Consider the following 144,179-nt stretch of genomic DNA (forward strand, 5'->3'; position numbering starts at 1 on the left):
AGGCCCATGTCATGTCATGTATATCATTATATTGGTCTAGTGGTTCATATATGTATCGTGAGATGTAATTTTATAATTGAGGGTTGAGGGTTTGGTCGACCTTGTAGTCAAGGTTGATGAATTGTATAAATAGGTGGTATAGTCATGTAATTTGGGTTTCGATGTTGTGTTTTCATTATCAAAGAGTGGCATGTGTGTGCATAAGTGAATTTATCCTTTGGTATGGACTATTGAGCATAGATTGTTGCAGGACATATAAATGTGCTTAACCAAAACTGTCATCAAGCATTAGCAGATGCTATTTTTGTAGTTCATGTAATCCGGATTGTAGTCTGAATCATATTGTAAGGTATTGAACCTTCCTTGAGGGTTGGAGCCTTCTGGGTCACCTCATTTTGAGCAGTGAGCTCTAGGCAGGGTGTCTGAATGCATGTGCATTTTTTATTGTAATATTTACACATACTATTGCAGAGTATCATCTTATTGTGGGTAGGTTCCCATCGTGGTTTTTCCCTTAAATGGATTTTCCACATCAAAATCTTGGTGTTATGTGTGTTGTTGTTATTGTCTTTATCTTTATTCTTGCTGCAGTTAATTGAAATCTGAGATTGTGCTTAATTAGATTAATACGATGAAAATTGATTCACCCCCCTCTCAGTTTTCCTTCTTTGTTGCTGCTAACAATTGGTATCAGAGCTAGATCCTTCGAAAGAAGCTTGACCACTTGAGGAGATCCGGGATAGTACTCAATGTGTTCAAGAAAGACAGTCCTAGATTTGATGGAAGAAATTATACTGTTTGGAAGGACTAGATGGAAGTTCATCTAAAGTGTCTTGGAGATGAGTATTGGAAGACCACAAAGAATGTCTACAATGTTCCTCATAATAGACCGGTTACTGTTGTTGACATCAAGGATGTTGAACATAATATAAGAGCCAAGGAAGAATTGCTGAGTGCCTTGACCGATTTAGAAATGACTAATGTGATGGATTTGAAGACTGCACATGAGATCTGGAAGAAGCTAGAGACCTTGTATGAAGGAGATGTGCAAGTTAAAGTTGCTAAGTTGCTAAGTTGTAGAGTTTGAAAGGGAAATATGAAGCATTAAATATGGGAGAAGATGAAAATATAACAACCTTTATGGCTAAGGTGAATGAGCTTGTCATGAATATCAGATGTGTCAGAGGAACCCTTGAAGAAGATGAGATTGTTGCTAAGGTGTTGAGATCATTGCCTCTTGTTTACAAACATAAAGTAGCTTCTATTGATGAGATTTGGATTGTGAATAATTTGACTAGAGACATGTTGGTTGGGAAGCTTACTGCATTTGAGTTGAACAAATTTGAAGAATCACATGGTAAATCTGAGACTGCATTCAAAGCCTCTGTATTCAGGAAGCAGAAGTATGAACCAAGAGAAAGGTCACGTTGGGTATCCAAATTTGAAAGAGAGAAGAGAGAGATGGAAGAGAAAGACAGAGAATTGGATGAGCTTGAAGCCCTTATTTCTCAAAGATTACCTAAAGGAGCCAATAAGTATGGTGGAAAGTTACCTTTGAAATGTTTCTCTTGTAATAAGATAGGACATTTTGCTTCTAGGTGCCCCAAGAGAATGTCTAGATAGGATAAGCATGATAAATTTGAAAGGCATGATAGATCTGATAAGTATGATAGATATGAGAAACATGATAAGCATAATAAGCCCTATAAGCCCTACCAGAAGTTCAGAAATCAGAAGCGATGCTATTATGCTACTGATGAAGGTATAACAAATGAAGAATCTGAAAAAATAGGAATTTAGAAGATGAATTTGTATTCATTGCTATCAAGGAAGATGATCTGGTACCAGTGAATCCTACAAGTTGCATTGTTGAAGAAAAAGCTTTGGCTACTAAGATTGAAGAGAAAGATGAATGGGTAATTGGAAGCGGTTGTTCACATCATATGAGAGGCGATAAAATAAAATTTGTGAGTATGGAAAGGTATGATGGTGGAATAGTGAGATTTGGAGATGATAAATCTTGTGTGATCCGTGGTAGAGGTTTTATATCTTTCAATGGTAAGTATAATACTGATGATGTCTTGTATGTTGAAGGTTTGAAGCATAATATTTTGAGTGTTGGATAGATGGTTGACAAGGGATATGATTTGCAATTCAAGAATGGTAAATGTAAGATCCTAAATGCCTCTGGTGTAGAGATTGCATCTGGAACTAAGACTAAAGGTAATATCTTTCACTTGAATGCTGGTGAGAGAAGTTGCTTGATTACTTAGATTGAAGAAAGTTGGTTATGGCATAGAAGAACGTGTCATGTTAATTTTGACTACATGGTAAGGATAATTTCTACTCAAGCTGTTAGAGATATGCCTAAGATTGTGAAGCCTGTTAATTTGGTATGCAAGGAATGTCAAATGGGAAGAACTTCATTTAAGAGAAAATTGTATTAATCTAATGGATTGTTAGATTTAGTGCATACTAACTTATGTGGTCCTGCAAGAGTGAGAAGCATGCAGGGTGATAGATACTTCATGTTGTTGATTGATGATTATTCAAGGATGATGTGGGTTACCTTTCTAAGGGAGAAATCAGAAGCTTTGGAGAAATTCAAGATATTCAAAGTCAAAGTGGAAACTGAGATAGGGTTGAAGTTCAAGTGCCTGAGATCTGATGGAGGAGGAGAATTTACATCAGGAGAGTTTGATACATTGTGTGAGAGAAATGGAATTAGAAGACAATTATATGTTCCTAGAACCCCTCAGCAGAATGGAGTTGTTGAAAGAAAGAACAAAATGATCTTGGATGCTGCAAGGACTATGCTGATTGAAGGAAATGTTGCACAAACCTTTTGGAGAGAATTTGTTATCATTGTTGTTTACACATTCAACCAGGTGCATATTAAGATTGATTCTGGTAAGACTCCTTATGAGCTATGGTTTGGTCATGTCCCTACATGTAGATATTTCAGAGTTTTTGGAAGTAAATGTTATATCAAGAGAGATGAGGATATAGGAAAGTTTGATGTAAGATGTGATGAAGGAATCTTCTTGGGATATTATACTAAGAGCAAGACCTACTAGTGTTACAATAAGAGACTGAGAAAGATAGTGGAGAGTGAAAATGTAAAGATAGATGAATGTCTTGGAAAGAAGATCAGAGCATGTAGTTATGATTTTGATGTTGTTTCAAAGCCTATATAGACTGAGATATTAAAGTAGATTGATCCGATGGAGATAGGTGATTTGGATATTAATGTTGCCTGTGAAGAAGTGCAAAATCTTGAAAACCAAAATAATCAGAAAACTCTAAGGTATGTAAGATTGAATCATTCTAAGAATTAGATTATTGGTGACAAAAATAAAGGTGTGATGACTAGGAGAAGGATTGTTGCTGAAGAGATATGCTTGATTTAAAAGATTGAACCTAAAGATGTTGCAGAAGCATGTAAAGATGCAAATTGGATAAAAGCAATGGAAGAAGAGCTGAATTAGATTGAAAAGAATAACACTTGGGAGCTTGTTCTGAGACTTAAAGACAAGAATGTGATTGGTACTAAATGGGTGTTCCTAAATAAACTGAATAAAGTCAGTGAAGTTGTCAGAAACAAAGCAAGATTGGTATGCAATGGGTGTTCTCAGATGGAAGGAATTGATTATGAGGAGACTTTTGCTCATGTAGCTATAATTGAAGTTGTTAGATTGTTGCTTGCATATGTCGTTTATAAGAATTTCAAGGTATATCAAATGGATGTCAAGTCAGCCTTTTTGAATAGTGATTTGGAATAAGAAGTCTATATCGAGCAACCATATGTATTTTCTTTATCGAATGAAGGAGATATGGTATGCAAATTGAAGAAAGCATTGTATGCACTGAAGCAAGCCCCTAGAGCCTGGTGTGCTAGATTGGATAAATATTTGTTGAAGATGGGATTCTGCAAACGTACTGTTGATAGTAAAGTCTTTGTTGATGATATCATTTTTGGAGGAGATGATGATTTGAGTATGAAGTTTGTTGATGATATGCAAAAGAGATGTGAGATGTCTATGATAGGTGAGATGAAAGTCTTTATAGGATTGCAAATTACTCTAAATCAGTAAAGGTATTTTCATTTCTCAATCTAAGTATGTGAAGGAATTTTTGAAGAAGTTTGGATTAGCTGATTTTAAACTTGTTAGAACTCCTATGGTGACTGGATGCAAATTGTCTATCAATGATGAATCTCAGAAAGTTAATCAGGCTTTGTATAGATCTATGGTTGGTGGATTATTGTACTTAACTCAAACTAGACCAGATATTATGCATGTTGTTTGTCTTTGTGCTAGATTTCAAGTGGATCCTAAAGAGACTCATGTTACTGCTCTAAAGAGGATTTTTCAGATATTTGAAGGGGATTGTTGACTATGGCTTATGGTATCTGAAGAATGATGATTTCCTACTATGTGCCTATATTGATGTTGATTGGGCAGGTGATGTTGATGACCAAAAGAGCACTACCAATGGAGCATTATTTTTGGGAAATAAGTTGATTTCTTGGTCCAGTAAGAAACAAGATGATGTATCTTTATCTACTGTTGAAGCTTAATACATTGTTGTTGCTAGCAACTGTATGCAGGTAGTCTAGATGAAGTAGATGTTGAAGGATATCAGAGTGATTTATGATGATTCTACTATTATATATTGTGACAATTCAAGTGCTATCAATATTTCAAAGAATCTGGTGTTGCATTCTAAAACAAAGCATGTGTCCATAAAGTATCATTTCTTGAGGGAAAAAGTCAGTGATGAAGAAGTCAAATTGGAATATGTATCTACGAAGGATCAGATTGCATATATTTTCACTAAGCCTTTGCCTGCAGATACATTTGTCTATTTGAGAGACAAGTTGGGGGTCTCTGCCCCTCCATATGAGAACTAGATGCATGGAGCTGCATCAATCCAATGGATTTCAGAGCCTTGTGCTTTAATCTAGGTTTATGAGTTGGTGGTGCTACTCAGCCGGAGTAGTCAGTGTGTGGTTTTGTTGATCAGTTTTGAGTTTATCCTAAGGAGGAGATTGTCCTTCTTAGAGGATGAGTTATGGGGAGAGATTGTCTTGGGGGAGAGAGAGCATAATCTATATTCTATCTTTGGCATTGTTGTCAAAGGGGGAGAGAAGCATGTGAAAAACTGCTTTATTTTTAGAGTTGTGTACATGATCTTAGGGGGATTTTTGTTGTATATTGCTCGTGTTGATCTATTCCTTTGCATTAACTATTTTTCACATTCATATGTTTCCATCAATGCCAAAGGGGAAGATTGTTGGATATTGTTGCTGCTAGGATATGTTGTCATCATTGAGGTCAACATATTCCTATGTTGCAAAGAGTTGTTTGGTGTTTCGGTGATTATATTGAGTTGATCTAGTTGGTTTATCTATTTTGGATGCTAGAATACTTCATTCCTTATTGGTTTCAGTGATCCGGAAGTTTACTTGATCATATTGTTTGATCTAGTTTGGAGTTTAGTCTTTTTGTTTAGTGGTTGGTAGAGTATGGTATTTGATCTAGTGAGCTCTGATAAGATTATATCTTTGGTTGCAATTTTGGGAGAATGTTTTGGATGTTCATATGTATCTTCATTTCAGATGGTGCATGATTTGGTGCTTCGCAAGTTATCTTTCTAGTCTGAATTGCTGCTAATTAGTGTTCTTGAGAGTTAGCGTGTTGATCGATGAAGATTTAAATAAGTGGTGTTGATGCAGCTATTGTAGATGATTCTAATGTGCTTGTTGGTGTTTCCTAATCACGTCCTATTTGTTTTGGTGGTCCACATTGATCCTTGTGCATGTTCTTGGTGATTTTGTTGATATGGTGATATTCTTCGTGTTATGCGGTATTCTTGGAGGTGTAGCATGTTGCGGTTGATCTTAGCAATATTTCTGGTGGTGATGCATATTTGGAGAGTTGATTTAGGTGCATGCTATGTCATGTATATCATTATATTGGTCCAGTGGTTAATATATGTATCGTGAGATGTAATTTTGTAATTGAGGGTTTAACTGACATTGTAGTCAAGGTTGATGAATTGTATAAATAGGCAACATAGTCATGTAATTTGGGTGTTGATGTTGTGTCTGCATTATCAGAGAGTGGTGTATGTGTGCATAAGAAAACTTATCCTTCAGTATGGAGTATTGAGAAGAGATTGTTGCAGAGCAGATAAATGTGCTTAACCATAACTGTTGGCAAGCATTAGTAGATGCTATTTTTGCAGTTCATGTAATCTGGATTGTAGTCCAAATATTATTGTAAGGTAGTGAACCTTCCTTGAGGGTTGGAGCCTTCTGGGTCATCTCATTTTGAGCAGTGAGCTCTAGGCAGTGTGCCTAAATGTATGTGCATTCCCCATTGTAATATTTACACATACTATTGTAGAGTATCATCTTATTGTGGGTAGGTTCCCGCCTTGGTTTTTCCCTCAACTGAGTTTTCAACATCAAAATCTTGGTGTTATGTGTGTTGTTGTTATTGTTTTTATCTTTATTCTTGTTGCACTTAATTAGAATCAGATATTGTGCTTTATTAAGATTAATCCGGTTAAAATTGATTCACGCCCCCCCTCTTAGTTTTTCTTCTTTGTTGCTACTAACAAGGCCTACTAGAAAAGGAACAAGATACTGCGATGGATACTGATAGCTCAGAAGAGGTGACATTTGATAGCGTCTACATGGAGAATGATTTGAAGGCCTTCATGAACAAAGCTCGAGAACTTGTCCATTCTGACTACAGTCGAGAATGCCTAGTTTTATACTGCCTCGCAATGCAGCAACAAAACCTATGAGATGAAATTGGTGATGCAGAAACAGAGCTGGAAGAGTCTGAAGATGAGGATTAAGGGTTGTCAAGATGAGTATTTTGTGTTTATACATGTTTATCCATGTTTGTAGCTAAAACTAGTAGTTTGTATTTGTATTCCCATATTGTATTCAGGGAATACATGTAAGACATAGATGGTATAGTATAAGGGAGGTTTTGCAGATATATCATCTTATGTAGGAAGATATATAGTTTAGACGTGGGAGCTAGACTTGCGGTTGTATAGATACTAAATAGTTGGGATTGTGGCTGAATATGACAATATGAACAATACTATATAATTTTTTTATTTTAATATAATGGGAGTTGGCCCTCTCTAGCTATTTACCTATCACAAAAAAGAAAAAGAAATAATTAGAAGTGTCTTTGTGTGTGCTAGTAAGATATTCATTTAAATTATTGTGTTTTGGGTGCAAAGTGAAAAAAGTAGAAAAAATATAGTGAAGTGTGTGCAAGTGAAAAAGAGAATTTAAGATATTATATTTTGATTTAAATGCTAATTATTATTTCCATTTGAACCACTTTATCCCCTAGAGGATGTTGTACTACCTCATAAGGTTGTAGTGATTGATATTTCAAGGTTTTATAGCCTTGTTCATTCTCAAGTCTCAACACAACCCCCATGGTCAAACCTATGGTCGATGCAACTTATTAAAGGAGACAACAATTGTAAAAATAATATCATACAAGTATTTATACCTCCTGTACAATTTTGGGTGAGGTTGTACCTCTCTTGGGATTGCCATACATATATTGGGTGCACTTGAAGTTTATAAAAGTACCATCTAAATTTTTTGGAAGCTTTCAAGAGGTCAACACTTGGTATTAAAATATTTATGTTGTTTCACTTATTTAATATATTTTTTTTGTAATCATAAGTTGCTTGTAGTAGATCTTAAATTTATTAATAAATCTTTATTAAACATGTTCTTGAGCATCTAAATGTGTAAAAAGTATTTCCAACTATGGTGTTTGAGAAATGAATTTAATGATGGTTTCTAACAAAATTATGTCAAAGTAACATTGAATACAATATGTTGGACGAAATGATTGTGCACCATAACTTTTTAAAATTACAAAAAAAAAAGGTTTAAAAATTGGTTCACAATATTACAATGTTTCCCTTAAGAGCTAAGTAGTGAAAGAAGTAGCTACTAAATTAAACTTGTCACCAAAAGTTCAAAGTAAAGTATAAGCCTTACAAAGTCAATAACTAAGAATAAAAAACAGTACACATGTTGATTGGCAAACCACAAGATGAAAAATTGAAAAGAAAGTTATATGAAGATGCATTCAAAAGGAAAATAAGGTGCATGAAACATTGCTAGGAGAGAGGAAAGACAAAAAAATAAAGCAATTTGAGAAGGTGATGGAGGAACAACACATATGAACAAAAAATAAGATTTGAATATAATGAAACCACAAGGAAAAAACAATTATAGATGATATTGTCAAAGGCGGTGAGAAAGAGAAGAACAATGAGAAAGGAGAAGTACATGAAACAAAAACACAAATGAAAATGAACACAACTTGAGAGATATGGACTTTAATAGTTCTTAGTTTGAAAAGGGAGTAGAGATAGTTGAAAATATTGAAGAAGATACGTCTAAATATATGTTTATGACTTTATTAAGTTAATAGATAAATTTCATGTTAGAGAAAATAAAATAATTTATGAAAAATCAACAGTAGATATTGTTATGGTGATAACCTTAGATCCAAATATTATTATCAATAGACCAACAAAACCACAAGTTGTTTTGACATATATTGTACTAATTTAGAAGTTGGAGATAAGTGAAGTATTGGAGAGCAATGCCTTTTTTTTGTAAAGATGTTAATCTATGGAGGAAATTGTGAATAATATGATCAAATCGATACAATAATAGGTACCACAAATACATGTTGATCCTTACATAGGTATAACTAAGAAATTATAATATTTGTCACAAGATATACTTAAACAAATAGGAAAATAGAAGTAAGAAAGGAAGAAAATAAAAGAGCATATTATTAAATATTTTGAGGCAAAGAAACTAGTAGTTCACAACAAAAATAGAGAAATGCATTAAAAAAAGAGGAAAAAACAAATACACTGCATAGAGGACACATGAAAAAAAACCTCAATATTATATTCATATTGAGTTAATTAGTCATGAACTACTATTATCTAGAAGGCACACATTTATAATCTAGAGAGTCAGATTCTCCAAGCTTCAATATCTTATAGTGTGCTAATTGATCTAGGTGGCTCTTGACAATAATAATTAAAAAATATGTAGTCCTAATATAACATATCAAATTAACATAAAATAAATATCATTGCACATGTGGAGGAAATTAGTATATTAGCTAATATTCACTTGTCACAATTAGTAAGTAATCTTCAAAAGGTTAAATAGATGGGCCTTGCTCTACTAGAGCCTTGTACCTTAACTACAATGGGGGGAGTTTATGTTCATACCATGGCACATGTTGTGATATAGGTTATTTATTATTAGGATACATCATATACACATATAAATATATACAATAACATTTCACCCTTCTAGATGACAAGTATTTGTACTTTTTGTGAAGTTTTGTTAGTACATTAAGTATGCAAATCAATCTCAGATAATACTAAGTGCCAAATAACAGATTCCATATAGATGGGATATATGGTAATTGTAGTAATGGTCCATTTTTTATATCCTTTTATTGAATTAGAGATGGTATATCTCAAGGACAAGACATGGTTTAATCGGGGATATGATGTTGGCAAGTTATAGATGTACTATACGACTTGGTAGATTTAGTTGAAAAACCAAAAGGGTGGTTGATCTATCCTCATTAGGCTAAAAACCTAAAAGGGCAAGTTGATGGAGGCTTGTGTTGAAAATGCACAAGGGCATTGGAAGTAAAGTCTTGTAGAATTACCCTTATAGAAAATGACAAGATAGAGGTCATCGTACATCCTAGAAGACATGTTGGGGTAGTATTAGACACCTTATGATACCTAGACTATTAGTTTATAATTTATACAAATGAGTTTATACACACATTCCTATATATTAATGTTATATTAGTAACATACTGTACCATAAATGAAATATTTAGAAGACATTTAATATAAGATGTAAGATATAACAATATAATGTCCAAGCATATGTGATTTCTACATGTCTTCTCATAATAGGCAAGACTATATGTAATACCAATGATATGAATTAATATACGAATGGTTTCATCTTATGATTAATGGATGAATGAGTTTTTTTATTTATATGTATAGTCTACTACATCTATTTTGTATTTCTCATTGTATCACACTAGGATCAACTTTTTGACATAAACAATTTAGACCTTGGATATGTATTATTATTATTTTTGATAGGTAAATTGTGGACATGGGGTCCACTCTCATGTATAAATAGAAATAAAATTTATAACAAAATTCATATCAATCCTTTAACAAGGGTTCAACAAAAATTCAGTCAAAATCAAAATTACAAAAATGCATCAACCCATGAATGGAAGTGCATCAGTTTTATGCAATTTTTCATTGTTTTTCTCTTTTATTGATGACCTTAAAACTATTTGGTGCTTGGATTTTGACAATGGGGGTTTCTTACTCTTTACTTCTATCTAATCTTGACATGTATGAGAAGGGGATACTATAATGTGATTTTCAAATAGATATTCTTTGGTCCATGTAGCCTTCAAAGTATCTAGTGGCTTTGGAGAGATCTTGAAATTTGTAGATTTTGTGATTGATGGGGCTATAGAATCACCTACATTTGATTTATCTACAAGTGCATTCCCACAAGAAAATTCATGTGAAGCAAGTAAATGGGGCATAATTGGTTTTCAAGTTATCTTTTGGAGAAGCTTGTAATGATACTTTACCATTCTCTATGCTAGGTGGAATGACATAGTGTCGCAGGTCAACCACAATCCACTTGGTGGGCTTACCACTTGAGGCCATATTAACTCTCATGGGCTAGCACATTTCAACATTGCAGAGTATAATGATATGTTGAGAAGCATTTCCTGTACCAAAAAGTTATTTTTTCATAATCTACTAGTTGCTTCTAGTAGTAATCACCCACCTTCAATGAAATCTCTATAAGGAGACCTTTGGTTAGGTCCATTTCCATGCATAAACATGCAAATGGAATTTTGGTAATTGATTGTTTCTTTTAAACTGTAGTGATACTTGCCTAAGACATTGTCTATAGCTCGTAGGCACTCTTATTACCAAAACTATAGGCAAAGATAAGGTAGTCAAATCCCAAAATACCTAGAGGAAAAAGTCTTGATTCATGGATCAAAAAATGAAAATTAGGGTTTCATGCATGAGAAGTCTCCTTAGAAAACCCAAGGACCATTTTCAAGAACCAATTCCTTATCTATGAGGGAATGAAATTCAATAATTAAAAAAATTGGTATAGGGGAAGATGCAAATTTCTTTCTCCATAAAATTCTCTCCAGTTTTTCAAAATCCACATATGAAGATAGTTTAACTTTGGGCATAATTTTGTGAACCTATAGATTAAGGAATGATTCTACAAAAAATCATCCCTATTATAGACAAACCTATCCAAACAAGTTTCTAGCCTAGTAACATATCAAATTATAAAAAAGACCAAGCTAGGATGGGAAAAGTTACCATTACAAATGGAAGATTTCACCAAAGGAGATATGAGAAATAGGGATTCTTTGTGCCCTAGATTGAGAGCTTGTTCACCATGGTGCAAGGTCTCTTAAAGATGAGTGGGCATCCATCCATCCTACATTGGAGATGATACCCAAAGTACTACATTTGGGGTAGGGTAGGTGCGAAGGGCATTGTGGAAGGGTGAGGAAAAGCAAAAGCATTACGAAGAAAAGTAGAGCATTTAAAATAAAATACCTCGGATCTATATTAGTGTCAACAACTAAGATTAAATTTATTTATTAGCGCAATTTATTTTATTTAAATAATGATACATCATAGTAGCACCACCAAAAGCGAGTACACTCTTTGTGCCTTCATAGTTTTCATGAATATATCTTTACAAGTACATAATGCATTGTCAAAATTTAAACACCTAAATTGATTGCTCGTTTCCTTTATGGCTATCCAGTGAGGAAAACCATCATTGGTAAAGATGTTTGGAGGATAAAACGGACACTAGTCATTTTGGTGAGAAATTACTCACCTTGTGAGACATAGATGGTTCATTTATTTAAAATATAATGGGTAGGTGGAAAGAATCTAGATATTTTACACACCAAACCTACAATGGAGTAAGTGTTGTTGATTATATCATTTGCTCACAAGATTTGGTAGATGGGATTATGAAGGTAGTAATCAAGGAAATGCTAAAGAAAAGAACCCAAAATGTGGAAAAAGAAGAAAAATACAAGGTCTTACAAGTTACAAGCTAGCAAAGATAATTCAAGATGTACTTGAAAGTTGTAAAAGAAAAAAATATGATAAGAAAATAAGTTATTTTCTAACACATGGTTGGTACTATAGACACTTAAGAATATTCAATCAAAATGTCCTCATGATATTCATAATTTTTTAATTTATTAAATGGATTTTATTGTTTATTTGATTAATTCATTAATATTTTATTTATTTAAATCATTTCATTTACCTAGCACATTAAACTCTCTACATAAATCCACTTCTAAATAAAAACCCAATCTCCACCATATCCTACTCATTCAATTTATCTCCTTCTCCCCCCATCAAGCACAACCATTTAGCGAATGTGGGATAAATGCTTATCTCCAACTATCTTCTTTATCCCACATTTCTCCCACAATGAACTTTCTTCATGAGGATACTTATAAAAACCAGTGCTTCTCCTCACATGGGGTCCCTCTCACTTCTTGAGATTCAGGCATCACAATATCGTTTTAATTTCTTTTGCATACTTAATCTTTATGAATCATTCATCATCTTCAATCAATCAACCAATCTCATTATTCCATAGCCTCTTGTGCAAATTGCTTAAAAAATTTGAGAGCAAAGGCAAGATCTTGGTTGATAGAGGAACAATGGAGTTAGATGGCTTATGAATGCATTTTGTTTCATTTATTTTATATTGTTTTTCATTTGTATTCATTGAGAGAATGCTCCATTGAAGTGATGTTGAACTCACTTTGAATCTTGTGTTTATGGTTGGCCATTCATGGTTCATGGTTTGGTTTTCAATTTCAACATCATTACAGGTATAATGAATGTTCCAAGAATTTATAAGAGCTCTAAATAGCTAGACAAAGAGGAAATAAACAAAAAATTGTACAAGAAAATAGTAAAAGCCAAAAAGAAGAAGTTTGTGAACACAAAGAAAGAAGAAGTAATATATTCAAGGAAAAATAGTCCTAAATTATTTTACAGGGAACTTCAACAAAGACAAAAGTAAATATAAAACGACGATATAGCTACCTGCTAACTAGAATCAATAAAAGAATAGTACGAACACGAGTAATATAAATACTTCCCTCCTATAGTCAATGCAACAACAAAATTATTCAATTTACAAGAGGTTACAAAAGTATTGCGAATATGGGTACATGTAAGGCTTGTGATATGGATGGGCTATAAGCATCACACTTAAAATGGGGAATGTAAAATATTTCCCCTCACATGAAGAAAATATTCAATAATAACATTCAATATCGTTTTTCAAGAGATTGGACAATGACCACACTTCTGAGAGTGGAGATGTTAAAAATTCTTCCAATTACTAGATTATAATTATCAATTTTTTGTTTGCAAAGTTGTTTGGAGCATGTTTGAGAATGAAATCAATAACTAGGTAGAAGCAAAAAAATAAGAGGGAAAAATGACAAGTGGGTTTCAAACCAAAACATGTTCAAGGATAGATTATGACATTACTTTTAAGCATATCAATGAAATATAGAATGAAAAAGAAAACCTTACCATTATTTTTTGTGAACTTGAAGAAATATTTGACATTGTTCCTAAGAGTAAGTTATGAAGTAAAATGAAAGATCTTGGCACGATGGAGCATTGTAGAGTGCTGGTCCATAGGTTTTATTAGAAGGTTTGAGTAAAAATCAAAACTCAAGTGGACCTTTCATAAATATGCAAGAGTGACATTGAAGTTAAGCAATAATATAATACCCATTATCCTCTATCTTATTTGGATTATATATTGATAAACTAAAAATAATGTTTAAATTTACAAGGAGGGGTTGGTGTTTTCTTAAGAGACTATGTTGTAAGACTTTTTTTATATGTTTATGATTTTATTTTGATTGCAAGGCCTACTCAAGGGCTATAAGGGCACTTAAAAACTTTATAATACTTTTGTAAGGAGGTGGGTATGCAAGTTAACACTAGCAAGACTAAGATCATGCTTTTTTCCAATAAAAAAAACAACTTAACTTTTATTTTGAAGGTGTTATTATGGAATAAGTGACATAGTACAAATAACTTGGGATAAACATCAACAAGAACGTTAGCTAGGTTACTTGTAGAAGGATAAGAATATTACGAGGTTGAAGAACACATTTTGTATAATACAATAGAAGTAAAGTAGTTGAGTTACGAGATAGAGAAACCAACCAAAGACTATTAGTAATTTCAACGTGGGTGCAAATTGCGAGCTAGCAACATCTCAAAAATATAAATGGAGATATATAGAGAGGATTAAAAAATGATTGATCACTAGCAAATTTGAAACAAATGTATAGATTTTTTGTAAGACTCTTCTAAAAAAACATGTACTTTTTCTCTTGAGGTAATTGCTATGGTTCATTACGCCAAAAGGTGTATTAATGCTCACATAATGGATTGATAGATATGCATGATTAAAAACCCCCTATGATTAAAATTGACACCCACCATATTGTATGACACCCGTCATAATTACAATTACTTTTACTATTAATAAAATAAATTTTATTTAAATAACTTTAAATAACCTAAATTAAAATAAATGCATGAAAAAACAAAAAAAATATTTTATTTATTTTCTCTCCTCTCAACTACCACTCACTCCAAGTTTAACTATTAATCAATTCTATTTATCTCCATCATACTAATAGTTAACTTAGTCAAAATAATATAAAGATATGATCATATAATAATAATAATTAGTCTTAATAGATTTTTTTGCTTTGATGAAGAGTTTAATAGAAATATAAAAAATATAGTAATATCTTATTAATAATAATATAATATTGATTACAATATCATAATATAATAATAAATTAATATTAATTATAATATAATAATATAATTATTTTTTAAGTGGAATAATAAACAAGTATGATATCTTTCGACATACTTTACCTATATTTCTCTAAAGATAGGTATACTAGTCTCTTAGAATATTTGAAAAATATGAGTAGATGGAGATGAATAAATAACTTAAATTTGTTATCAAAAAAGTTTGAATGAGAGAAATAAGACTTAGGGTGAAACACAATATCAAATGGATGAACGAATAAACCATCAAATTGAATGCATGCCCACATAATAATAATGAAGAAATAAACATATTGTTATGAATGAATTCAAGACTAAGAAATAAAAAATCATAAATCATCTTGATAAATTTGAGTCATGAGTCATTTATAATTATCATCAAAAGATTCATATAAGAACAAATATCAAGACTAACTCGCATCATCTTCCATAATAATCGACATTCAAACTAGATACACAAATACTTTAACAATACAATGATCCATCAATTCATCAATGTACATGGCCTTGGCCCCGTGGAGGTTAAAAATCCACCTACTGACATACTTTGATCAATTAAAAAAAATTCCGCGTCGGCCGCACAATGGTGATTGATCTGTATATTCTCAGTGGAGAAAGTTTCTTTAGCTCAAAAATATTTTTCCCTCCGGCCAGAACATTAATTATGCTTGGAAATTGAAGCAATAGAAACATCGAACCATCTTTTACCCGATAGTGCTGGAAATAAAAAATAAAATGAAGGATTTTATCACGTCGGGGGGATCTGCCGTCATAACGGCGAATTTACAGAGATACAAACCTCGAGGGATTTGAACTTGTCACCAAGACCAAATTGGTTTTTGTTTTTCTGCACTTGGATCTCCAATTTAACGCCTTAGTGCCAGAGATCTGCTATCTTTTTTATATAGTATGACGAGTGATACTAAAGATATGGTTTTTAATTTTCAATGACGCGCATGTGAGTATAAAAATGAGGGAGAGGCTTGTTTCACTACCGGTATTGGTAGTTTTGTTAGCCACAGGTTTTGTTTACTACACCACCGTATTCATCGTGACGGAGCAATGGCTGAGCCTGAAGACTGCTGCTGGTCTACTCAATGCTATCATCTTTACAGGATTGACAGTAATGTCCCTCATATGTTATACCCTTGCAATTCTCAAAGACCCAGGACATGTCCCCTCCTCGTATGTTAGAGATCTTGAAGACGCGGACACTTTCATGCACGAGGTTAAGAGAAAGGTTTGCGTTTTTAATATCTTCTCTCGTTTACCTTTTTCTTATTTTGCAAATTCATCGTTAGGGTACGCCACACCCAACTAGTTGAATGCAGTCGATTTGAAAGATTTTAGATTTTCAGGTTAAACATAATATCATGTATATGGATACCACTGTGTACTAATATTTTTGATTCCAAACATTTGAGTTTTATTCCAGACTCTTCTTTAGGAAAATTACGAGATCAGTAATTGCAGTAAATTTTGTTTATACTTTTGTTGATTTGCATAGTTTCTTGTGTTGTACTGATTCTGTGGGAATTTTGTGTTACGCTTGAAATTATATTTTTATTTTATTTTGAAATCAATAGGACTTCCCATGCCAAACATCCATTGCCCAGTCTTGGACACGCTTTTGAATAAGCCGCTGTAGCTGTGTTCCGTAATAAAACAGGAGTTGCCCCCCAGAAAAAGGGACCTTGAAAAACATTCTACCAAAAAAGTTCAGGAAAGACTAGAGCAAGAATGATATATAATACTTTTTTGAAGCAAATATTCCAAATCATGTAGGATTTCTTATGTTTTATTCAATTTAGGGTCAATCAAGGTTAGAGAAAGCTGGTTATGCTTAAAAAAACTTTGTGTGTTAGACCAAAGAGAACGAAAACATATGATTTTTTAATTTTCGGTGGCTTTTATATTACTTCGAGGCTTAAAATAAACTGTAGTTAGATTTACCCAATTGACAAGTGCTTTTTGAAATATATTTTTGTGTTAATGAATATCGTCTTTGCACATCGAATTTTAGTCAATTGCCAGAACAACAATGAACATTGGGTATATCTAAGATAAGGAGGAGAGGAATCCAAGCAGTCTGGGAGAGATTTGGATTTTATTTAGGGTTGCATGGGGATGTGTTACATGCTCTTTCTGATGTATCTCCCTACCCCTCACATTTCTGGTATGTGGTTACAATGTTAAAATAAACAAATTATCATAATTCCCACTGATCTTGAGTGGATATTTTGTATTTTACATTTTGTTTTTAAAGATCTTGGTCTTGACTTTAGTTTGGTTAGTCTTTCTTTTCATTTATAAAATTTGCTTTGAATTGGATTTTTGGTTCCACAATTCCAGAATTTGCAAGTCTTTTGGTATCAAATGTGCTATCACAGTATTTGGTTGAACTTGAGTTTGATCTTCTGGATACATTGTGCACATAGCTTTTAGAGCTATTTAGTTTCATAAGAATACCTAAACTATTGTACATTGTATGAAAACTCAGCAAGTAACTTGCCCACTCACATGTTAAGTGGGCCTAGGAGTTACTTTCTTGGTTACTCATCTGTGAATTTGTGAGTACAAGGTGATTCTGACCTAGAAAGCTGCTTGATGGCAGAAAAGTGAATAAACCTTCATTTTCTCCTTTATGCTCTTGTGCCTTCCACTTCTTTCTAAGATTGCATTAATTTATTGACACCAGGTTAAAATTGATAAAATTATGAAGAATGGAATGCACCGTGAAGGTCCCTATGGCCTAAATTTGAGCTTGGTCGCGGGGCCTCAGCTCTCTAATCCCCTTTATTTTGAATTCTGCAAGGTGCATTGCACCTTCACTCTGTTGGCTGCTGCTTAGGCCCCCACTCTGGTGTCAAAAAGCAAAAAACAAGAATTGTTCTGGGCTGCACCAGATGGAAAAGCAACATTTTCCCCTTTGTTTGTCTTGATAAAATATAAACAGAAAATTCAACCTTTTCCAATGAATATGTCAGCATTATATAGTTTCTTGAATTTTTCCTCATTAAATTAGGAGTAATTGTATTCCATTTATACTTTTGGTTTGTCAAGTCAATTTTGATTCCAAGTAATGTTTCTATGATAAAAATAGATTTCTGATTTATGTGCCCTCTAAATTCATTCATAATGCTTCACATCCATTATTTAAGTCTTATTAACAGGTTTTTGTAATTTATTTTATTTTCTGAGCTTGAGTCAAAATTTAGGCTTGCCAAATGTTATCACTACATTTTGCCTGCACAAATTGATTAGGAGCAGCCTGTGGAACTAAGTTTCTCCTCTATTATTAGAGGAGGTTTCCTTTAAATCTAGGAAATTTATAAATATATGTACATACATTTAAAGACTGGCTATTAAATGAATCGTTGAATAAGATGCAATCATTAGAAAATAACACTATGCATAGAAATAATGAGAGAGTTTCCCCTTTAGTTCTATGCTGTAGAGTATCATACATCCACTTAGAATAATGCTGAGAACAGAATGGAGGCAGAGATGTTTCATCAACCAACATGAAATATAACTCTGTAAAAATAAACCAAAGAAACTACTTAAATTAGCTTTTAGATGATAGAACACTCTCAAAGCTTAAAAACCTTGCAAGGTGTCTTCAACCTATTGCAGAAAAGTAGTTTTTCCTTTACAAATTTGGAAGCTCTTAAAAGCTCTCCTCTTTATTGATTGTGAAAAAAGTTCCCATTCAATGATATGAATGTGTTGCTTTTATAGCTTCACTTGGTAGTTATGAGGACTAACTGCCCAGTTACTACCTTTTCAACTAACTTTACATGCCAACAAACAAATATAAATCCCCATAATGACTTTTGTGACAACTCAAGTCATTTGAATAACATAGAAGTTTGAGGTAGGGTCCATGCACCCTCATCACAAAATTAAACACTTGTGACATTTTTTTGCCCTCCACTGAGCTACACAATAAGTTTTGGTCCTTCTCAATGGTGGCTGCTCAAATATGATCCTCTATAGAAATATATATTTCTGTATTTTGTAAGTTTTTGCAACAATGTGTACTTTAGTAGCAATTTGTACTTCTGCAGCATTCAGGCTTCCACAGCAATATGTGCTTTGGAAAAAACCTAAGTGACGATCATTAATGTTTGCATGGTGGCTTAACACAAGGGTTGCAGATCATTTGATGTGTGAATGGTGGTCAACTTTACATCCCATGTGTTTTAATGGTAGATTACCAAACATTTGGTTCTTACCACCAACATTAAGAACACTAAATATGACACAGAACAACCAGTTTAAAACCCAAAACTAGGCAAACCCAAATATTTCTACACCTAAGGCTTAGTGACGAGAAAGGGAAATTCATGCCAAACCATCATCTGGTGCTGAGAAATAGGTACCCTTCCTTCTCAACCTTGAGTTTGTATGCTATGATGTTTCCCATTCTATAACATATGAGTTTGTATGCTATGATGTTTCCCATTCTATAACATACAACTGAAACAATCTGGAAACTTTTAGTGACTTTGACCCAAACAAAAGTTTGAGAAAGACAGGAGTAAGATCAGGTACTTGTGTATTTTCTTGTTGACATTTACTAAGGTTTTCTATTTCTCCGTCAATGGAAACACCCTCTACATAGTATTTTCAGTAGGAACTTATTTGCTTAGACTTCTTCCCATAATTGTGGATTTTGTTTGATTATCTCATGTACTTTTGCCACATTTACCCACTAGGTGTCCATGTTTGTTTCCTTCATCAGTTTCAGTTGTGTTTGTGAAGACAAAATTGCTTGGACTATAGAGTCACTCTTGAAATCATCATCAACTTCCACAAATTTCATTACATGTTTGTTGTCGTGGAACTCTCATAAGCTTGTGGAGTTGTCAAGAGTTGTGACTTGTCAGATTGCATACTCCAAAGATGGTCCCCAAATTATGCAAGTTAAAGTGAAGCTGGAACATTGAAGCAGAAGCCACCAAAGATTTATCATAGTATTTTTGATATCCGGACATGGCCACAAGTGAGAACATGTTGAACAACTCTATGCAATCTTGTTTGTTTTGGTAGTACCACAAACAATCAGTCTTTGCTTTAATTTGTTCTTGAAACTGGTCCACCACCAGCCCAACTTCACTAAGAACTTTAAGATTTTGTATCTTCATATTTCAAGGAATCTTTAATACAAACTAGAGGAACTTGTACTCAATGGTATTCTTTGTGCATTCTAGTTTGAGTCTATAGGAGAATGGATAGAGTAGTTGTATTGAAGATTGTATCACTATACCTGCATAACAACTACATAGAAAAAAGTACATTATCCATACCTCATTACATTATTCAAATCATTTTATTTTCATTTTTATTGTTGGAGACTTCTTCTATGTCAACTACTCAAGGTGACAAGCACATGTACATCTGTGATCGCATTTCTCCATGCAAAACTTCACTACTTGAGTTTTTGGGCTGTCACTTAATTGTGGATTTTGGTTAAAGATGAAGCATGTTCTTACCAATTGATATCATGGTGTACGATCAATCTAGGGGAATAATAACACCCAAATGATTTCTAAATTGCCAAGATAAGAGCAATTTGTAGTTGTTAGAAACATTGACAACCAAGGAGGCTATTTGATCTGCTCAAGACGTACAACAAGAGCAACGACTATGTCTTTGATCTTTCCAAACTAATCAAAGGTTTTTGTGAAAAATTAGCTTAACAAATTTCATTACCTTGGATGACATGATATTGTTAGAGGCTTGAGAGTCAGGAGCACAAATGCTTAATTGAAAACCACTAAGTAAAAGTGATATGTAGAATAGAAGTAGCCTATCATTTATAGAATTAGAAGTAGAGAGAGCTTGGGCAACTCAAGTATCACTCAAGTATCACTCAAGTATTGGAAAACGATCTCTTTATGTTTAGAATCTTCCTTAGTACTTGAAATGGAGAAATATTTGTGCATTTTCTTGCTAGATCACCTAGAATATCATGTTCTCTAGGTACAAAATAGCTAATTGAGTTACATTTTGCTCCAATATTTGATGTTGATGTTTTTTTGCTTGGCAACTTTGAATCTTTGACTTTGCCTTTGCCTTTCTCATTTAGTGATCTAGTTTTATTGCAAGGGAATGGCCAGTGATGTCTTGTTCATCTTTGCAAAATTCATTCCAACAAGTTGTTAAAAGTTCAAACATTATCAACCTCCTTGGATTGCATGTCAAGTTTAGGGTTTGAACTCTTCACTGCAAATAGCTCTTGAGCTCTCATCATGTCAAGACAGATTTCACCATTGTGCTCATTTCTGTTATGGAAAAATAAATAAATAATACAAGTGATCTTGATCATTCAGCCACTGCGCTAGATAAAAGAAGCTTTGTTAACAAGTTGCGAAAAATACATTGTAGAATGGTTTATTATATATACTAGAGAATTAAGCTACAAACCCTATTATTTAGGAATAAACTCACGACAACCTACAATCTACAAATTGCAAAAAATGATAGCACAAGCTAAACTACTACTATACAATGTTAACAAACCATTGTAGGCATGATGAACATGAAGAAATACAAATTAATCTAATACTCCCCCAGTGACAACCAGATACAATTTTAAGTTTATACCTAAATTTGACAAATTTATCTTCACTAGGTGATTTGGTCATCATGTCTGCAATCTGTTCCTTTGTAGGACAATAATAAAGAGAAATGTATTCTTTATCAACCAATTGGCGAATGTAATGGTGATGAACTTCAATGCGCTTAGTTTTGGCATGATAGTTTTGGTTCTTCACCATTCTGAGAACATTTTGGCTGTCGCAGAAAAGTGAGATTGGTGTGCTTTGATCCAATTGAATATTATCTAGTAACTTTCATTACTACATTGCCTCACAATGTAATGTCCCCTACTAGTAGTGAGCCTGTTTAACAATAATTGTCTACTCAAATACACTTGTAATTAAAAAACAACCTATTCAATTTAGGAGACAAACTCTGATTAAACTTATTACAGTGAAAATCTGAACCAAAGATTACTATATCATTCGATTAATCACTTAACATTCAATCCATAACTTTGGAAAAACCAAAGTAAGACTCAGAACTTACCTTATTCTGGAAGGATAGATGACTTGATTGGAGAGAACCTGCAACCACAAGGAAGCATACACACCTACAAACATATTTTTTTTTAATCAGCATACACTATTCTATTTAATAGACAGACAGAGGGAAAGTATAAGAGGCCTGGAGGGACAGCTTGGGTCCGTTGTCTACCAAGACCAAGGGATGGTTACCTTTAACCCCCTTGCTAGACTTGGCGGCCCTATTTGCTATCCTTCCAGGCTTTATACCTTTAAACATTTAGATTCTTTCCAACTTGGTAAGACTGGTATAGAGAAAGTAACTGGCTCCTTGACCTCATGGGTTTTATGACCACATGAAAGCCCCTCATCACCACTAGAAACCTACTCCATACTCTCACCAAGATGGACATAATGACAGTTCCTAAAACTTCTTACTGAACAGCATTCATCTTAAATTTACACAGTATATATTCTCAGACAATAAGAAATTATGACATATTCTCACAGTATACATAAACTTCCAGAACAGTATTATTTCACTATAAACATAGCCTTAACATTACCAGCATTCATGATATTATTAATACTCATGCTAATCTGAATAATATAGATACTGAAAGTATGCTGTGAATTCTATTAAGCATGGAATTACTTTCCTTACCTGTACGTGGTGAAACAGAGTCAATCTTTGACATATTTGCTGGACCCGATATCTCCCTGAAGATAGTCTTCCTCTTTTTTATATTATTTTTCCCTTCTATCTGTCCCCTGACTCCCACGCAAGCCTACCTTTTATTGTGAGAGAAGGGCACGAACATTGGGAGAGACGTGACTTATTCTTGAGTCACGTCTTCCCATTTCAAACGATATCTTTAATTATTATATAAGAAATTGCTTGTATCAATTAATCCTTCATTTGGTTTAAGAACACATTCAGCCCATTCTAATGAATATTTAATTATTAACATATTCTTTTATTACATATATTGACAACACAAAATAAACATTCAATATTAATCATTAATAAATTATTGGAGCCCCTTCATTACATTATATTAGAATATCTGGTTAGCATGATTAGATGCTGATTACATAAATATTATCATAGAGGAATGATTAATGCTGGTACATGACACACAACCTGTATTGGTTGCTGCTTTATAGTTTTATTTAGTGTTTTAGCTTGTTTTGCTAGGAAATTACTCCTGAACCACCTGAACCAAGAGCAAAAACATAACTTGTTGTAGAATATCTTGTATCAATTGATCAAGCCCTGTTAAAATCAGTATATCTAGTTAGCACGAAGTCAACAAATTGCTGATATAGAATGCAAAAGGCAAGGGAGGGACCATTGGATGTATTGAAGGGCTTATTTTGTAGCTTGCTAATGTTTCCCTTGAGTCCTAGACATGAATTGAGAACGACAGTTGATTGCAAAACATAGGACTCGTCTAGTGGTAGTGAGATAAATTAAAACTACCTGCTAATTTTGATATGCTGTTTTATTGACCAATGATGAAGCAGTGTTTGTTGAGAGCTTGATCTAAACTTCCATTAGTGTAGATGTAGGATTACATTCAGCCACGCTAAATTTTTCTAAAAGAGATTTGGCATGTTTAGTTTATGATACAAAAATAATATGACTGGTTTTCCAAAATTCTACACCTAAACAATATTGAAGCAAGCCCAGATCTATCATCTCCAAAACATAATATATATTTCATTTCACCCTTTCAATCAAAATAGCATTGCCTCTGGTGATGGCAAGATCATCAGCATAGGTAATCAGGATCAGTATGTCACTGCCATTGATTTTAAGTTAGATAGTTGGTTCAAAATAACTTTCTTGAAACTAGAATCACTAAGATACTTATTACAAGGACTTTATCAACTTGCAAACCAAATATTCTTTTCCAAGAACCTAGAACCTTTGTGGCTGATTCATATAGACCTCTTCCTCTTAGTCTTCTTTCAAGAAGGCACTTTTGACATCCATATAATTATACCTTCCATCCAAGTTGAGCAGCAATGGGGATAACTAACCAAAAGGTTACCACCTTTATAGTAAGGGCAAAGATCCCATCATAGTATACCTCTTCCTTTTGTGCATATCGTTTGGCAACAAGATGAGCCTTGTACTTGTCCAAAGAACCATATGATTCACACTTTACTTAATAAATCCATTTACAGCCAATGGATTTCTTTCCTATGGGCAATGCTAAGTTGCTAACAACACCCAAGCCTTATTTTTCATCAAGGCATCATACTTCACCTTCATGGTAGCTTCCCATTTGGACTTCCCTTTGGCCTTTGTAAATGAATTAGGCTCAAATATTTCTGAAACAACAGAAATTAGGGCAAAATTTACTTGCACACCACCTTGCACAAGTTATTTTCTCATTTGCATAGATTGACCTTCTATTGCCTTTGGGATTTCGTCTTCTGGGACATCCTTCATTGTGGTATAGCATCACTTTGGTTTATTTCATTGGCTGTTTTGATTTTGTTGCGAAGATTTAGCGTCACTTTGTCTCCATTTTATCTGGGATCTTGCTGTGAAGATTGAGAGAGCTCACTATTTTCTCTAGTTGATCCACCCTTAGAATTTGAGTCTTCTAATTTTTCTTATTTGATTGCAACACTAGAATTTGCTCTTGAATTATTTATAGTTACACATACACTACTATTTGTAAAATTACTGTTAAATTGTTAACTGAAAAGAATGATGTTTTCAATAATGTCTCTATTAATCACAAAAAAATTGTTTATAGAGACATCTCTTTATGCTTTAGATTGTTCACTATAGCCAACAAATATATATAGTTTGCCTTTTGCTTCTAAATTACTTATTTGTTCCTTGAGAATACATGCAGAAACAATACAACTAAAAACTTGAAAATCACTCAACAAAAAGTTTTCTATCCCACCATGCTTCCTTGGGAGTGACATTCGACAAGGCCGTTGACATTTAATGTCAACCTTAAGCCATCAACCATAACCGATCTGAGACATTTTCAATGGCTCCTTCTGCATTTGACCTAAGGCTTTAAACCCTAAACCCCTAAGCTTTCATGCCTTGGTCATCCTCAGCCTTGTTCTATTTTCTTGTTGACTTACTCAACTGGTTTTATTACTTAAGGTCACCGACTGGAGGACCACTTAGTTGTTCTCATAACCGACCCTTCATTACCCACTACTGATTGCCTTGTCCTCTTTATCACTTTTCCTACAGTTCCGCAAAGATTGTTGGTCAACATCTAAGAAAGTTGGCGGGGTGGCGGTGTTTTATGACCCTCACTGCAGTCCTGCGCCCATCAATGGTCAAGGTTTGGGAGGCCTTGCGAGGTAGCGGTAAAGCTGTCGGCTCGCAATACCCATATAGCGGTGAATGAAGAAATCTTGTGGGATAGCGGTAAAGCCGTTGACCTGCGTCATCACTGATCAAAGGAAAAAGTTGTCTTGCGGGGTAGCGGTAAAGCCGCTAACCTGCATTGCTCACTATTGTCATTTTATGACACCCTTGGTCCATCAGTGAGAACCGATCAGAGATGTGTTCTATGGACCACCACTGCCTCAGTTGATCAAGGAGAAAACAATGGAATCATGAAGTATGAAGTGTTGTCTTGCCGGGCCCCCCAGGTTCCCAAGTCTTCCCAACTTCGGTGACCCAGGTCTCCGAAGTTCCTAAGTCTTCTCTTCCTCAACCCCAGAACTCCGGAACCCCCAGTTTACCAAGTTCCTAAGTCTTCTCTTCCTCAACCCCGAAACTCCAGAACCCCTAGGTTCCCAAGTTCCTAATTCCTCAACCCTAGAACTTCGGAACCCCCAGGTTCCCAAGTTCCTAATTCCTCAACCCCAGAACTCCAGAACCCCTAGGTTCCCAAGTTCCCAAGTCTTCTCTTCCTTAACTCCAAAACTCCGGAACCCCCAAGTTCCCAAGTTCCTAAGTCCTCAACTCTGGGATTTCGGAACCCCCAGGTTCCCAAGTTCCTAAGTCTTCTCTTCCTCAACCCCGGAACTCCGGAACTCCCAAGTTCCCAAGTTCCTTAGTCTTCTCTTCCTCAACCCCAGAACTCCAGAACCCCCAGGTTCCCAAGTTCCTAAGTTTTCAATCCCGGAATCCCGAAATCCCAAGCCTAAGTCTTCCCAACTTCGGTGACCCGTGTACTTGAAGTCTTCGCAACTTCGGTGACTTGTGTTTCCGAAGTCTTCCCAACTTTGGTAACCTGTGTTTCCGAAGTCTTCCAACTTCCTTTCGGCTTACAACACTTCCAGATGGTGTGATCAACACTCAAGGGTCTTAATGCTCCAACAACTCTTGCAACTTGTACACCTTTCGTAGAGCTACAGGGGCGCATTTAATGATTTTACAGGATTTCCATCAAGAGAAGTACAGGGCCATGCTTATTTGTGGTTACTTATGTCATGCCTGCGTGGTCTGACTTTGGAATGTCAGGCAATCCACCTTCTGGAAGTCCCTTTCTTCTTGGGATTGTGTAGTCAGGGTATGGCTAGGTTGCTTGCATGTACACAATGTCAGATGCATGCACTTCCCTGCATTCCTTGATTGACATTTCCTTGCACACACAAGGGTCAAGGCTTCTCTCCCTTGACCAATGGTCTCTCCTATGCGACCTGTTTTCTATATAAAGGCTGTTAAGCCTCATTGTAAAGGGTTCTTTCCCTGCTGGCTTGAGCTATTCTATGCTCTCCCACTTCTCTTGTATTTATCTTGCATTTATGCAACTGTAAGTTTGGCCATTGGCCTTATAATGAATTGAAATCACCATTCTTGCCTTCCTTCAACTTATGTATGCTGTGTATGTTTTCTTACCTTCATCATAGGTGTATGTTTTGTGGCTCTTCTCTCATATATGCTGTGTTTACTTGTTTCTGAGTGTGACTTGTGGGAAATCTTCTCCCCTTTGACATTTTCAGCAAATTCTAACCTCCATACATGCGTTGGGATCACTCATACAACTGAATTTGTGCATCTCCTGGGTATTTCAGTTGACTCTTTGTGTCATTTCGGGTAGGGAGAGAAACAATCTCTTCTTGGTGCATCACCTCCTTTTGTTTTAAGCATTTCTCTCATCCCTTTACCTCTACAATTTGTTAGAATAGGCCTAGGAGTTAGTTTGAAGTGTTGAGTTGGTTCAACACTTGCACCTGGATTGAGAAGGAAGCCGACCTTCTCCGGAGATTCAACCCCCTTGCGCAAGGTCCCACACTTTAGGGTTGTTTCCATGTTTCACAAGGGTGTTGAGTTGATAGCTCAGTAAGGGTGCGAGCTTTTGTGATAACAGTCACATGATGAGGGATGAAGGTCGTCTGTGGGGTAGCGGTAGGGATGAAGTAATGATCCCACTGTCTTGCAAAGAGAGAGAAAATTGTTTGAAGATGACGTGCGGGGTAGCGGTAAGGGGGAAATTGCAATTTGAGTTGACTCTTGTTGTCCCACAAAGAGAGAGAAAACTATTTGAAGGCATCTTGCACGCTAGCGGTAAGGAGAAAATTGTGATTTGAGTTGACTCTCGTTGTTCCGAAAGGGAAGGAAAATTGTTAGGAGGCTTGCGGTATCACACTTAGCTTATTGTTGGCTCGCGACCAAGACAAAAATGGTTTACAAGATGGGTGGTGAACTAGCTGAGCCGTGGAGGTTATAGGACTCGTTTGGAGAGATGGTTGCGGTAGGGTGGTAAAGGCATATTGTTACCTTAGACCCGCAAGAGGGGAAAGCAAGATTAAAGGGATGGCTGCGATAGGACGGTAAAGGTGTCTACTATCACCATAGCCCCACGAGAACTCTTGGCTCAATCTCGGCCATCCATCTAATAATGCAGACCCATATCAATGACGATGTCTTAATCACCCGTTATAAGGACTCCCATGATGTATCTGAGCCGTTCATTTACGTGTGAAGACGAATCCAATGGCTCACATTCAACGTTGAATTGAATGTTTGAATTCAAATGGTTGCCCGAGGGTAGTTGCTGACTAGCAGGTTGATAATCAATTTTGACCTCGTCGGCGACTCAAATCTGATCCGATCCTATTCCAACCTCTTTCATCTGATGCAGGACAACTTCAATTACTTCTTTCAAGCTCTGCAGACGTTTCTCAAGGCCGTCCATGCTCATTTACTACGTGCAGAGAATAATCAGACGTCATCTCGTTGACAGAACCGCTTGGATTTTGATGTCTTCTGCTTTCATTGACTGCAACGCCTCTTTTGTCTTGCTTTGCATAAATGGATCTGCCTCAGCACACAAGCTTTCCTGCTGTAACCTAACCCTATTCAGTTAGGGTTTATGAAGTTAAACGCCCATTCAGAGTTATGCCCACACTATAAAGGCAATATTGTAACATATTTTCAAGGGTTCTCTCTTCAATTCTCATATAGAAATTCATGCTTTTTTGTATCTATAATTTTGCCTTGCTTTTACATCAATAGAATCATCTGTTTTACCTCTTTTCAATTCAAACACCTTGTGTAATGTATCTTACCTCTCTGTTTCCAGATTGTGTGATTGTGTTAACTTCTCTGTAGGTGTTGTTTGTGAATTACTTTCATTCTTCCCATCACCTTATAGGATCCCAACCTTTGCATATATCCTTGGGAGCTGATTAAAATGGAAAATTTGTGTATATTTGGGTAATTTTATGCATGTCTTGTGCATTCATAGGCAGGGAGAATCAAAGTTTCAATCTTGTTGCATCACCTCTTTTACTTTTCTGCATTCCTTCTTCCTTTTTCCTCTGCAAGTCATTAGAAGAGGTTTAGGTGTAAGCTTTACAAGTGTTGGGTTGCTTCAACACAACGCCTTGATTGGAAAGGAAGCGACTTTCTCTAGAGATTCAACCTCACATGTCAAGGTCCCACACTTGGAGGTTGTTTCCATGTTTCACAAGGTTGTTTGAGTTAATAGCTCAGGCAAGGGTACAAACTTTTGTGACAATAGTTTCTGGCATGCCTGATAGGACAGTTTGAACTATTTTAGTTCAAGTTTTCTTGCTGCTTGTTGATTTTTGGTGTGTATCAGCAATTTTTGCCTTTGGAGGCAACATTTTCACATACCTGCCGACGCTGAGAAGAAAATCTACTGGTCAAGCAATCCTAAGCTCAAGCGTGTGTTCTTTTGTCCATCAAGCCTTAGAGAGGCATCCTTCATGCACTTGGCGACTCTGCTATCAAATGTTGGCAACTTAATGGTATGTTTTCAATCCTTGGCAAAGTAGACCTGTCTGTCCTTCAATTATTTTATTAAAATCAGTCTTGCCTTCTTAGATGCTTTATAATGAATACACATCAAGGGAATACCTTTTATTTCCCTCCACTTTATGAGAATGCAGGCTATTATTCTCCTCCCTACCAACAAGATCAAACTAGGACTGCTCCTAGTTTCAATGCAAACAACTTTACTTCAGCAGCAGATGGGTACTTTCCTAATGCTTTCATGGCAGCTAGTTTATGTCCAAAACCATCCTGAAAAAAGAATATTTTCATGCCAAATCAGAATGATGATTATTCTAATCCGCTTCAAAACATAGACAATACTGGAATTAGTGATATGAAGCGCCTAGTACTATACTGGACTGAGCAATTGTGCGAGATCAAGAGGCAACGAGAGTTTGACTTGCAGCAAGAGGAATTGGCTTATCAGGCCTATCTTCATGAACAAGAATTGGAGGAACAAAAGAGACAATCTGAGGAGGGTCTTGCAAGGGAGATGGCAGCAAAAGAGGAGTAGATGAGGGTTTTGGTCTCTCGAGTTCAAAAGTTGGAGACTCAATCAACTTCTTCAATTCCTAGCTTCAGCCAAGCCCCCTCAAATACAATGGATCAGCCTATGGAAGGAAATGTCCATGAGCGTAAGTTTCCAAGCTTTAGACAAGGCGAGTCGCCTAAATCTTCCAAATGCAAAATTCCAAGTTTTAGGAACCCTCCTTTTCAAGAAAAATCTGTTGAGTAACCTATTCAAAAAACCCCCAAATTTAAGATTCCAAGCTTTAGAGGCCATCAACCCACTATTTAGACCTCTCAGTCCCTTTTACAAAATATCCCACCGGCTAGACCTCCTTTTCCTGTCACTATTTCCCCTTAGAAGGTGGACCTTTTGTATGGAATGCGGATGGTTCTCATAAGCAACATAGCAAAGATGTGCAGCCTAGCCTACCATGGCAACATGCTCCAAAGTAAGATGAATCAAACCTGCTGCAGGGAGATATTGAGAATGGTCAATTGTAGCAGTAGGCCATTAGACAAGAGGAGTGTGGAGGTAAAGAAGAGGACTTGATCCTTTCATTTTATTGTCTCCCCTTTTTCATTGATCATGAGGAGAAGGATATGTCTACAGTCACCCCAGTGGTAGTTTTGGAGCAGCAAACTAATGTTGAAGAGGCCACAAAAGGTAATGGGTTTGCTGCAGATAGTATGGAGGACAGATTGTGTCATTGGCCTAAGTTTATTGCAGATAGTTGCCAAAAGGAGGAAATAAAAATAGAGAGGCAATCTGAAGATATCAGATCTTCCTATGAGGTGTCTCTTCCGTTCTGCTTTGCATAAATGGATTTGCCCAACATGCAAGCAACTAGATATTTGATCTGATTCATGCATCTTCTTTCCTGCTGTAACCTAACCCTAATCAGTTAGGGTTTTTGAAGTTAAATGCCTAATCGGAGTTATGCTTGCACTATAAAGGCAATATTATAATATATTTTCAAGGGTTCTTCTCCCTTCAATTCTCATATAAAATTTCATGCTTTTCTGTATCTCTGTAATTTTGCCTTGCCTTTACATCAATAGAATTATCCATTTTACCTCTTTTCAATTCAAACACCTTGTGTAATGTATCTTACCATTCTGTTTAAGTGTATTTTTCTCTGTTTCCAGATTGTGTGATTGTGTTAAAATATCTGTAGGTGTTGTTTGTGAATTACTTTCATTCCTCCCATCACCTTATAGGATCCCAACCTTTGCATATATCCTTGGGAGCGGATTAAAATGGAAAATCTGTGTATGTTTGGGTAATTTTATTTTATGTATGTCTTGTGCATTCATTGACAGGGAGAATCAAAGTTTCAGTCTTGGTGTATCACCTCTTTTACTTTTCTGCATTCCTTCTTCCCTTTTACTCTGTAAGTCATTAGAATAGGTTTAGGAGTAAGCTTTACAAGTGTTGGGCTTGTTCAACATTGCACCCTGATTGGAAAGGAAGCCGACCTTCTTCGGAGACTCAACCTCACTTGTCAAGGTCCCACACTTGGGAGGTTGTTTCTATGTTTCACAAGGTTGTTTGAGTTAACAGCTTAGGCAAGGGTACAAACTTTTGTGACAACAAAGGCTTTACAAGGACTTATGTTAAGAATGTAGATTGATGTACTCAAATTTTGCCCAATACCTATATGGCACATTTTGGGTTTGCACCATGTGCCTTGCCATCTTCACAACCCTTTTTTTCATGACTCCATTTTGATGTGGAGTGCATAGAGTAGTATATTATGTACGTATACCTTCCTCTTTGTAGAATTTGTTGAATTGGTCAAAAATAAACTTGACTCCAGTATCTAATCTAAGAGTGTTGACCTATTTGCTGTCTATTATTCAATGAAAGCTTTCCATGCCACATTTGAAAAACACGACTTATTTTTCAAAAAATAAACTAACTTTTTTCTAAAAAAGTGATCAACAAGTAACAAGAAATACTTGGCACCAAAAATATTGTAGGTGTCTTCATAGGATCATGCAAACCAAAATGGACGAAATCTAAAATTCCTTTGGCTTGCTATGCCTTATAAGTATCAAACAGATGTTGACTTTGTTTGCCCATACGACACCTTATACGCACAATCTGACTTTCCTAAACAGATGGAAGTCTATCCACCAAGTTAGTCTTAGGAAGCATAGACAATTATTGATAATTCAAGTCACTATACCTTTTGGTACTCTCAACCATTGCTAGTGCGTGTGTGACTTTGTCGTTTTGGGATCAATTTAATTTGTACAACCCTTTTTCACCTATTCCACTGACGGCTCTGTTTCCTTGAAAAGTAGTTACCATACTTTTGTTTCCTTGAAATTTTACATAGAGTAGGGCTCTTAGTAATCTTCCTTATAGATGTTAGGTTTTTGTTCATGTTAGGGACATATTGAATGTTCTCAAAAGTATGATATACACCATTGTTCAATGTAACCCAAAAATTACCACATCCTCTAACAAAGTGAGTCAAGTCCAAATAACTAAATTTAGTACAACTCTTATCCTCAATTAATTTTTTGTACTAGTCTTCATGACATGTATGGTGTTGCAATGCTCTAGAGTTAGTGTGAGGTTGTTGATTTTGTAGACTGGTTTTGTGATGCAACAAATGTAAAATCACTTTTTGCTCCTTGTTCATCCTCCTTAGCAACATTTGCATGTTGTGACTTTTAAAGTAATATTGTAATATTAGTATTAGGTTATAATGGCCAATTAAGTTGTTAGGATAGGCTTTACGAATATTCTTTATTCTTTTAGTTGTCAATCTTATCCTTATTGTATAAATTGTTTGTAACTCTTATTTAAGGAGAATTTTGCTGCTTTGTTAATATTGAATATCTTGGTAATCATTATCCATGTCATTACCTTTTGTAATATTGTATTAGAGTCTAGTTTTGAAAATTCTCGGGATTGGTAAGCTCGTGAAACCACAAATTGTGGTAGTGATGGATTGCACGCAAGAGACACAAGCGAAAGGGCGTCATACAGATCAGGCAGGGAAGGAAATTCTCAGATATTTTCCATGAAGTTTTTGGCAATTTTTTTCAAATAAAGTTGTGGTTTTATTTGCCAAAAATTGCACCTTCTTTCTTGTGAAAAATTTGAGTGTTTTTCAAAAGTTTTTTCGATAGTTAAAAAAAATAAAAATCAAGGGTTTGTTTTGCTCAAAATTGCATGGCCTTTTTTTGTGAATATTGTGGATTTCTAGGATAGATTTTTGGCAAAAAGCAGGAAAAAAATTGTGGGTTTATTCTTCCAGTATTCTTGTCATTTCCTGCAAAAATTGCTGCCATTTTGGTGTGCAACAAAATTTTCGAGCATTTTTTGAAAGGTCGTGTTGTGACGTTTTCATACATCGCCCCATTGCAAATGGGGACCCCCACTTTTTTTGCTTTTAGGGTAGGTGTTTTACTTAGGTTGCCTTGGTTTAACGGTAATTTCCTAGTGTTTGCCTTTTCTTATGAGAGGATGTTGGTCAGAATGTTGAAAGGATGTTAAAATTGCTAATATGATCCTAAGTTTCAAGGTTGCAACAAGTTTTAAATTTGAACGTAAATGTGTCTAAGTGTTGCAAGTCGGTGATATTTTTGTGCTTAAGCGTCAAGAGGTCCTTTAGGAGTTGTTTTCCCACTCCTAGTAGGTAAATTAAGTCAAGTTTGCACTTTGTCCCGATGGAATCCCAATTTTCTCGCTCAAATTTTGATAATTTTGACTAAGTCTTGATGCATAATGATGAAATTTGACATGTCCAAATGTGTTTGAGTGTGGAAATCATCAAATTCTCCTTGGAAAATATTAAATTGAGGTCTAGAAGTCAGTTATCCAGATGGAAGACATTTTTCCCTAAGTTTTTTGGACAAATTTCCGATGACCCATGATTTTCCTCACTCAAATTCTTGGTGAGGGGCGTTTTTCCCCAAGGATGCTGATAATTGTCTTGATGGACCACATTTTTCCACCAGGAGGCCCAAAATTTGTCTAAGTGTTGGAAATTTTCCTGATGAAGGTCGAATTATGAAGTATGAAGTTTAATGTGGATGAAATTGATTATCCTGATGGGGGTTGTTTTTCCCCAAGTCAGCTTGTGAGTGAATTTAATGGAAATAAGTGCAGATATTTGTTCCGACGAAGATCGAATTTCCCCCAAATGTGTTTTTTGACCGAAATTGATCAAGATAACTATCCAGATAGGGGTCAATTTTCCCTAAGGGCAATTGTGATGAGTTTATGTGGAAATTTAATGAGGATTTTTATCTAGACGTGGGGCGTTTTTCCCCAGTTAGCCAAAATTTAATGAAATTGAACAAATTTAATGCAAGTGTGGTTGAATTTAATTGTTTTTGCCGTAACCACAATTATTTAATGCTGAGAAGCAATTATTTAATGATTACAATATTTTTCCAAGGCAAATCAATTTTCCCCAGGTATTTATAAAGGCAAGTTTTTATCCCACATTGCTTGTGTGGTGAAATATCAAGGTGAAAACATGAATAAGTATGCCCAGCTAGCATTAAAATAATATTATAAGTGTGCTGATGTGACGGTTTGAAGTGTGATTGAAGGCAGATTGAAGGTCTCAGCTGGGCGATTTTTACCTAAGTGTCATTTAGACACCATTGTTCAGGGGAATTTCCAGAATTGTTGCAAGTTGTTGGTCACCATTGGAGGCTTAGGCAAATTTTGTGTTTGGCGCCACCATTGCTTGGGCCACAATTGTCTTTGTGTGGCTAATTGCCTCACGTATTGGGTGTGATTTGTGCACATTTCATTTGGTGCCATAACTGGGAGAATTTTTTGACGCCATTGGAGAACACCATTGGTGGCCTTAATTTGAAACTTCATCCCCAGCCATGTTGATTTGTTCTTAGATCATTTCCAGCTATCATAGGTGAAGGGAGATTTTGTTTGGGCACCATTATTTTAAGATTTGGAGGTATTTTGTTGGACACCATTACTGGTGCAAGTCTCAAGCATCATTTCCAGAATTATTCTCAGACTGAAGTATCATTCCCAGCCACTTATTTGTGCCCAGGCGTGGTCATATTGGAGCTTGGAAAGGTGAAACATGTCAAGAGCAAGTATGTGACAGGGCTGTGACCACTTCCAACCATTGATATTCGTCATTTTCAGTGTCTTCAGACTTTTGGAGAACATTTTCAAACTTTTGGAGGTGTGTCTTCAGAATTTTGGAGGACATTTTCAGACTTTTGAAGGCCATTTTCAGACTTCGTAGAGGTGTATTCAGACTTTCACATCAAAAAATCAGACTTCAATACACCATTTTCTGAGTATTTTCAGACATTGGAGGGCGTATTCAGACTCAATCCTTAGAAAATCAGACTTTATTGCAACTTTGATATAAAAAATCAGTCACTTTTTGAGTGTATTTAGACTTCCAAGTGACATTTTCAGTCTTGGGTATACTTTTTTGAGCTTCAAATCAGTCATTTTCTGAGTATACCAGGGTGTCTTCAGACTTGGTACTCAGAAAATCAATCTGAGATGACTTTCCAGCCTTTGAGGTGCAAGTTACAGGGGTGTTCTCAGACATTTACACTCAGAAATCAGAACTGAGACAACACATTTGATTCCAATTTCCTCCATTTTCCGAGTTTGGGAAGGTGTATCTAGACATTGTTCTCAGAAAATCAGACTTGATGCAACATTGAGACACTGAAAATCAGTCATTTTCTGAGCATTGACAAGTGTTCGTACTTGGAAACACATTTTGGGCTTCAAATATTTCATTTTCTGAGTGTTTGTAGGGGTATCCTTAGACTTATATATTGTGATCAGAATTGAATTAAGTCTGAAAATTGGGTTTTCTAAGGGCAAATCTTCCAGATTTTAATCAAATCTCTTGTATTTTCCAGAATTTGTGTTACCTAATGTTGAATTTCTGACTTTCATGAGCTTTAGGTCTGAAAACTATTTGAATCAAAGAAGCATTTAATCGTTTGGGGAATTAATTGGCAAAACAAAAGTAAAAGATTTTTTGAAAAAATCGGGAATTAATCGGGAAAAAATCGGCAAAAAATTGGATTAAAAAAAAGGTAAAAAATTATAGAAAATGAGACATAATACTTTCTTTTTAAATTTAAGGGCATTTCCATAGTACAAAGATGTAGGTAGGTTGCCGAATTGGAATCAGAATCGGGGTAAGTGGGTACAATACATCGGTATGTCAAATTTTTTTGGAGGAACTAAGTATGTTCGGTATTTGTACAAAAAAGCATATTAAAAAATAAATATATTTTTAAAATTAAATAGTATAAATTAAATATATATTAATTATATATTAAAAATGATATAATATACATTATAAATTAAAAATAAATATTATTATATTTACATTTATTAATGGTCTATAAAGATACAAATTTATAATTTTTAAATTATTTATATTTCTAATTTACAATTTTATTAAATTATATAATTATTCTATATAGTTTAATATATGACACATTAATATAATATATAATAATTTTAATTTACAAATTATTTTATATATATTAATTATATATTAAAAATTAAATAATATACATTATAAATTAAAAATTCATATCTTTATAGACCATTAATTTACAATTTTATTAAATTATATAATTATTCTCTATAGTTTAATAAATGACAAACTAATATAATATATAATAATTTTAATTTACAAATTATTTTATATATATTAATTATATATTAAAAATTAAATAATATACATTATAAATTAAAAAACAATATTATTATATTTACATTTATTAATGGTCTATAAAGATATGAATTTATAATTTATAATTTTTAAATTATTTATATTTCTAATTTACAATTTTATTAAATTATATAATTATTCTATATAATTTAATAAATGACACACTAATATAATATATAATAATTTTAATTTACAAATAATTTTATAATGTTAATTATTAAATTATTTTTAATTATATATTAAACATATAGTAAATAATAATATAAATGAATGTAAGGATTGTCGCTTATAATTTTTTTAATAAAAATATAAAGTTTATAATCCCTCAAATTAGATGTCATAGTTTTTAATTTAGAGTTCAGATTTTAATTTAAAGTTATCGATAATATAAAGCTACCAAAAATAAGGAAACCACGGAAAGCTTATTCTCGTATTTCTCAAGCTATATTAGTTGCAGAAACGTTACTTCCGATTTTTTATTTATAATTCCGAAGTGAAACAACGAGACAACGTGAGGCTCTTATTCAGAATGCAAACAAAAATATTTAAGGTTTCAATTTTCAGCGATACAGAAAGTCATTAAGGTTTTGCAAAGGTCAAAACGTCCGGCAAAAAATGAAGTACAAAAATTTCGAACCCTAACTGATTCCATGCAAACTATACCCAGAATCGGTCTATTTTCACAGGTGATTTTTAGGGTTTATGTCATTTTTTTAGTTGAGTAGATATTTTGCAATTTTTAAACACAATTTTGCAGAGTTCTACCTGCAATTAATCAACCTTAGTCAAAGATTTTTTGGCCCTACTTTGGGGAAAAAATTGGCATTTCTGACAATTCGCGATTATTCACGATTAATTGCGACTCAATGCCGACTTTTGCTTCTTTGATTTGAATTGATTCTGGAAAAATTTATGAGGAACATTGAAGTGTCCTGATGGAGTTCGAATTTCCACTCTATCGAATGGTGATCAAATCAACACAAAATTTTCAAGGACAATGAGTCCCTATTGGCATCAAATTTCTACCGAGTGAAGGAATGGACACAGATAATGCGGATGTTTTGAGAGCTGATTTGTCCGTATGAGGGTGGATTTCCCACCAAGGTTGAAATAAAGTTTATCACATAAGTGTTTGATTCAATGTTTGTTTGTTTTGTAGGTCTACTACGAGGAAGGAAAGAATGATGATTGAGCCTTGAGGTGAAAGATGATGCATATTGCAAGGAAACTCAAACAATGCGGATAAGGAAGATCAACACTGCAAAGGTTGGATGAGGATTTCGGGACAGAGATTCCAGAAGGCGAAGATGAGGACTATCTCAAACATGAAGAAAGACTTCACCTTGATGGTGAAAAAATGAAGGAAAGCAAGTTCAAGACATGAGCACAAGGGATTCTACATTATGAAGAAGGAACTACATCAAGGAATCTCAAAGTCAAAAGGATGTTAAGGATGAAATGCAAAATATCACAAGGAATTTCAAGCATTATGAGGAATGTTCAAGGATAAGTTAATCAAATCTACAATGCAAGTTGAGGTGGCATCCCGGTCACCATTCGTTCAATCAAAGGGTTCCAAGTCAATACTCATTCAAGGAGGGAAAAAGTGACACGTGGCACTACATCAAATATTATTTATCTTACTTACCCTCATCTCTCATTGGTTAATGTAATGGTGGTTGTAACAAACCCTAATTAGGGTTTCTATCTTTCGATCTTGGCCATTGATTGTGAATCAATTTGAGCCGTTCAATGTAATGAGCTATCTATATAAGGCTTAGTGCTCTCATTTGTTAAGGTTAATAATCAAAGAATAGTTAGCAGCAGAAGAGTAGGAGAGTAGTTGCTAAGGCAATTAGGAATTAAAAGTTAGAGTAGGAGAAGAGATTGTTGCAAAGACTTGTAAATGAATACACTCTTTTCATTGAAGATATGGTGAAATGTGTTGTTTCAACAAGTTGCATGGTTTCCGATTCTCATTTGCTTTTACGTTGATTGGATGAATGAAAGATCTTGTGGATGATTCATGGTGAAATTCATTTAATCTAACCACTAGCTTTCTTGCTGATTGTAAGTTTGCCTTGCGTGGTCAACTAGAATTTTATGTGAACTTAACTTCAATTATTGCTCGTCTGTTGGTATGCATTGCCTTGATGGTAATAATTTGAACTTCATACATTTACCTTTTAAGATTGCACTAGCTTCGTGGAGTTGTTCAATAATGTCAAAGCAAAGTCTAGTTGAATCTCACCAACTCTTTCACTACGTCCTACATTACTAGGATTGGATTAGACCCTCTAAACCCTTTCCTTTTGATATTTCTTTGTTAGATGAGTTAGTCCTACGTTCTAGCAACATCTGAGTATTCAAGCATTCATGTACAACTTAAGTCCCCTTGTGATTTCAGCATTATCACATCAACCATTGAGCTTATCCACAAGTCAAGACCTAACATTTCATAACCTTGGAGTTGTCTCATTTGATCGTGAAGCATAGCATTTGAGAGACTTTGTTCAAGAGAGGATAAGATACCTCAGTATTTTATTCTGTGTTCGTATGTGCGTAAAAATACATCAACAAGTCGCAATAGATTTTAGATGATTATTTTAGTGTGATAGGCTTTTTTTTGAAGATGACCCGTGACAATATTTTTTACATTGTATGTTTTGAATGATTTTTTCATTAAAAATCATGGGTAGTTTTTCTCTTTGTTGAATGCCTAGGGTTTTTGTGTTTTCTTTGGCAACCCAAGTTCCTAAAAGTGATTGCTAGGGTATGCCAAAAATTCAAAGATTAAATCCGTAGGGTTTAAAGAGGTAGTTTGTACCTAGTTTTTTTTAAAATTATTTTTCCGTGATCCTCTTTAAAGGCAGCAAAAGGATTTCATTACTTTTTCATAATTTTGGATTGCAGGAGGGGTTGCCTCACTACCCAACATCATGTTAGAAGGTAGCTTGGTTCATTGGCAAGAATTATAACACCTGGAAACAATGATGCTCACAATCTTTGAGTACTAGTGCCTTGATAAGTTTGCCTTTGGTACTAAAAATCGACCAGCAATTGTGAGTAAAGATAAGGACAAGTTTGATGAACGTAATCGTGAAGTTATGCTCATTAAATTATCCATTACAAATGAAATGCTTCAGAGGTTTCTTCAGGCAAAACCTTTGCGGAACTATGGAAACATCTATGAGATTTGCATGACATGTCAAATAAAGGCAGGGCCTTCTTCTTGAACAATATGCTTTTCTCAATCATGATGGATGAGAAGATGTCCTTGCAGGAACATTTGATGAAAATAAAAGACATTTGTGATCAGTTGACAACTATTTGTTGCAATATGGAAGAAGATTTGGTGGTAATTACATTGAAGAGCTTGCCACATTAATATGAGCATTTCATAGAAACACTCAATATCACATCTACTAATGTTGACCTGAAGTTCATTGATTTGTGCAACACACTCTTGTAGTAGGACATATGAAAGAAGCAATCTGGTAGTAGTAGTGAAACATTGAGTGTGGAACAAGCCTTTCAGCCAAGGACAAGGGCAAAGGAAAGTGGCCTTAGAGGAAAGGTCAAGGGAATTCAGATGATAATTCAAAGAATTTAAGTCTATCACATGCCACTATTGTGGTAAACTTGGTCATATGAAGAAGCACTATAGGACTATAGAAAGTGGTTGGCTGAAAAGAAATTCAACTAGGGAGGGCATCCACAAAAGGCTTATGTCGTAGAGCATTCTGATCAGGAGTCAACCTTCTTTGCTTTCATGGCCAAACGACCAACAATTCATGCAAAGTCTTTTGGAGTGTCTCAACATTTTACTCAAGAGAAGTATTGGTTCACAAAGTACATGACCTGCTCTGATTCAAGGATCTTCGATGGTGCTGAGTATATAGTTGTTGATAGAGGCAACTTTTAGATAACCTTTTGAGGGAAAACTCTTATGTTTCTCAATGTGTACTATGTTTCGAGCATGGAGCTCAATCTACTCTTGGTAAGTCAAATTATGTGCCATTTTCTCAAATTGGACGTCATTTTCAGCACACACAAGTGCCATATTGTTGACAAAGAATCCAAGAAACCATCATAGTTGGGGTAGAAGATCATGGTTTGCATCGGCATGTTGATATTGGAGGAGTTCAAGAATGTGCATTGGCAAGCAACTAAGAGTTCATCTGCTATTAGTACTCTTTGGCATCAACATTATGGGCTTCTCAACCTTTCTTATCTCTCTTAGTTGGCTCGAGAGAATATGGTTGAAAGTTTTCTTGAAATTCAATAGCAAATATAGGTTGTTTGCAGAGCTTGCCAAGCAAGGGAGTAGCATAGAACTTTGTTTCATAAGGACAGGTCTAGAGAGCACAAAGAGTCCTTTAGCTGGTTCATGCAAGTGTTTGTGGACCGATGAATACAACATTGGTCATTGGTGCTAAGTATTTTATCTTGTTTGTAGATGATTATGGTAGGAAAATGTGGGTGTTTTTCCTAAAAGAAAAATTAGATTTGTTTAAGGAATTTCAGAGGTCAAGTCATTAGTAGACAAATATTCTAGTTTTTCAATAATCACTCTTAGGTTTGATAATGGGGCAAATTCTGTTCAAACAAATTCAATGACTTTTGCACTAAACATGGTATTAAACACCAATTCACAACACCTTATACTCCACAACAAAATGAGGTGGGTTCCTTATTATTACGGAGATGGCCTGATGTATGTTGGAGAACAAGAGTTTTCCCAAGAAGTTTTGGGCTAAGGTAGTTTACACTGCAGTTTATCTTCTCAATGGGTCTTCGACATAGGCAGTGAAGGAGAAGACCCCAAAGGAGCCTGGTCTGATAGATTGCATAATCTCATCTACACCTAAGGGGAACAAGGTTTTCTCCCAAACCTACCTCTTCTTTAATCATCCAGGCTTGAATCAAATTATCTTTAACTCTTATGGCTAGATTTTGAATAGCATCTAGATCATTAGTGTGCTCTCTTTAGCTTATACTCCATCTTTGGGTTGTGAGCATTCATGAAGAAATAAAGAGATTCACAGAGGTAGGTTTGGCAGCCTAGGAATCCTATTTGTTAGATTGTTGAGCCTTGCTATGAATATGCTGACAAGATCTTTGTCTCTCTTCTTGATTTTTGAGAGCTGTGAAAATAGGTCATACATATCTTCTGCAGGTCTAAAGCAACAATGAACCTTGTTATTAGATCATTTCAGCTTGTAATGCATCCAATCAAAAGGTGTTGAAATCAATCTGCAAATATTTTTGACACTTTCCACAAATAATCTTACTGGGATGTCTTTGTGTGCTATGCCATAGACTCCACATGGAGGGAGAAATGTTGGAAGATGTTTATCTGGGTGGAGGGAACCATCACCATGAGAATTCAGTAAAGTTCTTGCAAGACCCTGATAGTGAGTTGGGCTAGATTGAGCAGCCCATTCTAGTTTTCACACAGGAATAATGTGACCATTGGATGCACTATTTGTTATGAAGGAACTTGAGCTCCTGAAAGTAAAAGAGCTTGATTGAGATGAGTGATTCCTTGTTTGCAGATTTCACAGGACTTCAAGGGACACCTACGAATTTTCTCCACAGGAACTGAATACCAATTTTCTCTTTCCTTAGTCATCTTCTATCAACTTCACTTCATAAAACAACATTCTGTCACTTGGTAACAACCTTCTGATTGTTTGACGATGGAAAAGTCCTTGATTATGAATCTTCATCTGTACTAGCAACAACATCCTCCAATGCATTATATAGACTGCCAGGGACATTTGGGGGAAAGCCTTCATTACAGCCAACAGCCATTTTGAGCTTCAAAGTCTTGATGACATGTTTGTTAGTACATTCGCAATATCCTATCCTTTCCAAATTGTCTCCTTGATTGTACTGCACAAACTTCTAGAAGAAGAGTGCAATGGAGGTTACAAACCATATTTTAACAATCCACGTATGTTCCCAATGACTTCTGGCAAGCTAGCTTTCTAGGGTGGTGCCAACTCACTGTTTCATTTTTGGAGGTCCTAGTGATTGGCTGTAGCTCTGAGTACATTCATTTCCAAACCCTCCTTCATCGATCAAGCTTGTTAACTCCAACAACTCTTTGTAGCCATGATCGTTGCTATCAAGCTCTTCCATAATCAAGGTTGTGTATACTCTGGCTTGTTCATCAAATATTGAAAGCCTGTTTGTGAATGCACTCAACACAATCACCTCCTTTACCTTTGCTTTATAATACAACCATCTGAATCTGCATCTGTGACTAAAACCTCCCATTGGTGATGTGACCCCAATACTTGTGCAACTCTTGTGTTGAGATGCTCTGCAATTACTCTCCCACCTTTCTTTTGGAGAGGGCATAAAACAATTCCAATTTAAATTGTTCAGAGTCTTGTATGCCAATGCATACTCCAAGGTCCTTGTGAGCTAGCAAGCCATTAGGGAACGCATGCTTGTCAAAGTGGGTTTCAGCTTGATGCCGCTCATTATTGCTGATGACCTTGCTGATGAATCTCAGCTTTTGGATTCCATGGATTAACATAGATAAGATCTGATCAAGGTGAGTGTGAGGGGAATAACACCCTTTTGAATGCGATCAGGTAAAAATATAGGAGGAATAATTCTATTAGCATTCATGTTACCACTTCTAGATACCTTTTTGAAGTCCTGTGAGGCAGAATGATCTAGGAGCCAGGGCAGTGAAAATGACATAACTCTGTCAGCTCTAACACATGGCTTTGTGGATCCATCTTAAACATCATCATCACTTACAGAACACATAGTAGTAACATGACAATTTGACTCCTCTCCAATCTTGCTAGACACCTTTGGTGGTGTCTGTCCTGACACATCTGATTTATACAGAAAGTTGGAGTGCCTTTCCCATGTAACAATGGCAAAGAAATCTCATTGTTGAAGCCAACATTTGTCAGACCTGCAAACAATCTTGTAACTACCTAATGCTCTTTCAATCTCATGTATATTATTGTAAGCTATTATTCTTTGTGACAACTGGCAGTTAGTGATACCACTAACTTAGAGGTAGACAAGGGAATAGCTTAGGCATTCAATACATTAGACCTCTTTATCATGTACTAGGCTATTGCATAATAAGATCTTGCATTACAACTCATTGATTTGTCTAATTTGTTCAGATTTTTGTCTTTCCCTAGCAATCCAAACTCTTATATAGTTCTCAGCCATTGTTATTCATATTTTATGCTTTTTCCATAGCACATTTAGTCCACTAAGTGTGTCTATCCAGTGGGTGCTATTTGAGGCCTCAGATTGGTGGTATCAAAACTATTAGACTTTATACAATGTCAATTTGTATTGAGATCTACATCTATATCATGTCTTCGTCTGTATGCCCATCCATACGAGGTTGAACTATAAGAAGTTAGGGCTTGAGATTTATGACTTTTTTGCATTCCTTCCTCTTCAATGATCCAAGATGGTAAACATAGTGCTAAAGATACTAACTACAAATATGCTCCAAAGAATTATAGAAGATGTGTTACAACAATGGGAATAGTTTGAAGTTTGAACAAAAACACATATGTGATAGAGAAAGCATTGTCGATTACTTTGCCTAGCTTCTTGAGTGAATACAATGTCCTCTGGATTGCTTTGCCTCCCCCACACCCTTCAATGACTCCACATTGTACAATCAATCTTGACATCCCTATTTTTGAAGGCAAAATAAACACAATTTCTTTAGATAATTGGCTTTATCCCCTCTATTTGTACTTTGTAGTAAGTCAATTCTTTGACAAATAATAAAATTTCCTTTGCCGTTTTGATTACTTGTCAAGCAATGTTTGCAAAACTAATGTTCATCACAAAAGGACATTATCTCTTAATCTCTAGGCCCTTGGAATGGTTTTGTTGAAGCCATTAAAGAGACCTACTACTTGGTGGGGCTAAACAAGGGACCAATCTATGCAACATTACATTGAGATCTTTTTACACTCTAGTTTCCAAGCTATGCATGGAAGAGACTATGCATAATTTCATTCTCAAGTATCCAATTAGTCATGATTTCCTTTGGATTGCCACCTTTAGAGAAGCCTATCGATTTTCAAATTTGAGGCCAAGGATGGGTAGAAGAGCAAGAAAGAGTCTTAGAGGTAGTGTAGATGTGTTGATTTTAAGGTAGTGCTCGTTAACCATAGGCAAACATCAAATCTGTTGCCTTCTTAACCATAGATGATAAGCTCTTATCGTCACCCCTGAGCACGCTACATAAATTTCTCACCATCAATTGATTTGCTTGTACATGAATTCGATCAGATTGATTATGATCGAACTTGCTGTCTGATCTCAGTTCCAAAGAGGGAAGACCACGTCCATAAATATTCGTCGAAAGGAGATATCCAAGAGTTGGCTCTCATCAAGGAGGCACGACCTTCATGAAGCATCGCATGCCTTCAAATGAGGGGTGGCAGACTTTAACCAAAAGTCGGCCCCTTTGAAACAAATCCGATAAGTCAAACTCGATAATGTATGTTTAATCATTAAACCTGATAATGCATATGTGACTTAATAAAGATATTAAAGGATTAATATAAGTTGATAGATTCATCAAATGTGTAAGGCCAACAGGCCATTCACACATTTGATCTTGCTGAGTCGGCTTGTAGGATTTTTGCTGATGCTATATCATCAACACTCCCTCTTAGCTAGGGAGGAATCCTTCTTAATCTCTACGAGTCACTGCACCTCATCGTGATGACTAACATAATGACTACACTCATGTGAACGAAAGAATCTTATCACCTCATCATGATAGCATATCACTTTGACCACAATGGCTACTCCTAGAGGGTGAATACACACAAATGCTAAGTCATGGAGTCTCTCACATGACATCCATCATACCTACTCGCAGAGAGTGGAACAAGGGCTGGAACCTCAAACTTCTCTCACAAAGAAGAATGCACAACAAGGGCTGATACCTCAAACTTCTCACAGAGAAGAATGCAGAACAAGGGCTGATACCTCAAACTTCTCTCACAGAGAAAAATGTATAACCAGAGCTGAAACCTCAAACTTCTCTCACAGAGAAGAATGCATAACAAGGGCTGATACCTCAAACTTCTCTCACAGAGAAGAATGCATAACAAGGGCTGAAACCTCAAACTTCTCTCACAGAGGAGAATGCATAACAAGGGCTGATACCTCAAAACTTCTCTCACAGAGAAGAATAACAAGGACTGATACCTCAAACTTCTCTCACGGAGAAGAATGCATAACAAGGGCTGAAACCTCAAACTTCTCTCACAGAGAAGAATGCATCTCCACCATGCCTATACGCAGAGGGTGGATCCACCATACCTACTCGCAGAGGGTGGAACGAGGGCTTTCCCCTCAAACTTCTCCCAGAGAAGAATGCATTAACAAGGGATTGCATCTCAAACTTCTCCTCACAAGAAGAACTCATTAACAAGGGATTTCACCTCGAATTTCTCTCTCTCAGAGAAGAACTCATTAATAAGGGATTGCACCTCGAACTTCTCTCTCACAGAGAAGAACTCATTAACAAGGGATTGCACCTCGAACTTCTCTCTCACAGAGAAGAACTCATTAACAAGGGATTGCACCTCGAACTTCTCTCTCTTAGAGAAGAACTCATTAACAAGGGCTTTCACCTCAAATTTCTCCATCACAGAGAAAAATGCATTAACCAAATCTTCATGATGACGTGGCTCCCTCTAAAGCTGAAATGTTAGACTCCCTCTGAAGCTGAAATGTTAGGCTCCCTTTGAAGTTGATAAACAAGCTCCCTCTGAAGCAAATATCAACATTTTGACCTCTTCGTCCAAGGTTACTTCTGATGATATGTTAGACTCCCTCTGAATGCTGATTCTTCCTTTGGGAAGAAATGCAAGCAATCTTCCTTCCTTGAATAGAGATTCATCAGTGCTTGAACCTTGGGTACAGGGACCGCCAATGAAAAGCATAATTCTGGCAGCAGTGCAAGGCACACAAGCCCCAACCAGCTCCGTGGCCATGTTGAGAGCAGTGTCAGTGCAACGTGCAGCTTTTGCATCCGTCTGTGCTGCTCACGGATCCTTTTGCAACTCTTCCAAAACCAAATTCAAAGTGAATTCACATTGGGAAGTTGACAACAAGAATCGGGCGATGCTTTGAGCAGAGAGGCCGTCCTTGACGTTGATTACATCGTCAACAAACTTGCAAATAGCGTCAAGCATTCTATCAAACTGCTGCCCCAATTTAGGACTGGGAGCAATACTAGACTTATTGAGCCAATAATGCCCGACCATGCGACCCTCGTCCGGATTGGCAATCGAACCAACCTCAAGCTCTTCCAAGGCCTTAAAAGCACTTTGAAACTTGGGCTCCATCGCCTCCACTAATTCATTCGTAAACCCGATTCGGCTGACATCGATATACAATCCAAGCTCCTTGTGTTGATAAAGCCAATCCAAGTACCGATTCCACAGGGTTGCGGGCTCCATCTCTAGCCCTTTCTTCTTCTTCAAAGAATTTGTATCGAGCATAGAAACCTCTCCAACCATAGCAGCTCGAGTTCGAGTCACAAGCCGACATCTTTCAACGCACAATGCTGAGCTTTGAAATCTTGGGCGAAATCTTGTGACTGGGCAACATGCAACTTTTTGCACAGGTTGCTGTCTGTGTTTCCCCACGGAACTTCAAACGCAAAGGATTTTGGGCCATCATACTTGTTCTTGAGGCCAGGGGAGACTCGATCCCCTGATTGCCACCTGATTTGTTTAGACGCCTGATTGACGCCATTATGAAGGGCGGAGGTCAACGAGTGTAATCGCTGCATTATCCTCTGTAGTCGCCTTTCGATCTAGAAGAGATCTTAAATTTGCAATTGTTTCTGATTGAATTTCCCTTGAGAGCACATGATCTACCTTCAAGCGGTTAGGCTCTATAGAAGGAACCCGCTCTGATACCATGTTGATTTTAAGGTAGTGCTCGTTAACAACAGGCAAACATCAAATCTGTTGCCTTCTCAACCATAGACACTAGCTCTTATCGTCACCCCCGAGCACGCTACATAAATATCTCACCATCAATTGATCTGCTTGTACATGAATTCAATCAGCTTGATTATGATCGAACTTGCTGTTTGATCTCAGTTCCAAAGAGGGAAGACCACGTCCATATATATCCGTCGAAAGGAGATATCCAAGAGTCAGCTCTCATCAAGGAGGCATGACCTTCATGAAGCATCACATGCCTTCAAATGAGGGGTGGTGGACTTTAACCAAAAGTCGGTCCCTTTGAAACAAATCCGATAAGTCAAACTCGATAATGTATGTTTAATCATTAAACCTGATAATGCATATGTGATTTAATAAAGATATTAAAGGATTAATATAAGTTGATAGATTCATCAAATGTGCAAGGCCAACAGGCCATTCACACATTTGATCTTGCTGAGTCGGCTTGTAGAATTTCTACCGACACTATATCATCAACAAGATGAACACCAAGTGTGGAACTTGTTATCTCAAAAGCTTGCACCCTTGCTGAGCTATCAACTCAACAACCTTGTGAAACATGGAAACAACCCCGAAGTGTGGAACCTTGCGCAAGGGGGTTGAATCTCTGGAGAAAGCCGACTTCCTTCTCAATCCAGGTGTAGGTGTTGAACCAACTCAACACTTCAAAACTAACTCCTAGGCCTATTCTAACAAATTGCAGAGGTAAAGGGAAGAGAAAAATGCTTGAATTAAAAGGAGGTGATGCACCAAGAGGAGATTGTTCCTCTCCCTACCCGAAATGACACAAAAAATCAACTGAAACACCCAGGAGATGCACAAACTTCAGTTGTATGAGTGACCCCAATGCATGTATGAAGGTTAGAATTCACTGAATGCCAAGAGGGGAGAAGGTTTCCCACAAGTCACACTCAGAAATAAATTTAACACAACACATATGAGAGAAGAACCACAAAAGATACACCTATGATGAAGGTAAGGAAACATACACAACATTCATAAGTTGAAAGTAGGCAAGAATGGTGATTTCAATTAATTATAAGGCCAATGGCCAAACTTACAGTTACACAAATGCAAGATAAATACAAGAGAAGTGGGAGAGCATGGAATAGCTCAAGCCAACATGGAGAGAACCCTTTACGATGAGGCTTAACAACCTTTATATAGAAAAATGGTTAAAAGAGTTATCATGACCCCTGTATGTCAGTCTAGGAGTGCAGGGAAGTGCATGCACTTGACTTGTACATGCAAGCAACCTAGCCATACCCACAAAAGACAATTCTGAGAAGGGTGGATTGACTGACCTTCCAAAGTCAGAGTATGCAGACATGACATAAGTCACCACAACCAGCATGGCCCTGTACCTCTCTTGATGGAAATCCTGCTAAAAACATTAAATGCACCTCTGTGGTTCCACAAAAAAAGGTGCTTAAGTCACCAAAACTGTCGAAGCATTTAAAGCTTTGAGTGTCGATCACGCCATCCGGAAGTGTTGCAAGCTGGAAGTAGTTTGGAAGACTTCGGAGACTTGGGTCGCTGAGCTGGGGGAACTTCAGAGACTTGGGTCACCGAAGTTGGGGGAACTTGGGAGACCTGGGTCACCGAAGCTGGGAAGACTTAGCAACTTGGGAACCTGAGGGTTCTAGAGTTTCGGGGTTGAAGACTTAGGAACTTGGGAACCTGGGGGTTCCAGAGTTCCGGGGTAGAAGACTTAGGAACTTGGGAACTTGGGGGTTTCGGAGTTCCGGGGTAGAGAACAAGAGACCAAGGAAGGGAACTTCAGAACCTCGGGGTTTTGGAGTTCCGTGGAAGAGAGAGGAAGATAAGGCTTGGGAAAGGAATTTCCGACAAGACAACACTTCATACTTCATGATTCCATTGTCTTCTCTTGATCAACTGAGGCAACGCTGGTCCATAAAACATATCTCTGATCGGTTCTTATTGATGGACCAAGGGTGTCATAAAAATGACAATTGAACTCAATAGAGTTCTAAGTGAGGAAAAGCACCTTGACAAAAATCTTTGAAGTACACATCGCTTGATGAGTATAGACATTCCAAAAGTAGCAAATGGTGCACCATGTAAAACATTGATAGTTACTCAAATATTGCTAGATTTCAACAATATTGTGACCACGACACCTAATAAATGCAAGTAGATCATGGATGCAAAACCTAGTGTTAGGGTTAGTGCTACAACCATTGAATCTTCCTCCAACACTAACTTAAAGGAAATAGAGAGGTTTTTCCACTCTTAAATGTTTTTCCACTTCATAGTTGACAATAGAAGTTAGAAGAACTTGATTTTTCTTGAAGTGGTTCATAGATTACACTTGCCACTAACACCTCGCCCTTAGCCATATGCCATTGGATGGTTCATTTGAGGTTCAGAGAAATGTGGAACTCAAGTGTCACTTGGAGTACAAAATCAAGCCATTTCAAGATATCCTTTGTGATGTTTTACCATTAGAGGTATGTGATATTTTACTTGGGAAATCATAACTATTTCATCGACATTCAACCTTGAGAAAAACCCTAGAAATGTTGTCATAGACATTGGTGAACATAGATTTTGCACACTCGAAGGAATACCTAATTTGTATCTCATTAGTGCTAAGCAATGCAAGACATAGGTTAGCTTAAATAGAAATTTTATCCTTCTCACAGTCAAGCCCGAGAGTAAGAATGTCCTTGCAACTTAAACTTGTACTCAACTCCCTTAGCACATTCGTAGCAATTGAAAGATATGATGGAGGAGCACAAGGATTTCTTTAAATCATCAAATGGACTGCCTTATCATTGTGCAGTAAACAATACCATTGACTTGATACTAGGGCTACTTTTACCTAATGCATCTTTTGTACTACAAATCATTACACAAATATGAAGAGCTTAGGTGGCAAATATAAGAACTCATAGACAAGGGACACATCAAGTCCAACTCTGTGCTTTGTAGCAATATGTTAGTTAATAGATTTGTCTTTTACACATTCTGATTCTTTGACTTCTGCATGCCCATAACAAAAGACAAAAATACACCAACAATTGGATAACTGCTTAAACAGTTAACCTCTGTATACGGGTACAGCTCCCCAAGAATGATTTTCAATAAGCTTAAATTATGACAATTCTCATTGACACTTTTTACCATAAAGTATTAAAGGCATTTAAGCACTCATATGTCAACACAAAATGAACACTGCAATATTTTAAAGTACAAATTTCTTCTTAAAGCTCATAGGGTTTCATTCTTCTAATCGGCAAGATAGACAATTTCGAAAAAAAGTTTTCTTTTCAGACATTCATATATACTGCATTTGAAAGATTGCAAATTCCACAATTGAATCGAATCCTCACAGAGACTCACATTACAATTCATAAACACACAGATTTATAAAATGGAAAATGCTGCAACTTTATTCACAGACAAAATTGCGTTTCTTTTTCAGAGTACATAATATTGTTAAAAAGGAAGATAAAGCTAATCTATTCTATCTTAACCAAAAATTCTCGGACCTTTGACAAGGCTTGCAATTAAGTATATATAGTCGCCAGGATATGATAGTTTGTTACATTTGAACCAGAGTAAAAGATTAACTCTTCACGAGAGTTAAAGAAGTTTATCTTAAAAAGTGAAAAACAACAACTAAACATGGAAAGCGGCATAAGCCGCGAGCAATAGTGATATAATCAAGCTCTTGCCCATGACGTGGCCTCCATTTGTTTGTCTTGTGACGAAGGGGTGCTTTGAATGTTTCGCCACTCCAAGTGAGCTGATGAGAAGTTAAGAATAATTTGATAATGTGGAAGACCGATATGCATAATTCGTTGCTTCCACACATCTTTCTTTTTGCTTACTTGCACGACCTTACCTTTATGCGTCTAAAGATGATCGGAGTAAATCACTAACATGGATTCAATTCTTGCAATCTTCGAGAACTCCTCTATTGTCAAGGACTTTGCTTCTTGGATTTGTTGTACTATATCTTTGAAAGCTTGGATCATATCAGATGAGTCCTCAAGCGTTTGCTTATCCTCTTTTAGGAGTTGAAGATCTATGCATTTCATGTCTTTCTGCATGGTATTAGTCAGCTCTTTTAACTCCTTTAGAAACTTAATGGATTCCTCATGCCCTTGCTCAATCATTGAATTTCTCCACTCAATATTCTCTTTACAAACGAAAAGTGCGTTGTCATCAAGACCATGAACCGACTTTTCTGCTAAGAAATTCATTACTCCATACCTCTGTGTATCCCTCTTTGCTTCAATACAACCACCCACTTGCTTTTCTCCTTTTCCCAAGCAACTATTTCCGTTTCCAACTCTTTACTTACAGACTCTGCATTTTCAAACACCTTGACTAGATTGGAAATATAGCTAGTTCCTTGCTGGGCAATTGATTCCAGCCATTCGCTGAAGACATCTGCAACCATTCGGCTTCTTTGAACTTGATCAAGTAGTCTTTGGTTCATTGGAGATCTTGGATCAAACGACAAGGGAACTTGAGAAAGCGGTTGAGGGTTAGGATCTTGTATAGCATTGATAAATTGGGCCATTTGCATGATGATCTGCTTCATTTCATTTTTATCCTTCTCATCTTTCCATGTTCTGGTGAGAATTCTTTTAGTGGAGGTCTCCAAGTGCTTAGGATCCGCAGCTCGAGAGGTCACCCCTAGCTCAATCTTTTCAATGACAAAGTCCTTCTCAGTGATATTCTGTGCATCTTTGTTTGTTGGGGGTCTAGCCACCTCTGCAATCCAATGTGCTGTTTGGTCATCCACATCAATCATCGCTTCTGTCTTAAGCCTTTTGGATTTTGATGTTCTTCCTAGACATTTACTGACCATGTCCTCCATTGGGATTGAGATGGGAATTACATTCCTTTTCTTGGTGAGCGAAGCACTTAACCATTTAGGAAAAGTAGATGTTTCCCTTGGTGGTGGTGATTGCTGGTTAGTAGTGACGACGATCATGGTATTCACAGAATCCTCAGGTTCTTGGATTTCTTTTCCTTTATCAGCTACACCTGTAACAAGCTCGTTCTGCATCTGATCATCCATTGCTCCTTGAGTTTCTTCCTCAGAATCCAAGTCTACTTCAAGTGAACTTGCAAGGAGTTTCTGACTGCTTTTCCTCCTACATGATCTGGTGACACGAGCAGAGGCGGAACCCAAAGAAGATTCTCGTAAATTTGCAATTTTGATTTTCTCCATTCTCTGTTTCTCATTACCTGCAATATCAATAACAATGTCAGAAGGAGAAAGAGATGCTTGAGAAGTTGCATGAGTTCGACCAATTTTTCTACTCTTAGGTGCGGATAGGGGTTGTTGTCCAAAACGGTGATCTTTCAGCCATCTTTCTGTTCGTCTGATCACATTGAAGGTTCTGGCCTGAATGTATCATCCCCTTTCCTATCCCAATCAACCTTTGGAATAGGCTGCCCCTGTATCCTTTCGTCGAACTCAGGATCAACAATTTCCTCACCTTCGTCTTCTTGCACATCAGAAACATTGATGGACAAACCTATGGTCACAATTTGTTGAACCATGAACCTCGACCACAATCTTCGTCTAACGTCAAATTCATCACCACAATTTTCCCAATAATCTTCCAGCTGAGGTTCATGACAAAAGCCATCATCAACATTTAAGTTCTCTATAGCAAACCTTCGACTGCCAAATTTATATCGAGCAACATATAACTGTAGATTGAACTTCTTGAATTCAAGTTCAAGGTTCAAGGCATCTGAAATTGATCTACAACTATAGTATCCAAGCTCTATTGGAAAGACCACCCCAGACTTTCCTCCACTTCTCTTATCAATATAAGCTAGCTGTCGGTTGACTTCAATTAAAACATAGTTATCCAAAGCATATCCGGGTAACCTGAAAGGTTCACCCTGAAAACCGCCAACTCTAATATATGTAAACTGAGCAAATTGGATAAAGAAACTACCATAAATACCAATAAATTCCATTGCTTCTGTCAACAATCTCATGTTTGTATTACCCTGTAACTCCTGAACTAATCTTGCTGCGAAAATGTCATTCCATCTCATGAAATTTTCTGCATATCTCTGCTCCTGCGGGTGAGGATAGTATTCATATACTCTTATTCCATTAATCTAGGGTTCATGATGTAAGCCATTCCAATCTCGGGTGCAAGCAAGCATATAAAACAAATAGGAAGACGTATAGAAACCACTCATTCCCGCAAATTTATTTAAACTCTCATGCGATCTCTCTGCAACAACCTGTCCCCAATCCAGGTAGACGCTTCTGTTCAACATGACTTGGATGTAGAAATACATCCAGTCTTCCCAGTAAAAGGTATGGGCATTTCATTTCAATCTATTCAACAAAACAACAATGTCCCGTACCTTTGTTATGAAGTGTTCTCTGGTAAGTGGCCTTGGTAATTTGGAACTTCCCTTTTGAATCTTCAATAACCAGTTCTTGGCAATCACACTTTTATAAGTGCTCTTCTTCTCAGAAAAGGAGTATGAAGTGGCAATAGTCCAGTCTTCATATGGCTCCTTATGAGTGATGCCCATAGCTGCCATTACAGTCTCCCTGTCTATCTTCAACAACACTTCACCATTAATGTCCCTGATACATCTGTGCTACGCATCGTACCGGTTCATACATTCCAAAACTAGCTCCGGGCATGGTGTAGCGACGGGAAATGCAGCAGCCTCAACCAAACCACTCCGCACAATTTTCTCCATCATAGAATTTTGGGCTGGATTCTTAACTCTCTCAAGAAAATCAGAGAGGTCTGCTTGTGCTAATGAAGTGTCCCCCATCTCTGGAAGCGAACTAACTAAGCAAGAATTGTGCCCCAATTTTGTCAGAGTTGGCCTCATAATGGTCCCTCTCATTTTAATCAAACAATTTCAGGAATGAAATGAATTCTTCTACACAACAAATGGAACGAACAACAACTAGTTTCCAGGACAAGTAAATACAACAGAAGAGAGAACAATTGAAACTAACCTGATCTCAATAGCAAATTCTCGGAAACCTTTTGAATGAATGTAGATACAATACCTCCAATTTTCCTCGCTTGCACTACTACTGAGAAGGTACTAGAAAAACTGCTAGCTTTTGTAACAAAAATGGATAAAATCAAACTCAAATCCTAGCTAGCTTTACTAATTAAGTAAGCTCGTGTGAGTTGACACCTGATTTGATGTATAACTGACATGCATTTAATTTCGGGTCATTTGATCACATAACACACAAATTACCATGATTGCTTGCTATAATTAGAAACTAACATTTCAAACTTCCTGGAATATTCTGCTTTTGCGCCGTCATTTTCCCTCCATGATGCACACACCATTTTCTAAATGAAGCCTCAGACTGTGAATTTCGAACTTTGAACCTTGAACCAAGAACCGAATGGTTCAAAGGGTCAAGTTCAATATTGAGAAATAACACGGAGCAGCACATAAAACAGTCTACGCGACAAAACAAAGGACAATGAATGAGCAAAGACATAAGCGACGCATGATCAACTTTGAACCTTGAACCAAAAAAGGTTCAAAGGTTCAAGTTCAATTCAAATTTCAACAATGCGCTCGCTTTTACCATAAAACAAAGCCGCGAAGAAAATTCTTTAAAGCACGCTTTGAACTTTGAACTTAGAAAAGGTTCAATGACTCAGGTTCAAGGGGAAGAAATACATGACCGAAGGGAAAATAAACATCAAAGGGCGACCTTCGAATTGAAATTTTAATGAAAGTAGGGAGGACTAACATTGGCTCTGACTGGTGATTGAGATGGTAAGGGACCAACACATAACCCCAGGATCTTTGGTTTCGCAAATGAGCCTTAAATCAAAAGGACCGAAACAAACACAAAAACAAAACTAAAACAACAAACCAAACACAACAAAACTTATGTACAAGACTTGCAGGGGACTCTTGCTTACAATTGATATAACTTCAAATCCTGTCCATTATAGGTCAGGGGAAGAACAGTACCATCTTGATATGCTAGCTTGAAACAATTAGGGCCTTTTACCTCTTGAATTGCAAATGGTCCTTTCCATAATGACTCGAACTTCGCATGTGCTCCTTTTGGTTCTCTTCTTCTGTCCCAAAGCAAATGCTGATCACCCAGCATAAATTTCTGTGGTCTGGCTCTACTGTCAAATATTTTCTTGACCCATATTTGATGTTCTGTAATCTGATCAACCAATTTATCTCTTTCTTCTTCAATCCTCATTAAATGCATAATCCTCTTCTCCAGAGAATCTTGAAAATATGCATCTTCAATAACCGTCTATAACTTTGAAGCCGCAAGTTCTAAGGGAAGTGACACTTGAGCCCCCATGCCATACACCAGTTCAAAAGGTGACATCCCTATGGCTCTTTTTGGAGATGTGCGATCTGCCCAGAGAGCTTCATGCAGTCTTTGAAATTTTCACTCACCAGCTTCTTCATAGTATTTATTAGATTTTTATTGCTCGACTCCGCCTAGCCATTACCTTGAGGGTAATAATCTGAAGAGCGAGTGAGAGATATCCCATGATCATAACAAAATAATGAAATCTTGGCAGAAGAGAAGTTGGTTGCATTATCAGCCACAAGTTTCTGAGGAACTCCAAAACAAACCACAATATTTTCTTTAAGAAAATTACAAACAACCTCAGAAGTTGTCTTCCGTACTGGAATAGCTTCAACCCATTTGGTGAAGTAATCTGTGGCCGTCAGTATGTGGGTATGTCCAACACTTGAGGTAGGTGACAATGGACCTATAAAATCTAAACCCCATTGTTTGAACTGTTTATCAATAACTACCGGTCTAAGAGGTAATGCTGCAAGTTATGGCTTCCCCGTGAATAACTTACATTTTTCACACTTAGCTACCCAAGCGTATGCATCCTTAAACATACCCGGCCAATAATAACAATTTCTCAAGATTTTATAGGCAGTTGCTGTTGATGAAAAATGACCACCACAGGCTTCATCATGAAAGGGTTTCAATAGTGACTCCTGAAGCAACTTATCTACACAGCGTAAGAAAGTTCCATCCAACCCCTTTTTGTACAATACATCATCAAAAATAACATATTTAGCAGCCTTTAATCTCAGATTTCGTTTTTCTCTCGGAGAGAGATGTGGTGGACAGTCTCCATAAATTAGGTAATATGCAACGTTTGCGAACCAAGAGTCTTGAAGTCCAACAAATAAAACTAAGGGCAATTTCTCATTCACCTCATTCTTACTTTCTGCAATTAACTTACACAAACCCTGTCCTCTTACCTATTTTATTGGTTTAATGTCTAGATTAAACTCCTGTATCTTAGAAACCCATGAGGCTCTATTGTTCATTCCTATATCTTGTTGTGTTAAAATGCTCTTAACAATAGAATGCGGCACATAAACTATCGCATGAGAATGAAGGATATAGTATCTAAATTGTTTTACAACTTTCACAACAACAAATGCTTGTTTTTATAAGATAATATCAAAGGTCCTTACGTCCAGACTCCTGACTATCCTTCCTTCTCTGATTAATCACCAACAAAATGGTTTTGTGCCAAGAAGACAAATTCTTGATTCTATTATAACAGTCCATGAGAATATTCATTCTCTTGTTATGGCTAAGAAGCAGGGTTTCATCCTTAAGCTTGATCTCTCTAAGGCCTACGACCGGGTTGATTGGTCTTGCCTTATGAAGGTCCTTTTGGCTTATGGCTTCTCTATCAAATGTGTGGACCTCTTCAAGCAGCTCATCACCTCTGTCTCCTTTGCTGTCCTTGTCAACGGGTCTCCCTCTTCCTTCTTTCAAGCTTCTAGAGGACTGAGACAAGGGGATCCCATTTCTCCAATCCTCTTCATTATCATGGCTGAATGTTTTGGTAGGTCTATGGAAAGTATGGTGATGAGAGGAACTTTTAAGGGACTCCAACCTTCCTCAGCTGATCATATTTGCTCTCACCAACAGTTTGTGGATGACACTATCATCATGGGGGACTCAAGCATTTCGGAAGCCAGAACCCTGAAGGACACCCTTTGTATGTTCGCTTCTGCTTCCGGCCAGCTTATCAACTGGGTTAAAAGTGAAGTGTTTTTCATCAACACTCCTGAGAGAAGACAACATAGAATCAACAGAATTTTGGAATGTCGGATTGCTGATCTTCCTGCCACTTATCTTGGTCTCCCCTTTGGCATTGCTCCACTTGATTCCTTTTGGAATTCTCTGGTGGACAAATTTCAAAGAAAGCTTGCCGGGTGGAAAGGTGCTCTTCTAAGTCAGGCTGGAAAGCTTCAATTTCTGAAAGCTTCTCTTCAAAGCATACCTATTTATGCCCTTAGCCTCTTTAGAATTCCAATTAAGTATGCTGATGCAATTGAGAAAATTCAAAAAAAATTTCTTTGGTCAGGGGTTGAAGAAAAGAAAAGAATGGCTTTAGTGGCTTGGGATAAGGTGTGCAGATCGAAAAATAATGGAGGTCTGGGCCTGAGAAGAATCCTGACTCTCAATGAAGCTCTCTTATCTAAACAGGTTTGGAGACTGTTCCACTCTGATAGTGAATGGTGCAAAATTTGGAGAAGTATTCTCTTTTGTCTTCTTCTCTTCCCTCTTTCATCAATTTTGATTTCAGTATTAATGGGTCCCATGTCTGGAATCATGCCTCTAAGTGTAAAGACAACATTGCTAGAGGGGTTAAATGGAGAGTTGGCAATGGTAGGAAAGTTAGATTCTGGGAAGATCCATGGCTTTTTGATAAGTCTCTGATTGATATCCCTGAATGGGCCCCTTTTGCTTCCCCCTGTATTAGAGTCTTTGGCTCCTTGGTTGAGGGGTATTGGATAGGAGATAAATGGCCAAACATTGAATGTATTCACCTTGACCTAATCAATCTTAAGAATCATCTTTCTTTTGCTTGGTTGAATAATGAGGAAGATTCCCTTATTTGGAAATATGAACCTAAAGGCAATATCACTGTCTCTTCAATATATGGTGTTCTTTCCCCCGCCCCCTCTGAGAATCCTTTTTGGTCTAAAGCATGGATTAAGGGTCTTATCCCTAAAATCAATTTTTTCTATTGGACAATCCTTCAAAATAAAATCTTGACCTTAGATAATCTTAAGGGTAGAGGATTTTCTTTCCCTAATAGATTTGATTTATGTCTTGAGGAGGAAGAGTCTGTGGACCATTTGGCAATCACTGTTTCAATTTGGGAAAGATTTCTTAAGAATTTTTGCATTGATTGGGTGTTTCCTAATACTATCAGTGAATTGTTTCATTCTTGGAGTTATCATTGGTCTAACCCCTTTTTGAGATCTTTGTGGCAGCTATCACTCCCTCACATTCTGTGGGGGATTTGGAAAGAAAGGAACAGCCGTATTTTTAGGGACACTTCTCTCACCCAGGCTGTTGTTTTCCAGAAAATCCAAAGGGCTATTGTGGCGAACATTGGGATCATTGGGGATTCTTGCCTACTCTGCCAACCCCTTGGAAGCTCACATTTTCAGTTCTTGGAATTTGAAGAGTGCTGGTAGTACTGATCCCAAACTAAACAAGAGACTTGCAGCCAACCAAATTGCTTGCCCACAGCCTTCAATCTCTGAGTCTGAGGAGGAAGGGTCGGATTCTGTTTTTTATATGGGTGAGGAGTCTGAAAGCGACTTGATGAGTGAGTCAGAGGAGAGTCTGGATGACTCTGAAGCTGAAATTAGTAAGAAAAGAAAACAAGTGAGTACTGGGCCTTCCTCCTCGAAGGGAAAGAAAAAATCTAAAGAAAAAGTTTTTCAGATTCGTTCCTCCTCGGAGGAAGAGGTCTCTGAGGATTCTGAGAAGGATGTACCCCAGTCTCCTCGGAAAAAGAAAACCAAAGTTTCTATTCAGACAAGGAACAAACGGAACAAACAGGAAGATAATGTTATTGAGTTGGAGGAACAAGTGTAGAGAAAGGATCCTGAAGTCGACCATAATTTGGAGGAGGTGACCACAGGGGAAGGTTTTGATCAGAGGATAGATGGCAAAGATGACAAAATCACCGGTGGCGACCCCCAAAAAGGAACAAGATAATTCTGGTGAGAAAACTCCCCCCTCAAATCCTCTCCCTGAGGGTTTGAAAGGTTTTGTGGACACCATTGAATGGTTAATTAACAGTTACAAGAAAGCTGTGGAGGATAATAAGAAGCTTATCCACAGGGTTCAAATTCTGGAAACAATCAGTATTGGTGGAAGCAATTCTATGGCGGAATATGTTGAGGATTTGACTAAAACTGTTGCCAAACTAAAGAAATCAGAGATTCCTTCAACCCTAGGTTCGAGCAAATTGAGAAGGCCCTGACAGAGAGAAAAACTAATGATATTGTTATGGACTAGAGAATGGTGGAAACTAATAACAAATTCAAGAAAATTGAAAAGTGCCTCAAAAGTATTGTTGAACAAAGTTTTAATATTTTGAAGGCGTCTGCTGACAATACCAAAATCCTCATTAGCAAATTGGAGGACGAGAAGGATTCTCTAGAGCTGGAACCAGACATTGAAGGTACGGGAGAAGTGCAAGGACCCAAAACAAGAACCAGAGGCAAAAAGAAGGAAAAGAAGCCAAACAAGGATATGGAAGAACTCAAAGCTGTTGCGGCTAACTATGACCAGCTGGTCAATAAGGCGGTGAACCTTCCTAAGTCTTTATAGTTGTTTTGTGTTTTCTTTGGTTGTTGAGCTTTGATGTTCCTTTCTTTTGCTGTCCGTTCGGTTTACTGGCGTTTTTGCTAGTCGTTTTGTAAGCTTTATCTAGCAGGATGCTTTTGATGAACTATTTTATGCTCCTATGTTAAAGGTTTCGGGTCCTTAAAACCTGTTTTTCATATTAATTAGAACAAATGCTTGTTTTTCCATCAGTGAATATTTCAATTCATGTTTCTTGAGAGGAACACTCATGAAAGATATTGGAACTTCTTCATTTTCTTCGTTCTTTTGTAACAAAATCCCTGACATAGTATGTTTTGAAGCATAACAATAGATAATAAAATCTTTCTTGAAATCTGGATTAACAAGAATAGGTGCTTGAGCTATAGCTTCTTTTATTGATTCAAATGCTTTCTTCCCCTCTTCATTCCATTTGAATACCCGCTTTTCACTCATAAGGTTTACAATGTACCTTGTGGTCTCTGCAAAATCCAGAACAAATCTTCTCAGAAAATTCACCTGTCCAAAGAAGGATCTGACTGCATTTCTATTCGATGGTAAACTTAACTGCTGAATTGCCTTTACTCTCTCGGGATCCACTTTAGTCCTTTAGAGACGATGTGACCAAGTAATTTGCCTTCTGTAACCCCGAACACTGACTTCTAAGGGTTCAACGACATTCCATGTTCCCGACATCTTTGCAATATTTGCCTCGAGTCTCTTAGGTGATGCTTTCTCCTCTTAGAGAAGATAGTTAGGTCATCAAGATATACAACAATTATCTTATCTTTCAGATGACCGAAAGACAAGTCCATAGCCCTCTGGAAAGTTGCCCCTGTATTTATCAGACCAAATGGCATCCTGTTATAGGCGAAGGTACCCCAGGGAGTGATTAAAGCAATTTTATGCTGATCGCTTTCTGAAACACTAATCTGATTATAACCAGAAGATCCATCGAGCATAGACATCATTTATGAACTGGAGACTTTGCAGAATATGATCCATGGCAGGTAAGGGGTAATTATCTTTGAGGCTGGCTTGATTCAAATTCCTAAAATCCACGCAAATTCTTATCTCTCCGTTTTTCTTACGAACTGGGACAATATTGGCTATCCAGGTAGAATGGTGAATAGGATATATGATTCTAGCTTTCAACATTTTGTCTACCTCTTGAAATATAGCTTCAACAACTTTGGGGTTGAAATTTCTAAGTTTCTGCCGGAAAGGGCTTGTTCCAGGCTTCAAAGGAATGTGATGTTGAAATTTTCCTTCCCTGAAGTTCTTCAGGTCATCATAGCACCAGGCAAAATTGTCTTTGTATTCTGCGGGTGTGCAACATTTTCCTAGATTAATGTACTTTGGATCCTCCTCAGTTCCAATATTAACTCTTTCATAACCACCAACATCTTGGACTGCAGGAATCCGTTCATCTTTTCCCTTCTTAAAGGCATCATGACGATCAAAGAGACATTCTAAAGAGACCAACCCTTTAGGAATCTTATTTCCTTTTAGTTGTATTACCCCATCATTCATTTCTTGACCCAGTTTCGGTGAAAACTCCTTACATTCAGCATCTGATCCTTCAAAGAAGGTTGCAGTAAACATTTCTGCGCAGTGCAAGAAGTTGTTGATTTGCTTGTCATTCTCGAAAACCTGCCAAAATTTTGAATTATTAGATACACTAGGTCCATATATCAATTCCACTCGATAGATATCATTTACAAACTCAGGATGGGGAATCAATAGGGAAGTTGATACTGCCAAAGAATCAGCTTTAGAATTTTGTTCTCTAGGGATAGCTTCAATAGAAAATGCATCAAAACCCTCAATTTCATCCCAGAATCTATTTCGGTAGTGCTTCAATCTCTCATTCTTTACATTGAACAACCCTCTGACTTGTTTCACAATCAACTCTGCATCTCCCTTAACTTGCAACAACTTCACTCCCAATTTCTTTGCTTCAGCTAATCCTAACAGCAAGGCCTCATACTCGACAGTGTTATTTGTGTTCTTGAATTCCAACTTAAAAGAAAAAGGAATATGTCGGCTAGAGGGGGGATTGAGGACTACTTTAGCTCCAGAACCTGATGCTGCACAACTTCCATCGAATTCCATCAACCATAAATCCTCCATTGTCTCAGGTTGTGATAGATTTCCTGCAGTTTCATTACTAGATAAGATCATTTAATTCCCAAATTGACATTCATGATATAATATTTGGGCCTTTGGATCATCATAAGGGAAAACAGTGAACTTAGATTTGGGCTTGGGTTGCAAAATGACTCGTTGTTTCCCTATGGGAATGGTGGCTTGAGACCAATCCATTTTTATCTCACCCCCTAGGTCTCTACAAAATGTGCGACTTAACAACATGCCATAACTCGTAGGAATATCAGCCATCAAAATGGTTAGCTTAATTCTTTTATCTGGATGAGCAACGAGGACCACCTGAGCATCTTTGATCTGTCCTAATAAGGGTATTTGTTTGGAATCCATTGAATAACACCTACCAAAGGTTTTGGTTAAGGATAATCCCAAGGCTTTGGCTACTACAGATGGCATGATATTATTTGAGGCACCTGAGTCTATAATACAATTATTTAATTTGTGACCATTTATGAACAAAGATATGTAAAAAGATTTAGGTTTTGATTCAAGAACAAACAACGTATCATCAGCTTGATGTGCTATTATTTCAGGGAAAACTTCACGAGTAGCAGGATGAGTTGACACATCACCTTGGGAAGACAATGTAGCATTCACTGACTGTTGTACCATGTCGGCTTGCACATATGCATTATTTCCTTTTACTAACTTAACCAATCTATCAAGTTCTTTGGGGTTTAATTTTAGGTATTCTGCTGGTGTAATTTGAATCCGAGAGGATTTACAAAATTCTACAATATCAAATGAACTTTCAGTCTCTACAGATTTCAATAACTGGGGTTTTTGAGGTCTAAAATCATTATTATGAAATTGAGAAACAATCTCCTTACCTTTAGGATTCACAACAGAAGACGGGGGAGCACCCTGAGGTTTTACATTCTGTTGATTTTTGGTTAGTACAACACATGAAGGATCTTCCAAGGTAACCAAAATATCACCTTCTCTTTCTGAATCTGACTCGTACTCCAGGAAGTAGATTTCAGAGTCGCCAGGTTGCCTGAAAGATTCTTCTTTACTTGGTTCACTCAGCACCTCCTTAGAACCAATCAACTGGGCATAGCGCACCATCTCTGGACAAGAACTTCCATCATGGTCATCGGTGAGATGAAAAATGCACATGTTAGCTTTTGGTGGAGGTGCTTCAATAGCTAGCCTTTGCTGTGTAGGGGGTAATTGTAGTGCTTTACCTCCAGTTCCTGCTGACTTATTTGAAAATCTCCTCGGGATGTCTTGATAGATCTGTGGATAAGTTGTATTGGATTTAGGCAATTGTCTCTTGAGTGTTATCGCATCATTCATCAATCTCTGAATCACTAGGTCTGATGTAGTTGTTGAGGTTGATGCTTGCGGGCCAGCAGTTTGAACTTCTTTCTTCCACTTTCCCGCGGTAATTAAATCATCCTCCAATTCTATAGCTAAGGTCTTGGTGGCTGCTAAGTTTTGCACTCTTTGCCTACGGATTAGGAAACTTATTTCTAAAGGCATTGAGTTAATGAAGAAGCACTTCAAGTTATCATCAGAGGGTCTTTGAGTAGCCGAGATCTTATGGACTATCTTATGGAACTTGGCTACAAAATCTCTCATCATTTCAGGATTCTCCTTTTTCAGTTGTGCTAATTGGGCCAAAAGTGAATGTTCATCCTCAGCTAATTTAAACCTAGCTTCAAATTTTGTCTTGAGATCTTGCCAATTTGTGATATCACCATTAGGTAAATGATAAAACCAATCTGCAGCAACTTCAGTCAATGTTTGAACAAATAATCTTACAGCCACATCCTCATGCTGGATTGCTAATACCCCACAAGCCACATTGAAGGCATTCAAATGAATATCAATTGTAACCTTTCCATCACGATTAAACTTGGGTAAATGATCTCTTGAACCTTTCGGTAAGGGATTTAAATTTGCTCCAAGAGCAAGAGGTCCTACAGCTGCCCCCCAAGGGTTATTAGCAGCCATGGGTAATAAAATATTCAAAGGTGTGGGATTGATTACAGTTCTTGAAATACAGAATCAAACACCCCTTCACGTCTCTGGGACCTTGTATATCTTCTTGACTCCAGCCTGTCTACAAAATGTCACTTCAATATACACATGATGAATACTTAAGCTAATCACAAGACTGCCCTACCCACCTTATGATTGTATCTAATCTACTTATTCGACTCCCCAGCAGAGTCGCCAAAAATCTATTAGTTAATAGATTTGTCTTTTACACACTGATTCTTTGACTTCTACATGCCCATAACAAAAGACAAAAATACACCAATAGTTGGATAACTGTTTAAACAGTTAACCTCTGTATACAGGTACAACTCCCCAATAATGATTTTCAATCAGCTTAAATTACGACAATTCTCATGCACACTTTTTACCAGAAAGTATTAAAGGCATTTAAGCACTGATATGTCAACACAAAATGAACACTGCAATATTTTTAAGGACAAATTTCTTCTTAAAGTTCACAGGCTTTCATTCTTCTAATCGGCAAGATAGACAATATCGAAAAAAAAGTTTTCTTTTCAGACATTCATATATACTGCATTTGAAAGATTGCAAATTCCACAATTGAATCGAATCCTCACAGAGACTCACATTACAATTCATAAACACAGATTTATAAAATGGAAAATGCTGTAACTTTATTCACAGACAAAATTGCCTTTATTTTTCAGAGTACATAATATTGTTAAAAAGGAAGATAAAGCTAATTTGTTATATCTTAACCAAAAATTCTCGGACGTTTGACAAGGCTTGCAATTAATTTTATATAGCCGCCAGGCTATGATAGTTTGTTACATTTGAACCAGAGGTAAAAGATTAACTCTTCACGAGAGTTAAAGAAGTTTATCTTAAAAACTGAAAAACAACAACTGAACATGGAAAGCAGCATAAGCCGCGAGCAACAGTGATATAATCAAGCTCCTATCGATGACGTGGCCTCCATTTGTTTGTCCTGTGACGAAGGGGTGCTTCGAATGTTTCGCCGCTCCAAGTGAGCTAAGGAGAAGTTAAGAATAAGCTCATAATGTGGAATACCGATATGCAGAATTCGTTGCTTCCACACATCTTTCTTTTTGCTTACCTGCATGACCTTACCCTTATGCGTCTCAAGATGATCGAAGCAAATCACTAACATGGATTCAATTCTTGCAATCTTCGAGAAATCCTCTATTGTCAAGGACTTTGCTTCTTGGATTTGTTGTCCTTGATCTTTGAAAGCTTGGATCATATCAGATGAGTCCTCAAGTGTCTGCTTATCCTCTTTTAGGAGTTGAAGATCTATGCATTTCATGTCTTTTTGCATAGTATTAGTTAGTTCTTTTAACTCCTTTAGAAACTTAATGGATTCCTCATGCCCTTGCTCAATCATTGAATTTCTCCACTCAATATTCTGTTTGCAAACGAAAAGTGCATTGTCATCAAGACCATGAACTAACTTTTCTGCTAAGAAATTCATTACTCCATACCACTGTGTATCCCTCATTTGCTTCAATACAACCACCCACTTGCTTTTCTCCTTTTCACAAGCAACTATTTCCGTTTCCAACTCTTTACTTACAAACTCTGCATTTTCAAACACCTTGACCAGATCGGAAATGTAGCTAGTTCCTTGCTAGGCAATTGATTCCAGCCATTCACTGAAGACATCTGCAACCATTCGGCTTCTTTGAACTTGATCAAGTAGTCTCTGGTTCATTGGGGATCTTGGATCAAACGACAAGGGAACTTGAGAAAGCGGTTGAGGGTTAGGATCCTATATAGCATTGATATATTGGGCCATTTGCATGATGATCTACTTTATTTCATTTTTATCCTTCTCATCTTTCCATGTTTTGGTGAGAATTCTTTTAGTGGAGGTCTCCAAGTGCTTAGCATCCGCAGCTCCAGAGGTCACCCCTAGGTCAATCTTTTCAATGACAAAGTCTTTCTCAGTGATATTCTATGCATCTTTGTCTGTTGGGGGTCTGGCCACCTCTGCAATCCAATGTCCTGTTTGGTCATCCACATCAATCATCGCTTCTGTCTTAAGCCTTTTGGATTTTGATGTTCTTCCTAGACATTTACTGACCATGTCCTCCATTGGGATTGAGATGGGAATTACATTCCTTTTCTTGGTGAGCGAAGAACCTAACCATTTATGAACAGTAGATGTTTACCTTGGTGGTGGTGATTGCTGGTTAGTAGTGATGACAACCATGGTATTCACAGAATCCTCAGGTTCTTGGATTTCTTTTCCTTTATTTGCTGCACTTGTAATGAGCTCGTCTTGCATCTGATCATCCATTGCTCCTTGAGTTTCTTCCTCAGAATCCAAGTCTACTACAAGTGAAGTTGCAAGGAGTTTCTGACTGCTTTTCTTACTACGCGATCTGGTGACATGAGCAGAGGAAGAACCCAGAGAAGATTCTCCTAAATTTGCAATTTTGGTTTTCTCAGTTCTCTGTTTGTCATTACTTGCAATATCAATAACAATGTCAGAAGGAGAAAGAGATGCTTGAGAAGTTGCACGAGTTCGACCAATTTTTCTACTCTTAGGTGCGGATAGGGGCTGTTGTCCAAAACGGCGATCTTTCAGCCATCTTTCTGTTCGTCTGATCACATTGAAGGTTCTGGCCTGAATGTATCATTCCCTTTCCTATCCCAATCAATCTTTGGAATAGGCTGCCACTGTATCCTTTCGTCGAACTCAGGATCAACAACTTCCTCACCTTCGTCTTCTTGCACATCAGAAACATTGATGGACAAACCCATGGTCACAATTTGTTGAACCGTGAACCTCGACCACAATCTTCTTCTAACTTCAAATTCATCACCACAATTTTCCCAATAATCTTCCAGTTGAGGTTCATGACAAAAGCCATCATCAACATTTAAGTTCTCTATAGTAAACCTTTGACTATCAAATTTATATCTAGCAATATATAACTGTAGATTGAACTTCTTGAATTCAAGTTCAAGGTTCAAGGCATCTGAAATTGATCTACAGCTATAGTATCCAAGCTCTACTGGAAAGACCACCCTAGACTTTCCTCCACTTCTCTTATCAATATAGGCTTGCTGTCGGGTGACTTCAATTAAAACATAGCTATCCAAAGCATATCTGGTTAACTTGAAAGGTTCACCCTGAAAACCGCCAACTCTAATATATGTAAACTGAGCAAATTGGATTAAAAAACTACCATAAATACCAATAAATTCCATTGCTTCTGTCGACAATCTCCTGTTTGTATTACCCTGCGCTCCAAGGTGCCCACCATGGTGCGCTCCGAGGTGCCCACTCATGAACTAATCTTCCTGTGAAAATGTCATTCCATCTCATGAAATTTTGTGCATATCCCTGCTCCTGCAGGTGAGGATAGTATTTATATACTCTTATTCCATCAATCCAGGGTTCATGATGTAAGCCATTCCAATCTCGGGTGCAAGCAAGCATATAAAACAAATAGGAAGACATATAGAAACCACTCATTCCCGCAAATTTATTTGAACTCTCATGCAATCTCTCTGCAACAACCTGTCCCCAATCCAGGTAGGCGCTTCCATTCAACATGACTTGGATGTAGAAATACATCCAGTCTTCCCAGTGAAACGCATGGGCATTTCCTTTCAATATATTCAACAAAACAACAATGTCCCGTACCTCTGTTATGAAGTGTTCTCTAGTAAGTGGCCTTGGTAATTTGGAACATCCCTTTTGAATCTTCAATAACCAATTCATGGCAATCGCAGTTTTATAAGTGCTCTTCTTCTCAGAAAAGGAGTATGAAGTGCCAATAGTCTAGTCTTCATATGGCTCCTTACGAGGAATGCCCATAACCAATTCATGGCAATCGCAGTTTTATAAGTGCTCTTCTTCTCAGAAAAGGAGTATGAAGTGCCAATAGTCTAGTCTTCATATGGCTCCTTACGAGGAATGCCCATAGCTGCCGTTACAGTCTCCCTGTCTATCTTCAACAACACTTCACCATTAATGTCCCTGATACATTCGTGCTCCGCATCATACCAGTTCATACATTCCAAAACTAGCTCCGGGCATGGTGCAGCGACGTGAAATGCAGTACCCTCAACCAAACCACTCCGCACAATCTTCTCCATCATAGAATTTTGGGCTGGATTCTTAACTCTGTCGGGAAAATTATAGAGTTTTGCCTGTGCTAATGAAGTGTTCACCATCTCTAGAAGCGAACTAAGTAAGCAAGAAGTGCGCCCCAATTTTGGTAGAGTTGGCCTCATAATGGCCCCTCTCATTATAATCAAAAAATTTCAAGAATGAAATGAATTCTTCTACACAGCAAATGGAACGAACAACAGCTAGCTTCTAGAACAAGTAAATACAACAGAAGAGAGAACGATTGAAACTAACTTGATCTCAACAACAAATTCTCGGAAACCTTCTAAATGTAGATACAATACCTCCAATTTTCCTCACTTGCACGACTATTGAGAAGGTACTAGAAAAATTGTTAGTTTTTGTAACAAAAATGGACAAAATCACACTCAAATCCTTGCTAGCTGTACTAATTAAGCAGTGTTCCACGATCGCGGGGACGGGGAGATGGGGAGACGCGGGGACGGGGAAGTTGGGACAAAGGGAAAAAGTTTCGGGGACGGGTTTTGGGGATGGGGGGACTTGGGCCTAGAGGGGGGAATCGCGTTTCCATGGAACACTGTAATTAAGTAAGCTCGTGTGAGTTGACACCTGATTTGATGTATAACCGGCATGCATTTAATTTTGCGTCATTCCATCTTATAACACACGAATTATTGCTTGCCATAATTAGAAACTAACATTTCGAACTTCCTGGAATATTCTCCTTTCCCGCCGCCATTTTCCCTCTATGATGCACACACCATTTTCTAAATGAAGCCTCAGACTATGAATTTCGAACTTTGAACCTTGAACCAAGAACCAAAAGGTTCAAAGGTTCAAGTTCAATATTGAGAAATAACACAGAGCAACACATAAAACAGTCTACGTGACAAAACAAAGGACAATGAACGAGCAAAGAAATAACCGACGCATGATCAACTTTGAACCTTGAGCCTTGAACCAAAAATGGTTCAAAGGTTCAAGTTCAATACAAATTTCAACAAAGTGCTCACTTTTACTAGAAAACAAAGCCACAAAGAAAATTTTTTAAAGCGCGCTTTCAACTTTGAACTTAGAAAAGTTTCAAGGACTCAGGTTCAAAGGGAAGAAATATATGACCGAAGGGAAAATAAACATCAAAGGGCGACCTTCGAATTGAAATTTCTATGAAAGTAGGGAGGACTGACACAATCCAATTGTGATTGTGCAAAAGGGCAACCCGTGGTGATTTTGTATCGACTATAGAGCACGATGAAGATCAGATAGAGGGTCTCTTTGACCACCTTTGTGCTGTTGAGTTCACAACCAAAATCTATCTTTAAGTTTGGGTATTGCTAAATATCCAATGAACTTGGAAGTATAGACATTTTGAAGACAATCGGCAAGGCCAAAGGAGGTATTCAAATCGTTGGGTATACCCTTTGGGTTGGCCAATGCACCAACAACATTTATGTGGATGATAAAAAACTTTCTTTGGCATTTCACCAACTTGTTTGTTATTGTCTGCCTTGATGACATCCTAATCTTCAACAAAACATTGGATCAATATCTATGTGGCATCTAAAAGGCATCTCAACATTTGCATGGTGGTAAGCCATTTCAAGGTTTCTACTTGTAGGATGGACTCCTATATCACCTTGGGCACTTGTGTGTACCAAACAAGGAAGAGTTACAAAACTCTGGCTCGTTGTAGTAAGTTGTAGGTCATTTCAGAGTTGAGAAAATATTAGCAGCATTGTAGAAGTACTTATACTGCCATAGATCTGATTGGATGTTGCCAAGTAAATTCAATCATGCATTGCATGTCCATAGTCAATCCAATCAATAAGAAATATAGCATATACATGCCTTAATTGGTTCCAACAAGACCTTGGGAATTTGTTTCCATGAACTTTTTTTTGACTATCCCACCACCAAAAGGAGTAGTGGCTGTGTGTATGTAGTGGTATATAAATTCTCTAAGATGGTGATTCTCAAGCCTTGTACGGAACCAGTTTCAGCTTTCCATGAACTTTTTGTTTGACTGTCCCACCACCAAAAGGAGTAATGGTTGTGTGTATGTAGATTCTCTAAGATGTGATTCTCAAGCCTTGAACGGAACCAATTTCAACTCTAGAAACAACTCAATTGTACTTCTAGGTTGTATCAATTCACTTTGGATTACCATCCACCATTGTCTCTGATTGAGATCCTAGATTCTTGAGCCATTTTTTAAGTTTAGCAAAAAGTGCAAACCGTAGGTCTACTCAAGGGGAAGTGGTGCAAATTTAGCAATAGGTGCAAACCATCTTTCATAATGCAATTTTTTTCGTACAAGAAGTGCCATTACCACACACCTTTAGGTTGATGATTGGGCATGGTTACATTTGTAGAAGGAATAACTTGTAGGACCTTACCACAAGCTTTGTCCACTCCAATATTGTAATAGCCCACCCTGATCTGGATATTTTTGCCCTTTCACTTGGAGGTATTTTGTTAAACAGTTTGCTTGCAAGATACTATAAACTTATATTAAAACTGTTCACTTCTAGACATGCATAAAGATTGAACAGTAAAAGATACTTGCAAACAAACTAATACCGATAGAGAGATCAGAATTTCAAATACTAATCTGATTGCAAACTTTGGAATTTAGTCATTGCATACTTAACAAATCAGAACTGCTGCAAACATTGATTGTGATTTACATTCTGACCTGATTTAGCTTCAGAAAACTGAGATATCAAATGCAGCAATAAGACTGGTCACACTCAGCAGATATTGCATTACTTATGTAAAGCAGATTACAATGATATTTACGAATACTTAAGCTAATGGTTGAAATGTCTTGATATTGCTTCTGAATATCTGATAACTGCTGCATTCATTCAGTAAAGAGCTGGAAATGAATTACAAATGATGAATACACCATAACGGCCCAGCTACTGTGTCAACCTTTATTCTGTTACTATTTTATGCTCAAATCTTCAATAAACTTCATCCAAAACCCTAGAAACCAAAGTGAAATTAACCTAGCACTGTCAAATCCTCCAAAGAGATTTCCAGTTGAAACTTACAACAATTTGAAAATGAAGCACAATGGTGAATACTAAATGAATCCACACCAAAGATGGATTGGGTTTCCGTCCAAAACCACCAAGAAACTCCAAGGGTTTCTGTCCTCAGATTTCTTGCAAATGAAGCTAGAGCTCCCAACTTCTCAGAGCGAAAAACAAATTAACCAAGTATATCTCAAATGAGCTCCCAAGTGCCTTTTATAATACTTTCATCCCAATGCCCTTATTAGGGTTTGCAGATTTTAAATTAAAAGTGACTTTTAATATTTTATAATATCCATGCTTCCCAAAGCACCATTAAAAGTCACTTTATAAAATACCTTTTATAAAGTCATTTAATTACATTGCTTTATAAAATAACTTTATAAAGTCATTTTATCATATTAAATAACGTAAACTTAAATATTTAATTTAACTTTATTATTCAAACATTATTTAATATAATATCCATAAAACTCCAATCGCCATTTATTTAATATAATATCCATAAAACTCCAGTCGCCATTACACTATCAACTTCTGCAATAAATGACTATCCAGAAATAGCCACGATACCCATTGATCATCTTGTGACTTATATAAATAGTATGACCCAAACGTCCAAGTGACTTACTGAAAATTGTGTGTATCAAAGAGTGCTGAATGATCTTAGAAAGGCATACCACAAATAAATTGGAACACTGAGTTGAAGAATACTGAAATAAGCACCAAAAGGCTAGCTGAAGAGCCATAGAACACTCTCAGAAGGGTCCCCTAATCACCATGTTAGCCTACGGGGACCGAAGTCATAGGATAACCCCTAGAAATAGCTAATGCCTAAAAACGGGACATTACAAATATGGGTTCTACACCATCACCAAGAAAGTTTGACCCATCTAATCTTTAGTCATCTCAAGCTGACCTAAATGTGTATACATTACACTAATGATAATTTTCCTCATTTATGTTGGTAGTAATAAGCAAGGGGACCATGTTAGCAGACAAGTTTCTTTAAGCATTTGTTAATAGGGGGAGGATTTGGGAATGGTAAATATATTCTTTGCTTTGGGCTTTTTACCCTCTAGCCACTTTCCCACTACCAATGAATGCTTAAATGTGCATGTGTGCTAAGTGGGCTTGCCTTGCAATTATTATAAACATGAATGAGGAAAAATGTCATTTGTGTAATGACTGCTTATGGGGGTTATCTTGAGACGAATAAACACTACCCAGGTCAATTCCCACATAAATAAAAAATTGCCCATGCAAACCCTCACTTAAAAGTTCAAAACAATTTTATTACCATTTGTATGTGAAGATGGTATTATAGCATATCCAATCTCTTGCATGTGGCACCTGCACATGATTCCTTTCATCTGATATATGTTTCCATTTTGTGGCTTAAAATAACTAAATTTTGAAAGGATTTGCATGGTTAATTATTAAAGTGCCTTTTGAGTTGTTATACTTACAAGGATCTTTTTATTAGCACCTTTCTCCAGTTTTAAGGAAACTTAAATATATTAATTTTGACATGTTTTTTAGTGACAATTTTTTCATTGAAACTGTTTTCCAGGGTGGAGATATGAGATATTGCCAAAAGTGTGGCCATTATAAGCCTCCTCGTGCACATCACTGTCGTGTTTGCAAAAGGTGTGTACTAAGGATGGTAGGTACACAAAAATCTTTATCTTTGATTTTCAGTTTGTTTGATGATGTTGGTACTTAGTGATCTCCTGGTGATAACTATACTACTTTTAGGAAATATAAGATTTTGTTTTCATGTTGCAAGGCTCATAACATTATTAAGTTTTTGTATATTCAAGTTAATATCTTTACGAACAAGTTTTTTTTATTTATTAACAGAAGCTAATAAGTATCATGGATATTTCTGACTTGCCTGCTCATGAGGGTTTGTTACAGGATCATCACTGTGTGTGGATAAATAATTGTGTTGGCCATGAAAATTACAAGGCTTTCTTCCTCTTTGTACTCTATATTGTTGTAGCTTGCATCTATGCACTGGTAATTTCAAAGTTGACCCTGCCAATGACTTTTTAATCTAAATACAATTATTTGAAAGAGATTGATTGTATAACCTGATAGGGGATTTGGTATGATTATGAATTGAAATTGGTGGTTGTAGGCACTGCTTGTGGGCAGTGCACTTGGAGAACTCAATCACAATGAGCGGCAATCTGGAAATATTTTCAGGGCGTCTTACGTAAGCTGCTTATTTTTAGAGAACCTAATATGTTTTACATTGTGAAGTCCCAAATCATGAATGAAATTCCTATATAATACTTACTGTATAATGACGTCACATATACTGCTTGTCACAGGTTCTCTGTGCATCAATACTTATTCCATTAACAGTGGCTTTAGTTGTTCTCCTGGGTTGGCACATGTATCTCCTTTCACATAACAAGACAACAATTGAGGTACATTAACTGTTTTTTTTATTCAACCGATATAAATAGTTGCATTTCTATATTCTGTTTAATTTTAAAAATCAAAATGGTTAATCCTCTCAGGAAAGTGCTTGTTTGTCCCATTCTCATTGCAGTATCATGAGGGAGTGCGAGCTATGTGGTTAGATGAAAAAGCAGGGCGAGTGTATCGCCACCCATATGATCTTGGACTTTATGCAAATATTGTTTTGGTAAAACTCTTTACTGCTTTTTCTGATGCTATTTAATTCCTACTCTACCCCTTGTTCTCTACATACAAACGTGGTCAAATGCACAAGTACATCTCAGACAATTATCTTCATTCAAAAAAATTAAAATTGAACTATCCTCATAATAATGAAATATTAGGACTGTCTATTAGTTTATTTTTACCAGACTAGAGTAGTGCATCCGATCAGTTTGTTAATCATTCCCAAATGTTTAAGTGATGGTAGCAAGTAGGAATCCTAAGAAATCTCCAAGAGATTAAAAATTTTGAAAACATAAATGGGGTGGGTGAACCCAAATTGAGCAAATTCTAGACAAGTTGGAAAGAAAAAGCCATTTAAAGCAAGCATGAATAACTATGTGAAAGGATGGTACCTTAACAAAATGGAAATGGAGAGAATAGTAACCAAAGTTGGAGACTAGGATTGGAGATCCAATCAAACTTTAGTTTGTGTTGAACTCGCGTAGCAGTATTACACTGCAAAAACTTGCAGTTAACCCTAAGTAATCACCACTTGCCTCATTTTCTATGCTGTTTTCTGAGTTTTTCAAAAAGTGGTTCTGAATTTTTTTTGTGCACATTTCCTTTTTTGGCTTTCTTCATGCTTTGGAGAAGAAAAGTGAAATGATATGGATGCAACAATCTATGAGAAATAGTTGACATAAAACGTCATCTTGGGGATGAGAGATAGTAGTGGAAAGCTCAAGTGACTTGATTATATTGTCAATAAGTCCTTTTTGATAACTCTATTGATCACATCCTTTGTAGAAAGAAAGTGAGGAGTATTTTTCAGGTAGTATAAATGAATGGAGGAAGTTAGTCATGGTATCTTAATTGATTGAACAAACTCTCATTTAAATAAGGAGAATCCTCAGGCAATGTAATCAGTGATTATAGATATAGTCATAACAGATGATAGTGCCATCAACAATACTTGAGAGATAGATGACAGAGAAAGACATCTTGGGATTGAGAGGTAGCAAACTATATAGATTGCATCCTTTGTGGAAAGAAAGTGAGGAGTGTCCAAGTAGTATATGTAATGTTCTACTTACGGATTTTTGAATTTATGATATTTTTGAGTAATTGGACCCAAAATCTATGCAAGCAAACTAGTGACTAACTCTTAACAAATGACTAAATCTAACAATAATGCTGGTTTTGAATAATATAAATTGAGATTTCATAAGCAACTATTACATCATTTCTCAAGAGAAATCCAAACTGCATTTACTGCCCAAAATAAGTTGAATTTTAGTATTACAAATCACAGTGAATTATCAATCTGAAACCCTTATTCCTTTGTTGTTGTAATCTGCACAAAACTACAGACAATACACCTTATTCTTTAAATCAACTAAAATACCCACTCAGACCTCTTCCAATTCAAATTAATAAATAAAGCTCATAAAAGCCTTTAATAACCAGCAATGATGATGTTGAAGGATATGGTTGTTTGATGATTGGATAGATTAAAATAACAAACCCTAGTATCAAAGAATAGCAAACTTAATTCCTTACACCTGCTGCAATCTCTTGTATTCTCAAATGCTTCTCCTCCAATGTCGTGTGGTGGATAATAAGACTGCAATGAGCAACAGACTGATGTGGCTAACTAATCTAGAATCAACCATTAATGGTGCTTAAAATGAACATCAACAAGAACATCAATCAATCTAAATTTCCCCATCATTGGAACCTCACATAAAATCACCAAAAAGAAGCAACAAACATTGTAGTGGCATTGTAGCAATAATGTAGCAAACTTGAACTCCGCAAATCAACACAATTATGATACCTGAATGGAATCACCCAAAATTGGAAACAAGGGTTTTTGTTCTTGAGCCAAAATGTGGAATTTGAGAGGGTTCTCATCCTCCCAAACCTTGAACAAACTAAGGGTTTTCATCCATGGATGCCCTAAATTAAACAAACTGCCCAAATTTGAAAATATGTTAAGGATAACTTGATTGGTCCCAGATGAAGATATGCGACCTCCTTGATGCATTTTTTCAAATTGGGCCCTTGGATCCTAAATTTCACTCATTTTTATTTTAATTATTATAATATTATCAAGTTTCCCTTAAAATTAGAAATTATCGCACCCAACTCAAATAATATTATTAATTATTTTAATATGAAAAAGGGGACATGACATAATAGATGAATGGAGAAAGTCAGTCATGGAATATATAGTCTTCTTTCTCAATTTGTATCTGGTTGAACAAACCCATTTAGCTAAGGGGAATCCTTAGGCCAAATGATCAATGCTCATAGATGCATGTAAGGCCGCCTCCTTAAAAATCAAATTATATGCTCATTATAACATTCCCATGGGTCTTGGGAGTGCTCGATTATAATAAGGGACATTTAAATAATTCTAATGAATGATGGGCAACGACAGATATTAGGTGTTAAATAAACCTAATAAAATTATTATGGCAGTGTTCAGCACTGGCTGTTGGAAATAAACTGCTGTGATTTACTTAATTAAGCTAGCTCCTCAACACACGAAACAATGCAACTAATATTTAAAAAAAAATATACTTAAAGTTTGTTTCCAATCAAAGAGACATTTGAAGAGGTGCATCTATTGGCGGAAAGTTCTATTTAAAGGAGGCCAAGCAAGGAGAAAGGTTCCTCAATTGCAAAATTTTTTCTTATATATTTTATTATTTTTATCCTCGAGTTCCAGCATAGCAAATTCAATATTCCAGTTTTCTAAGTACCAGATGAACTTGATAGATGCCAACTTAATAGCCACTTGATTTGGTACAACCATTTAAACATGAAATATTCTAATTATAGGGTGCAGGGAGACATGCCTTTGATCCTCTGGGACACATTTCCTCTACAGGAGACAGGTATGGAGTTGTCCCCACTTGCAAGAAACATCTGTCTGCATCTGTAGGTGTCTCCCATTTCAAAAGCCCTAATTTGCAGCTGTCTCCCTCAAAAACCCCCAAAAAGAAAAAAATGAAAAAAAACTTCGTAAAGCAGTCGCTGTGTTTGTCCATTTTATAGCAAATGAGGGAAGGTTGGAAGGAGTGGCAGAAAACTTACAGGGAACTGTGGAACAACATTCACTATTCTCTATTTATGACCAGCAACCTGTATTAATAAGTCTCAGAAAATTGCATTTAAAATGTCTAAACTATAAACAGTAGCTGAGTTGATACTCACTTTGCTAATACTCAGGGATTGTATGCATCTGCCTGCAACTCTATGCAGTCAAGATCCTCTATACTCACCGTAACATTTAAGTTTTAACAGATAACAACTTAACAGTCTCTTACTCTTTTGACTTTAATAATATTATTATTATTATTATATAACATTATTAACAACTATATATTAATATTATTATATGCAAGTATTATGAGAGATGCTTGGAGACCAAATTTTTTAATATATATATTATTATATATAATGAATAAAAATATATATTAAAAAAGATTGGTCTCCGAGCACCTTTTTTTTTTCTTTTTTGAAAAATGACATACTGATACTTGTACCCATCTCCTGTACCAGTTAGGAAGCAGGGTGATGTTTTTATGAACCGACTTCATTTAGAAATTCATCAATTGATTCTCTTATTGACAAGTGTAGAATGACTTCAACAGCAATGACACTTGATCATGAATGTTTTTGATTTATTACTCTACCCGAACCCTGGAATACCAACCTAAGATAGTTTAATAATAGCATCATTCATTTATCAACTAATTGTGACTAGCAGTTCTGAGGCACATATGGTATCTGATTGAGTTTGGCTAAGCTTCAATAGAGGAATCTCTAGTGTTTTGGATGACATTTTTTCAGGTTGCTTCAGCAAAATAAATATGGATTGGGAAAAAATCCAAATGCTTCTGTGTATTTCTGTAAAGGAGGAGAAAAATTCAGAAACTTTACACTTCTGCTTTCATACCATAATTTCTAACTTTATTGCCTTCTAAACTATTTTATTAATTTTACAGAACCTGATAATGCTGTGCTGTTTAAGCAATTTCATTAGTCTCAATGATCTATAGCTAAAGAATTTATGAGACAATGTTTGTACATATAGAAGAACTGAAACATGCTTGTCTTGATGATCATATAATTTTTCTTCATTCACAGGTGCTGGGACCAAATCTAGCTACATGGTTTTGCCCGACAGCATTAGGGCATATTGGTTCTGGTCTTCGATTTCCAACTTATAATGATAATATTTGTGAGCAATCTAGTTCTGCTTGAAGGCTTGTCCTGGTAGCTCTTCAAAAGATAAATAAATGGCCATATAACTTCTGATAGGTGTATTTGCCTGAGCTATATGAAATATTGGCACTAGTCCTTGATTTTTGACATTTAAAGGTAACGTTTCCCTGGAAAACTGCTTTTTCTTTGAGCATGTGTTGATCAATTATCATTTGGATACTTTTTGGAAAGCTAGTTCTTGCTTTAAAGTGCTTTGATAATACATTCATAGATGGTAGCTTTTCAAACTTCAAATGGTTCAGCATTTCAGTGTAGGGATTCTTTTCAGGTCAAGGGTTGTAACTAGTGAGCCAGAGGCCGTTGTAGTGTTGCTGATTCTTCACCATTTTGTTGAGTCAGTTTCACTGTTGTAACAAGCTTTGAAAAGTGGTAATGAAATTGCACAATTGGCGTTTGGTCCATGTTTGTGATTGCATGGTTTAAGAGAAGATTTGCAGTTTGAATCTGAATAAAGCACATGGATAGATTACTAGTTCTATATATGAAATCAATTATTTGGTGAAGCTCTGATGCCGTTCTTTATGTAAGTTTAATGCTTTCAGAACACTTGTGTTTTACAGTTAAACTTGTGAGATCAAAGCCCAAATTTTCGTATTGGTTTGACTTTGACATGAAAAATTCTTACAGATTATTCAGAATGGAGTTTGTAGTGTAAAAATATGTGTAGTGTTTATTACAGACATTCTTGAGTAATGTTAAACTCTTATAAGTCAATAAATATGACTCGAAGATGACAAAAAGGCATTCCCAAATGTGTCTTTCTGTTTGTAGAGCTAAAAAGCATGGCTACGAGGTTCAAAGATCCCATTTGGTTTGAGAGTCTGAAAAAATTGGATATCTGGAATTGAAAAAATTCATAATAAAGGGTAAAACTTCTGTAAGAATTTTAAATCCATACTGAATCCGACAAATCCTGCTGGTCAAAATAAATTGGATCTGCCCAGATTTGTACCAGATCTGGCAAGAGTACTAAAAAGTGATGGTCTTAATTAATATCAGATTCCTATTCTAATAGTAATTTTCAGATCTTGTACTATTGAAGGCATAGGAAGTTTTATACTACATCCTTATTCGTCCATTGCAATGAGGAGTGCTGTGAAGTCGGGTGTAATCTTCACTTCTAAAAATTCACTATCTTGATTCTTAATAACTGTATTATTTTGTTAGTTTTGCAAATGAAAACCTGTTGACAAAGGATGACAAAGGATGAAGCAGCAAACTTAAACATAAACTATTTCGTTAATGTAAAGCTATATAATTTATTGTTATTTCAACCAATCCCTAGCATATTCCATTGTGATCCAAAGTTAGATGAATTTATTTCCTAAACTGAAATGATGCAGAATCATGCCCAAAATTCAGTATTAAACATATCTATGTTAAAAACTCTCATTATATTGGTACCTTTGTTTAAACATATCTATGTTAAGAACTTAAAACCTCTTATTATATAATTTATTATTATTTAGACCAATCCCTAGCATATTCCATTGTGATCCAAAGATGAATTTATTTCCTAAACTGAAATGATGCAGGAACCATGCCCAAAATTTATCCATGTTAAAACTTCTCATTATATTGGTACCCACGATGTTCATTGTAAAGGTGTGCTGTATATGGTGGATCTATCAAAATTGAAAATATAGAAGTTCACATTGTCACCTTTCACAAGTATCAAAATCTTTTCACATGCAGGTATTTTATGGTGTCCTGTGACGAATATTTAAAACCCACCAAGGTCAAACTGCTTCCATGTGTTTAACAGCAGTCTGAAATTCCTGGACTCATCATTATATCAAGTTAATCAAGAATCTTGCATCTGATTGTCTCTGGAGTCAGACTTATATGTGGAATATCCTGATGCCAGAAAAAAATGAACGTGGAATTTTTGTTTTGCCAAAATGTGAAAGAAGCCCTAGTCATTGACAATCTTTGTAATGTATGCAAATCATTGAGAATTCAATGCTCTGCAAAAAGATCATTCTCTCAATTCAATGTATCAGTTGCTAATCTAAACAATATCCACAAATCTACAAATCTTGTTACAATGACCAATCTTCAGTTTCTCATCCCACAACTACAATTAGCAACAAACGAGAGTCAATCTGCAGAAGTGAGCAATTTTTAATGGCTAACACATCTGGAACAATCACGCACAAATCTGTCCTTAAATGGACAAGATATATGTAGGTATCACATCTGGAATGTCAACAAAACCAATGAAGTTAAAGGCAAATGAATATCCAATCCCATTACTGATCATACAATATCCATAATATATGATCTTCTCTCAAAATCAGTAAGTGAACAGCCCATGAGGTGAACAAATGAACAAGTCATCGTCAATATAAGAGTTCAATGACCTACACAAGTATTAACAATGGCAAACTACATCATCAATCACCATGTGAAGTTAGATATGCAAACACTAACAAATGTGTACAAGCCAACATCCAATCATCATCGAGATGCACAATCACCAATTAGATCACCCAATCTACAAATGTTTACATACATTTTGAAAACCATCTTATTGGCTAGTCTGATCCTTGAAAATATCATATCCACTCAAGCACTCAATGACACAAATTCATTAACAATGCACGAATGTAACCTAAACCTTATTCTAAATTAATAATTAAATTTTTAGCTACAAATCTTTAACATCATCACAATCTCAAACCTTTAGAAAAAAATGACCCTCTAGGACTTGTCAAGAAGGCACCCAAAACTTGAAAAACATATAGTTATTGATGCGTGACATTTCTATAAACAGTTTGGAAAACATTAACAAAATCAACCAAATTGATAATAAATGAACAGCCAATCTGAATGCTGATCACACATCACCCATATTATATAATCCTCTTAAAATCAACAAGTGAATAATCCATTAGGTGCTCAAATGAACAGCATTGTCAATGCAAATTATTCAATGACTCAACAAGTTTCAACAACCATGAGTCATGACCAACCACTGCTCTATAGTGAACTCAAATATAATTGACAACAAATGTATACAAACCAACATGCAATCATCATCTAAATGCAACACAAGTGCATAGTGCTTCAAACCCATCGACAATTCATAATTGCGGAACGAACCTAATTCTAAATCAATAATAGAATGCACTAGCTTCTAATCTAGAAAATCATCATGATACCAAATATCTAGGAAAAAACTTGATCCCATAGATCTTATCAAGAAGGCATTTGAAACTTGGAAAACATAAAAAATTTCAAATTGATAAAAGGGGTCTTTGATGGGCCGGAATTGCACAATGAAGTAGCCCATTGGTAAAGGAGCCAAGTACCATGAGAAATGAGACAAATGTGGGAAACAAGGGTACCAACTCTATTATAGAGCAAGCTTGTGATCAAAGACAAAAACAACACCTTCCTAGATGAAAATAAGACAATTGCAGCCAAACTATCAATTACGAACCAACATTATATGCAATAAGAGAGTGTAAGGAAGTTAAGTAGCGGAACAACTTCTTACACTAACCTTGAGAGGAGGGTAATGCAAATACTTTTACAGATCGTCACAACAGTTACAGAAAACAAAAATAGATATAATAACATTCAAACCATAACACAATGATTTACGTGGGGAAAACCCTTTCGGGAGAAAAACCCCACACTCCAAAAGCCGTCCAATATATTACTCCGCAATCAAAACAGATTACAATATACTTGCAAAACAAACTCTTCGCAGGAGTACCACTAATCAGAGATTCACAGGTAACTCAATAGCTATAAGACTCTTACACGTAACTTTTATCTCATGCACCTCATATATAAGAGATATAATACAAGAAACCGTCAAACGGTATTACAAAACCATGGGCTAAACCAGCCAATGAGGTGTAGTTGACCTAGATGCTCTATAACGTGTCCCTCCTTTTTTACAACTCTATATGTCCGATGTATTTTATATTTCCTATTTCAAGAGTACAAACTTCTGAATGCCATAACTTGAGAACCGTGTGTGCGATTGATGAATTGTTTGAAGCGCCGAAAAGCTCGCAAAGTGCTTTATTACCTCGTAAACTACTATGCCGTTTACACCCACTTTTTAGGGCGTTTCGGGGCCTCTAAAGTCCTCAAAATCAAATTTAAACCTTTCATTGGACTCTTCCAAAATGGAAAATTTAATATCTTCAAAGCTAGTTGTGATCTTGAGACGTAACTTTACCGGAATGCTTATCTAGCCAACCAGAAGTTTCGGGGAGAATTTCACACTATTTCGTGTTCAAATGAAAACTTACTATAAATAGTAACCTCGTGTAAATGCAAGGTTGAGACACCATTTTTCCAACAAGTCTCCCACTTGTTGAACACCTTGCAAGAGAAAAGGGAGTATCAACACAATGAATCAATTGCTAGGGGCCATGAGGCGCATAGACTTCAAACACCATCTGAACTTCTCTGTGCTCACATCTTTAGTTAAAGAATCTGCAACATTCATCAAAGTTTCTACCTTAACCAACTTCACCCTATCATCTTCAACCATATCTCTTACAAAATGATACTGAACATCAATGTGCTTGGTCTGGGCATGAAATGTCGGGTTCTTAGCTAGGCAGATCACACGTTGACTGTTACAATATATTGTCACTGCTCCTTGTTTTATTCCAATGTCTAAACACAGTCTCTTAAGCCAAATGGCTTCTTTACAAGCATGAGTAGCTTCCATATATTCTACTTCAGTAGTGGACAAAGCAACCACAACTTGTTGCTTACTCATCCAACTAATTGCACCACCAAATAAAGTAAACACATAAGCACTTGTGAATCTTTTCCTATCAATATCACCTGTCCAGTCTGAATCCACATAACCATGAATATCAAGGGAAATTACGTCTCCAACTGAATTACCATGATAACATAGAATACTCTGAGGTACCCTTCAAATATTTGAAGACTCTTTTGACTGCATCCCAATGAACTCTACCAGGATTAGACATATATCTGGATAGAACTCCTACCACTTGGCCAATGTCTAGTCTAGTACAGACCATAACATACATCAAACTTCGAACTGCACTCTGGAAAGACACTATGCTCATGTCTTCCATCTCTGATGGGGATGTAGGACAATCTGCAACAGATAAATTCGTTTCAAATGTAAAAGGAACACTCAATGGTCTACAATCTTGCATGTTGAACCTCTGTAACACGTAATTCACATACTTACTCTGGCCTAGCCATAGCTTTCTGATCACTCTATCTCTTTTAATTTCCATCCCAAGAATGTGTTTTGCTCCACCAAGATCTTTCATTTCAAATTTAGCAGCGAGTTGAGACTTTAGTTCTGAAATCATATATTTCCCTTTACCAATGAATAACATATCATCAACATACAATGCAATGTAAAAGAAATGATCACCATCAATTTTATAATAAACACAATGATCTGATTTAGAATGCTCAAATCCTAAACTCAACACATATGTATCAAATTTCTGGTACCACCACCTAGGACTCTGCTTGAGGCCATATAGGGATTTCTTTAATTTACAGACCAAATTATTTTTACCTTTCACCACATAGTGCTCCGGCTGTGTCATATAAATATCCCCCTCCAAATCACCATGAAGGAAAACAGTTTTCACATCCATTTGCTCAACCTCTAAATCATAAGCAACAACAATATAAAGCTTAAATATAATGGATGTCATTTTTGCAACAGGAAAAAATATCTCACTATAATCAACCCCGTTAACCTGAGAGTAGTCTTTTGCAACCAACCTCACTTTATACTTTTTAATGCTCCCATATGAACCAATCTTTTTCCTGAGCACCCATTTGCAACCAACAGGCTTCCGTCCTTCAGGCAATGGTACAAGATCCCATGTATCATTTTTTTTCAAAGCTGCCATTTCTTCTTCTATAGCAATCTTCCAGGATTCTGCATCATTCATACCTAATGCCTCTTCTACAGATTTCAGTTCATCCACATTAGTATTCAAAGCAAAAATACATCTCCAATCATCAGGTGAATACCTTTCAGGTGGTTGTCTATGTCTTGTAGACCTTCAAACAAGCTGAGTTGGAGGCTCTTCCTCCTCTTTTGAAGATTTAGAGCTAGATGAACTCTTTTCAATTTCTTGCCTATCTAGGGGTCTCGATTCAACTCTTTCAGGTGTAGAAGGGAATTGAATCACATATTCCTTTTTAGTCTGTTATTGTTGCACTGTAACAAATGAGACTTAATTTCTCTAAAAATAACACTTCTACTATGAATTACCTTTTTTGCAACTGGGTCCCAAAGCTTGTATCCTTTCACACCATAACTGTACCCGATGAAGATACATTTCACAACCTTGTTCTCCAACTTTGTTTGTTTCTCTTTTGGCACATGTGCATATGCCTCACAACCAAAAACTCTAAGATGTCTCAATGGAGGCTTGTGGTTCGACCATGCTTCTATAGGCATTTTATCAATAAGAGCTGATGTAGGAGACCTGTTAATTAGGTAGCAAGCAGTGGCAACAACTTCAACCCAAAACTTTGTTCTAGACCAACACCACTCAACATACTCCTAGCCTTCTCCATAAGTGTCCTATTCATTCTTTCTGCAACTCCATTTTGCTGTGGAGAATACAGAGTTGTCTTATGTTTGTTAATGCCACAATATTTACAGAATCTATCAAAATCATTAGAGCAAAAATCACCGCCATTATCAGTCCTCAAACATTTAATTTTCTTTCCAATCTGCAACTCAACCATTGCTTTAAATTTTTTAAATCGACTGAAAACTTCAAATTTACTCTTTAGAAAATATACCCATGTCCTTCTACTAAAATCATTAATAAATGAAACATAATATGCGGAATTTTCAATTGAAGGAACATCTACAAGACCAAACATATCAGAATGAATAAGATCCAAAAGACCACAAGTTTTATGAGAACTTGAGTAAAACTGAACGCGGTTTTGTTTTTCAAAAATGTAATGCTCACATAAATCAAATTCAAAATTACAATCATTCAAATCTTCACCAAGGTTTTTATTTTTCAAGGTCCTTAGACTCTTTTCTCCAATGTGGCCAAGCCTCTGGTGTCATAACATAGCCTTCTGTACAAGTAACTTTGCTTCAAAAGATAGAGCACCCTTAGGTACCCAAAAGCCATTTCCATCTACTGAAGGTGAAACCCTCAAATCTTCCACATATTTACTTTTTATAGAAGTGCTATTACACTCAACAGTGTATGCGTCTATCTTGTACAAAGTGTTGAACCTGACACCTCTAGCAATTAGCATAGCACCCTTAATAATCTTACATCCTTCTTTAGAAAAGACTACCTGCACACTTGCATCTATCAACTTGCTCATAGATAATAGATTTCGTTTTAAACCAGGGATATGCAACACACCATTAATCCCTTTTATTCTACCATCAGAAAACTTGATTCTAACTTTACCTCGACCAACAATGTCTAAATGTGAATCATCACCCAAGTACACCTTACCTCCATTAAATTCTTCATATTCAAAAAACCAATCTCTATTGGCAGTCATATGAAAAGATGCACCTGAGTCAATTAACCAGGCGTCATTACCTGCATGAGTCACCAAAGATGCAATAAATGCATCACCATCTTCCTTCTCAGACTAAGAATCAAAATCAATCTTCTTCTTTTTTTTCTTTGCAGTCCTTACAGATGTGACCTGGTTTACCGCAATTCCAGCAAATGAATTTGGACTTTCCAGGAAATTTTGATCTCCCTCTCGATTTGGATGTATCACACTTCTCATTTTTCTTGCCTTTCTCCTTAGGTCTTCCACGAACAGGTAGGGCTTCCTTCGAACTATGGGATACCTTCCTTTGCATCTCTTCACCAAGTAGGGCACCCACCACATCTTCAGACTTCAAAACAACAGAAGTACTACCGATAGCCATAACAAGAGAATCCCACGAATAAGACAAAGAACAAAGCAAGATCTGACATTTCTCCTCTTCGTTCATCTTAACACCGACATATACTAATTTAGCCACCAACATATTGAATGCTTCCAGGGGGTCTGCAACTCGTCCACCCTCTTCCATCTTCAAGGAATACAATTTCTTCCTCAAGAAAATCTGATTTAATAAAGATTTCTCTTGATACATTTCACCAAGCTTAGTCCATAGCTTTTTTGAAGTATTTTCTTCGTGGACATTGATCAGAACAGATTCTGTCAGGCATAGTCTGATTAGACCCTTGGCTTTTCGGTCTATAACATCATACTGAGCCGCTGCAGTAGGATTTGAGGGCATTTGGACATTCGCATCAACATCATCCCATAGATCTCGATCTATTACCAAATCTTCCATCTTCAACTTCCATATCTCAAAATTTGTTCCATTACATTTTTCCACCTCTATTTTCTCTGATGGACTTGCCATCTGAAAATTCCTGCAACAAGATCAAAAAGTGTCTTCTGCACAAGCTCCCACTTAAATATGGATTAGTTCATAAAACTCAACAATCCACAATTGAAACCAAAGGTGATCAAGCTCTGATACCACTTGTAAGGAAGTTAAGTAGTGGAACAAATTCCTACACTAACCTTGAGAAGAGGGTAATGCAAAATATTTTACAGATCGTCACAATAGTTACAAAAAATAGAAATAGATATAATTTCATTCAAACCATAACACAGTGATTTACGTGGGGAAAACCCTTTCGAGAGAAAAACCTCACACTCCAAAAGCCGCCCAATATATTATTTGGCAATCAAAACATATTACAATATACTTGCAGAGCAAGCTCTTCATAGGAATACCACTAATTAGAGATTCAAAGGTAACTCAATAGGTATAAGACTCTTACACACAACCTCTATCTCACACACCTCATATATAGGAGATATAATACAAGAAACCATCAAACAGTATTTCAAAACCATGGGCTAAAACCATGCAATAAGGTGTAGCCGACCTTATCTCCCTTCTAGATTCCCTATGACGTGTCCCTCCCTTTTTACAACTCATTTATGTGTCTGATGTATTTTATATTTCCTATTTCAGGAGTACAAACTTTCGGAGGCCATAACTTGAGAACTGTGTGTCCGATTGACGAACTGTTTGAAGCACCGAAAAGCTCGCGAAGTTCTCTATTGCCTCATAAACTACTATGTTGCTTATGCCCACTTTTAAAGGCGTTTCGAGGCCTCTAAAGTCCTCAAATTAAAATTTAAACCTTTCATTGAACCCTTCCAAAACGGAAAATTTAACATCTTCAAAACTAGCTGTGATCTTCCGATGCAACTTTACCAGAATGCTTATCTAACCAACCAAAAGCTTCGGGGAGAATTTCGCACCATTTCGTGCTCAAATGAAAACTTACTATAAATAGTAACCTCATGTAAATGCAAGGTTGAGACACTATTTTCCCAAAAGAGAGAACCTAGAGATCCAACCTAAACAATGCTAGATCCAACCCTATTTAATCTTACACCCTACACTCCGGTATAAATTTGGGAGAAAAATTTGAGAATACCTTTCTTCCACCTTTGTACTATTGTCTAGGAGCTATTATCTTCCAAGTCCTTAGATTTAGGGAAGTAGGTGGGGATTCCCCCATTGAGGGTCTATGCATGGGCCCAATAGAAACAAAGGAATGCCAAGTCAAAGAAGCCAAAGATTGAACAACCTCCTCACGAGTGGATTTAAGCCGAGTTGAAGTTGAAGGAGTAGAAGGCTAAGCAATTGTAACAAAAGGTGGGTAGGATCTACCAATAGGAGTTGCAATTGAAGTGAGACTCATCAAGTTAAGAGGAACTATCTGCTTGAGAGCTGGAAGCATGAATAGTCAAGTGATTTCATGGGAATTCTTTCACCACATCATTGTGCCCTTGCTCTAGGAGAGTGGATGATTAGAAGTCAAGAGGCTAATGGAAAAACATTGTCTACGAGGGGAGACCCTCATAATCAAGCAATTGAGTCCAAGGCTTATACCCCACCATCAAAAACATATCCTCGTGAATAGGCTTGACGATATCAATATCCACTAGAATTTGGGAGAACTAAGAGTGATTGATGTAGGAAGTAGTAGAGTCCACCTTTAGGAAGTGACCAATAGTATTGTTGATGACATCATATCAAGAATCTATTAAAAACTAGAGAGAAGATTCAAAAGTTGAACCCACACAAGCCCAAAAAACATAAGGTTATTAATATGTAACATTTTTGAAAAGTTTGAAAGCATCATGTGCAACAATCTTGTTACAATGTGATATACCTAAATATGTCTTCTTAGCCATCTATTGCCCTACAATGTTCTAAACAAGAAACTATTTGTCTCGTATGTTCTATGTCATAATGTAGCGAGAAAACCCTCATCCATTATGGCTATCGAGGAAATATCTAGAAATATCTCTTAATTATCATCAAAATATGTATCCAAGAACAAAAATATAAAATCTAACTATTTCATGACCTGCAATACATGAATGTGTATGTGCATTATCAACAACATCAACTCAATATCAAATTCCAAATCTAAAATGTTTCAACTTGAAATCTATACTTTGATGTATGCCTTGTTAAATGAGAGTAGAAAAAAACTATATAGAACTCTTTGGAAGTGAAAGTGGTTGTCAAATTGTTAACTCAAATAGATACAATGTATGTACAAAATATAGATTATGCACAATTGAAAGACGTCTTTCTCAGTTTACATGGCGAGTCTTCAATAAGTTGCTCTTTTGGGTTTTTGAACTTAACAAGAAATATCTAGAGGAAGTTCATAAATATTTTTAATTTACAAAAGTGGTGCAAGATATGACCTATTTTCCCTTTCAAATTGTCAATAAGATAAAAAATGCTAAATAGTATAGTCTATCATAACATTTTGATGAAAGCTAGACAAATCACTCATGCATGCCATTGTTGAATTAGTTTACATCACATACATCCTATTTTGTTAACCATCTTGCTCAAATTAGAGAGACCCCAACCTAAAACATACTTGTATGATGCAATGATATGCATGTGCTACAAATCCACTGAGTTGAAGCTTTCACTCTAAATTACTCCTTGTAGATTAGAGTGGGATATGGGGAAAATAATTCATTGCAAAGTTCTTTAGTATGCTTAAAGTTAGCCCCTAAAACAAAATATTGAATATAACATCCATTCAAAAAAAAATTCCATGTCATATACAGGCAAAACCATCAACTTGATTAAAAATTAGCACCACCTTGTTTGAATGAGTAAGAATAGTCCACAAGACTAAGAAATATCCCTCCAATGGACCAACAAATGTTCAACAACCTATTAAGTGCAAATAATATAGAGTTTCATCTCCTATCATCAAATAACTAAAAATCCAAGGTATACTATCTAAGTAATTAATTAAGTTCTTTTGAATATATGTTGATTGATGAAGTATGTGCCTACAACGTGATCAAATCACTAAATAGGACCCGTTTGAAAATGAAAGAGGTAGTTTCAATGCAAAAACCCAACTATCACAAGAGATAAATATTTAGCTTCAAAACGTTTAAATTGTACTCAATTAATTTTATGTCTTACAAATGACATCCCATAGTTCCCATTGTAGTATTCTTCTATCAAATATGTCCAAGATTCTCGTCAATGCTAATCATTTGTATCATTTGAAACAAGGATGCCGATGGGAAAGTAATTGTTGGACTAGTATAAGTAGGACCACTATCAACTTTTTTAGTATAAGCAACGAATAAAAAATGAATTGTAGACAAGGATTTGTCATCATTGGAGAAAGTGCCACCTTCATCAATAAAAAATTGAACCATCTTATTTGATGTTGGCAATAATTGATTCTTGGACCTACACCTAACTTAGCTAATATGACATAATGCACTTATCTCATTAGCTTTGTAGAATGTTTTTTAACTTTACAAAGCTTCACAAAATCAATGGCCTTCTCACAAGAGATACAAGGTTGTAGATCAAATCATGGATTAGAGGTATGACCTTTAATGACAAAATGTGAACAAGAACTCTAGAAACTCTAGATGTAGACAATAGATTATTTGACAAGTGTTAGAAATTATATTTATTTATTTTTTGGTATGTGAGATGTGGTTTCAGTTTCATAATTAGTAAGACGATCTCTAGAAAAAAAGAGACCAATTTCACAATTTGGAATAGCCACCAAGGATGATGAAATAATGACAAAATTTTGAATACTAGGCGAGAAGGACAAACTCATTTTATTACTTTTAGAAAACCTCTTGAAGCAATATAGGTTGGTTTTGAGTATTAAGATATATAAAGTAATATGGCTTTTATACCCTTGACTAACACAATTTTGTAATCTTGCAACATCTTTCATGGTGTTAAAACAAGGCTCAACTTGACACTCATGTTTTATATATATATATATATCAAAGATTCTCATGATGTTTTGAATGTTTTGTATGGATTGGTTCAATCATTGGTTTTCCCATAGGTTCTTCACCAAAAAAAAATTGACTTCTGTCTTGAAGATCAACTTTTGTTTGTATTCTATTTACCATGATTCTCAAAAGTTATTGTGGATTGGATTTGCCTCCAACATTCAATTTCATGCCTCATTTTCACATGAATGTGCAAACATAATATGTCATAAGAAGAAAATCTATTTACCATTGATTTTAAATAACAAAATAATATATATGTATTAACAATAGCAACAATGCATCAAACACAATTTACAATTTTTTTCAAGTAACATTAGTAATGCTTGGATGCAGACAAAATCTTTAGCTCTCCTTGACACAATTTTATGATAGTTTGTTTTGGTTTTTTAGCTAGGTTAAAATTTTGAGTATGCTTTTATGTCCAAAATTGACAAATTTTCAAAATTGTTTTCCTTTTTTTTTTTGTAAGAAATTTCATGGATATGCTAACTCATATGTCCAAAATGGTTAATAGAGTCTCTTTAGGCAAATGTCCAATATGTTCAAATATTTACTTTCAATAAGTAACCATTAGTTAAATTAAGATTGATTTCAATACAATAAAGTTATGGTAGTTTAAAATATTTTGTACACACAAAGTTATATTTTCCTTTATAGATAAAAAATACAAAATGTGGTCTAATTTTTGCTTCCTACCTTTTCAATAACTTGAACCTATAATGTAAGTATTCATTGGAAACCTTAATGAATCTAGTTTTTTAAATAGGCGAATGCATTAAAAAATATGACCATTTGAAGAAGTAATAGCAAAATATGTAATTGAATAGTCTTGTTTTTTGACAAAAATAAATCAATTTGGAAAGTGTGTTTTTGATTAAAAAAGTAGCGTTACCTAGGGCGCTGACCCTTAACAAAAAACAACATCAAGAGAGATGATGTTGGAAGAGAACCACAACCTAAAGGCGAAAAGGAACAAACACAGGAACCTAACCAACCAGGGAACAAACCCCACTCAAGGAAGGTACAGGCCATCCAAACCCCATGAGAGGGGGTATGGGGTAGGGGAGAAGATTTCCCCTTATGCCTGTGAGCAACCACATACCAGGAAATGATAAGATCCACCGGAAGGGCCTCCGCAGGGTCAACAACACCGGTGACAGCAGAAGGTTGGAAGAGGGTCATAGGGGGCTGTAGAACAACAATAACAACAGGTTGTGATAGAAAAATAGTAGTAGAAGCAGATCCAGCAATAGGGGAGGGCTAGAGGACAGGAGAAGCGGAAGTGGGGGCCTCCGGAGGCGAGGCCACAAAAACATCAGTAGGAGCAACATGAGTTGTGGGGGGAATGACAACAACCTCATGGGAGGAGCCATCGACCGGAGAATATGTAACAATAACTATTAAGTGGTCAACAGTAACATTCTTCCACTAGGTAGAAACCCCTTTGTGTTGGGGAGAAGAGCAACCCGAAGCAAGATGGCCAGTAGAGAAGCATCTTCTGCAGCGAAAGGGGAGGCCTTCAAAATCCCGCAGTTGTGACCAAGGCCCATCCCCCACCATAAGAACCACATCACCCAGGAGAGGAGCAAATATGTCAATATCAACAAGAATGCGGGAAAAGGTAGTGTGTTCCATAGAGGACGTAGCATCATCGACCTTTAGGAAACGACCAATAGAGTTACCGATTGCCTCATAGCAATAGTGCTCCCAGAAATGAAGAGGGAGATTGATGAGCTGAACCCAAACTGGATGCACATTAAGTGGTTCAGTGAGAGGGTTGAAAGAGGTTGTCCAAGGCTTGATGGAGAGGGAGTGCACTCCCCAAGCCCATAGCTTGCTCAAAATCAAATCCCTATCAACGAAAGAAGTGAAGGAAGCAACAGACAATCCTTTAGCATAGGGAAAAAGCTCAATATTGAGAGAAACCAAAGGCCACCAGGAGTCACTTACCCAGTTGTGAAGGTTCGGTAGGGAAGGGTAGAGCTCAGAGAATTTGCACACCAAAGCACAACACTGGTAAAACCTAATGTTGTCCACAACATCCTATCCACAAACCACCATAGGGGAGGATTTCACACAAGGGAGAGGACAAATCCCCTTAGAGAGTTGGGCGGAAGATCTGGCCACACGAGCAAAGGTACGCTTACCAACAGGTTTGGGCAAAGGACTAGCAGCATCAGTGACAAACGATAAGGTCGTTTCCCTATAAGCTAGAGAGCCGACAACAACAGGATCCACAGGGGGGGACTGGGGGGTGGATGCAGCACCAGGTGCATCAACAATTGCCAAAGGGATCGCCAGCCAAACAACAGTAGCACAGATCATAGGAGCTGAGGACCCCCCACAAGGAAGGGGGGGGGGAAGCAGAGCCCCAAACATCTGCAACAGAACCAGGGGCATTCAAAAAGAGGGAGGCAGGAGAGCCATAGTGTTTTGTAACACCCGAGAGCTATTGGAGGGAGGGCCATGAAAAGTGTGTTGAAGATCATACCTTTTATCATTTTAGGGGTTCAAAATTGTTACCTCAAGGTTATTGCTTCATGTTTTGGCAAATTTTACATTTTTCAATCCTTCTAAATACATTCATATATATGGTTTTATATTTTCCAATCTATCCACAAACATTCATACATTTATTTTTGAACAAATGTGGCTTTGTGGTGTAACTTTATCTTGGTGATTTTTGATCATTGAATAGATTATATCAAAAGATCATACTTAATATGCTTTGAATATTCAAATGTGACAACAATTTGATTGATTTTTAGGTTTGAATTCAAATAGAAAATAAAAATAACACAAACCACTCAAGAATATACCTTATTTTTTCATAAAGTTGTAGGATTTTTGACATTAATGTGTTTAGTTTTGAAAGATCAAATTCGCAATGTCCTTATCCTACTATTCCACTAGTAGGCAATACGATGCTTTTATCAAGGCAAAGTATTCTCAATTTTCAATCTATAAGAAAAGAGTTAAGGATTATCTAGAGTATGTCCTTTAGAATTAGCAATCGATGGTGCTTCAAAGATGGTTTATCTTTCCTCTAGAAGCTACTCCTTACACTCCTTTTATATAAAAACAACACCCAACACTTTGATGCTTCCTCCTTAATATCCAACACATTGTAATATAATGGCATAACCTTGAATCATTTGTGGCAAACACATTCTTTATATTCAATCCTTTATTGATTAGAGTTACAATTCATTTCCTTTGGTACATACATTACACAATTTGATACATCCATGGATTTAAACCAATTATATAATTCAATGACATGGATAATAAAAGATCCCAAGTCTCCAATCATAGAACAATCTTGAGAGAGGGAAAGGTGTAAAGTAAACCGAAAAATAGACAAAATCTCTATCCACCACAACTATCAACAAAGACAAAACTAGTCAAAGATATAGCTAAATACAATGCTAATTATAGCACATTCTAGTTTAAACCTATGTTTCACAAATTATAGGGATGGTGGATGGGTCACAAGTATGAGTCACCAAGGGCCTAGATCTGGGGATAACAAGGGGATTACAAGAGATGGGGGTATAGGGGTGCATCCCTTTGTGAGGTTGAGGGGTAGCATCCCCAATGGGGTTTAGGGCCCCTTGTTTGTTCCCTATTGTGGTATAGGATATGGTTAAGGGGTAGATCTATTTCCACCAAGCCCAAATGAAGGGCTCCAAAGCCACAAAAACTTCATTGTGCATACCATTTTTCTGATTTTATTATTATGATTTCTATAACATCAGGTCCTTACTTTTTCTCACCAAATCTTCATTCTTTAGAAAATCAACAGTGAAGTCGAAGAATCTAACTAGTCTAAATAGCGAGGGGTACATAACTTTTATTATTGTTCCATGAGACTAACATTTGCTCTTCTTTTCGTTGCTCTCACTCTTCCTAATGATTACATTCTTGTCATTGTTCTCACTTTTCCTATCGTAATGCTCTGTTCTTGCAACTTGCAACCTTGCTTAATTTGATTGAAACATGATATTGATTTGGAATGAAGCTAGGATCCTAATTTGTTTCTTTTTGCGAGTTCTTAGGGTGTGGGTGGGGTCCATTAACCATTGGGATTAGGGTTATTAACTTGACTATTAAAAAAATGCCTAATTTTTCATTATTATTTTTAAATATTTGACGCAAGTGACAATTGGGATTTTTTGGTGTGTTTGAGAGATGTTGGCAAGTCATTTAAGGGTCCTTGATATGACTTGAAATTCTCCTTGCCTCTCCAAATTAGTGGGGGTACCCTATAAACATTCCCTCTTTGAGAGAGACATATTGGGGATGTCCCTTATCTATAGACAATGGTGGTGACATAGTAGGGGTTCTTTTCTATAGAGTCCTTGCATCTTGGAGACAATCCATGTTAAAAATGATAGGAAATGGAGAGATATGTTCTTGTGGAACAATGTATCAAAAACACAATCATTCTTCTTACTTTTATGACATTTAATTCATTAGTTATAAAGTTCATTAGGCTCTCCAACTCTTCCTCAATGTTTAAACAACTTACATCCTGACCTTAATGATCTATAATTGCTACAGTGTATTCCATCAACAATTTAGTAACAACCTTTTTGAAATCTTGATATTGTAGAGCTAAGCTTGACAATGAACCATACTCAAAAGTAACAAAATCTACATAGCTCTTATTCCTATGACTTTAGATAATAGTAGAATACTTTTAATATGTGTATCCATAAGGTTAGGGACCACAACCCTTACAACTTCTATGTAACCCTAGGATGAAGGAAGGATCGGTACATAGAGTTTCCATCTCAGCCTATGCTTGTTAGTTATGCTTATTTCATATTATACTATATTCTATACATCTTGTACATCATCATAATCCACACTCTACTTAAGTAGGGGAGGTTTCAATGGTCGAGGAGGTGGCTAAACCATCTTATATATGTTATATATCCACTTATTGTGATTTCATTATTTGAGAATAGATATTGCTATTGATTTTTATTGATTTTTTGTGCAATGGCTCTTACAAGTGGTATTAGAGAAAGTTTAGAGATCATATTCATTGGAAGTTGTGACCCATATGAAGATTTGTTAAAGAAAATTCTACAGATTGTATTTATCTCTAATTGAAGGAAAATGTACAAATAGAGACATGATTGTATAACATTCGTATGACCCTATTTGTGAAGAGGGTCAAAGTAGTGATAATTAGTGTAGATTTAATTTTGTTTGAAGGCACACAATTGGGGTACCTTGTAGCTTGTATGTATCATTTCTTGTGATAACAATTTCAAAAAATAATAGGCACAAATATTGTTGGAAATTGAACCTATAATAGCAAAATGATAAACCTAGAATAATAAAATATAATTAAGTACATTCGAGAACATATTACAATATAAGTTTTATAAAACCTTTCAAATATAACTTCTTAAACTATTATCTTAGGAAAGTGCAACTCATTACTTAATAACAATTATAAACTACAAATCACTAAGATAACTTTATTACAACATTTAAATTTTAATATTTTAACAAAGAACACAAGAGAATTGTGCCATGCAAGGATTCATGCACATGGGACAGAAAACATCATTTTAACTTTTAAATGATTGATAGGGGTTTAAATAAGGTAAGCTTTTCTATAGAGAGGGCGAGCATTTAGCTGACCACGTTCAAACAATCTGTAAATCAATATGTCAACTATAGACCCAAAAACAAATCACGGTACATGATAAACTATAAAAAATTTCCTCGATCCTGGTTGGGTTGGGGCTGCTGGTCTTTTGCAGCCCGCTGGTTTTTGTTGGGGGTCCTTCTTGTTCTGTACCCCATCTTTTGTTTGGCTGTGCCGAGTCTCATTTGTGTTTTGTTTCTTTGAGTGGACTTTCAAGTTTATCTTTCGGTTCGAGTTGCAGGTCTTTCCAAAACCTGTTTTGTATTGGGTTTCTGGTCCCTTCAAAACTTGATTTCCTTAATCAAAAATTATAAAAAAATTCCTTTTCATTTTCATTTCCAAATAAAGATAACTCCTGTAAAGGTAGTAGGTGGTGTTCTATGTGAGATCATCAAATCAATCTACAAGGTCTCAATCTTTCTTCCAAAAAAAAGTGATAACTGTCAGCATTAAGAGAAGTCAAATCAAAGAGACAATCTTAGTTTTTCTGCCACAACTCATATGGTCTGCAATTTAATGATTTGGTGTGCTATTTTGTTTACTTTCTTACACAACCGACTGCAATTTGAACGCTGTCAAAAGACGTACAAGATTGCTTTTTAAGTGGACAGAATACAGACTCTTCTGATAATCTCAGATTGATTGTGCTCTGCCACAAGGGAAGATGGTTTATGTACATCTTCCTGAACCTTGCCAGAATATGGTGACTATATAACTTCCAATTGCCAACTGGGTACCTTTCACTTTCACTGTTTTCAGAGGGGTCAATAGTTGGATGGGATTCAATTGTTGGTATATAGTATTTGTGGTTATAAGAATTAGTTAATAATTGATTTATCAGTGGTCCCTTTTTTTTAGTATTAAATTTTGATAAAATTTTGTAAAGTTGAAAAAGAGACAAATTCGAGAAGACTACTTAGTATTATATGAAGATGAGATCTTAGTAAAAAGAAAAGCAATAGACTACTTAGATTCTTCTTGTTAGATGAGAGAAGGAACGCCAACAAAGTTCTCTTTGTTCATTTTTCGTGGAACCTTTTTTTGGAAGTCAATTTGAACATTTTTTTTCATATATTGAAACAATGCAATTACAAAATAAAGTTACCAGCAGGTAACTGAAATGAAATAAGAAAATACAACCAATAGATTATTTTACTTGTTTTTGTTATTTTTTATCGTGACAATTATATACTCTCAACACTACAAATCAAATTAAACAAATAACAAGAGGTAAAGCTAATCATAGAGTAATGGAGGCAATTTTGATTTATTCTTTCATGTAGTATCATAACTAATATATGTATGAATGGAAAATAATAGGTTAAATAACCAATTACAATATATTGGAAAATCAATCAATAATTTGTCTACTAGTAATACTAATGTACCTTCCTTCAACTCATCTAACACCTCAATATAGAAGATTGATGACAAACACAATATGTTGTATTTAGATCCCATGTTATGCTTCCATTTGTCTTAAAAAAACATGTCGTCTCTAAACTTATGTCACTAAAAAGTATAAACCTATATCACAGAATTAAACAAATGTGTCTCATACAAACAACCTTGTTGTTTCCAAGTCTAGGTCTAGTCCTAACATTGGGTCTCACCTTGTTACTACTCAATTCAAACTAATTGTGAATGTGTGGGAGTCTCAAAAAATCATTCAAGAAAAATGTGACCAAAAAGTTAAGTGTAGTAGGGATCCTATGTTGTAGATTATTCTAAATACATCCACTTTGTCTCTCGTGATACCATTCATCCATGTCCATTTGAGACTTCACATGTGTGTCCACTCATTTGTCTTTAAATTAATCTAAGTTGTGTTCCCATTGTGGTATTTATAGCCATGATTCCATTCACTTCTCTTTTTATGTTGAACCCATGTTCTTTCTATGGTCAATATGAACATGCTTCTTCTCATTACTTTTAGAGAATGTGTCAACACCTATGCTTAGTCATAAAATGAAGCTCATATCTTAGATTGACTTACTTAACTGTTTCTTCTCATAGGCTGCACGGAAAAATGGGTCATGTTACTGAGAAAATTTGACATTGAGTACGTAGATAAAAAATGTAATCAAAGAATAGGTAATGGATACTCAATTAGCTAAAAAATTGCTCATAAAAAAACCTGATTAGAGGTAATGGATACTCAATTAGCTAAAAAATTGCTCATAAAAAAACCCGATTAGACTTTATGGATGAATTGATTTTATGTTCATATGATTCAACCTCCTAGAATTTATACTTTGATGGTTCCTATATGAATTGGGTGTCATGTGCCAAAATACTATTTGTCACTCCACGGGGAAAACTCATCTAAGTCTTTCAAATTATATTTCACTTGCATTAATAATATCATAAACCATGAGACCTTAATTGAGGGCCTTGAAATCATAATTCATCTCTTGGTCTATGGAGACTTACAAATTATCATTAAAAAGGTTAACAATGACTATAAAAAAAGGATTACAAATTGATTCCCCACAAATGAATGGCAAACAATTTCAAGGAGTATTTGTAAAAAATGTTTTGGTAATTGCATACAAAGGATTACAAATTGATTCCCCACAAATGAATGACAAATACCAAAACATTTTACCATGGACTCGAGAATTATAGCACGCAATAATTTAGTTCCAATGTCAAAAATGTTTTGGTATTTGCATACAATGTCCCTAAATTAGAGGTTGTTTATTGGCTTGTTGGTCCCAACTCACTCCATATTTACACCCATCTCCATGATCACATTCTACCACCCCACATATCTTGTACCCAATACAAAACATTCATCCATCATTAATATTGCTTCACCATCCTTGGTGGCATACTATATTGAAGGAGATTTTATGATTCCCTACTAAGATGCCTAAACTTGAAAGAGCCTTCCCTCCTATTGAAATAATTTCATCATGACTTTTATGGTGTGCACACTATGGGATGATTTTAGTAAAGAAACTCCTATGAATAGACTATTATTTACAGCATGGGGATCTAACTCACACATCATTATAACCATTGCAACCCATCACCACTTCTTGACCTTTTCATAATGGGTCTATATATCATTGGCAAGATTCAACTATCCTACACTAGCTATCAAACTTGCATTATCATAATCTACAAGCTATTTCCCTCACACACACCGTTGGTAAAAAATTGCCAAGTTTATCTTCCATTACAATATTTATCACTATGACATCCCTATTTCCAATGTCATCGAAAATAGAAAATCCTTCAAAAACCGTGATGTTCTCATAAATTGGGAATGCTTCTACATGTAACATCACTAGTCCACGACCCCTTCTATTGCGTTTGGCGTTGCTCGTGTTGGCGGTGCTACTGGTGATGGCGTCGTTGCTTCTGTGGATTGTATTGGGGATTGCTTCTCGGTGCCCTTGCCCATGACCTTCCCTCCCCTTTGTGTTGCTGGGTCTGTGCGTGTTGCTCCCCGGGTTGTGGGTTCTGGCTCCCCCACGACTGGCGTTCCGGTTTTGGATTTGGATGCCCAAGCTGCTACTGATGATGCTCCGGTTATTAGGGAGTCTCCCAAGATTGGTGTTGCTCCTGACGACCCTCCTTCTTCTATGCCCAAACCTCCTTTTGTTGGGATTCATAGCTTTGCTCGTGTGGCCAGATCTGTTGCCCATCCTCCAAGGGGGTTCGACCTCTTACTTGTGCCAAGACTTCCCCTGTTGTGGTCTGTGCCGGGAGGTTGTGGAGAATGTTGATTTCTATCAACGAAGTGCTTTGGTCTGCAGATTTGTTGGGTTTTGGCCTTCTCTTCTAGACCTTCATCATTGGGCGAGTGATTCTTGGAAACCTTTAGTTGCTCATGGCATTGAGCTTTTCCCTTGTGCTAAAGGCTTTTTTGTTGCTTCTTTTACCTCTACTCTTGACTGTGATTTGGTTCTGGGAAAGTTGTGGACTTGGGGGGATCTCTCCCTCTCTATTAAGCTCTAGACTTCTTCCTTCAACCCCCTTACCGAATCTCTCTCTGTTCGTCTATTTTGGGTCCGCCTCCCCAATCTCCCTCTCCATTTCTGGGAGCCTTCTTGTTTCAAGGCCATCGGTAATTCCATTGGCAACTTCTTGAAGGTTGATGATGCCACGTTCTCCATGGGTCATTCTACCTTTGTTCGTCTATTAATTGATGTTGACACATCTCTGGCCCTCCCTAGGGATGTGGTTCTTATGGTTGGAGAGAGGCCTTGGACTCAACCGCTGGATTATGAGGGCCTCCCCTTTCGCTATCAAAGGTGGTTCTCAATGGGTCACTTGGCTTCAGACTGTTCTCTCTCTTGCCGCAGAGGTGTTGCTTCTTGGTGGAAGGGTGCTACTGAAGATCACTTGACTATTAATGCTTCAGACTCTTCGGTTGAATCCTCTCGTGATGAGGTGCCCCTTACTGCTGATGAAGCCTTTGCTGATAATACCACTACTGTGGACTCTCCTGCCCCCTTGGCTCCTACATTTGATGCTCCTGTGCCTCTGCTTCGCTCTTCTCCTGACGGTTCTGCTCTTGATGTTGTTCTACAGCAGTCTGGCAGTGTCTTTGGGGGGTCTTCCCCGCCTGATTGCTCTATGATTCCTAATGACAATGGCTTTCCTGATGGTTTACAAGCGGGATCCTTTCCGCTTGGTCATTCCCTTGATGGCCTCGAGAGTAGTATCGTCTGGACTGTTGTTTGTCGCAGGTGGAAGGGGAAGTCCTCTCCGCCCCCCCTTGGATTGGGTGTCCACTCCCCTCCTTGAGTCGGGTTTGAGTTGTTGAAGGTTGGACAAGTTCCCTTTGCCTGACCTTGTTGGTCCCAGGCTTGCTCCGATGTGCTGTTTTTCCTACCAGCGGGCTTTTCTTTTTTCGATAGTCTCTTTCTTTGTTAAGGGTCAATGCTCTAGTTAATGTTGCTTTTTTAATAAAAAACATCACTAGTCCAATCCATATTACCTCTAAAGTGACAATCAAGTAGATGAATGCAATAAAATCCTACTCAAAAAGACTATCAATGAATTTGGTCATGATTGGCACCATCAAGTCCATCTTACTGTTTGGGCTTATTTTAAGTTGGTCATGATTGACACATTCAACTCCATCTTACTTCAAAATTATACATAAAATAATACTAATTAAAAAAAAATTAGACAGAATTTACAACAAAAATATTTCAAAATCCTACCAAACCAACATTATTTTAAAGTGAGACAAACCAAAGCCCGTACCTATAGCTAATGCTTCAACAAACTCACAACAAAAGAGGGAAAAGTAATCTAATAAAGTTAATGAGGTTTTTAAATTCTTGATATTAAAATAAGATTTCTTGAATATTTTTTTTTTTACAATGTTTGAATTTTATTTTCTAAAGAATTTATATCATCCAAAAAATATATATATATATTCCACTTTCCAAAGGCTGCACACTCTTAATTATCTTTTGGGTATTTTTCCTTCGTGCAAGCTTATTTTGTGCGTAGGAAGGCAAACCATCTCTTTTCCTTTGAAGACTTTTAACAAATTCTAGCGCATAGGTATGTTATCCTTTGCACATGACCAAAAGGCTCATGTGTTGTGCACTTGTGAGCCAGTGGGAAGATTTCACCTTATTTCCCCTTTTTTAATATATGTAAAATGGCCTCCACTTCAAAAGTGACCATGGACTCGAGAATTATAGCAAGCAATAATTTAGTCCCAATGTCAAATTGAAACACTAGAATTTTTTATTAATTCATTTAGATTAAAAACACTAAGAAATTGATAATTAATTTTTTTTTAATTGTAGAAATGATGAGATTTGTTTCACGAGCTCAAATTGTATTTAGAGGTCATAGAACTTTGCAAGGAGTGATTGTAGATGCTAGCGATAATTGTTCAATAGTTAGAACTCAAAAAAAAATAAAAAATTTGAGGGTTCTTTTGTAACGGTGACTATTTTATGGGCAATTAATAGACATTTTATTATGACCACAAAACCTACCTACTGGTCATGAAAATGAAAATTTTCAAACTTGAAATTTTTTGTCATTTTGACCGAATATCTAAGCTTGTCCATTTTTCTAACTTGAGAAAATTTATTGTCAATTGTTAGAACATCAATTACAAGCTCAAACTCTCTTGTTTGACTTGAAAATTGAGGTGGAGGCTCATTTTAAATAATAAAAACTTTGTGTCATACTAGAATACAAAAATCAAATCTATATTTAAAGGTTTTAATGCATCAAATATATGTGGCCATCATACCATTCCAAGGTCTCTAAAGGGAGTTTCTCTGCTAAATTGATGGTCAATTGCATAGAAAATGAGGCACAAAACCGAGTCCCAAACTCCCATCATTGCACATCTCCTTGAACAATCTTATTGATAATGAGGAGTATTGGGTTGCACAGTTGCATGGGTTAAAACTTCTAGAGGAGTGATGTCTCAACATCCTAAATCATTATAATCCTATTAGAATCACTTCCATCATAGTTGTAGTAAGAAACTAAGAGCTCATGCATTTCAATTGTTGATCTTGTGCTCAAATAAAATTAGAGGAACATTAAGGATTGGGACAAGAAAGAAAAATTTGAGCCTAATTGGCTCAGATCATATGTTACCATTATCAAATATGAATTAGGTGCTTATTAGTTTGTCACTCCTAAGGGCTAGGAGCTTGATGAACTCATGAATATTGTGCACCTGAATTGACTCCATATTTCATCTAAGGAATATTCTAATTAGAAAACATTAAATATTAAAAAATAAAAGTAATAAAGAGAAAAATTACCCTCTAGTGAAAACAACTTCTAGTGGTGCCTTAAACAAGTACCATGGTAAAAACATTCTCATAGGTACCATGTGTAGTAATCTAACCCTACCACATTTTAGGTCCTTATACCACCTCCATTATATAATTCTATCCCCTTGTCTATAGAATTCCATGTCTTCTATGCTAGGGACATGTGATTACACCTTGCTTTAGAGTCAATTGTGATACATGCCTTGTGACTCACTTCATGCATCGGGATGCATTTCATAATAATTAGCTTCATGAATTTCAAGCTATCCTTAAAAAATGAGCTGACCCTAAAATTTAGCTTCACACTATTCTAGTCTTAAGCTTATATACATCTTAGAGCTTCAAATGCTTGTATAAACATAAAAAACAACACGTATTTTAACATATAAATGATATAGTGAAAATTGTTAGTGCCCAAGTTTGTAAACCTCTAAATTCGTAAAAATGATCAAGACCTTGCTCCTTTGTTGCTCTTTTCCCTATTTTTCCTATCAATTATATCTAACCTATGACATCTTCAATGAGACCCTATGATCAAAATATACTCTTTGTCTTGTGTTAGATTTTCCCCCTGTGCCTTCATTGTTTGCCCAAATTGTAAGAGTTTCAAAAATTATTTAAGTGGACCTTGTGTTTTCATCAGGCCAGGTTGTTAAACTTTCAAGGTTTCTCTTATCAAGTTACTTGAGTACCTTTTCCAACTACCCAAAAAATCTTAGACTTTTAGAGTATTTCTTCCTTGAGTGCCATTTTTTTGGCACACCTAAACTCCTAAACCTTAATTCCTTGCAACATTCCAAAATTTGGACTTTCTAATACAAGAGTGTCTTTCCTTCCTAGTTCAATTTTTCCTTTCATTTTGTTTGGTTGTCAAATTTATTCTCCTTAGCATTTGTGATCCTTTACAATGTTAGACTCAAAGTTTTAGGCTCACCCTTACCTAGGTACCTAATACACCCTACCCTTTATTCTTGATCCCTCTAATGCCTTGATCCTTGGTTCCTATTCTAACCCATTTCCCCTAGAACCTTTCCCCCTTTTCCTTTGTTTTAGAGCTCCTACAAATCCCAAAACCTTTATACTCTCTCCCATCACTATATAACTTATAACTCCAAGAGGACCACATAGTTTGGCACCGGTTCCTTGGTCAAAAGCCTTCCCTAGTCCCCATGGAATGTGGTTTCTCTCCTTCCTCTTCAAATCCCAATTTGTTTCTTAGTCCTATTCTCTAACAATCCTCATTCTTTCTCCCCTTGGTCCTAAGTCCTTCTAGAGATTGAAGTAGTGTCTTGATTTATATTTCCTCCCAAGTCTTGGCCCCTAGTTCTTAGCCCACTCCTCTATTGTCTTCCTAGGCCATCGATGTCCATGTACATTTGGAACCTTGGGAATTATTCCTAGGTTTAGTCCCATATTGTGACCTTATTCCAATTCCCTCTCTAGTTTTATGACTTGATTATCCCCCAACCCCATGATATACCAAGCTTCTTTTAGATTCCTAGCCTCCATTTGAACCTAAAACCTTTGTAGTTGATTATGACTCTATTTCCTCCTAATCATAGATCCTACCAAATCACTCATTCTATTTGGAAAATTTATAGATTTCCTTGACACTTTCAACCCTTGTTTTGAAGGTCCCTCCTAGACCTAAAAACTTGTTGATTGGACCATTTCACTCTTAGAAACCATTGGGATATATTTTGACCAACTTCCATGGCTTTCACATCACTCCATTGATGTTGGATTTGATCTTGTAACCATTAGTTTATGCCTTCCTTCTTGAAGTAAACTTGTTCAAAATGTTGAGCATGACTTCACATATAGATCTTGTAGACACCTAAAAGTTGCACAATGAATTAAGTGAATTTTATTCATTTAATTATTCTTAATTCTTCCAATTAATTAGATTAAGATTTAATTAATATCCATATTCTTCCAATTGCCTATTAATTAAATTAAGATTTAATTAATACACCCTTCTTCTATCTAAGCCATTTAATTAAATTCACATTTAATAAAAAATATCAATTTATCCCCTTTCCCATTTTAATTAAATATACATTTAATTAAATTCTCCTTTGCATTTTGTGATGCTAAAAATGTGGTATATAAGAGGCATACACATATAATGAGACAATATTTGAAAACTAGATTAGAAATGCAAACCATAAGCCTTCCTTGAAATGTCCCATTTTCCTCTATTCTTGAGGACCTTGAAGGTGTTGGATTGATGGGCTCTCAATGGATCAATGACCTCCAAAGTGACAATTCAAGAGTTGAGTAGCTATTTGATCATGATTGACAATGGAGATGATATGAAATGCATGATTTAAGAAATTAGATTAATATGTTATGATTAATCCAAAAGCTAAATGCTAGATAATTGAAATGCAAATTGCCTATAGTAATGATGTCTAAATTGATATGAGATGGGATCCATATTGCTCCAAAATGGGGGATATTTATAGGAATTCCAAGGCCAAAGTTGAGGTGGCAGGAATCGACGGTCCAGATCTGATATGAAGATATCAAGGGCCAAGATTAAGGAAGTTGGAGAAGAGGTTGGAGGAAGGGACACTTGTCATCTCTGTGGTGACAAGTGTCAAGGAGCCTTGCTCATGAGAGGGCAAGTGTCCAAGGGAGGAAACATGTGGCAAAAGTGCCATGTGTCTCAAGGAGAGAATATCCACACCATGGGAGGTTAGGATAAGGAGGTTAGAATGTGCAAGATAGGATAGGGTTAGTTAGACCCAAGATTAGATTGAATGGGTTAAGTTAGGGGATGGTTAGGTTAGGTGGTTAAAGTCAGGAGCCATGTGCTCATTTGAATTTAGAAAATCAAATAATTGGAAAATGGTAATTAATCTCAACAAACTTGAGTTTGTTAATCTTAATTAGGGATTAGAAGAATTGATTAATATGGGGAGACATTAATTAATTTAGAATTAATTAATCAAAGGGGGATATGAGATGAACTATATAAATAAATCATTTAGATTTATTTACTAGTAGATGAATAGAGAAATTAATTAAATTGCTTGTGAATTCAATTAATTGGGAAGGAGAATTAATCAAATAACTGCGTATTTAATTTACTATCTTCCAACCATTTTTAGGTGTATACATATTTAAATAAATCTAAATTTATTTAAAAATCCACCCACTTGCAAAATCCTACAAATGCAAGTTGCATCCCCTATTTGGCTAAAATAAATCTTTTATTTACCAAAAATTGCCTATTTTCCCTCATCCACTTGCACTTTCCTACATTTCCCACTTGCCTCCTAAACCCCTTAAGGATTCTTCTAAACCCTTTTAATTAGCCCAATCAACTCCTAATAATGTCCTTTCCATAAATTTGAGGAGGTCACTTCTCAAATTTGGAGGAAAGTCTTCTAAAAGCAATAAAAGCTCGATCCATTTAACAAGCTAACTTGTTGAGTTCCCCAAATTTGGAAGGACTCTTAGAAATTTGTCCCCAAAGTCTTCATAACCATTAATGGTTAACTCAACCTTCCCACATAGTTAGAGACTTTCTCTTTAACTTAACCCTCAGCTAACCCAAGGGTCTCATCAAGCACTCATGGCTTTGACCCTAGTTATCCTATTAACTCTTGCACAAGAGTTTACCCCTTGGGTAAAGGCTTTATCCATTTGTTATCCACTAACCCAACCATAACCTTACCTCCTAAGGTAACCTTCATGTCTCCTTAGGCATTTAATGCCTCTTACATCTCCTCTCAAGCCCTCTCAAGGTGACATTTGTCAACTTGAGATTGGACTGAATCCCTCACATGGTTTGATAACTTTCAATCCTAGCCCTTGTTGAGATTATTCAATCTCAACCCTACATTGCCCTATTTCCCCTATAAATAGAGCCCATTCCTTCTTAAAAAACAAAAGTCTTTTGTGCATCAAACTTATATTCATTTTGCAGGTTAAAGATCTCTCTTTGTTATCTTCAAGCATCAATAATTCATCTCATAACATTTTAGTTTCATTTAGCTTAAATGCATATCTTTTCTTAGCTTAATTAACTCATATTGCATTATCTTAGCTTTCAATTTGGAACTCATCTAAATCTTAATCATCTAGTTTTGTATTTCATCTTAATCCATCATCTTAGCTTTCACTAGGATCTTAGTTGCATCCATTTTGATCCTAAAATCATTTAAATCTCATTCTCTATGTTGTCATCTTGGGTATCAAGTGCTCTTCCAAGTGAGGGCCACCTTGAATCTTAGAGATCTTTAGAGATAGAGGAACATGGAACGATTTTAAAGAGTTTAGATTCATTAACTTGCTTTGTTTAGATTTCTAACATTTAATGCAATGTTTCAAGTGTGTGTTCGAATTGTTTTCTCCTCTTGCAGGTTGATACCACATTCGGGAACTTTCTTTAGCGCATATGTGGCAAACAGTAGCACTTTCACCGCACTGTTTAGCACATAAAAACCTTTTTGTAGCGCTTTGGAGCTTATTGTTAGCGCCTATTCCTTTCGGTTTATTTCTTGCATGTTGGGATATCAGAGTAGTGCATTAGGTAATTAGTGTAGCGCATAGAAATCATCCTTTAGCGCTTTTGTACCTTTTTGTAGCGCATCCATGCAGAAGTCCCGCTCGTAGTTTTGACAAAGAGAAAAGATAATTTGTAACTAGGATTAGAATTTAGGCTTGTGAACCCCACCATCTTGATTTAATTTTTTTGCTAACAGACTGTGTGCAGGTTATAACATTTTGTGCAGGAATAGAAGGGAATGAATTTAGTTTTCTTTGTTTTCTTTCAAAGTTAGTAAAAAGGATTCATTTTCCTTTTCTTGCAAAGGTTTAAAATGGATCTCACATTTTCTTTTGGAGTTTTAAAATGAACTTCATGCTTTTCTTTTGGTGCTTAAAACAAGACTCAAGCTTTTCTTTCTTGCATGGGTAAAAAGAACAACAAACTCAATTCCTTTTTATGCAAGTTAGGATAACATTTTCTTTGGGCTTTAAAAAGGTCAAGTACAACTTTTCAATTTTTGCCCAAAGTTAAAATTGAACATCACATTCCTTTAGTGCTCATTAAAACGAACTTCACCTTTGTTTTGGAATGCTTAAAAAAAATCTTCATATTTCCCTTTTCAGATGCTCTCATACTTAAAATCATTGTTGTTACATTGGCGATTCATTTGGTTGACAAGCATTTACTTTCAAAAGTTTGAAATTTTATTACCTTCACACATTTTACTATGAAAAGTTAAAAAGAACACCATGCTTGTTGGAGCAACATCTCCAAATAGACTTTAGCAATTCATTGTCTTGAAGGTTAAAAAGAATATTGTTTTCTTTGTCTTGAAAGTGGAAGGTATATGCTCTCCCCTTAATTGGGTGACCAAAAAGCCAAACCACTCTTATGCTTTATTTTACTTCAAACAATTAAATCCTTTAGAAGGCCCCCCCTCCTGTGTTGCCCTTAGGGTGCTATTAATGGCTGGTGAGAGGGGAACGACCTAAGTGGGAAATGAATTTATCGCGAAGTGTTCCAACCCACTATAATCAAATGTGGAGGCTGATGAAAGTACCCTTCAACGGTTTTTCTCAATGATTGGTCTTCCCCTAATATCTTTAAGATACATAAAGCCTTTGTTCTAAAGGCTGGGAAGCCTCTCGAGGGATTTTATCACTGAAGACCGAACAAAAGCCTGATTACAAACCTTAGCATTAGAAAATTTGAACCAAGTCAGTCACCAAATATTGGCAATATCATAGTGCAAGGGTGGGGAAGAATCCGTCTCCAAGATCACTAACCATATATTTCCCAAGATAACTACTCAATTGTGAAGCAATTCACTTTGAATTAATTTTTGGCAAAACGCAAAACAATGGGTGCCCCCTAGGGGGTGACAAGGTTGTTTGAGCTGACGAAGTATCAAGACCAGTGGGCTATGATATTGTCAATTACCTTGGCCTTTGAATAAAGAGTATCTGATGTGTCTTTTGTTGTAAATCAAACTAGTGATAACATCGGGGATTTGAACACATCCTCAAAAGAACATACACTCAATGTTTAGCATTAGGATGACCATTGTCTTCATGTGTGCTATGTATTCTTATCACAAATGTTAAAACATCTTGCAAAAATATCAATCAATCAAACTCAAAAGTCAGTTCAAACAAGGAAAAATCATAAAGTGGAGAAGATTTCCAATCCAACAAAGCATATTTTGAGGTGGTTATAAACATTTCAACTATCTTTAGGCAATAATTTCATCCAACAAGATTAGGGGAGTATCAAACCAAGTGATCAAGAGTTTATCATCCAACTATCTCAACGACAACAATACCTAGCTAAGTATTCAAGTTGGTCAAATCGTGTTTCCATATTGGAAGACTTTATCCATATCATTTGACATGCTTTGTCATAGAGGCCTATCAAACAAACCCTCTATTTGACTTAGTAAGCTTGAGTATCCAAAACAAAGTATCCATCAAGTCATTAAAGTCATTTCTCAATATCACAGTGAAAACATCAAAACAAAATTATCAAGATAGTTAGCGCGTAGGAGCAACATCCTAGCGCATCTCAACCATCGAATAGCACATTTCAACCAGCCATTAGTGCTTTCATTATTCACATTAGTGCATGATTAGGATCATACTGGTAAGAATTCAGATAGCGCTTGTCAACATCACTATAGCGCATAAGAGCATCAACATAGCGCATCAGAAGCATATCATAGCGCATTCATACCAAACATCAACACGTAAAAGGGACATTTTAATGCATAACCTATTCAACAATTGTGTTGTCAAACAGTATAAAATAACACATTTGAGAGGCAACATAGCGCATCTGGAACATTCTATAGCACTTTGAGAGCATCCTTTAGCGCACCAAGTCTCTGTTCTAGCGCATGATCAAAATTAGTGAAAAACAAAGAGCAAACCAATCACCTTGTGAAATTTTCATCAACAGTTTCGGATACCCTTTTAGGTCCTCTGACAAATCCAACAACAACATATTCAAAAGGGGAATATAAGCGAGAAATTTCTAAATCCAACAAAGCACTCTTAGGAAGAGTTTTCAAGTCTCCAACTATCTTGAGATCATATTTCATCCAACAAAATTAAAGAGTATCAAAACAATGACGAAAGGTTCCACCATCCAACGAATCCTATCAAAACAATACCTAGTTAGGTTCTTAAGTTGTCAAATTAAGTTTCTAGATCATGAAACTTGACTCATATCATTTGACATACTTTGTCGTGGGGGCGAATCAAACTAAACCTCTACTTGATAAGTAGGCTTGAGTATCGAAATGAAGTATCCACATCAACGTATCAAAAACATTAACTTTGATAATTCATATGACCATTCATCATCAAACCGATAAAAAGGAAACTCATTCAAAGGAAATGATTCCTAGCATAAATCAAGATCACAATATCATGACTTCCAAATCTGATCCCACCTGTCAAGAATCTTATGATGATCCCCTAATCTTTTGGTATTCCATCCATGATGATCCTCTTTCATCTCAAGAGCAGAGTCCTATTCAAAATCCATCTCCTAAGCAAGAGCATGATATCCTTTCCATCTCCATCACTAATATAATTCAAAATCAAGAGGAAAGCAAAAACTCAAATGATCCTACTCCAAGTCAAGATCAAGATCAAGATCAAGGAATCCTTTCATCCTCTAAGTCCATTTTAGGTCCTTTCATTCCAAAGTCAAATTTTTCAACATCTAAGTCCATTTTAGGTCATTTCATTCCAAAGTCACATTTTTCATCATCCAAACCCATTTTAGGTCCTTTCATTCCAAAATTGAACTCTTCATCCTCCAAATCCATTTTAGGTCCTTTCATTCCAAAGTCAAACTCTCCATTCTTTCCATCCATCTTGGGTCCTTATCTCCCTCCATCCACCAATCCATCACCTCAAATTATCCATAAGAAAGATCAACAAAGGCACACATCTTTGAACTTATTTCAACCATCTATCTAAACATCTTTCCAAAATTATTCTTCCATCATTTCCTTTATCTATTTTAGGTCCTTATGTCCCAAAATTCAATTTTCCTCCATCTCTTCATCACTTCTCAAGTTGTGTACCAACAGTCATCTTGAATATATTTCCATCTATCCTCACACAAATCTTCAAACATTCTATTTATTATCCAACACCTCTTTTCTATACTCCCATCCCTTTCATTCAATCCTTTGCATAAATCCTTCATTTGTGAAATAGGTTTTTGTGTTATTTTGTCACATACTTGCCCATGCTCAAATCTCATGTTCAATCCTTTTACTAGATATCTATTCATGAAATGCTTCAAAATCTGAGGTTATTCCTCTTTAACATTTTCTTTTGGTTGGGATACACACTCATTCTAGAAAAGAACCACTTATTGTATCTTGGTCCTAACATCTTTTGATTACTATATCTCATACACTTAATCAATTGCTCTAAATCATTATGATCTCTTATGTGAAGACATGGCTAGTGAAAAATCTAAAATCTTGCTTCAAAACCACTATAATTATTAGACCCATGTAAGTTTCATCACTTACAAGCCAATCCAAAAAAAAAAAAAGAGCAAAAGGAAATATCAAAAGATCAAAAGCATGAGCAAGAAAAGAAATATCAAGAAAATGCAATAAAATGAAATATCAAAATGCTTGGCTATGGGAACATGCGAATAAATCCATCGATGCTATGGATTCTTGGATGGCAATGGAGCAATATTTGTGAGATTACAATGATAACCTTGTTGGGGCTATGGACGCTCGTTGACAGCAAGGCTCTATCCAAGATTCTTTTGAAGTCAGGGTAACTCATGTAGCTAGCCACGTTGGATTCTAAAGATTACAATGATCATATGAGCCGGAATGAACCCACTTGCACACACATGGGTAATCAAAGACTTAATACCTTGATCCAATTTGGGATTCTTCTTCCCTTTTGAGTAGGCTTCCTAGTCACTAGATATGTTGGGTTGAATTTTTCTGGAGGTTCTAAGTGTGGGTTGGGTCTCCATATTTGAAAAGTTCAGGAACACTTATTCAGGTGGTGCTAAATACTATGACAATCTTACATATCACCTTTTTATAAATGGAAACCTCTATGCTTGGGGGCAAAGTTCATCCACTCTATTCTTCCTATCCATATCTCCCATTATCCTTCCTTAAATATCCATTACCTTTTCAATCTTGCTTCACTAATCCATACCATCTATCCTATCTATTCATTACTTCCATCATCCAGTGCTATCTAGGATCTTGCTTCACTAGTCCATATCCCTTATCCTATCTATTCATTTCTTCCATCATCTACTGCTATCTATGATATTGTTTCTCCTATCCATATCCTCTCTCTATCCATATCCCCTTTTCCATCCTTGATCTTGATAAAAACTAAGGACAAAAACATGATTCCAAAAAAGCTCTTGACGTGTCTCCTCATAAGCTACCTCCATCTTTCTCCTATCCATTTCCACCTCAATGCTTCAACCATCCATTCATAATATTCCTTGTCTTGCTGTACATTGGGGCAACCAAATACATTTTTCTTCTAATTAAAAAAAAATCAAAAAATCAAAACATCAAAAAACTAAAAATCAACAAAATCAAATAAAAATTAAAAATCAAAGCATGAGCGCATGACCCATCCATCAAATCAAATCAACAATAGGAAAACTCTCGAAGTCTGCAATCAAACTGATGACATGTCTTGTTAATCAATTCATCACTCGAAATCTATCAACATCAACATGTCTTATACAATGATAGGTACACTCGAAACCAGACATATCGGTCTTATACAGGGTACACACTCTTTGAAACCAGACATTCCTATGAATCATCAAGTCTTGTTAATAAATCCATCTATCAACATCAATATCAACATCAACATCAACATCAACATGTCTTATACATGGATAGGTACACTCGAAACAAGACATATCGGTCTTATACGGGATACTCATTCTTTGAAACCAGACATTCTTATCAATTATCGAACAAATCAAAACAATGACATAGATCAATATGACTGCTGGATTTTGTTCTAGTTAGCCTTATCTTTATCAATTGATGGAAGCACATGTTTCATAAATCATATTGTACATATCATATCAACCCATCTAAGACATCACTAGAAATTCACAAATGCTTATCAATCCTGGACATACTTAGCATAGTCACTGTCCTTGGTTTATCTGAATTAGTTATCCAAATCATATCCCACCATGGCTTGGTAACCAGTGTACATATCTATATTGAAGTGGTATCAACAACAAGGGGCAAAATCCTGACCTCGCTGGGGCATTTCTCCTTCAGGGTTTTCAACATTAGACCAAACACGTAGCAGGACAACAAGGATTAGAACAACTAACAAATACAAATGACAATGCAAGAAGGCTAGACATCACAGACTTGAACTGATTTCAACTGAACAAAAGATCTATTTGCAAGATGTTTTTATTGACAAGAATACATTTCCAATAGTCTGCATGCTTACCTATGGTTGTTAATTTTTGCTTATCATATCTCCTAAGTGACTCAAGGATTTCTCAACGACTAGAGAAGCAAGGAAGGAATGTGATGTTTTATTTGTTTTCTATCTGTGAGTGAAGTCTTTTATCATGCAAATTTGTCCTGCGAAGCAATCCGGTGGCTTATCGTTGAGGATATTTTGGATTTGTATGGGACAAAGGTTAACTCTTTTGTGTTTACACAAGCAACACTCAGGTCATCTTGGTTCAATTATACCTCGATGCTTGTGTCATCTTACAATATCAAAATCCATGTAAGTTATACTCAGGTCATTATGGTTCAATTATACCATGATGCTTGTATCAACTTTCAACAAACCAAGGCCCAATGATCAAAACAAAGGAAGCACTAGCACTTTGATCAAAACAGATGGCAACATTGAGAATGAGAATGCATATTAAGCTTTGCATTATTTGCACATCATTATCATCTTAATCTTGAATTAGGTTGCATATCATTTTAATCTTACATTATTATCATTATCATTATCATGAAAATCTCACATCATACTTCTCATTTTCAAGATACATCTCATCATTGTCATCTAGTCACATTCATCATTGCGTCCATCACATGCATATCTATCACATCATCATGGAATCTTTCTTCACTTCCATATCTTCATCATTCATCCAACTCTCATCTATCATGTCTTATACATGATGTATCTTTCCTGATACTAGACGTTCTCTTATCTATCAGCTCTTATACATGATGTATCTTTCCTGAAACCAAATATTTTGATCAGGTCTTATACAGGATATATTGTTTCTAAAACTAGACGTTTGATAATCTTTGTCTTATATAGGAGGTTTCATGCCTAAAACCAGACTTGATCGCAATCTTATCAATCCATTTTATCTAATCGATTCTATCATGTCTTATACAAGATGTATCTTTCCTAAAACTAGATATTTTGATCAGGTCTTATACAAGATATATCATTCCTGAAACCATACATTTTGATAATCTTTGTCTTATACATGAGGTGTCATTCCTGAAACTAGACTTGATCCCAATCTTATCAATTCTATCAATCCATTTCAACTGATCCATTTTATCATGTCTTATACAAGATGTATCTTTCCTGAAACTAGATGTTTTGATCAGGTCTTATATAGGATATATCATTCCTGAAACCATATGTTTTGATCATCTTTGTCTTATATAGGAGGTGTCATTCTTGAAACCAGACTTAATCTCAATCTGATCAATCTTATCAAAACCATGCATGTCATCAACTATCCACTCTTCTATCTTTCAAATAACATTCCTCTTCTTTCGAGAGATCATTCATGCCTTTAGTGCACAAACGATCTCCCGAGGGGGCATTATCATATCAAATCTCCATATCAATTTCATATCAGTTTCATATCGACACCAGCTTCATATCAAATCAATTTTGCATATCTGGGCCATCATATCGGATCTTGATATCAATTTCATATCAATCTCATATCGACTTTTCATATCAAATCAATTCTTCACATCCGAGGAGTCGTCTCGAATCTTGACATCAATTTCATATCAGTCTCATATCAACTTTTCATATCAAATCAATTCTTCATATCTGGGGCATGTGGTCACATGTTAACTCAAAGAGGGGCAAAATGTAGACACCTAAAAGTTGCATAATGAATTAAGTGAATTTTATTCATTTAATTATTCTTAATTATTCCAATTAATTAAATTAAGATTTAATTAATATCCCTATTCTTCTAATCACCTATTAATTAAATTAAGATTTAATTAATATACCCTTCTTCTATCTAAGCCATTTAATTAAATCTATATTTAATTAAATACCCCCCTCTAGCCATTTTAATTAAATTCACATTTAATTAAAAATATTAATTTATCCCCTTTCCCATTTTAATTAAATATACATTTAATTAAAATATCCTTTGCATTTAAATAAATCTAAATTTATTTAAAAATTCCCCCACTAGCAAAATCCTACAAATGCAAGTCGCATCCCCTATTTGGCTAAAATAAATCTTTTATTTATCAAAAATTGCCTATTTTCTCTCACCCACTTGCCTCCTAAACCCCTTTTGGATTCTTCTAAACCTTTTTAATTAGCCTAATAAACTCCTAATCATGTCCTTTCCCTAAATTTGAGGAGGTCACTTCTCAAATTTGGAGGAAAGTCTTCTAAAAGCAATAAAAGCTTTATCCATTTAACAAGCTAACTTGTTGAGCTCCCCAAATTTGGAAGGACTCTTACAAATTTGTCCCCAAAGTCTTCATAACCATTAATAGTTAACTCAACCTTCCCACATGATTAGATACTTTCTCTCTAACTTAACCCTCAGCTAACCCAAGGGTCTTATCAAGCACTCATGGATTTGACCCTAGTTATCCTATTAACCCTTGCACAAGAGTTTACCCCTTGGGTAAAGGCTTTATCCATTTGTTATCCACTAACCTAGCCATAACCTTACCTCCTAAAGTAACCTTCATGTCTCCTCAGGCATTTAATGCCTCTTACATCTCCTCTCAAGCCCTCTCAAGGTGACATTTATCAACTTGAGATTGGACTGAATCCCTCACATGGATTGATAGCTTTCAATCCTAGCCCTTGTTGAGATTATTCAATCTCAACCCTCCATTTCCCTATTTTCCCTATAAATAGAGACCATTCCTTCTTCAAAAAAATCAAGTCTTTTGTGCATCAAACTTATAGTCATTTTGTAGGTTAAAGAGCTCTCTTTGTCATCTTCAAGCATCAAGCATTCATCTCATAGCATTTTAGTTTTATTTAGATTAAATACATATCTTTTCTTAGCTTAATTAACTCATATAGCATCTTCTTGGCTTTCAATTTGGAACTCATCCAAATCTTAATCATCTAGTTTTGTATTTCATCTTAATCCATCATCTTATCTTTCACTAGGATCTTATTTGCATCCATTTTGATCCTAGAATCATTTAAATCTCGTTCTCTAGGTTGTCATCTTGAGGATCAAGTGCTCTTCCAAGTGAGGGCCACCTTGAATCTTAGAGATCTTTAGAGATAGAGGAACATGGAACGATTTTAAAGAGTTTAGATTCATTAACTTACTTTGTTTGGATTTCTAACCTCTAATGCAATGTTTCATGTGTGTGTTTGATTTGTTTTCTCCTCTTGCAGGTTGATACCACATTCCAGGCATACATATCTAATTACAGATTTGTAAAGAGAAACTATGCTATCATTGATGAGGGTTATTTAGTTATAAAATTAGGCTCATATTGAAGATTGACCTACTAAACTATCTTCTCTCTTAGACTTCTCTTGTAGGCCACTTGGTAACATGGGTCATGCTATTGAGTGAATTTCACATTGAATATTCCAATTGAAAACTAATTAGATGATAGATAATGAACAATTATCTAGCTAAAGCACCACTAATAAATAATCACTCATTGATTCTACACATTATAGATGAATGTATCTTTAGTTTAAATTATTCAACCTCCTAAAAGTTATAATTTGATGACTTCAATATGAATTGGGGATTAGGTACTATAATACTATTTGTCACTCCATAGTGTAATCTCATTCCTAAGACTTCCAAATCAAGTTTTCCTTTCATAAATAATATTTTAGAGCATAAGGAATTAATCTAAGGACTTAAAATCACAATCAATGGAATATCCAACATATATTTTCCTATAGAGATGCACAACTTATCATCGAAAAGGTTAACATTGAATATCAAACAAAGGATGATAAGTTGATTCCCCACAAATGAATGGTTTATATTTTTAAGTTGTATTTACCACTATATAAGTTAAAGGTATAGTAGCTAATTAACAAATAAAAATAGACCATGGATACTATCAAATCCCTCTTGAAGATGCCACAAGATAATCCTCATTATGAGTTCCTAGTCAAAATACTTTTAGCACTTGCTTATTATGTCCGTAAATTTTAGCTTGTTTGTTAGCTTGTTGGCCCCAACTCACTTTGGTACCATGATCTTTACATCTCTAGATCCATGATCACATTCAACCACTAAACCTATCTTGTACCTAATGCAAAACATTCATCCATCCCTCATCTTGCTTCGCCATCCTTGGTGGCATACAATATCAAAGGAGAGTTGATAGTTCCTTGCTAAGATTCCTAAACTTGAAAGAGACTTCCCTTCCATTGAAATAAGTTCATGATAGTACTTGTGGTGTCTACACTAGTGGCATGATATTAGGAAATAATCTCTCAATAATAGGATATTATTAGCCTATTATAAAACATGATGTATATTAGTATGTGAAGAAATGTTTTAGCTTGCTACATGCATGAATATCTAATTCACACATCATTACAACAATTGCACAACTCATCACTATTCCTAGACCTTTTCATAATGGGTCCTTGATCTCATTAGCAAGATTCACTAATTCTCTAGTTGTTAGAAGTGCATTATCATAATCTCCAAGATATTCACTTTAGACACACCACTAGCAACAAATTGTGAAGTTCATCCCCCATTACATTATTTATCGCCATGGCATCCCCACTGTCATTTTCATTGATAATGGTAAATCCTTCAAAAATAATGACATCCATATGCTTTAGGAGTGTTTCTAAATCCAAAATTACTAGTCCACTCCATATTGCCCCTAAAGTAATGGTCTGTAATAACCCACTTACTTAATCCAAAAACTCAACTGATTTTTTTTTTTTTTTATATATATATAAATATTGATTTCTTATTCTTACTTATTCTTATTTACTTTTTTTTTTATTCAATCAAATACTCAGGTACATCTATCCAAATGAGATAGGCATCCATCCAATCGGGATGGGCATCTAACCATACGGGCTAGGCATCTAACCATACAGGTTAGGCATCTATCCATACGGGACAAGAGGTTTCATCTATCCAATCCGGGATAGGCATCTACCCAAACGGGGTAGGCATCTATTCATAAGAATAGGATATGCTCTAGCTAGAGACTTTAGACTCATCGGGACCATCCGGGTCCTGAGCCACTCTCTAAGGACTACACTCCCCTACTAGGAGTGCACAGAGGTCGCCATCCTTAGGAGTATAAAAGTAATTACATAAACAAGCTTGAGTTCTGCCTTGGAATTCGGCCTAGAGCATCGGGAAGTCAAGCGAATCCATACGGGATTCCTTCTGAGTATGCATTGAATTAATTTTAACATTTCAATTATTATTTGAACCATTTGATTAAAAGACCAAGGAACTTCAAGAACCAACTAATCACCCAAAACCAAATCCTAATCCCCATCCTCGAACATCTGAGTACAAGGGACAACTCCGTCCCTAGACTGCCTACATACCCGTTTCGGCACGTGATCAAGGCATAAAGTATGTAGTTCTGGTTTCTAACTATGGGTTAATGTAAACTGTTTGGTGGGTATGCAACCCTTTCTAGGGTCAATGTCCCAGACAGTTTCTCTTCGGTTGCTACCCACGATGGTAGCTCTATAGCAAAAGGCTTAAGGTGGCCTTCTACTTGTGTCCTAAAACAACTAAGTCATATTTTCTATTAAATACGTCACCCTTAACCCATTATCATCCATTGAAATCATCAAGATAAAATAAATTTTCAAGATCTTCACACACATCCAAACCCTAATGGAGTTATCTAAAGTTCAACTAGTCGGATGTAAATTCATTTAAAAATTAATCTTTTTAGATTATCGATCTAAGGGGGATTACCCGCCCCTTGGATTTTAACTTCCAAATGACCCTTATTTCTCCCCGACGATTTTGAGGGACGATGCTACAGACGTTGTTATTGCAGCTTTATTAGGCATTAAGTGCAGTAGTTCAACATGACGACATTACCTGTAAGTGTGACCCAGAGGCACCATAGATACCGAACGCCTCTAATTTTTGGTTTCAACTCCTCTTGTTTAGTTATCTAACTAGGAATTTAACTTTGAATTCATGAATCTTAAATGAAGCAATATACCAATACAATTATGAAAAAAGAAACTATTATATACAAGGAATTATCGTTTGAATTTTAAAAAAATAAAGTATGAATTTTACGTAATTGAAAGGAACATAAACAAATCAACTACTTGGAATAGTATTTTCTCCGAAGGAAAGTTATGATAATTAAAAATTCGAAAACTTGAACTAAATACATGAAATTACTAATTGCTTGGAAACCATGATACTTTCAAAGATAACTTATGAAAATTATTTGAATCACTTGCAAGATATAATTGTTTTGGACAAACCATTACACAATAAGTATGAATCCTAGTACCGATTTGCTTGAAAGAAAATGATTGAATAGCAAGAATTTGGAAATGAATTTTAACACCTACTTGTTTGAAGTGAAAAGTACTTAATAATAATCCCAACTAATTCTTCCATATGAAGTAATTACAAATTTCATCTACAAATGATAACACTACTTTAAATTTGAATCCTAATACTTGAAAGGTACTAAATTGCTTGAAATAGAATTTAAATTATCAAAAAATTATACTTTGGAAATGAATTAATACTCACTTGTTGAAGGGAAAATGAAACAACTATTCAACAATAAGCTTCAAACTAACCACATTATTCTTAGTTAATAATGTTTGAAAAAGAGATTAGACAAGAGTATAAACACTTGCTAGTTAACCAAGTAAATAATACTAAGTCTCCTACTAAACAATTCTAATCAATAAAATTCTAGTTGCTTTTGAACTAATACCTTTGCAAGATTATAAAGTGATAACTAATTACTCCTTCCACTTGAAGTAACGTTAGCTTTATTGTTGGATACATTCTACAAATAATAACTTTATCAATTTCAAATACTTCAAATGGAGCTAATGTTTGCTCCTTAAGTTACTCTCAATTAGAATTGTTATTTAATTTTCTAAGTGATCATGGAATAGGTTTCTTGAAACTCATTTGCTAAAACAATTTTGGTTTTGAATAAACTCTCTTTGCATTCTAATTAATACTATTACCATATGAATATTTAACTATGCAATTTACCTCTAATTTTAATTAAATTTATCCTTACTAATTACTTGTATTATTAAGTGTAACTTTTCCTTTTTACTAGTCTTATGTTTCTTTTAGCTAGAAGGTAAATGATTTTAACTATTAAAAGAAGTGACTATTCTCAATGCCTTATATACTCATATCTTGGAATCTAATAAAGAACAAATCAAATAATCAACCTTTCAAATTGAGGCAAAACTTTGTCTAACATTAACTCATATACCTGAAATACCTAAAAGGGTTACTATGAATCTAAACACATTTACTTGTTAGGTAAATTCCTTTAACATTTGATACTTGTACAAATTGAAATATACAAAAGTTAGTTTTTTAATCCAATAATTAAAGAACTTAAATATTTGAAATGTATTGAATGTCTTGAGGGAACCCAATTACTATTATGATTTATGTATTTGATGAAAAGATCCAAAACTATGGAATAAGTGTATCATTGGCGCAATAACATTTTCCTTTGCTTTGTTTTTCCTAAGCCAAACTAATTTGTTTAACGAGGATATTTAACTATTATATCTACATCCTAAGAAGGATTAATTCAAGATGATAGATCTCTTAATGCTCGATTATCTATTAAAATTCTCAAGTGTTAATTGACCCTTTTGCCTTATGCAATATTTATCTTTTCAAAACCCAAGAGACTCTTTTCCCATCATTGAGGAGATACTAACTCTTTAGGATTTAAAAAGAGTTCAAATTTGCAACTTAATTTTCCATAATTAAAACTCCAATACGGTATCCATTAATATGGGTTAGACCCTTTTCACTTAAATTTTCCTTTAATATATTAATAATCTAATTCTTAAATCTAGAGATGATATTTTAAACACATTTCTATTAATTTTAATAAGGTTAGATTATAAATAGGTATCATTAATCCTTTTTAAATAGATATCAATAAATAAACCATTTTTCATTAAATGGACCTCAATAAATAAATCCATCACTAAATTTGATTAATTTTCAATTATTAAAATTTATAATTATAAACTAATCCTAAATGATTTTTTAATCACCAAGTGCATAATTAAATTTCAAAGAACTATAAGCTTATTAATTTTAATCATTCAAAATAACTTTCAATATTCTAAAACATTTTTAATTTTAAATTAAACACATAAAATTTAATTACAAACTCTAAAGTATAATTCAATTTAAAAAAAAATTCATACATGCATAGGGAATATTTTTTTTTTCCTAAAAATCCAAAGAGATGAATATGTTTCTAAAAAGTACAGAGATGATTTTTTTTTTGTAATGCACAAGGATGAATGTTTTCCTAAAATCCACACATGAATATTTTCCTAAAATCCACAAAGATGGGTATTTATCTAGATGAATATATTTCTATTTTTGTTTTCTTTATTCTGATTTTATATTACTTTGGCAATAGATTTATTTTTGTTCAAGTTATTCCATTCTAAAAAAAATATGATTTTTTGTAAAATAAAGAAAATTCATTGAGGAAAAGATTTTAGAATTAAACAATATTCAAATTTGAATATTCATATTTTGACAGAGATCTATTAACCAATTTATTTCCTACATGCAGAATAAAAAAGAAGAAGATTTTTTTTCTTTTATTTTTTTGGATATAAAGCATTTATTACATGTATTTGATTAAATCAATTAACAAAAACTGAGAAAGATTTCCTTGCAAAAAAAAAATCTGAAATGGATAAAAGAGATTTCTTTTAAAAAAATAAAATTAAAATATAAACTTTCTTATGTGCAAAATTCTGAAAGAGACGAGAAGAAGATTTTCTTTGAAAAGAAAAAGCAAGCAATGCATGTGCAAGAGGGGAACTTGGATTTGAATGAAGAACCTTGTTGACCTCCTTCAATTCGTCATTGAAGCTTGGTAATGATCTTCTCCAAAATCCTACAACAAATCTACAAAATTTCTCCTACAACTAACATGGTATTGAAAATAAGAATTTCAAGACTACTTTATCATCCAAAAACAATGAACTCCCTTTTTCAAAAATTTAGAACTCAATATATAGAAAATAGAGTCTATTTCCCACTACAAAAGAAATTATTGATTTCCATATTCTTTTCCCAAAATAATTTCATGCAAAATGATTAATTGACATAGTGGGGGTTACATGCAAAAATTGAATTGAGATTCTCTTCTAGAACCTTCTCATTTCCTCCTACAACATGTGGTAAATAGTATATTGAGAAAATAAACAATTTCTAAATTAATTTCATTGAAAAATGATTGTTGTCATAGTGGGGGTTACATTTGACCATGCATTCAAAATTTAAATTTGAATTCTCCTCCAAAAATGCATTTTGTAACTCCTTTGTCATAAAAATACCATGAATAGAATTATTCTTGTCATAGAATAATTTTGTAACTCCCATGTCATATATTTGCTAAATATAATATTTAATCTTTAATATTTTAAATTTTAACTTTCTTTTCTAGAATCTTCTTATTTCTCCTAAACCATGTGCTCAATTAGGATACTGAGAAAATAAGCAATTTTCAAATAAATTATGACCTCATGTGTGTGTCACCACTTAAATTCTTTCTTTTATTTAAAAACTTCAACCTCATTTCAATTTATATTTTCTTTCTAACATTACTCATAAAATTAATATAATAATAATAATAATAATACTAACAAGTCATATCAAGGTCCAAAAAGAGGGTTATGACATGGTCAAGTAGAGGAATGTAATAAAATCCTACTCAAAATCTTTGAAAAGACTATCAATAAAGCTGGTTGTGATTTGCACCTCCAACTCCATATTTCTATATGGGATTATCACACTATCATTCAAACACAAGTACTAACACTACTTTGTACTCCTTATATTTGGGTTTGACACAACACCTATACCTAATATTCAAGTCAATCTAGATACAATGACAAGCCCATGCCAACAAGACAAGACTGAACCCTATCTTCTACACTTTAAGATCCTTAAGACTCAAGAGATTAATCTCAATAAGATTCTTAAAATAATATCTTTGACAAATGATGTTACAAAGACAAAAGTAGGTCCAAGTGACACAATACACAATCCTAACTTACTATCACTAACTTAGATTGAAATGTTTTCATATAAATTTGTAGTTGTAGACCCTAGAAATGTGGATGATTGACACATTCATATATGTAAAGGCAAAGGATTTCATATTTAGTAGGCACAAGCATGATCCTTTGTAATTTTTTCAACATTGTGTAAAAATAAATTTTACAAACTAGTTTATTTTCATATCAAATACACAAAGGGTTGAAAAATGACTAATAATTTAGGTTCCTGCTTTATATCTTCAAGATTCATCAAGAAAAACACAATCAAATACATATATTGAAATATTATGCACTTTGAAATGATTTTACAAGTTTGTTATAAAAAGTAGGTCTTTAAAAATAAATCTATTTCACAAAAATAGAAAACTTGTGTATTTTAAGAAATTTTATTTAATTTATTTTCATAGAATTTTATTAAAATGTAGATAAACGATAGATGTATTTAATATATCTATGCTAGTTATTATCATAATGTACTCTATTGATGTTTCGTACCTGTTACATGTGCACATGCTTATCATTGATATCTAACATGAGCTTCTTTCAATTACTCACACTCTTTAGGAGTAACTAATTGAAGGGGGCATATATGATCACAATTCTTATAGTTTTATGTATTTGATTTGTCTTGCAAGTTAGAAGCTTCTCATAAAATCTTTTTCTTATTTATTTTACATGAATATATGGGAAAACAAATGCAAAATGCATATAAACATGATCATACCCTACTGGGTCCATTACTTTATGTGGAGCCTACAAGGCATATCCTTAGAGTTTGAATATTTACTTTACTACACATGCATTTTTGTGAATATGACATACTTAGATATGCATAATTTATTTAGGATTCACATGCACCTTAAAATAAAATAAAAATGTTATTGTAAATAATGCAATCTCGATACCTTTTACCATTTAGTTTTGTGTCTATTTTGAAGTAATGTCTTGATACTCATGCATGATGATAAATAACTCAATATTGTGTAAATTTAAACCCATTTACCTATTTTTTTATATAATCATTATCCATACATTCTTATATTTATTAACATAAATTACTTTTATATGTGCACATTGTTATACATTTGATTTATTTATCTTATTTTGATAAACAAGGGATAAAACAAGTTTTCAAGGGGGCCTAGAACCATTTACAAATAGCTAAGTATCAATAAAACATCAACAAAATAACAAAAAAATAATAGCAAGCTACATAGAAGACCCAACAAAACATAAGACATTATTATTAAAAGGAATAAAGAAATACAAATTTTGACTTATTTTCCTATTATCCATGTTGATCTATACATGGCCCCTAGATTGCTTCTATTTGTCATGTTTCATTCTACCCTTTTTTATCCCATGTCAAGTTCACGATTGTAGGGTTATTCACAAAAATGTGAATTCAACTTGCCTAGTTGCAAATTTAAAAATTAAAGTTTTGGGTAATTAGCCCTAGTTATTGATCATACCTAGAATCAAATATGTATATGTTTTTGTGATTTGATATCATTTGCTTGTAAAAAAGGAATTTTGTTTTAGCATCATAGAATAAATAGTATGTCATCCATTCTAAGGCATCTAGAAGAGAAAAATCAATGACACATTTGAAAATTTAAAGCTTAAAAGGAGTAGAGTTGTAGGCATTTGTATGTTGTCTTCGATCATTTAGTCAATGCCATTGATTTGACATCCTTACATAGTTTGGAATGTCGGGAAATAGTGGAATATCAATAATTTTTAACTAAAAAAATTACTAATCCCTTTAAATTATGAGATATTAAACAACTTGCTTTTCAAATTACATGGTGTCATAATTTAAATATTATTATATGCTGACCTGTGGCTATACAGAAAAATTGTTGAGAATAATATTTTGATTTTGATCCATATATCCAATTGTCAAAGCTATATCCTAATCATGAAGTATACACATTCTAAAATTTTCTCTATATTTAACACAATTTTTTATCATTGCACTTTTTTAGCACAATCAACTTCAAATATAATGATAGATCACTGTACTTCTCTTGAAAAGTTGAAGATCCAAGGTTCATTTTTAGTCAAGTCTTGACTATGTGGGAAAAGTAAGTGGCCTATGTGATTTGTTTACAAGGTGCATTTGCTAGTACAAATCAGATTGGATGGAGATAGACAATCAAAAGATTTAGATCTAGTAAAATAAAAGGTTTTAAATTCAAATACCCATTTCTAAAATATTTTGTATTCTACTCCAATAAAATAAATTATATTTGAATGCCATAATGCCTATCTTAGATCTAAATATATCTTAAAGTAACCTACAAAAGATAGATCAAAAGATGATTGATGTTAGAAGAAAAGAAACCAAATTAAATAATTAGACAATGACAAGCTATAATTTATCCATACGATATGAAAGGTTACATGAGATCATAAAAACCAATACTATAATGGTTGATATTAACACGATGATCCATAATATTAGTACACAAGCATAAGGAAAATGTAAATGAGGATGTTTAAAGCTCAATACAATTGAACCACCATATTCTATGTACAGATTGAATATATAACTTTATAAAAGCACAATAATACAAATCTTACCAATTTATTCAATTCAAAAAGACAAATTGAAAATGTTGATACCAAGGTTGGAGCATCAAGAAAATAGCATGCATGATCATTAATATAAAATAATCATAAATTACAATGTTTAGTAGGACTTTCACATTGAAATTATATAAATTCACTATTAAAACTGGTGGACTTGAAAAGCACTGAGAGGGGGGGTGAATCAGTGACACCAAATAAAACACTACTTCAAACATTAACCGGTAGATGAACTTAACCAAGCATTTAAACAAAATACATGCTATCCAAAATGATATAACAACATCCACAAAAAGTAAAGCATCCACCATAACACAAGTGTTTATACGTGGAAAACCCAAATAGGTAAAACCCATGGTGAGATGGAACTCACAAGTTAACTATTTGCAGTAATAGATAACTGACCGGTTAAGGTCTTACAAAGTGCTCTACTAGGAGCGAATCTTATTAGAGATCTCAAGCTTGATTAGAAGCTTATACCCTGTTAAGAGTACTACCCTGTTAGGAGTAACCTCATTGGAGGATTTGAGAATCCAAACTAATGGATCACCTTGTTAGAGGATTTGTACAATGAAGCTTGTTAGAGCTTACCTAGTTAGGGGATTTGATTATGTTGTAATGATTAGAAAACAACAAGAATGGTTTGATATGTTTTGAGTAGCACAATATTTACTTGGTCAGATCATTCTAAGTACATTCAACACTGCTCTTCTTCTTAACACTTATTGCTCTTCAACAAAAGCTTTCACTCGTTATGCATATCAGTATTCTCATAATCTCCTCTCTATTAGTTTCAAATGATTCACTAATATCTAGACAAGTAATCATAACTCATCACAAAAAATGACTGTCAAGAAGTCGGTGTTGGTAACTCATCACAAAATCAGATACCGGTTAGAACAGTCAATACCCGTTGGAACAAAACATGTGAACCGTTGTCCTGGAATCTTCCGCTTGATCTCCATCTTCATCTTCATCTTCATTTTGATGTCGACTTAGTGTAGCCATAGGTTATCTCTTAAGCACATACCGGTTGAAACAAAGTACCGGTTAGAGATAAACCTTAAACATATCGGTTGACAGTGTAAACCAATTGATGTTACACCGGTAGTCAATGTAATCATATGTGTGTGTGAGAGTGTTTCATCAATGAAAACAAGTGATGAATACATTACAATCATCATCAAGCCAACAAAAACAAGATATCCAACCCTTTTACAATCTAGAATGCACCATTTTGTAGAGAAAAGAAGGGGCCAAACATGTCTGGTTAATAGGTGTCCACAACTTTAAAGAAAGCATATGCAAATATACTTGACTTCAAAGTTTATATTAAAAATAGGATCCTAACTTTATCTTTCAAAAGCTAACACATGCATTAGATTTTATAGGTTTTGCATGTCTCATATAATTGACAATTAACTAGCAACTAACTGCCTAGATCAATAGAGAACATCTTATTTATTAGAATGGGGCCAACTTTTTAGTGATTGTTTATTACATCACAAATAAGAAAATGAATAAACTAATAATTATCTTGGTGAAATTTTTTATCACAATTAAAAAATTATTTGTTGGCCCTTCTATTTATGCACTCCACTTAGTCATTCAATCACTTAGTCAATTTCTCATTGTCAGGACCCTTAAAAAATCTACCCAAAATTTGGAATCCTCACAGATTTTTATAGAGAAATCAATCTAAGTATTCATATCATTCAATTAATTATCTAGATATTTAAATGCAGACCTAAGTTGCATCAATTGATCTCAACTCCTCTACTTAATTCTCCAATTCCTACTACATTTTCCATGTAGTGTGAAAGGTATGCTTTGCCATATCTCCTAAATCCAAGCCATTTATCTAGTCAAAAAAATATTCAAATTATCTAACTATGTGAAGTTCCTCTCTTTCCTCTAGTATCTTTTATATATACTAGACCAACAAATCCCTTTTCAAGACTATAACATTAATGTTTTTTTTCACAAAATTTTAATCTTTTGATTACAATATCTTAATATTGACCAATACCTTGAAAGGTATTTTCTTCTCTGTCTAAGTAAAGATTATTGAAAATGTGATGTTGATGATTACGATTGGTTGTCATTGATATCAACATAATGGTTGTCATTAGTGTCAACATGTGTTCTTGGTGTTGGTGATCCGGAAGATGTGTCCCTGAAATCTTTGGTGCTCTAGAAGATGTGTTTCAGTGCGGATTAGTTGAGCTGATGGTGATCTAGATATTTTTATTTATCAAATATGGTGTTGATTGATTTCATTCATGTATATCTTGATTCCATTCTCATTTTTGGTGTATTTAGCAATGATTTTTGGGTTTGGATTAAGTTCAAAATTTGAGGATGTGTAGTGGCTTCGGTGTAGCGTGTGAGTCATGATTTGGGTCTAGAATTTGTAATGGTTATAATATGTTGATCTGACCGTTGATCTACAATGTGGTATGGTCTACTTCTCATTCCTTCCCACCATCGAAATGTTTAGTGTCGACCTATTTTAGATCCCTGTCTTGGCCGACTTGGAAAGTTATGCTTCCTAGAAGACAATATTTATATAAGGATGATTTGATTGTGTTAGTATGAAAACATGTGATGTTGTTATTGAAGATATACAAGATTGATAAGGAAGGATCTAATTGTTGATGTTGTGCAAAGTGTGTTAGTATTGAGGTGCCAGAAGTAGTCTGACTTTGCAGATTGTGTTACAGTGGTGGATTACCTTTCTTTCTTTCTTTCTTTCTTTCTTCGACAGTGGGCATTTTTTTTGGGCAGCGAGGCCACCTGCAATGAGCATTCTAGAAGTGATCCACCCTTTGTAAAAATCACCTTAACTGATGTCACCTTAACTAGTGTTTTATATTGAGAACTAACATTCTCTGTGTTTTTTCCCTTCTTGGATTTTCCATGTCATATCTGGTGTTCATTGTATGATCTGTTGTATGTTTATTTTTTCATGCTATATATGTCTTAATTAATTCTGGTGGTTACTCTGGATGTGTAAAAGGATTTAAGAAATTAATTTAAGTTATCAACTAATTCAACCCCCTCTTAGTTTCCTAGATATTCAACAATTGGTATTAGAGCTTTGGTTCCTTGGAGAAGAGTTTAAGCACTTGAGGTAGATATTGATCCGATGGCACATAAATTAATCCTATCTTTGAAGGATCCGACTATAGTTTCTAGAAAGTAAAGATGAGAGGCTACTTGATCTCTTTGGAATACAACACTTGGAAAGCGATGGAAACTAAGTATGTTCAACCGGAAAATGGTCTTACCACTTCATATGAGATTCAAGCTTATGAAGAGAATGAAAAGGCAAGGTATGCAATCTTTAGTGCTTTATCAAAGATTGAATTGACAAAGGTTATTTCATTGAATATTGCTTATGAGGTTTGGGAAAAGTTGAGAGATATGTATGAAGGAAATGATAGAGTTAAATTACTAAAGAAGCTAACAACTAAGTGCATATATGAGAATTTGAAAATAGAAGGAGAGGACATAACTAGCTATTTTTCCGAAGGTTGATAGTGTGGTAAATGAAATCTGAAAACTTGGCGACACCTTGACAGATGAAGACATAATTGAGAAGATTATGATGTCCTTGCCAGAAAGCTACAATGACAAGATCTCAACTATTGAAGAAAACTATGATCCAAAGAATTTTACCAAAGAGTAGATTTATGGCACTCTATCGGTATTTGAGATAAGTTTGGGAAAGACAAAGCTAAGACTGAATTTGCCTTTAAAGCCTCTGAGGAAGATCCGAAAGATGAAAGTTGAGATGGGATGGAAGAAAAATTTGTAAGGAAACTGAAGAAAGGCGTTGACATATACAAAGGTATGTTACCTCTCAAATGCTTTAGATGTGGAAAGATTGGTCATATTGCTACTAGGTGTCCGAAAAAAGGTTCAAGACATAAATCTAGAGATGGCAAAGGGAAGTTTAACAAGAGAGCCTATTAAGTCAAAGATGATGCTGGTATTTTAGATGATGAATCAGATTATGAAGATGGTGATTGCTTGTTTTTGGTAGGAAGAGATGTACCTGAAATTGATATTCCTGAGATTGTTGCTACTACTTTACATGTTAGAAGAGATAGAAATGAATGGCTAATTGATAGTGGATGTTCAAATCATATGGCTACTGATAAAAGTAAGTTTGTAAAACTTGAAAAGTATGATGGTTAGGTTTGGAGATGATCAGACAATAGAGATAGTCATAATTGGTTCTATTTATTTTAATGGAAAACATAATATTGACAATGTTAACTATGTGAAGGGTTTGTATCATAATCTTTTGAGTGTTGGACAAATGTGTGAAAACGGTTACAATGTTGTCTTTCAAGATGATGGTTGTGAGATCCGGAAGTGGTTTGGAATTGTTATTGCAGCAAGGAAAAGGACAAGTGGAAATATATATTTACTAGAAGGAGCTACAAAGCATTGTTTGTTATCTCAGATCAATGATAGTTGGATCTAGCATCGAAGGATGTGTCATATCAATTTTGACAAATTGGTGAAGATTAGCTCATCAAGTGCAGTGAGAGAATTACCGAGGCTAACCAAACCAGATAACAACATTTGCAGAGAATGTCAAGTTGAAAAGCAAATGAAAGGAACATACAAAGGAAAGGAGCATTTGTCCATCAGATTGTTGGATTTAAATAGTGCACATAGACCTATGTGGTCTGACCAGAGCAAGAAGTATACAAGGTGAGAAGTATTTCATGTTGTTGATTGATAATTATTCTAGAATGTCATGGATTGCATATTTTAGAGAGAAGTCAAAAGCATTAGAGAAATTCAAGATGTTCAAGGCTAAAGTTGAAAATGAAGTTGACAGAAAGATTAAGTGTTTGAGGTCGGATAGAGGAGGAGAATTTACTTTTGACGAGTTTAACAAATTTTGTGAGAAACATGGTATTAGAAGACAATTTTTCACCCCTAGAACACCTCAATAGAATGATGTAGTGGAAAGAATAAACCAAACTATTCAAGAGGCAGCTTGAACAATGATCAAAGGAAAAAAAACTCTTAGAATACTATTGGAGAGGAGCGATTCATACTGTAGTCTACACTCTTAACAAATTTCTATACTGGAAAAGACATGGAAAGACATCATATGAGCTATGGCATGGTAAAACTCCAGCAACAAAATATTTTAAGATATTTGGAAGCAAGTGCTATATTTAGAGAGATGAAGATAATTATGGAAAGTTTGACAATAGAGAAGATGAATGTATATTCCTAGGATACTCTACAAGGAGCAAGGCATACCAGTGTTATAATAAAAAGTTGAACAAGATTGTTGAAAGTACAAATGTGAAAGTTGATGATGATATGGTGCAGTCACCAGTTAGGAGGGACCTCAAAGAGATCAATCTGAGCTCGTCAACAAGAGTAAACACAACAAAAACACAAGGATGTGATGGAGGAAATGTAGATCTGAATGAATTATATCATAAAAACTATTTACAATCAATTGGTAGCAACCAAGTTACAATAACCGGCTCATTGGCCTGCTAAAAATATGCTTGATTACAGAACAGGTCACAATTGGGACCTCAAATCTTAGGATCTATCTTCTATGTTCTATCTTTTATTTAACTAAATTCTAATGCTCAATTACAATAATTTATATGATCCAAAGGGATCTGGTCGGCCCAAAAAGGATCAAATGCTGAAAAACAAGACCTAACATGTAAAAACAACAAGGTCGGCCTCCACCAAAGAAATTCCTTTGGAAAATTTAAAGGATGAAGTGTAGATCACAAGGAAAGGTCGACCACATGTCAAGGAACATTGAAATCAATGCTCAGGGCTCCACAAGATATGAAAGGGATCTAGTAGATCTCGATAGATTACAACCAGGCAACGGGTAGCAGAAAACTATCTCTAAAAATGATAGCTATAACTTGCCGAAAAATTATCCAAATGCTCCATGGTTTGGGAATAACATAGATGGTCAAGTCCTCAAGAAAAATCCAACTCCGCAAGATCCGGTGAGCCAAATCTAGGAAATACAAGAAAGAAATGCTGAAACTGCAAAACAAAAAGGAAATAATTTTGGTTGATGCAAGATTGCCATGAATTGGGGATTCTCTTGCATCAAAAATCCAAGGTTGTTGAAAAAGTGAGTCTGTCACTTTGTTGGGGTCAGAGGAAAACCAAGGCGGTCTACCTCTACCTGAGAAATCCAAGATGAATCTTCAATTGGTATGTCCTTCCATTTCACAAGATACTCCTTATACTGACTGTTTTGGGTACTATGCCCAATCCTACTATCCAAAATATCTTCAATTTGATCCAGTTCCTTATGGTGCAACTGTTTCTCCAAGTCTATAATACCATCCTCACTTAATTTTGGTTCATGATATTGATGAAAATCTACAATTTTAAATACAGGTGAAATACTCAGACTATCCAGTAACTCCACTTCATATGCATTTCCAGAATTGAACTTTCTCAAAATATTGCAAGGTCCAAACTTTCTCATCTGCAACTTGTTATAAGTTCCAACCGGGAATCTTTATTTTCTCAGATACACCATCACTTCATCGCCAACTTCAAATTCCTTATGTCTCCTCTTCTCATCTTCTTTCTCCTTATACTTTTTGTTCATGTCCTCCAAATGTTGCTTAACTTGAATATGTAAGTCCTTCATGTGATATGAAAATTATTCTGCTTATGAACTTCTCCAGTCTTCACTGCTAATATCTCTTAATTCTGATATACCTCTAGGATGTGCTTCTGTAACAATCTCAAAAGGTGTCCTTATGGTACTCCTATCTACTAAATTACTGTAGGCAAACTCTTCTTGTGCAAGAATCAAATCCCAAATCCTGGTTTTATCTCCAACCAAACATCTTAACAAACAAATTTCCCAAGCTCTGGTTAACTATTTTTGTCTCTCCATCAATTTGTGGGTGAAAAGTAGAATTGAACTTCAAATCTGCCTTCATCTTCTTCCAAAGTGTTCTCCAAAAATAACCAACAAACTTAGTGTCTCTGTCTAAAACTATGCTCTTAGGTAATCCATGCAATCTCACTACTTCTTTGAGAAATAGGTCAATTATATGTAATTCATCTGATGTCTTCTTACAATGTATGAAATGAGCCATCTTTGAGAATCTATCCATGACCACAAATATAGAATCATTCTCTCTCTATGTTTTAGGAAATCCTAGTATGAAATCCATGCTTATATCCTCCCAAGGTCTATCTAGTACTATCAAAGGTTTATACAATCCCATATTCTGGCTACTACCCTTTGCAAATTGACAAACTCTACAACTTCGCACATATTTCCTTACATCCTTATGAATCTGGGGCAAAAAGTAATTCTCACTCACCACTGCTACTATTTTATCAACACCAAGATGTCTAGATAATCCTCCACTATGTTTCTCCTTTACCAGATTCTCCCTCATAGAACTCTTAGGTATGCACAAATCAACTCCTCTAAATAACATTCCATCCTGAATGAAGTAATCCAACCACTTGATTCGGTCTACCATAACCGGTTCTCTACATGCTCTCTAAGGTTCTGCAAAATTCGGGTCATCATCATACAAGGTGATGCTTTGCAAAATGGGAGATTGTTAGACAAAAACGTGTGGTCGTATTACACATAAGAAGCACAAGAAACAAAGAGAAATGTTAGTGTTTAATCAACCAAAGACTAATCTAAGCAGGCATACCAAGAGAGACACTAAAAACATAATGAAGCATTTAACTATGAAAATAAATCCAAGAAGACATCTCCAAATGCCTTCCAACCATGCTTGTAGCTCCTCCTCCCTTGTTCCTCTCCTCTCCAAGTTCCAAATTAGTGTAGCTCTTAGTAGCTTTTTGCACTATGGATGCCTTATGGAGGTTCAAGATTGAAATGCTTTAACTATGCTATGCAAGTGTAAAACAAACTAGTTATGATATGTTATGAAATGAACTAAGATTTATTTTAATCCAAAATGATAATATATTAGTGATTTATGCTAAATTCTCTTCTCTAAAATTGGCTACAAGTTAAATGCATACAAGTTTTCAGGATTTTAGATTATGAAGAAATGAGCTCTATTTATAGGAAAAATGGAGCAATGGATGGTTGAGATTGAGTAATCTCAACAAGGGTCGGGATTGAATGGTTTAAGATCCATATGAGGGCTTTCAATCCAATCCCAGGATGACAAGCGTCAACATGAGATGGGTTGAGAGGAGAGGGAAGAAGCATTAAATGCTTGGCATGACCTGGGGGTTAACTTGGGAGGTAAGGTTAATGTTGAGTTGAGTGAATAAATTCATTATTCAAAGAATAATGCTTTTATCTAATGGATAAACTCTTGTGCAAGAGTTAGTGAAGTTAACCATGGTCAAAGCAATAAATGCTTGAGAAGACACATGGGTCACATGAGGGTTGAGTTAGGGGTCAAAGTCCCTAACCATGGGTGCAAGTGGATTCAACCATAAATGGTTATGTAAGAGCTATTAATGGTCATGTAAGAGCCATTAGTGGTTTGGAAAACTTTAGAGGTTAGCTTGTTGGACACATAAAACATTAAATGCTTTTAAAAGACTTTGGAGTCTTTGAGAAGTGACTCCAAGTTGCTTAGGAATGTGACAATAATTAGGGGATGGATTAGGCTAATTAGGAAAGGGTTAGAAGAATCTAAAAAGGGTTTAGGATTTGCAAGTGGGTTTGGTGGGTGAGGGAAAATAGGATTTTTATTAAAATGAAATTCATTTATTTGAACAATAGGTGCAAGTTGCATTTTTAGGAGAATGCAAGTGGGTTTGGGATTTAATGATTTAAATAAATATTTTATTTTATTTATTTAAAAGAGGAAAGGGGATTAAATTAAATAAATAGGATTTATTCATTTAATTGATTGTGAATTTAGTTTAATGAATTAATTAAAATAAATTGAATAATTTATTTAATTAATAGGAGAATGTTTGAAGATGAATCAATTAAGTATTAATTTAATTAACTGATGGCTAGTGGATTTTTAATCAAATAAATAGCAATTATTCATTTAATTAAAATGGACAGATTTATGTGACTACATTTGCCCCTCTTTGAGATGGTGCGGTTTATCACGTCATTTCAAAGAAAGAAAAATAGGTGTGAAGAAATATGCCCCATAAAATGTTATTTTAATGGGTGGTATGCCCCCTTGAGAGATGGGCCGAAAATTTCGATAAATCGGGTGATCTCTCGAAAAAGAATGAAAATTGGCAGGGTGGTAGAAGAGAAGAATTTAGTAATACCGATGAAAGAGTAGAAGAAATTAGAGATAAAATGGAGAAATGGGAGGCTCAGGAACTTCACGGGGACCACAGTGGTGAGCAGGGTAAAATTAGGGTTACGACGAAGGGTATATATGGGGGGAAAGGGGGGAAAACAGGTTCATTTGCATTCGTCTCCATAGTGATTTTTGAGCTCTGATAGTGACCTTTTGAAAGAGCTAGCAGCAGTCAGGATGCCGGTACCGATAGTAGATCATCGACTAGAGCGAGTTCGTCGATTCCAACGACCAGATGACTACGGACCAACGGTATGTGAATTTGAATTTTTGATTTTTATGCATTTTTGATAGGTTTTTTAGCTTGGCCAAGTTGAGTCAAAACAATAGTGCTAAAACTGTGTTTTGGCACTGTTGTCAATTCAATTAGCGCTATTGCATAGTGGTTTTAGCGTGTTTGAAAAGTGTAGCGCTATTGCATAGTTGATTTAGCGCCTTTGTGTGATTAATGCTATTGTATAGTTGTTATAGCACTATTGTTGGTTTAGTGCTATTGTGTAGTTGATTTAGCATAGTTGTCAGCATATTAGCACTATTGTTTGCAAAGTAGCGTTATTGTGAGGAAAATAGATGCCCCAGTGTGTCGAAATAGAATCTCCCAATGCCAATGATGGATGAATGAAGATGCGAGTTGTTTTGAACCATACCAGCCCTATTGAGACTTAGGTCATTAGGATAAATGCCTGTTGTAGTCTAGGTGTGCCATGATTGCTTACCTGTTGAGACCCGAAGATACTTGATCAAAGTATCTGTTGATACTCTAGGTTTAAACTTAAGAAAGTTTGAAACAAAACAATTGATGATGATGATTGATGCAGTGTGTAGGACGACCTTCGTGTCTTACAGATACGAGAGAGACATCCAGCCACACAGGTGCTGCGTGATCGATTGACAGAGGCCAAGGTTTATTGCATTGCAGTGACAAGCTTGTATGATGTTATGTATATGCCTGTGATTCAGATGAATCGCAGTTTGATCACAACATTGGTAGAGCGGTGGCATAGTGAGACATGTACGTTTCACTTAGCGCAGGGGGAGATGATGGTTACACTGGAGGATGTATAGCGCATCCTACACATTCCTATTCAAGGAGAGCTGGTGACATATGATCGAGCTTGGGGGACAACAACAATACAAAGATTTTTTAATGAGGATGTATTTATTGATGATGGCTCAGTAGCATGAGGGGATATAGCTGCTTTGTATGAGCCACTACCATCTGTGTTATCAGGGATTGTTGGGGGACTGCTATGCCCAGATCAATGATCGCATGTACTGGCTGTTGGTTGGGGCCAGGTTATAGAGAAGATGATGACAAAGGGGACCCACTTTGCATGGGTACCGTGCGTTCTATCACACTTATATCAGGAGCTACATGAGGTAGTATACCGAGAGGTGAGCTCATTGGGAGTAGGGATCACTCTTCTTCATATTTGGGCATGGGAGCACCTTCCCGTGACTCGACCAGTGAGTTTGATATTTAGGGCAGTAGACCAGCCCTATGTATATATGCATGGCAGTATGATGAGTCAGCCCCACCTGGGGAAGTTAGAGTGGTGGCAGCGGGCACTGGACAATTTAGATACAATGATCTGGAGGTTGTATATTGAGTGCGAGCCTTGGGAGGATGATGCAGAGGCCTTTCCGTATGTGTTTATGACACGATACCTCATTGGTAGGACAACCTACAATGTGGAGAGATAGGTACCTGGGAGAGTGTTGAGACAGTATGCATGGGTGGTTTGAGAGAGATTCCAGTGGGGGCCATTACTACCCTATGATCAGGCTTTCATAGAGTTCTGCATGCTACAGGCAAGACCATGGTAGATGAAGTCGGGGATTGTAGATGCAGGGGTGTCAGATGAGTACACTCAGTACATTGTGGCACATCTGATTCTCCAGATATCAGATCCAGCAGAGCCTATTCCATCCTTCAAGGAGGAGAGGAGATAGAGACATAGGAGGAGAGGAGGTCGCATAGGTGGACGAGGGAGAGGGGATGGAGATGGTAGGGATGGAGGAGGAGGTGATGGAGGAGGAGAAGGAGGAGGAGGAGGAGGTGGTGGATTTGGAGGTAGAGGTGGGGGTGGTGGATGGTTATAGCAGAGAGGGAGAGGAGGTCAGCCATTGTTGCTATCACAAGGACCTTTGACGCAGGGGGCATGAGATTAGGTGGCAGGGATGCAGGGGAGGGACAGGCACCTATGAATATAGGGGAGGGAGCCACTGGAGAGGCACTTATGGATACAAGGTAGGGAGCTACTGGAGGAGATCTGCAGGATCATATGATATTAGTTTTGCAGATACGGCTAGAGGATATGGAGGCGGAGGTGGCAGCTAGAGATGTGCAACTATTTGCACGAGAGTCATAGCTGATTGTAGTGTTGCGGGAGAGAGATCAGGCCGTTGATAGGGTGATCTAGTTACAAGAGAGAGTGCGGGCCTTGGAGGGAGTACAAGTACATGGGTCATTGATTGATTCCCTGGCAAGAGAGTTGTGGAGAGTAGGTGCAAAGGTTGATTACTGGCGGGGCTTGTATGAGCAGGAGGTGTCATCTAGTCGGCGGGCATTGAGTTATTCACAGATGCGTCGAGAGAGATTAGAGCGGTCTCAGAGGATGTAGAGAAGTGGTGGTGTGATGGGTCCTCCACGACGAGGTAGTGTAGGTGGTGTAGGGGGTAGTGGGGGAGTAGGCGGTGATGGTGGTACAGGTGGTGATGGTGGTACAACATCTGGTCAGAGTGGCATCTGAGAGAGCATTTATGTATGTTATCATATTGTCATTTTGGGCTGTGTCTTGGATGGCTCTTGGTAGCCAATATGTTTGGACTTCATTGTACTTTGATATATGTATGTGTTTGCGATGATATGATATATGAGGAGATCCTATATTTTGTGATGATATGCATGTTGATGATATGTATAGATTTTATGCAGGATGATGATCTATGATGTATGCTTAGATGGATATTTGTGCTTTCTATATGTATGTGTTGATGAGATGATTCCTATATGCATGTTTTATAATGATTTAGTTGATGTCTATATGCATGTTTTATGAATGTGATGCTAACATGTGGATGCAGGTTGATATGCATGATTTATTGGTGAAATGCTTGATGTATGTAATGCCATGATGATGATGTATGCATAATGAAATGATCTATAGACAATACTTGTGCTTTTATGTCGATGAGATGATGAGATGACAATATGTTGTGATATTTGATGTAATGTATAAATAATTTATGTAAATGCATCTAGATGGTTAAAATGAATGCAATATGGATAAACAAATGTAAAGTACAAATGTTTATATGATGATATCTAAATGAATGTATATGAAAAATGTACAAACCAATGTTGAGACAAATGGTTTTGGTTATCATTTGATAAAATATGACTAAGAGAAATGATAATGTTATGATAATGCAACTCATGGGTAATGAATAACTTCACCTTAATGCAATAAAAATGATAATGAATGCTTTTTAATGAATCCTAAATGAATTTTGTTTGTAAAATGCAATGAATGAGTATAAGAATATACTAGATGGATAAATGAATGCACTTAACTCGTGGATAGATAAATAAATGCATGCAACTACGAAAATCTAAACAAATGTATGGTAAACAAGTTTAAATGATGATAAATGATGAGGTGTGAATAATACTAAATGAATGCATAGTAATGTCTAAAAATGGCGGTAAATGCAAAGGATGACAAATTTATCATACAAATGAATCTAAATGTTGTGATTGTGCAACAATGGAATGATAATGAACTTTAGGTATGTAAATGCAGCTAAATGATATTAAATGCACTTGAATGAATATCGAAGAATGAGGTTAATAAACCTATATGCAAGTACATGATAATGAAGTAGGTGTATTTAAATGCAAGTAAATGTAACGAAATGATGATGTGCTCATGATAGATGAATGCAAGGTTGTTTAGACTTTGCATGACGCACTGATGATGTATCAGAGAACTCTGTCGTGATTGTATCCAAGACCAATTTATTTTTCAAATAACTTCTCATATTAATCTTGTTCACACTTGCATACAAAACCATGCATATGCATAATGAACGATTAAATGGATGGGTGACATGCAACGGAATGCAATATAAACAGATGAGATGGAATGACGATCCATAGTGCTTTATTTTCATCATTGAGAATGATAGTATCAATCTTGGACGAGGCAATAGGAACCAAGGATGAAGCATTGTACCTGCAAACAAACAACATAAATAAAGAATAAAGAATGTGGACCCTCCGTAATGGTTCATGCTCATATGGTCGAGGTATATGTTGTAGTCAACAAGACATAGTGATCCATGACTGTATTTTGCATAAGATCACGTAGCTTAGTGAACTTCCCATGTAGACACCATTAGTACATGCCCCAGAACTTCATTGGAAAAAATCACAAAATATAAACAAACAAAATGATACTTAGGAACCATCCCAGTCACTCTAATCACTTGTGGATAGCCCCGAGTAGCGTAGGAACTTGATATAAATGAATAGATAACCTACAAACCAACGAAGTACTTGATAGCTTAAACAAAATTTTCTTGTCAAAGAAAATGCAATCTTGCCTTTGTTTTGGTAAGGAAGGATGCATCCTTCATAAGACAATGTGTGTGTCGATGTTGATTGTTTGGTTGATGTAATAAGTGGTCATTGTTTGAGTATTTCACAGTGTTTGTTTGGTACCTGCTTAGATGCGTATGTACAATGCATTGCCATATTTTTGATTGATTTTTGATGTTTTATCATGTTTTTGGATTTTGTGAGTGTTTTTTTTTATGTTTTTGGTAAGTTGTGATTGTTTTTCGAATGTTTTTGGTATTTTGTGAGATAGTTTTGTGAATGAAGAACTCAATGAATCACAAGTAATGTAGAATCCACTTCCATCAATAGGTTAAGGACATTGCCCCCAATTTAGACATGACTATGAAAAAGCAGGATGCAAGACACATGAAGTACTATCCTTGATTGCAGATCAATAACAAGCTCTGGTTTGAATGACGGATGAGTGGATGCAATGAATGTGATCGCAACAAGTCTAAAATATAATCGAGCCATAGCCTTTACGAGTGGCACCTATTTTTACCATCGCACTTACCCAAGGTGCCACCAGAGTGGTTGTTCACCGTTTGGATGCATGATTTTTCTTTACTAGTTTGATTTTTTTGTATTTTCTTCAGGACATTTATCTGAATATTTTTGGTGTTTTTATGGTATGTATGGGAGCCTGATGCTATGTACAACTTATGTATACAATCATTTGAGGTGCATGTTGTTGATTGGATCTTCTAGCGGTTCTCCTTTTGAAGTAGCCAACTGATGTGCCCTAGACCCAAATACATCAGTGATAACATATGGACCCAGCCAGTTTGATTCAAACTTTCCCTAATTTTCTTTGTTTTGTTGGTTACAAGGATTCGCTCGAAGAACAAGATCACCTACCTCAAATGTACGATGTCTAACTAAATGATTATAGCTTCTGCTCATGTGTTTTTGATAGGCTTTGAGGTGATTGTATGCAGTTTTTTGTTTATCATCAAGTAGCTCTAAGTATTGAAGACGTGAGACTCTGTATGCTTCATCATCTATGGGATTATGCAAGGAAATTCGTAGAGATGGTATCTCAACCTCAATAGGAAGGATGGCTTCTGTGCAATAGACTAGTGAGTAGGGAGTTGCGTTTGTAGGGGTTCAAATGCTAGTTCAACACGCCCATAGCGTTGGATTCAATTGAACGTGCCAATCACAACTGACATCATTGACTACCTTCTTGAGGATTCTCAATATATTTTTTTTTGATGCTTCGACCTGACCATTTCCTTGTGGGTAATAGGGAGTGGAAAAGCAGTGTTGGATGTGAAACTTCTAACAGAGCTCACAGACATCTTGATTTTTGAAAGGAAGCTCGTTATCTGTGATGATAGACATGGGTACACCATGTCGGCAGATGATGTAATTAAGGATGAATGAGGCGATCTTCTTGCCGGTGACTTGGGTAAGTGGAACATCTTTGATCCACTTTGTGAAATATTCAATAGTGGTAATGATGAACTTATGGTCGTTGGATGAAGATGGATGGATTTTACCTACAAGGTCAAGGCCCCATTGGCAAAAGGGTCATGGTGTTGTGATTGATTACGATTCCTATGCTGGTGCATGTATTAGGTCTCCATGAACTTGGCATTTCTTGCATTTTCTGACAAAGTAGTATGAGTCTTTTTCCATGGACAACCAATAGTATCCAACGTGTATGATCTTCTTAGCTAGTGAAGGATTGCTTGCATGAGCTCCACAAATTCCTTTATGTACCTCTTCCAAGGCCTTTGCTATCTCATCTTGTTCTAGACATCGAAGGAGAGTACCATCAAGACTGCATCGGTATAAGGTTTCAGCAATAATGGTATATCAAGCGGTTTGGCGAATGAAGGTTTTGTGTTGGTTATTTGATTTGTTAAGAGGAAGTGTGTGATTGCGGAGGTAGGTGTAGAACTCACCATACCATGGGGATTCAAAATTGACAAGGCAACATATCATCTCAGATTCAGGGATATCATAAGCAGGAATCCAAATTTTTTCTACCAAGAACTCGTAGCATGTTGAAATATGTGGAAGATCGAGGAGAGATGTGATAGTAGCCATAGCATCAGCAACTTGATTCTGATCTCTGGGTATTTGCTTAATGGTGATAGTAGTAAATGATGCCTTTAGATTGTCCACCATTTTTTTGTACGGTATGAGTTTGTCATCTTTGGTCTGATACTCATCTGTTACTTAGCGGATGACTAGTTGGGAGTCGCCATATATTTGTAACTCTTTCAATTTCCATTGTATGGCTAGTTTGAGTCCTGTGATCAAGGCCTCATACTCTGCTATGTTGTTTGTGCATGGAAATGTGAGCCTGTAAGACTTCGGGATGTTGTCACCTTGAGGTGTGATAAACAGAATGCCTGCCCTCGAGCCATGCTTAGTGTATGAACCATCAAAGTATAGTTTCCATGGTGGTGCTTCTGTGATCATGAATATCTCTTCATCTAGAAATTGGAAATGAGAGGATGATCGCCTATGAGTGGAGCATCGACCAACTGATTTGCAATAACTTGACCCTTGATAGCCTTACGGTCCACATACTTGATGTCAAATTTACTTAGAATCATCACCCATTTGGCCAAGCGGCCAATCAATGCTGCTTTGTTGAGTAAGTATTTTAGTGGATAGATCTTGGCAATGAGTTGTACTTTATGTGTTAATAGATAGTGCCTCAATTTAGTGGTTGCCAAGATTACTACTAAGCAAGCTTGCTCAATAGGTGTGTAATTGAGTTCATAGTCGACCAGTGTGCAAGAGATGTAGTAAATAGCACACTCCTTCCCTTATGTATTGTGTTGAGCTAGTAGTACTCCCAATGTTGTATTTGTTGCTAAAATATAGAGTAATAAAGGTTTACTCAGATCCGGTGGGATCAATAATGGTGTGTTTATGAGATAGTCTTTAAGCATCTGGAATGTTTGCTGGCATCTGGTATCCCATTGAAAGCGGATGTTCTTGTGTAATAAGTGTGTAAAGGGATGACACTTATCTGCCAGTTGTGCAATGAATCTTTAGATGGATTGTAGCCATCCTTGTAATGTCCTTAGCTGACTGATGTTCCGTGGAGGTGGCATGTCCATGATTTCTTTGACTTTGGCTGGGTCAACCTCAATGCCTTTGCTTGAGACAATGTATTCTAGAAGCTTCCCTAAGGTTACTCCAAAGACACATTTCTTTGGGTTGAGTTGAACGTGATATTATTCCAGTCTTTTCTCTAATATTTCTAGATGACCTTCTCTTGTGAGTGATTTTGCCAGTAAGTCATCAACATAATCTTCCATTATGGTTGCATCATATCATGAAAAATGGTGGTCATTGCTCTTTGATAGGTCACTTCTGCATTATTTAGACCAAAAGGCATTACATTCCAGCAGTATGTCCCCCATGGACATGTGAAGGTTGTCTTATGTTGATCCTCTGGTGTGATCTTTATCTGGTTGTACCCTGAAAAGACATTCATGAGAGAAAGCATGGCACGTCTTGTTGTTAGGTCTATGATTATGTCGATGTTTGGTAAGGGGAAGTCATCTTTAGGACATGCCTTGTTCAGATATTTGAAGTCAGTACAAATACAGATGCCCCCATTTGGTTTACCGATAGGCACAATGTTGGATATCTAATCTTCATAATAAATTGGTCTAATAAAACCAATATCCAGGAGTTTCTTACATTTTTCTTTGACTAGCACCGCAATCTGGGGATGCATCTTGTGAAGTTTTTGCTTGACAGGCTTGGCTCCTTCTGCTA

At 35.8% G+C, this 144,179-nt stretch overlaps 1 protein-coding gene across 1 annotated transcript; it reads left to right on the forward strand.

Annotated features, from left to right (window-relative positions):
- Positions 1-15,533: 15,533 nt before the first annotated feature.
- On the forward strand, positions 15,534-78,898 carry LOC131047393 (probable protein S-acyltransferase 16). The gene is made up of 7 exons (XM_057981263.2): positions 15,534-16,306; positions 73,138-73,230; positions 73,485-73,586; positions 73,708-73,785; positions 73,904-74,002; positions 74,128-74,223; positions 78,360-78,898. The coding sequence occupies exons 1-7, from the start codon at positions 16,037-16,039 to the stop codon at positions 78,474-78,476; spliced, it is 855 nt and encodes a 284-aa protein (XP_057837246.2). The 5' UTR covers positions 15,534-16,036; the 3' UTR covers positions 78,477-78,898.
- The last annotated feature ends 65,281 nt before the right edge of the window (positions 78,899-144,179 follow it).

This window comes from Cryptomeria japonica, chromosome 4, assembly GCF_030272615.1.
Source record: "Cryptomeria japonica chromosome 4, Sugi_1.0, whole genome shotgun sequence".
NCBI classification, from domain to species: Eukaryota; Viridiplantae; Streptophyta; class Pinopsida; order Cupressales; family Cupressaceae; genus Cryptomeria; species Cryptomeria japonica.

Coding starts and splice junctions, on each gene's coding strand:
- LOC131047393 (XM_057981263.2), top strand. CDS start 16,037: ATGAGGGAGAGGCTTGTTTCACTACCGGTATTGGTAGTTTTGTTAGCC. Junction 73,786..73,903: donor ATATTTTCAGGGCGTCTTAC/GTAAGCTGCTTA, acceptor TGCTTGTCACAG/GTTCTCTGTGCATCAATACT. Junction 74,003..74,127: donor ATAACAAGACAACAATTGAG/GTACATTAACTG, acceptor TTCTCATTGCAG/TATCATGAGGGAGTGCGAGC.